Source organism: Channa argus, chromosome 11 (assembly GCF_033026475.1).
Source record: "Channa argus isolate prfri chromosome 11, Channa argus male v1.0, whole genome shotgun sequence".
NCBI classification, from domain to species: domain Eukaryota; kingdom Metazoa; phylum Chordata; class Actinopteri; order Anabantiformes; family Channidae; genus Channa; species Channa argus.
Genome location: NC_090207.1, coordinates 11,320,054 through 11,431,338, shown reverse-complemented (window position 1 = coordinate 11,431,338; position 111,285 = coordinate 11,320,054). Strand labels below are relative to the sequence as shown.

The following is a 111,285-nucleotide window of genomic DNA, read 5'->3' as shown; positions in this document are numbered from 1 at the left end:
TGATTCCGCTCCTTTTCATAGTGGCTGAAAACCAGGCCTCTGTGCTGCCCCCCCCCGTCCTCTCCCTCCCTGTCCTGTCCAGTTCCCAGGGGACCCCCACTCTCTCCCAGGCTGGCCTGGGTGGAGCGGCCTTAGAGTGGGGCAAGTAGGGAACAGACAAGGGTATCGCTTACAGCTTTCCTTCTGGCCTCACAGAAAACACAGTGCAGAGACAACGACAGTGCAATGCCCCCACACCCCCACCATGCCTGTCTCCTTCTCTCAGGTGCACATAGACACACAGCGATGCTGATTCACGCTCACACTTACGTGCATTTGCAAATCTTTTTCTCCATCTCACCAATTAGAGATACATGTCCTATCGTTTTCACCTTCCTCTTTACAATCTGTCCATTCAGCCTCCGATCCAGGAAGGAGGCAGACCACAATGGAGTTGTGGAAAGCCATTTCTTTGCATTGAAAAGCGAGCAATTGAGATCTGGTGACTAAGAGTGACATGAGTTTAGAAGGATAATGGCACAAGTGCATTTACGGGGAAAAAAACCTGATGCTGGCAATTGCACAGGTCGAAATACTCACATGTACAGGCACATACACATGCACACCGTCACTCAGAGAATGAGCTGGGCTGCCTTTTTGACAGCATGCCATGTAGGCTACTCGCACACCTTTCGCCTACTACAGTATATCAGATAACATTCCTGTTCATTTTTACAGCATTAAGTTTTAGACAACACAACTGTTGACGTGTTAAACTGCTTCACTTCAAATCCATAACTAAGTTTTCAAATTTAGCAATTTCATTTAGCAAGTTAACAATTTCACCAGGCTCAGCGTTCGCTTTATACTAGAAGACGAAGACACTTACAATTAAGGCTATACATAAGATAAATTACAATTTCTAAAGCAACGCACAGTATACAGTGTATCATTAAGTAAGGTGAAATATGAATACAGTCATAATTAGGTTTAAGTTTGTAAGTCTGCTTTTAGGGCTATTGGACGTTGTCATGCAATTAAACATGTAAGCAATGTTTTTTCATACTATCCATCATCTTTACCACTTCTCTCAAGAAATGTGGCCTCCCAGTGAAACTACCCTAATAATTTTAAGGTAAATATGCGCACAAACATGCAGCTTTACTGTGTTTTTGACTCCTGACAAGAGTTGTGGGGTTGCTGAAGCCTATCTCATCTGTCAGTGGGCGTAAGGCAAGGTACACCCTGGACAGGTCCCTGTCTATCACAGGGCCACACATAGAGGTGGAAAATCATTCGCATTCACCTATGAGCAAGTTAACCGAGTCACCAGTTAATCCAACTGCATGCGTTCGCACTGTGAGAGCCACAAGAAACGCGCACAAGAAAGAGAAGATGCAAACTCCACACAGACAGTGAATAGGTATTATAATCACATCCAGAGCCTAATGAGACAGAAGCCATTTTGGCTGATAAAGAGGCACTAGAGGTAAGTGCTGCTTGAGTATCACTGCTCTCAGTAGTCTAATCAGAGCAACTCTGTGTCCTGAGGAAAAGCCCAGACAAATGCACACAGCATCCACTTAGCAGAGGAGTTGGGATATTCTCAAGTGGTCTTTTTACAAACACCAGTAGCTGCAGGGCATATTCAGAAACAACAAGCCCCCTGCTGGATAAGGACAATAGCACGCTGCCTCCTATAGTGATGGATTAATGTTGAGCCTTTTAACAGTGGCTCTATAACCCTTAAAATAACTTAAATTCCTACACCTACATTGTACAACTACTTCTTAAAGCTGCTTTAATATTTAATTATCGCTGCTTAAAATCTAATCACATTATCTCCAATCATTATACATTATATAGCCCTTTTAAATTGTAATGAATACCTGGAGTGTGTTAGAGGTAGATGGGAAAAGGTTTTGAAGTGTATTTGTCGTCTGTCGGTTGGTAAGGAGGCCTGAAGGGCATGTTTAGGAGTAAAAGGACCCATACTGAGACACAAAACCCCAGCAGGATAATAACACTGCTAACATAGCTACATTTCCTACTGCTGTAAAGGATTAGCAAGCCTATCTGCAGGTTACACAAACACATCAACAATGGTCATTTGACTTACTCTGTCTCACATCCCACCTGATAAAAAGGATTATTTCATCAGGTCTTTTGCTTCCTTTAATTTAGGAACCAGTCGTGTTCCCCAGTTTATTAATATTTGTTTCTCAGTCATAAAAATGCATGATTTTTGTGGTGTGGTTTTTTTCTACCAAACAAAGCTTATGTATTATTATGTTTAGTTATTTTTGAAATACTGTTTTACTCCTCAAATGTGCTTTGGACCATAAAACTGCAAAATCATTTTTTTCTTACTAGAATAATAGTAATGAAATAAGAATTTCTGAGAAATATCTGAGCACATATAATACTGTTTGTGTGTGATGATTGTTCTTATCTTCCCACTCCTCCAAAATATAAATGTGTTGGTTTTCTCAGCATTTAGACCAATCTACATCCTCTTCATTGGATGGCAGGGGGGTGGGTGGTGGGGGGCTCCTGTGGAGATCAGTGATGCCTCACTGAGCACATCAATCAATCATTCTCCCTCTGACTACCTCTTTCCCTCTCCCTTTTGTCTCTCTCTGTATGTCTCTGTCTCCACATTTCTCTGTCTCGCCTACACAACTTTAATATCTGTCTCATCCCTCTTTCCCACACATGACATGAAAACTACTTATCATAAAAAACATATGTATAGGTTAGGTTGTTGTCAAGAACCATTCGTCCTTCGCTATGCCAGTATAAGCAGTTGACCAATTGGTTTTTATCAGATAATTGTAAATAGACAATTCATATTTCTATTCCACACATTTTAATTGCAGAATTACTGTTTATTATCTAATTTTCTGATATTTTTAGTTCTCAAGTGAATCTTTCCCCCACATAGAAAATGTCTTGCGATATGTCAAAGTAGAGCAGCCATTCATTGTGCCCAATGCTAAATCTGCAAGAGAAGTGAGGCAGCAGATCATTTGAGCAAAGGTGTTTTTGTTCCTTAATGCCCTTCGTGGAAGGCACCTAGTGCTGGCTACATGTGTGTCCTTTGAATGGTGATAATAATGTGAGTTTTTTCAGTGCAGCTAGAAAACATCACTATGGATGCTCATTCACTGCTAGGATTTTTGCTGGTTTAAGTGGTAATACATTACTGAGGTTGCAATCAGGATGAGTGATAATAGTCTTTCCAAATCTGTCCTAAATACAAAGTTTGGTAAAAGTCTGTATCTCAGCTTGAGGCTGAGCATCATTGACTAAGTAGAAGAGTGTATTAAGACAGGCTAAGTAATTGTTGGCTCAGGTCTTCTTATCTGAGTTGTTGACAATAAGTATAGTGTGATATATGTCTATCTCCATCTTTGTTCATTAAGTTTGTCTCTGTTCATGGTGGTTGTTAGTTTGTATGTGAAGGAAGTGAACAGTTCAGTTTGGACGATAATGATGTTGGCCGGATTTTAGATTTTCTCAGATGAATATTTCCCCACTAAGAAGGTTTTTTTATGTGAAATGTGTCAACAATTTGCAGCCAAACATCCTTTAAAAAACAAAATCAGAGAGTAAAAAGACACTTCTCAGATCTGAGCACAGATTGACCTTGTTCACTGCAGGGCTGTGTCCTTTCTCTCCTCTCCTATAAATTGTATTCACTAACAACAAGTTTAAGAATCGGCATATTTTGAAATTTGCTGATGACAAAGTCAAACAATGATCTCGTGGTCATTTTTAAATGCTGTGAATCCTTTATTGAGTCAAAGGTAGCTAAACTAACTATTTTAGGCTGTTAGCACTAAAATAAATAGCAGTAGAAACCATTGGGTCCTTTGTTTACTTGAGCGCCTTAATTGACAGCAAAGTGTTAATTATGCAAAATATATTTCGATGTGCCTATCTACATCTACGTTCGGCCAGTTGTCTTATGTTTCTGCATCCAAACAATCCTTTGATACGGTCTCTCACCTGTCTGTCTGTATACCGACCTGTCTGCTACTCAGTGTGCCTTCTTAGCTCTCAGTCTGTGTGTCTGCCAGCTACGAAAGGTCAGTGCTAAATGGGCTGAGTGTAAACAATGTCCTCGGTACCCAGGACAGGAGGAACAGCCAATGTCCCATAGCTGACACCCTTCCACCACCGCATTTAATCTTTAGTCCTGCTGCATCTGTTTCTGCTTTTGCCACCCTTTTCTACTCCTCTCCACCCTTCTTGTCCTGCTTTTACCCACTTCTCACTTTTGTTTCCCACCACTCTGCATTCTCTCTCTCCATCCTCCGTCTCAGTATCCGTCCTTCTGTGCCTTCCTCTCCTCCCCTCCTTTCCTCATTGGTCTCCATCAGGAGGAACCTAATAGGAAATCAAAGTTTCTAGTGGAAGAATGGAGTGGGGCTTAGCTCCCCTGGGTCCTCCCTGCTGAAAGAGGAGTGCAGAAAAGGCTCTATACTGGCACTGTGGTGGGGAAGGTTAATGCAGCAGATAGTCTTTCCCTTGTTCTCGTTCCATGTCTCTTTATCCATTCTTTTGCTCTCAGACACTCTCTATCTCTCCTTTTCTATCTTCTTAGTTAGTTTCCCATATTGCTGCCTTTCATTCTCACTCAACAACCCCCCCCCCCCACACACACACACACACACACACACACACACACACACACACACACACACACACACATTTTTTTTCCCTTTTCAAATAGTGAATAGCATAGAAAATGAACTCAGCTGCCCCTGCCCGGATGGTGTTTGGTCAGGTCAGATTTGCAGTCCACCGCTGCACCGTCAGTCCTTTGGGATGGTCTATGGTTGTGGAATGGATTGTGAATGCGTGCATGCGTGTGTGTGTAAGAGCCACCCCTAGCCTGGCATGGCGCACAACCCTGCCCTTCAAAGCACTGCCTATGTGTGGCAATTGACTCCGTGGCCCCTGTGAGTTCAGCTCAGGTACTGCTGGCTTGTCAAGCATCTTAAGAAGCATTTTCAAAGGGTAAATAAAATAATTTGACCTGGTAAAGCTCATAGGACCACTGTTATTCTTGGAGGATACATGTCAACACACACATGTATGCGAGACCACATTGTGTGCATGTAAGATGCATTGTGCATGTAGGATGTGACGTACATCAGTAGAATGGTTAAAAAGAGTTGTGCCAAAGTGAGGGATAAGGCTATGAGTCCTGTATTAGCTAGCTGAGCAGTGAAGATCTGGCTGTGTTAAGCCCCCTAAACACTCAGTGGTGGAAAAGATTACACAGCAAGAATGCCTACGGGCAAAAGGGAGTCCAAGCAGTGCTGGTGGAGAGGGCCAAGGAGAAAATGGTATGGAAAGCAGGAGCCAGAGGAGGATGGTGGTGGCAAAAGTCAAAATACACAACAAAAGGAATCAGGACAGAAGATGGCCACATGCAAATGAAGAGATGATGCTGTAGCGGAATCCAGAACCCTTTAAAACTTCTCTTCTCTGGTCCCTTCATACCGTCTCCACGACCACTTTTTCACTCCTCTCCCTTCATGCCTACACACCACCCACCTGCCCTCTGTACTCCCCCACAGAAGAGTTCAGATTCTTGGAAGGTGTTGGGTGTCTACGGTGTCACAACTAAACAAAACCATTTGAAAACAAAGTGGGCTGGTGAATGTGCCGATGCAATCTGACTCCTGTCCTTTTGTGGCCGTAGAGAAAAATGGCCTCTCAGAATCAAGGGGATAGAGGGCGGGCAGGGGGAGGCACACCACTTCCATCCACAGGTTACCCCCCATCCACCCACACAGATTCGCTTTTACCGCCTCCTCTCCTCCCCACATACACCAACAATTTTAAGTGCACCCTTCAAAGGTAAGTATACAGATCTTTCTGTGTTCCTTACATCCAAGAATAATAAATACTCCCTTTTTTTATTTGTTTCTCTTTAACGCACTTTTATTTGGTCTTTTCCAACTTCATATTTTTTCTTGCAACAATCTGAAATAAATAAGACTCATATAACATGTTGAATGAGAATTAGACTAAATTGCATTGATAACCTTTTTATAACCTGACAGTATTGATAACTTTTTCAGAAGTGGATAAAACATACATATCACCTTTACAAGCAAATATCACAAAACGGGATCAAATATTTGTATTATAGGGAGGTCGTGAGGTTGACTTATTCCATGGCTTTCCAGGTAAAAGGAGTACTTTGGATAGCACTCAAACGTACAAAGAAATATGCCTAAACAATACAGTATATTTATTGTTCAACTAGTACATATCATTCTGATATTTTAGGATATAATCAAAATAAGAAACAAGGTAATAAATTTATTAGATGTGCTGGCAAATGCAATGATGTCTATGTAGTCGTGTTTGTAGAATGTTAATTTTACCATGTATAGAATTTTCTGTATTTTGTTTGTCTTTTATACTTTTATACTATATTGTGTTTATGTGTGTGTGTGTGTGTGATTGTGATGAACTGTCTGTCAATCATAGACAGAGTTAATTACTTTGTCGCCCAGCATGGGTGTGAGGAACTCTGACCCAGAGACGCGGGGTTGGGCCACAAACACCCACGTACACATAAACAACACTCTCTCTCTTTCAAACTCACACACACTTTTCCCCTCGAAAAATGGAGATCCAACCATGTCCTTCCAAGGATCGTCCATCGGCCACCTGACTAATCACTTTGCTGAAAAGAATGAGAAAAGGTGTGTGTCTTTTGTAAGTGTGTCCATTACCTTGTGTGACCTTTGATATAATAAAACAGAGATACGTATGTTTTTGCTTCTCATAATAAACATTTGGCAAAATTTTCGGTTAAAAGCAGAGAAATCTGCTTCCATACCTTGGGAGCAGTATGTCTATTTGTTAAGAGAGTGTATTTGTGTGTGTGTGTGTGTGTGTGTGTGTGTGTGTGTGTGTGTGTGTGTGTGTGTGTGTGTGTGTGTGTGTGTGTGACAACGTGACAAGTAGAGATTGAGAGGGGCAGGACCCTTGGGAGATGAAGTAATCCTGGAGCCAGCACAATGAACTCCTCTGAACCCCCCTGACTGGGTTCGTTTCTGTCTGACAATTGGAGGCAGGGGGCAGAAAATAACATCGTAACACACTGTCATGTTTCAGTGGCTGGTTAAGTCAGTCTGTGCCTTCCTGACTTACAAGATTGATTGCCATAAGCAGTTTTGATGAATTTGACAAGCGCAATTGAAGTTGATGAAAGACAAGACAGTCCTGAATCTCTTTTCTGGATAACAGGGTTCTCGTATTTTCATTTCATTTCATAATTTTTTATCCAACAAATGATGTAAATGTGATCTCACTGTTAAATTGGAGAAGTTAGTTTTCTATGACTCACTATCAGTTACACTGTATTTAGATTAAAAGAAGCTCATCTTGAAATTATGGACATTTTCTTCTCCTTGTTGGCAGGCAGATAGATGATCGCATAGATAAAGTCCTAAACCAGCACGGACCAGAACATCTTGCTGTCCAGGAGAATATTCCTTGACTATATATTTAATATTTTTTATGCTTTAGCTTCCTTGCCTTAGTGATTTAAATTCCCTCATTGTATTTATTGCTCTGTGTCTTTACCCTAAGTACAAAAGCCAGTAATCTTTCCCATTATTAGCTCTGTCTTTGCCTTCTGAAAAACATTTATTTTACAGTGGCCGCAGTGACTGAGATCACCTATGAAATAATGAGCACCAAACCAGCAAATTACACTAGTATGATCCAATAAACACTGCCTCAGTGAATAAAAAATAACACAGGGCTCCTTTTTTAATCACATATAAACCGAAACCCTGCTCTTCATTTTCCCAAAGGAGAGAAATAAAAGCTCGTACAATAACCAGCACCTACACATGTCTCGCTCCATAAACTCCACCATACACTGTGAGCTAAACTGATGGAGAGTAACCCAAGAATGAAAATTAAAACACTGTCACCTTGTTTTTCAAGATGAAAGATGCCAAGTAAAAGAAAAGTGAGCGAGGACTTATTGGATTAGCAGCCGACACAATCGCATCTGTGCAGATTTGCCTCTGTGCAGTAAATGTGATTGTGGGCAATAACTTGTCGATTAAGGAGCCGCGGCTGGACTATTGTAGGCTTTGTGTGAGTCTGCAGAGGAGGCGATTAGATTAGTTAGGAGCAGAGTGGGATGCCTGAAAGAGACGGAGTGAATACTGATGAGAAGGTCTACTGGAAAAGTTGACACTTTTTGCCACATGCAATATTTGTTTTGTTTTTATCTTTGAAACATCAGAAGAAACAGGGTCCAATGTAGTAGTTTACGAGAATCAGTTTTTTATTGAAAAATACATCTGTTTAACTTATATTAAAGCCAAGTTAAAGTCTGATAGGAACATATAACAAAGAAGTGTAGTTTCACTTTGGGTTATATATATATATAGGTGCAAACTAAGTACAGAAAGTCTGCAATGACAGTGACAGTCTACAGTCAGTGTCTCACTATCTTACACTTTCTCTAACAACAGTTAACAACAACCTATCATACATTTTGTCATTTACATAGCAAGTTACTTGGACAAGCAAGACACACGTTCCATCAGTCTTGTCATTTAAATCTTTGTATTTAGAATTTTCAAACAGCAGACTTCACTTTTCAGGCATCAGGATCAAGGCAAACTCACCTGTAGCCATAAACCAACGGAAACAAATTGCTCAACTTTGATTTTGTTTTAGGTTGCTGGTTTCTCTTGAACCAGCTTCAGCATGTCAGTTCTAAATAGGAATTTTAAGCCATGCTAACATTAGGGGCTTATGTTAGAGCAGACACGGTTAAACCATTCCTTAAATCCACTTTTCTCATGCTTTCGGTTTGAATATATGAAAAAACTGCCAATCCTCCAAAGTCAACCTAAATATAGGTTGCTAAGACACAACTGGACCGTTGCTGTGTGAGGGAGGCCTTTGTGAAACAATCAATTAGACACTTATGACATTCATCCATTATCTATACCGTAGATGGTTACAGGGGGTTGGAGCTGATCCTGGCTGACCTCTTGTGAGCCACTGGGTACACGTTAGACAGGTACAAATCTGCATTTCAAAAAAAAATAAAAAATCTTGACTAAATCGCATACATGTATTTTCACAGGTTTTAACTATTAGACATCCATAATTCCTCTTGGTGATGATTAAGTACTATACATCTTCTCACTTTATGTTAGTTCCTCTGTCTCCCCCTTTCAATCTCCTTCCCCCATCTGTCTCCCCCAGACAACGAGAAAAGGCCTCTCTGATTTCCACCGGACAAATTGTCTTATCGGTCAGCAAGCCGATGGGGGCGAAGGAAAACACAACCTTCTCAGGCAGGGTCTCTAACAGAGAACTCCTGGTGCGCTGATCCAGGCTGATAAAGGCTCAAGGAAGAGGATACTGCACACTCGCACAGAGACTTATCTCCAGGTACACTGATCAACAATGATAAAGCCATAAAAGGATAAGGGAGAGCAGTGGAGTGGCAAACAAGCACCATTAGGGTTATTCTATTCATACTTAGAGAGAGAGTGGGAGAGAGCACGGTAGGCAGTTAAGTGGCTAACAAGACCCATTAGTACTACTCAGACGTACAGAGTGATGGTTGGCAGGCAGGCTGACTGACTGGCTTGCTGAATGACAGGAGCAGAGATGGAGGGAGGGAGGAAAGACGTGATGAGGGAAAGAATAATGTACACAAATAATTTGACTTGATTGACTTTAACTAAAGAGTTAATATAACTATAAGAGACAGCAAAGCTTTGAACAAAAACATAGATGCATGAACAGGCAGAATACAGTTTACAGCCGGTTAATTCTAGAAAGTTATTTTGGCGCGTTCTGAACAAAAATCAGCTGACTTGTTTTCTGTTGATTGTTGCTTGTAAAGGGTGTAGTTTAAATGACATAAGATCCATTCAGCAGTTTCATTATGTGTCTAAGCACTGCACAGGAAGCTCAACTAAGATATTAGAATAACGGTTATTTCATCTAGGAAGAGGGGTTAAATCACGTTGCAACTGTCATATTTACATGTTCATGTAAAGTAATCTGCCATGACTCTGGCCTTTAGTGCTGATATTTGATTAGCCAGTGTAATGCAGAGACATTTTCTTCATCCTGAAACATAAACCTAATAACAAAGAGAGTAAAACCAAAATCTATCTGAAATACACAAAAAGGAGAAATGAGAAATACTGTGCAAGACATTTGTAAGGACCAAAGATCAAACAGATGGTTTGGGAAGAAAGGCAGTTTGGAGAGCAGTGGTATGAAAGAGAAGGATCAGTGGAGGGAGGAGAGTGCATGGGGATAGAGTGCAAAAGGCTGGCTAACCTTTCAGATCTGACCCACTGTTCTCTGTTAAAAGCATCAGTGTCTTAGAGAGCACTGGGGCAAAGTTTCATGAAGAAGAGAGATAAGAGATAGAGAACGACAGAAAGTTGAGAAAAGTAAGAGGATGTGACCGGAGCATAAATTGAGTGGAAACCGTGATGGGGAGAAAGAGAGGAAAGAATAAGAGGTGAAGGTAAAACAAGTTGGGGTGTGTGCACAAGATAAACGGCCCCTCCTCTTTACCTCACGCTTGGCTGCCTCAGGACGGAGAGCGAAAGAGAAGGAGAGAGGAGGGGATGGAGGAAGAATAGAGGGTCACATTAGACAGTGGGGACTTTGTGGGCACTTACCAAAGACTGATGGCAAAGCACTGCTCCCAGAGAAGAGTGACAGTGAATAGAAAGAGATAGATGTATGTGTGTGTGTGTGTGTGTGTGTTTGGGGATGTAGAAGAGCTCGAGGAATGAAAGAACCCAGAGATTATGCAAATAGAGATGAGGCAAGAACCTGTAAAGAGTAAGAGGAAATGGAGAATGGTCCAAAAAGCATAACATCATGTAGATCACTTTACTGAGCTGAATGAACCTTCAGGAGAGACTGAGCTAAGGAGAAAGAGGGAGAAGGGGGGAACAAACACAGACGAATTGAGAAGGTCAAGGAGAAGTATATGATATAGAGGGAGAAAATTAGAAGCTGGAGGAAGGAAAGGACTGGGAAAGATTGAATTACACACCACGAAATTTCCAGTGTCACGTCCACCAAGGTGGTGGGAGACATCGGGATCTGTGGTAAAAATGCACAGCACTGAAAGAAAAGTTATCTTTTTGTTGTTGTTTTGTTGCTTACTTTCTAACTCCATCTCTCTCCTTCACAATCTCACTTGCACGCAAGCAGACACACAAACACACTCAGTCAGCGGCAGCTCCCAGCTCCCTGTGGCGCGCCTGCTGAGAGGGGTCGTGTCAGACATCAACTCCCGTCGCGTCAGCTCTTTTTCTCCCACAATTCAACACAGCTGAGCCTGTCACCACGCTAACCTCCCTTCCCTTCCCTATATAGGGCCCAGACACTGGCCCCTAACACTCACATAGACATGCACATATTTATGATGTACACACATAAGTCAAAACGCACACACACACACATTCACACGCCTTATCAAACACACACATTTGGATGCAGTGGCATCCCATAAGAGACAGACCCCCAACTGGTGTCCACCAGCAGGGGTGCTGATCCTGTGCTGACATTCCCATCTTCGTCGTTTCAACTTCCCTGCCTGTTTACAGAATCGAGAGGCCTGGACACACACAAAAACACACACAGTGACAGTTGTCTCAGTCAATTTGCCAGCAAAGAGAACAGCTCAACCACTTTTTCAGATTTTCATTCTGTTTTTGCCTTGCCACTTGTCTCTTCTTGTAAATGAGTGGACAACTTTACCTGCACTTAATTTTTTGTGCGTCTGCATAATGATGTTTGGTGGAAAGACTTGATTCTTGATGCATTTTAAAAGTAAAGTTTTAAACACAAGTTTCAAACTGCTGACAAACATCTCACAAACAAGTCAGTGCATAAAAGTGCTAAAAGTAAGACCAAAGTAAGACAAATAGCGATCACTTGAAAAAATATAATCTTGTTTAGTCAATCTGTATGTATGTATCATTTATGGTAAAGCAAATTTAAGCAAATTAAGGTGTAGAAATTGGTAATAATAAGTTGACTTGTAGAAAATATAGAATGTCCTTTCAGCTTATCCCGTGAATTCAGGGTCGCCACAGCGGATCATTCTCCGCATGTTGATTTGGCACAGTATTTATGACAGATGCCCTTCCTGACGCAACCCTCCTCAATTTCTACCGGGCTTGGACCGACACTGCACAGCTGGGGGAATGGGCTGTTGTCTTGCATATAACCAGGGCCAGGGATCGAATTACCCTGTGGTTCTTAGACGGTTGCCTTTACCAACTGAGCTACAGCGGCCCTACTTGTAGAAAACATAAAGAGTCAAATTCATCAAAATTGCCAATGGAAGTAATATAATTAGGTTGTTCCAATTATTTTATTTTTTCAGTTTAGTTATTTAATTTGTGTTTGTCAAATGGCACATATATCTAGTGTTTGTATAAAGGCCATAAAGTGAAAACAAATGTCTTTTTGTGGTAGGACACACTCTATGTCAAGATAGGACATCTACTTCTTGGCAAAGTTGACTAAATATTTTTCATATCACATGAACCCCTGATAAAGTCTAAAACTTAGTCTTATACCTCACAGTATTATGTCTAAAAGACAGAGACATAATTGGAATCATTTGATTCAAACAATTGTAGACAGGAGAACAATGGAAAGGCATTGAGTGCCAACACAGCTTTGTTAGAACAACGTCCTGTGAAGCAGCCTGGGGATCAGTCATTGTGTCCCTGTCTATCTGTACGTCTCCTTCTTTTTAATTAAAACAAGTGTGATAATATGACAGACGCACACAAAGTTGACTGCCGCCAAACAAGAAGAGGCAACTTTTTAGTCGTGCCTCACTCAATGCAAATGCAAACTTTTTTCTTTTGCCAATGGATGATTGTAAATAACAGTAATCATCATACCTACAATAAATAATCAGTTTACAGCATCAAAAGTGTGTTAAATAAATGTACGGTGTCCGGTTCGTGATATAGAGAAGGTAAACAGTTTATTGAAGAAGTCAGAACAGGAGTTTTTAATCAAATGAATGCAGAGGAATGTAGTGCTAACAAACCTCAGTTTGAGTGATGTTCTGTAAGGCAGCCAGGAGGATCAGTCATTGTCTCTCTGTGATTGGTGGGTTGTCTCGGCTGCTCCACGGCATCACCTCTAGCAAGATGGGAATTCTCCCCTGCTGCCGTTTCTTTTAGCCTGCAGAGAGAGACAGTAGTTACATGAGTGATGACTAAACAAAGGCAGTACAAAAGAAGTCAAGTGAGTGTTTGATAGCTTATCTGACAGCACATATCAAAGAGGATTTTGGAACTTTTTAATGATAGCAAAATCTGGAGCAAAACAAATTCAATTTGCTGCATGCCACAAAGTCTCTATCTCTAGTTTTTTACTTTAACTTATCCCAACAGATTCAACTTTGTGCTATAAAATAAAATCACATATTTTGGTTGATTACGTATGTAAATTTTTTTCTGCTTAGCTAGTCAATTACATGTAAATCAAGTATAACTATGAGTTAACAAACATAAACTATTAATCTATTAGGGGTTTTGTTCACAGATCAATGATCATCCAATGAAAATCCGTTTAAACCCTAATTATCATCATACCATAATGTTTGGCAGATTTTACGTGTTGAGGTAAGCGGAAGTAAATAGTTAAAGTGATAAACAAAACTCTATCTAACTCTAATATATCTATTACAAATTATTAATGAAATTCATACATGCAGCTCTTATCTTCCTAGCGGCTCTTTATGATACACGAGTAGGTATATGAATCGGCACCAGGTTTAGGATTGTTCTGGCATAGTATCAGTCTTTACTTCAGTCTGCTGAATCAAAACACTGGAACTGTGTTTGGCATTATACTCACTGCACTAATGGCCAGTGCTGCCATTCTCAGTGACTCTTCAAAAGATCGGATGATATTGTGGGAACTCCAGTTTGAAGGCGGTCCTAATGTTTTGGCAACTCTATTTAAAATGATTAAGGGGGGAGAAAGGAAGACTTCATGGCAGGGCTGCTGTTTTGGATTGCATTAGATTGTACAGGTCAACTAATGAAGTAGCCAGTGATGACAGCAGTTGAAAACTGTTGTTTTACGTGTTGTCATTGAACAAGGACTCAGTAGTCTTAGTTATATTGAATTCTGTTGTAGCTAATGCATAGAGCATAACAAGTTCCACTGAAACTTTGATAAAGTGCACAAATATATAACATGCCTCTAAGCAAGTTTGTCTGTCAGAAAGGTGTTGTCTCCACACTGGGTCTCTCTCATCTGAAAGGCATATCACTAAGACTTAGTGTCTACAATTATTTTATACATGAAACGTGATCTGCCCTCCGAAAGAGCCTTCAGATGGGGTGTTGTGTGTATGTCTTTCTGTGTATTTCTTGGGAAGGGGGTTACATCCCAGACGTGTTACCACGGTGACAAGGTGCTCCCTGCCGCCGTCGGGTCTCGGCCAAGTTAGGCGCCATGGTGACCGAGTGGTGACAGACTTTGCGACGGGTCCGCTAGGACACCATGTTTGGGTCAACCTTAAAAACACACATAAGTCTGAAAGCACTGACGCATTCGCTCGCCACAGGCATCACATAATCCACTGAACCTGCCTTTGTCATTGGTTATGTGTGTCTATGAATGCATTATGTTTAACTAATAATAAAGGTAAATTTGTTTTCTAAAGCGGTAGAACATGATAGCCCCTACTTCTCTATTGCAGTGTGAATTTTTCTCGAGCTTTAATATCAGTTTTCTATTCAAAACATCTATTAAAATGTCCACAATAGTCATCTATTTTCATTGATGATATCGATCTGTTAGTGTGTGTGTGTATAAATTACTTGCTGGAGTCCTGGGATGGCCTGGTGATTTATGTTTCTGTGTTGCTGCATATGCACCAGTTGGTTGTGTGTGTGCGGCTGTGTGCATTTTCAGTACAAATACCTGCTAGTTGACATGTATGCAAAAACCTTAATAAAAACACAACAACAGGGAAAAACAAACAATGTCTATCTTAATGCACATTTTGATGTAACACAGACACACACATATATAAACATACATACTTATACACAGAAACCTTGACCAAGAGGACAGGAGAAAGCCACTGAGCCACAGAACCACTGTTTAAGCTCCCTGCTGTGAAGGGTCATGACCCCTATCAGACTCTGTGTCAGTCTGCCTATTATACCCTGGGTAGAGCACAACGACGCACACATACACACTTAAACACACGCACATACAGACACACAATGCTATAACTTACACGGTCTCCATGACGATGGTGGGGGCGGCAAGATGGCGCTGTGCTGGCTGCTGAAAAGTACCAACCTAAACATCATAATGTATTCACTGTAAATGAGCAAAATCTGTGAGTACATAGTACACAATGTTGGTGCAATTTTAGAGGCTTATGTAAAATGATATACTATGTCAAGAAAAGTTACTGTATATACATTCCATCTGATCTGATCTTTATTTAACTCAAAAGTTTAAAAAAACACAATGTGCCTAAACTAATAAAACATGAACAATCATATGTTTCTATGTCTTTAGACATTCTTTTTCTCGTTGCAGATGGAAAAACTAGGTGGAGCCCTGCTTTTAATAGCTGGATTAGCCTCCTTTGACAGTATTACCCTCTCAGAAGCACTTCTGGTAGCTGCATCAGATGTATCTCCAGAGTAATGGCTTCACAATAGTCAACACTCTGTGCTGTCTCTCTCCATTTCCACAGATGCATCATATAAGAAATGACATATGTCAAATCTGAAGCTTGTATGTAGTAACAATCATTCATTGTACAAATATCTGTAAAAAAAAATGAAGAGGACTGAGCTCTTTTTGTCTTTTTAATTTTAATGCTGAGAATATTTTTAAATGGAGTTGTTAGTCTATAAATCACAATAACATTTTTGACCATTTCTGATCTTCCTGAAGAATATCAACTTAGTGTTTATCTTTATATTTAGGATCAGCTTATAGAACCTCAAGTCATAACAAAACAGAGTAAACAGACTGAAAGATTGGGCCAATTCCCGGATTATCTCAAATGTTCCCTTCCATTGGATTGTAACTGCCTTATACTGTAGCTTTGTTTCTACTGTACTGTTATCTTTCTCTAGATTATTTTCATGTTATTGTACTGTATCTTTGTTATTATCAAAGTATTCTGTTTTTATTGCTAATAATGTTTAAATTTGTCCCCTCAAAAGTGGGAACTCATCATCAGTTACAACTGACTCAACAGGCTTCATCTGAGTGTCGAGTCAGGTGGGGACTAAGTTAGTTTTGGATGACAGGCAAAACATTACATAGCTCTTGTCCTAGCCAGTGTCACAGGGATCCCACTAAAGGATTTCCTGTTCTTTTCTATCCTGACGAACTCTAATCTAGTTCACTCTAATAAACTTTTTATCAAAGACCTATCTCCCAAAGGGAGCTGGAGGCTTAGCACATAAGAGTTTATCTGTAAAGGACCTCAGACAGCAACAATAATCACAGCTGTTCAAATCAGTAAAAACTGTATTGCCCTCATATCATGGTCCTCTGTGAGAGGAAATATAGAAGTCACAAAGGGAGAATACCATTCCACACTGGCTGGTTAACATCACAAACTGGTATCTCATCTCAGATGATGTGTATCTGCTGCCCCCCTTTGATCAGTAAATAAATGACAAATGTGAGTGTAGTGCTGTATAGCATACAGAAACAGGTGAATTTGGCTAACTGTAATAGAAATAAAATTTATTTGGAAAACAAATCCCTTTAAACAGATTTGGTTATGGACCACTGCAAATTCTGTCCTCTTTACCAAGCATCAGTGAGCAGTGTAGGCATAGACTGAACGATCCACACATGGAAATAATGTGCTTACATTTAATCTTGCACGTCTAGCATATTGGATTTCCTTAGTTATTCTTACTCCACAGTATCTCCAGGATTCTATACTCCGCAAAGAGTATAGAAACCAGCGTAAGGTAAATGTAAGTGCTTTGTCTTCACTTTCATAACTGCTTTTTGACCTCAAGTCGAGATAGTTCACCTCTTATTCTTATTTACGCCACAGGAATGCGCTAATTTGCCACAAAGTAGCATCAAACGATCAACACAACGTTTAGGACAACGTAAAAAACGACGAGTAGGCTAAAGTAGTCGCAGGGATATGGGAGGAAAAAGGCAATGAGTGTATGGATTTTAAGAATTCAATCTATTAAACACATTATTTTAGTACAGGAACGGAAGTGGGTTTCAGTGTAATATCTTGACTCACCGATTAATTCCCGCCCACCTTTTCCTTTGACCAATCAGCGCATCCGGAACACCGACACAGCATCCTCCGGGGTCGGTGGAGTTCGCGGGAAACCGGTGTTGTAACAAGAATTATTGTACACGACTCAAAAGGCTTTTCTTCATACAAAATCAACGTGTTATTAGTCGAACTGTTTTAAATTCTTACTATTAAAAACGGGGCAGCGACATTTTTAAATCACTGCCTTTTAATGACGGATGTCACGGCTGCTGTATGCTAACATCCGACGCTAGTTAGCTAGGTTGTCACATTGGCTAACAGTAATTTTGTGTTTCATGCGACTGCAGAGAGAAAACACTGCGGACTAGAAAGAGACAAAGAGCTGCCGCTGTTAAGAGCGTAATAGATTGTTAAAAATGAGTATGTTTAATTTAGACCGCTTTCGATTTGACAAGAATGTAACGACGGCACCGAACAAAGACCAGGATAACGGCTCCCAAAGTCCAGAATCAGAGAAGGAGAACAAGCCAGGTAACTAGCAGATGTTAAAGCTAGCCTAGGCTGCTCATATCCAGATGTGTCAGTTATGCTATTGTTAGCAGCGGTTAAGTAACATGGCCTATGTTAACGTGCTGTCTTGTGCTGCTGGTCAAAATGACTTTTATTTCCCATTGTTATACAGGGGAAGGTACAGTAGAGAGCAGAGTTGGCAGTAAACAAGTTGACAACTCAAACAACACAGTACTCACATACCGCGTGTCATTACAAGTTGCGTTAATCGATTTACGAATTGGCCGAGGCAATGTCACTGCACCCAGACATTAAATATCAAATCTGAAGAAATTATAATTGCACGTTAAACGGTAATTTAGTACCTAACAGTAGTTAGGTATTAGTGGCATGATCTAGCAAATTATGCATAATCTTTTGTACATATCCATTATATTTATTTTACTGGAGGAAGCAGATAGGTTCCTATTGAAATAATGTAGTTTCTTACAGGGAGTTTGACTTGTGGACACATGACAGTTTTTCTCCTGTATCACTCAAATTCCTCTTATTACTGCACTTACCATGTGCATTAATAGAGCCAAGCCCAAAGCCTACAGTGTTTGTAACTTTAAACGGTGCCATACTTTTTCATGAGAGGCAAGGATCAACATTGTTTTCTTTCATCTACTACTGCTTTGAATTCATCTGCTAACTGGCATTAACTAATTTGCTGTACAGCTCAGAAGAAACCTGTGAAAGCCCAACCAAAATCTCATGCTCGAGGAGTGGTTTTTGAGGAAGTTCTTACTGTTGACCTAGAGGAGGATGAGGTCATTTCTATACCAAAAGCCAAGGTCTCATCACCCAAAAAATCCAAGTAAGTGACAACATTTCTTTTCACATTTTAGCTGATTCATATTGTTTACCATGTCTTTGTCTTTCTTTTATAGGTATCCTGTTGGCAAATCATCAAAAAATGTGGTATCAGATCATACAGATGAAGAGGACAATGAATTAGAAGAAAAAATGGCCAAACTGCTGGAGTTGTTTCCTCAGTTGACAAGAAAGGAGCTGCTAGAGGTGAAACAAGATAATACAGAGGCGTAACAAAGTTTTAGCACATAACACTTTACTAAAATATATATATATGCAAGATATATGATAATTTATCTTAATAGCTTTTACTAGTTCAGCTTGAGGCTAAACATGATAAACTGTTTAATTTATACCATTTTTAGTTTTTTAATCTTTTAATTTTTTTTATTTTGCACCTCATTGTTTACCATTTTCAGGTCATTGGGAGCACAAGTACGTTGGATGGTGCTGTAGCTGCCTGCCTTCTAAAATTTGATAATAAAGAAGGTAAAAAAAAAAACTGTGTTTTATAAGAAAATGACAATACTCAACCTGCATTTCCACATGAACAGTTAAGCACTTTCCTTTAAGGTATTAAACATGAAGAATGCTTGGTTTGTGGTTGGAGAAAAAAAAAATCATCAGTTGTCTACAAAAATCCCTAAAGCCCAGTTTTATGGAGGAGACTTGTAGATTTGCTTTGTAGTGGTAATGATAATTTCAGTCATGTTGGTTTATACCCAAGGCCACAAACCAAACCTGAAGCAATGAGGTGTTTCTAAATGAATAATAATATTCCCAGGTCTGGGAAAAATGTCACATAAAGCTGTGCTATGCGCTAAAAATTATATTTGACTAGTTGAGAACTTTTGAAAACACTGGCTGTCTTGTCCTTTTAGCCCTGGGCCAGGGCAGAAAGAGAAAGCAGGATGGATCTAGCGGTTCTCAGGACAGTGCTGAAATTCAACCCAGCAAGAAACGTAGATCATCAGTGGTAAGAATAATAATTCTACAACTATTATCATTTAAAATAATATTTGTATATTGTTTAAACATTCAACATTTTTTATATTTGTATTTGTAAATAAGCCAAGTATTTGCTCTATTGTACTATTTTACACTGTTAACTGTTAATGAGTATTAAAGCATAGTGGAGTTGAACAGTGGCAAGCATTGTGAAAGAACAATCAAATGAATTGTATGTGAGGATGATGATATGAACACAAATATTATATATTATATATTTTGAGCTATCAGTTCAAAATCTCTTTGGCAGTTTCCTGTCAGTTAACATTTTCACTTTCTTGTATATAAATGAAAAGGTCTCTGATGAAGAGGATAATGAAGCTAAAAAGCCAAGCTGGGACAAGCAAGAAGCCATGGTAAAAAAACTGCAGAAGAAGTTTCCTGACCAGGACAAAGAGGTAGAGAGTCTTTCTCTAAAACACATCAAGCCATTTTCTTTTGAGATACATTTTAGTCCGATTTGATTTTACTCTCTGAAACTTGAAATGTCTGTATATACTGTGACGGATTCACCGTCACATGAAAATTAAATCTGTTGGGCCTGTTCACCCGAATCTTATTCAGAAACAGCTGGTATATGTATAAGGAAAAATAGAAATTACCAAACTATCAAGCAAAATGCGTTGATGGCATTCATTTCTTCTTGTCAAACTATGGGAAGTAAAGAACACTAGTCTATCTGGGAAATAACTTTGACATACCAGGGCACATAAGTCAATTAAAAGTCTTTGATTAAAATGCACACACCCAACCAACTGGTGCATATGCAGCAACACAGAAACATAAATCACCAGGCCATCCCAGGACTCCAGCAAGTGATTAATACACATACTAACAGATTGATATCATCAATGAATATTTTGAAGGCTGACTGTGGAAATGGTGGATATGTCTGTCTTGTTGTAGGAGCTGAGGATGGTGCTCCAGGAACATTACTGGAATGTTGAGGATGCTCTGCAAGTTCTTCAGATGTTTTCAGACCCAGGTGTGAACGCAACAGCTTCCATCTAAATCTAGTCATCTTTTCATTAACTTTACCCACATGTGTACATTTGTTTTTCACTTTCTCACCTTCAGATGTTGCTATAGACTGTTGTTGTTGATGTTTTATTTCTTGTTTTTAGATAATACCAGCTTTAGCTCACCTGAATCGGATGAAAAGAAATCCAACAAATCAAAGAGCAAGTACAAGTCGAGCAGGAACCACAGAGATCGGCATCGCCTCACAAATCATGGAGACAGTAAAAAGAAAACAGATCGTAAACACTCCAGAGACCATAGAAATATCAGTGAAACAGAGGGAAGCAGTACAGTTGACACAGATGCTACGAAGGACAGTGAAGATGATTCAGACTCAGAGGGCAGCAAACCCCCTAAAGTTTCCACTCTGTCTTCATGGATTACAAAAAATTCTGCTTCATCCGTGTCTTCATCTTCATCTGTCAAGAAAACCTCTACCTCTAACATCCCAAAGCCCTCCTCGTCTTCCTCGGCCGCCCAGATGCTTTCGAGATTTGCCAGTGGCACCAGTATAGCTAAGAAGCAGGCAGCTGAGAGAAGGAGAAAGGCACGTGCTTCAGATGAACATGTGAGTTCTGAGGATGAGAACGATAATGAGGAGGACACTGTTAGTAGCGAGTTTGAGGACTCGGATGATGAGCTGGACTCTAAAGGTGGCATGACAGAACTGAAGAAGGAGATGCTCTCATTCTTCCAGGATGCGTCGATAGATGAACTTTCGCTGATCGCTGGCTGTTCTGTTAAAAAGGCCCAGAAGATAGTGGAACTCAGACCATTTCAGAGCTGGCAAAGCCTGGTAAGAGACTGTGTGTGTCTGTGTTTCTGAACAGCATAAGAAATGTAATTTAGACATAATGCACATGATTCCTTGAGTTATCAATGGAGAAAGGCGAACAGAAGAAATATATCTGAGAGCTACAGTCAGTCATAGTCCGAAATGATCCAACTGATCACCTGGAAAATGTCTTTGTGATTTTTTAAGAGTACTTCACCACCTGAAATATCTGGACCGAAGTTTTCAGAAACTTTTTATTTTTTTTCTAAATATCTATATATTATCAGAGAGAAGTCATTAATTGTAATAATGTTTAGCACATGTTCTGTTTTTTTGCCATTTCCATACGCAATGTAGTGACAGGTAGTGTTTTCTTCTGTGAAATATGTCTTTAATGTGATCTTAAAACTATTCTGTCACCTTTTGCATGTATAAAACCTAAATACTTGACAAGACACTTTACTCTCCAATGACTTATGTTTAGTGACCATGATTTAAGTCAGTGATTCTTTATTGGATTATATCAAGATTTTTCACTGTATTAACTTTAATGTGCCTTAATGCTTAACAGCCACTGTCTGAACCCTGGACATGTTGTAATAATACATTCTTTTATTTTCAGGTTGACGTCTTCCACAAGGACAACGGACTTTCGGAGGAGTTAATGTTGGGCTGCAGAGTAGTCCTCAAAGAGAGGAAGGTTGTTCTGGGGTTGATGTCCAAATGTGAGACCATCTCCTCAAAAATGGTCAAACAGGTCACTGGGGTGATGGACAAAGGCACAGGGGCAATGAAACAGCCCAGAATACTCAACAGCCAGTGAGTTAAATGTACTCATAATATAATTAACAGTGTCTGAAATAAGTCCCGGACACTTTTAAGCCAGTTTACACAGTTTCAGAAAGGCTTATATGTTGTTTTAACACGTAGACGTATGACTATATACTTTGTCTTATTCTTTTGTAATATAAATTTATAGTAACCTTTTTCTGATGTGTTTTGGGTGCTTAAAACATACCAATTAACTTATCAATTAACTTGTTAGGACTTATCTGGGGTGACTGTGGCTACGGAGGTATAGTAGTTGTCAACCAATCCCAAGGTTGTTTGTTCGATTCCCGGCTCCTCCAGTCAAATGTCGAAGTGTCCTAGAGCTAGACACTGAGTGTAGGCCAGCTGCGTAGCAGCTCCCCCATCAGTGTTTAAGTGTGTGTGAGATTGTCAATGGATGAATGAGAAGCAGTGTAAAGTGCTTTGGGTACCAACAGGGTAGAAAGGCTCTATATAGGTGCATATCATTTACCTATTGTCTGTGACCTGCATTGTTTTTGTAAAATTGAGAGATCAAATTCTTTTGTTCAGCCTGTTATTGGTTGTCCTTTAGGTTCCAGTTGAAACCCTATCAGCTGATTGGCCTAAAGTGGCTGCTGCTTCTGCATGAGCACAAACTGAGTGGAATCCTTGCTGATGAAATGGTAAGAAAAGCAGCCTGGGGTGAGGCCAAGTGTACTACTGACATTTCTGAGGTGCTGAAACATATGCAAATAACCTTAGATGTCATGACAGGCCAAGTAGGACACAGTTGAATCAATAAGTGCTATTTTGTTTCTGGAGTGTTTTGAGTGAAAATGTGGCCATTGTGCAGGTGAATAAACAAAAAGTACAGGGAAGAAAAGTATTTTTTTAGCTTCAACATGGTTTTAGAAGTGAAAACTTTAAGTAACAAAGTAGCTTAACTTTGTTAATTAAAACTGCAGTATTTTTGTTGTTTATATTGGTAGTATGTGGTCTGAAACACAGAAGTGCAAATGTCTTTTTTGTTTGTTCACCTGGCTGTTTATTCATGTTTTTGTGTTTACATGTATCGGTTTCCTCTCTTTTCCACTTCTTTTCTAAGGGTTTGGGTAAAACTATACAGGCTATAGCATTTCTGGCCCAGTTATACCAGAATGGAATTGAAGGTCCTCACCTCATCACTGTGCCGTCCTCTACACTGGGTAAAGTACCTCCAAAAACACTTTTTTTTTTAAAACTTGCATAGTATATAATTTATGTCATACATTTGGTTTGAGAGAAAGCTGTTTGTAAGAAAAAAATGGCCGTTGCTCTATTGTATTTAAATGCATTTATTTAATTTGCCATTGATAATAAAATACGATTGTGTCTATTCACGTTGTCTGTACTAAACTTCTTTAAATCCTGTTTTGTTAAAGTGCTACTTAAACATTCAGTTGTATGTTTGTGATTTTACTGTTCTCATTCCCTCTTTCATGTAGATAACTGGGTCAGAGAGCTGAAACTGTGGTGTCCAAGCTTCAAAGTTTTAGTCTATTATGGTAACCATGCTCTTTTCACTCTTTTTAATTTGAAATGTCTCATGTTTTTCTCCCTCTGTCCTTAAACATTCACTATAGTAAAGCAAGCTGAATGGACTCTTTCAATAGTAGCACTGTAATAAAACCCAACAATAAGTTACATTGGTAGGTGGAAAATGGAACCGGAAAGTCCAGTTTAGGCTAATGAAACCTAAAGGCAAAAACCTGCAGTGTGCGTTCCTCTGAGGCAAAGTTTCTGTGTGAAAAAATAAAAATAAATAAATAAGTAAACAAACAAACCCCCCTGTGTGTTCTTGCAGCTGTTTTATTTATCAATCCCTTTTTGTCTATCTGTTCTATACAGGATCTATGGAGGACCGTCGCTACCTCAGACACGATATCCTCAATGAAGACGTTGAGTTTGATGTCATTGTGACCACGTGAGCAGACACGCAGACATTCCATATTCAATTCTATAGATCATTAAAGTAAAGGAACTCCAAAAAGACTTTGTTCTCCTTGTGTCTGATATGCTCAACAGGTACAACTTGGCCATAGGAAATGATAATGACCGCAGCCTTTTCCGTAAGCTGCGCCTGAAATATGCTGTGTTTGATGAAGGTCACATGCTCAAGAACATGAACTCTCTGCGTTACCGCCACCTTATGGCTATTAATGTTAGTTTCTTGACAAATTTTCGTTCATTTTTATTAACCGTTCCCCCACTACGCCCACCCAATTTTGTGGTGACTTCATATTAGTGGTTGACTTATTTTTTATTTTTATTTTTTTTCCCCCATGTATGTAGGCAGAGCATCGCTTGCTGCTGACAGGAACCCCCCTACAGAACAACCTCTTGGAGCTCATTTCTCTTCTGAACTTCATTATGCCTTCTATGTTCTCCAGCTCCACTACACAGCTGTCCAAAATGTTTTCTATGGTGAGTGTTTTTCACCAGATGCTCTGTATGTTTTGGGGTAGCTGCACCAATTGAAGCTGGTTGCCACCAAACAACTGCATGCCCAACATCTGGAAATCTATGCCTGCTTTTACCTTGTTGAATACCTAAATATTATTGAGTTATATATATTAATGAAATGTTTAGATATAAAGACATGATTTTGAATCCTAATGATGTAGTCACTTATTTTTAAACATTGCATTGTGTCAGAAATCCCACGAGGAGCAGAGTCGCTTTGAGAGGGATCGTATTTCACAGGCCAAACTCATCATGAAACCTTTTATCCTCCGAAGAGTCAAGAGCGAGGTGAGTACAAATGGCAAAAAGTATGAATTTGTATTGTTTAATTATTATACTGTATAACTTATTCTCCCAGCTTGGTGAATTTCTGGATATTTTTAACCTGCTGAGCAAAATTCATCTCTGCATGCAACTTTGTTGAAAAACTTTAATAGGAAAGAAAAGTAATGAACTCCTCTATCCAGGCAGTTGTATGCTTATTTTGCTATTTTTCTGAAACAAATTTTCACTGTCACACAAACAGTTTTAATTTTTAAAAACCGTTGTAAAGGATTGTGAATAACAAATGGTATTTTTTTTCCTTTTACTCCAGGTCCTCAAGCAGCTGCCAGCTAAGGAAGAGAAAATAGAGTTCTGCTCAATGAGTGAAAAACAGCAGGTTCTCTACCAGACCCTCTTCAAAAAGCTGGGAAGTTCAACTAACGGCGAGAGTAGGTCCCATTTAATTGGCTGCAGTTACTCTATTCTATGTTAGAACAATATTTTAAACCAATAATACAAATTGCAGTTTGCATTTAAATTCACTTATGCCTTTTCTCTACAGAGCGTGAGTTGTGTAATGTGATGATGCAGTTAAGGAAAATGGCCAACCACCCTCTGCTGCATAGACAATATTATACCACAGAAAAGCTTAAAGCCATGAGCAAACTTATGCTCAAGGTCAGTCTTCCTCTCTGACAGGCCGTGTGTGTGTGTGTGTGTGTGTTATGTTTATATAAATGAAAATAGAGGGTAATTATGTTGATAGCATTAGTGCTAACTAAAATAACTTTATTACTAGATAAAAATAGCAAAAATTGCTTATGTTGATAGAACTGTTTTCAGTGTTTATTTTTATTGGCTTCTTTATCTATTCTAACAGAATACAACAGAAAATAACGCCTCTACTGTTATTGTACAAGTGCAATTTGTCTGCTCCCACGTGTTCAATGTGTCCTCCATACTTCTTGCTCACAGGAACCAACTCACTTTGATGCAGATGCTGCCCTGATTCAGGAGGACATGGAAGTGATGTCAGACTTTGAGCTGCATCGACTGTGTCAGCAGTACTCGTCCATCAGCTCCTACCAGCTTGAAAACAATCTCCTGCTTGACTCAGGGAAATTCCACCACCTCACCGAGCTGCTAGCCTCACTTAAAAACAAGGTAAATGCAGTTATACAGAAACCTTTTGTTACTCAGTCAGTACATTCAGCATTTTGTTTTGTTTTGCACAGATAAAACATGATATAACCTGTCCTCTCATTATACAGGGTGACCGAGTGGTATTATTCAGTCAGTTCACCATGATGCTGGACATTGTGGAAGTGCTGCTGAAACATCTCAACCATCGTTATGTCCGACTAGATGGATCCACACCCATAGCTGACAGGTCAGAGTCCCACATCAATTTAGCCAGGAAGGCTACACAGACACTGTACACAACAGTATCACGAAAAACCTCTTCCTATTAATTTAAAATCTGATAAAAGACTAATAATAACCTTGCTGCATATGGTTTGATTCTTGCTATTATGCAGCATCCTTCACAATGGACTTATTGCCTTTGCAAACATTTGGATTTTGATAAAGTAATATACTGACTTCCTTCAGAGTGAAAAGGCTTATCACATTGAAGAAAATGAAACTATGTTGTCATTTAACTCTGGCATCGTATGATGTGTCAGATGTAATGGCTAAAATTATGGCTTTGTTCTGCAGGATTGTTTTGATCGATGAGTTCAACACGGACCCTGACATATTTGTATTCCTGTTGTCAACACGTGCTGGTGGTCTGGGCATCAACCTAACCTCAGCTAATGTTGTCATCCTACATGACATTGACTGCAATCCCTACAATGACAAACAGGCAGAGGACAGGTGTCACCGTGTAGGCCAGACAAGGTGAGATGACATGAATTAATAATACTGTTTTTCTGGGATAACTTCTCCTTAACCAGGTCTTATAATTTGAATTTCCTCTCATCAGCAGTCACGTGAAAACAATTCTGATATATGCATACTGATTCTGATATGGTTACAAAGGGTTAAAAAAAAGACATCACAGGACCTCTTAATAAAAATGTTTCCCTTCAGAAAAGTGTTAACGTATAGATTTACTGTAATGACTAACATGCATCACCATTTGTCAGGACTGTACAGGTGATTAAGCTAATAAGTAAGGACAGTATAGAAGATTGCATGCTGCGGTTGAGCCACAAGAAACTGAAGCTAGAGCAAGACATGACTGCTGCTGAACAAGGTGAGCAGATATGTACACACATGCACGCACACTCTGATAACTGTAGTAAATTGATTAAGCTGAGACTTTTTGGTTTGCACAGGTAAGAAATTGAGAAGTTAATTTAATAGGAAACACTTGATGCCTTGTGCAAAGTAAGAAAGTCAGAACTAAAGACAACAAGTAGGTAATTTTAATATTCATCAGAGCCCAGGCCCTAGTAATGCACATAGTTCTCTGAAACAGAGTATTTACCTCGCCAGATGAACCAGAATGAGCACATTCTAGAGGTAGTACTACCTTCATGTGCAGCTTTAATAGTAGTGAGCTTTGCTCAGAATTAACAGAAGCGTTTAATAACTCGGGTCCGTAAAAACTGCCTAAAAAGAACCACAACTGTAATAAGAGAACCATGATGGCTTGTTTTCTCGCACATTATAACTGAACTGTTAAAACAAGAGAGGCTGATGTATGTCACATGAGAGAAAAGTAACGCCAGACTTTAGTTAGAAAATTGTGTTTTCCACGAAGAGACCTGAAGAGTCTTACTGAGCTGGAGGCAGCAAGAACTCTGACAGAGATGGCTCCTATGTAGTTCTCTATGGAGGAAAAACCCAGGGTCTTTCTTGGCTGCCATTTATTAGAAGAGATAAACTATGAATATATATATATATATATATATATATATATATATATATATATATATATATATATATATTCAGAAATCAGTCTAAAACTGTTAGAAGAGTAGTTTTTCTGATGAACACTTCATTGTACCCTGAATCTCATTAAACATCATGTTAGTTTGCAGGCCAACGTGTAAGCAGTAAGTGTAGAGCTTCACATATTGCTCTAATATGCATTTGCCCAAACCTTATATTGTTTGAAGTCAAACACTTCGTTTTTGAATGAATAACAAATGGAAAAATTAAGCATTATTTGTTCTTTAGGTAATGAAGGGACCATACCTGAAGACATGGCATCTTTGCTGAAAGCCTCACTGGGACTATGATTCACAAACACATGAAACATGAGAGTGTAACAGTACATTTTTGATGACATTGCTTTTATTCTGGGGAGGCTTGAGTGTTCTGACTGAATAAACACCATTTCGTGTCTATACTGGAAAACTACTGCCATGCTGGCATACAAAATGATAGGTATTTGATAGTATCCTGTGCAGCATTGTAGTTGTGCCTGAAAACTTTTTGTTTTTTTGTTACTTGAGTTTAATATCAGTGTGTATATGTATACATAGGCTAAACAAAACAAATTGCCTTTTTAAATAATTTGCACTTGATGTGTTAGTATGTGAGAGGGGTCAATGCTGTTGAAACTTGAAAAAAAAAACATGTTTAAAGGTGGTTTGGACTGATCTTCTAAACACTGCATGTTCTGGAGTGAACTTTGTGATACTCCTAATATTATGACTGAAACAAAGTTTTACAATTTAAATTCCCATAACCCCTGTAATGTAAGTGCTGCCTTGTGTTATTTATATATGCTGGCTTTAAATAGCCATTTACATTGATTTCCCCTGCTGCCATTCCTGATCAAACCTTTCAGCAGTTGTGGTCACATAAAAAGTCAAGTTAATACAGTTCAAGAAGTTCTAGTTATCCGTCACTGTATATTTTGTTTTTCCCAACACAGATGCGTTTAGTACACAAAACTCAGTTTTTTTTATCGTGTAAAACTATTCTTGGACAAGAAACTCTAACGCAGAAAGTTTTACACAAATATGGTGCTCCAGTTGGTTTTGACTCGGTTTTTTAATCTTGAGCAAAGCCACACAATGGATAATTGCAGCTACCGCATTGTGTACTGTATAGGTGACAATTGTGTTGTAAGTGTGAAAGTGTTACTGTAAAAGCTTTTACTAAGGCATTTGTATGTTTTTTAGGTTCCTGTTTAAACTGAATAATAAATATTTGAATAAATAGAAGTGTGATCAGTATTCAACAGTTTTTTAAAATATGTATAAATGATTCACCTGCTGCTAAACCACTAGCAAACAATGCAGCCAAACTTCTGCATACATGCTTTTTTCTGATTTAAATAAAATATAATGCTAACAAATACAAATGTCTCAAAACGCAGTTCTAGAAATCTTCACGTGGATTTCAACTGAATTAGTATATTTGTGTCTAAGTACATGTTTAACCTTGTTATCTGTTGTGAGAATACTGTATACCTTTGCATCAGGCATAGGACAACTCGGTTATTTATGCAAATGGTAGAGAGCAGAGTTCTTTATTTTTGTTCTTTTATTATATAAGTTTATTTATTTTGGTATGTACACCGGAAGCAAAAAGACACTGACTTTTGTTGTTCAATATTGAGGCAATACAAGACTAGTAAGTAGCAGACAACTATAAAAAAAGATTTTCCCTAAAGACTAGATTAAATAAACGTTGAGTATGTTTAAGCTGTAAAAAATCTATTCAGAGTTCTCACAAATGGTTGCAGTTAAAATAATAGCAAAATGATATATAACACTAAATCAAAAAACTGGGTACATTAAATCTGGTAAACTACTCTGCCCTGGGGGAATACCGACCACACCTGAAGCCCGTCAAATGGGCATCACATTTGATGGTGTAGGTGAAATAGAGGACTCCTTTGCTGAGCTGACAGCTGAGGGAGTGAGTTCCTCGCTCAGGAAAGACAACGCATCTCCCTGCTATGTCATTGTAAAGTACATCTCTATCCCAGACTTCAAACCTCAAATCCTGACCCAGTTCAACTGAGCCAAAGTCATATGTCGCATTCCACACTGGGTCATTGTTGTCCTTAATTGTCTCGGTCTCCTCGTATATGCCATTGTAGAAAATCTTCACATAGGCATCTGTTTTTGTGAAGGTATCTGCCCTAAGACCTGCAGCTCTGTGGATCTCCAGTCTGAGAGTTCCTCTACCAGCCCTTAAAGGACAGCAGTTGTGGTCCAAGTTGGGAGTCGGGGAGCAGTTTTTTAAACCAAACTGATCCTCATGCAGCTGGCTCTCTTTAATATAGTCTGTGACAGTGCTTCTCAAATTAGCACTTATCTGCCTGTCTTCCACCAGATGATGAAGAGGGAAGATGGCATAAGAAACCACATCAGGGTTATCATGCAGGCTGTTCATCCAGCTGTGGTAAGCCTCTGATGGATCTTGCTGGTAGAGAATGTCTGGGAAATATCTCTCCCCGCCAACAATTTCAATCTTATGCGTCATAAAGCCTTGGTAGAACCCCATGCTCATATTGCCCTTTAGGAGTTTGTCACACTTATTGGAAAATGATGCATTAGCAGGAAGGAAACCTAGAGCCATTCGCAGCTCAATGTTCAGACAGTTTTTGATTTCAGTCTCTGAGAAACCTTTCAGTGAGGCCAGGCAGGTCCTGAAGGCTGTGATTCGCCTCACCTTACCACCAAGCTGGACCTAGGAAACACAAATATGAAGGCTAAAAACTCAGTTGGCAGACCCTTTAATCCAAAGTGACCTACGAAGCAAAGTGAGGTACAGTACAAGGCAAGCAATCACTTTTTCTGACCTGGTGTATGTAGTGTGTTCCGTAAGTGTCGATCAGTCGTCTGTATAGAGCTTTGTTTTGGCTTGTGTTTAAACTCTGTGGGAGTCTCCTCAGATGCTTTGTGAACTCTGCACTCAGCTGGGGATGATCCGCCACCCTATAGCTAGAAGAACAATAGGCATGTGGAGTTCTGACATGACACAGTGAGAATATCGTTTTGATTTTTCTTTAAAAAAACAAGAAACGGCAAAGTTCAACGACGGGTTTTCCAAAAATGGGGTTTTGTTCTTTCATGCATCATTATTTCTCAAAATATTTTCTAAACCCACATGACACAGGGATCAAAGAATCATCTGTAAGCTGTCATTCAGGCCTTCTTTAAACTTTAACCTATATAAGCCTGTGACCCACTTGGGCCAATTGTATCTATATACCTATTAGCCATAATATTCCGACCAATATGTGTCTAATATTAAGTCCCACTTTTGCTGTGAAATCAGCTTTAATTCCAACATATAACTTTCAAGAGCTCTTCACTTTCTGCCCCTTTCTATCCCACCCACTTCCAGGTGCCATTGCAACGAGGTGATCATTGTTATTCACTTATACTGTCAGTGGTGATAATGTTATGGCTAATCCGTGTACAGGCTTCATTACATGCAGGGAACATCAAGAAACCTTTAGCAACATTTAGCTCATTCTTGTCATCATACTCAGACAATACTGCATTGATAACCACTTTCAAAGATTTTGTTCTTTAATAAATTAAAAGGTTATTACAGTAATCCTGTCAAATATATCATTTTACCCCCATTTTTTTCCAACCCCACTCCTGTCTACTGTCTACCTGTAGTAAGTGCAACTGATTTCATGGATAGCAAAAGTGGCTTTATCCACACTGTGCTGTGAACGGGCAAATTTTGCCAGGTCCGAGCGGCTTCCACCCAGCACTGCCTTCCCAACATCGTCAAGGCTCAGACCGAGGTCCCAGTTGTTGTTAACCAGGGAGTTGGAGCTGCGCAGCAGAGATTCCACAGAGTGATGGAGGGCACTGGAAAGCTGCTTACTGCAGCGGCTGAAGGGACGCCAGTCGAGCACTGCTGCTGGGAGCTTCTGAATCTAAGGAAGGGGAAAAAAATTACAGGATTTACACTCACTGGCCTCTTAATTCCATACACCTATAGAATCTAATGTAATCCAAGCAGCAGCTCTGCAATGAATGTGGCTTTTGCAAAGTTAGTTTTTAATTTGAAACTGTCAGAAAGGTGCTAATGGTATGTGTTTATTTTTAAGGTCACAGTGGGTGTTAGTCGTACTGGACTGCATTACATTAAAAGTGGGTTCTAACGTTTTGGCCCCTGGTTCATTTTAAATAAGGTGGCCACAACATTAGAACCACCTCTTACTCCACCACCCAAAATAACATAAAAGTTATTTATAAAAATGAATATATGGCAAATAAGCTTTATTGGATTGCGTTAGGTTGCAGGTGGAGTAAGGTAATGGTTAAAGGAAGTGTGAGGTAGTACAAAGGCAAAAACAGCAGGAGGTACAAAATTCGAAAAAATGTTGAGTTTTGGATGGAAATAAGTGAAGGATATTTAGACTGAGTGAAGGTGCTGTAAAAAAAGAGTGAGAAGGTCATCACCTGTCCTTTTTGGAAGCGGTTTGGACACAGTGTGCAGGTGTAGTTGTCATCCGCATGACCTTTGACATTGATGACATATGCCCCTGTTCGGCGCATCCGCACCACATCAAAACCCTCTCCTGCCAGGTTGTGACCTGGGACTAAAGCAGCTTTCTCACATTGTGATCCTGAGCCAGTCCAGCAGCCCCGGACCATGTAGACCTCTAATATAACTGGCAAAGCCCATATAAACAGAATGGAGTTTCTCAGTTGATATCCTTGTACTGGCATGGTTACCTAAATGTAACAGAGAACATCGAACATCAGAATGCGTGTAAGGATTTTTTTGGCTTCTAAATACCCCCATAACGCTTAAGGTCTATGTCATACAAATTATGTTTTGTTATCTTTAAATTCACATACATTTACACAGGTTACACAGTAAGCAGACCAAATATAGATGAATTTTGTCTGTAACACAGAAAATGCACGTGAGCTTCTAATCCTCTCTTCTGTATATACAGTAATCCTGGCACAGATGTTGTGCCAACACTAAAAACGTGCACATCAAACTCACAAACCATAGGAACATGTGCAGTCTTACCTTAAAATGTATCTGATTTATTGTCCCTCACGTAGTGCCTTTGTCTGCTTTTAGGAAATGTCAGGCTTTAGCTTTCTTCTCTTAATAAAACACCGTCTTTGTTTACCATTCCCATCAATGCACCGGTTCACTGTAAATGATGACCTGCAAGCTGACTAAAATCTTGATCCTGCTGGAAATTAAATCACGGTTAGGAGAGCTTTACGGGCAGGCTGTGCTGAAAGCCTGGTGAGTGCACTCTTTTGTCTGTCCTCTGCTCTATGAAACACACCGAGAAGGGAGTTTCCCTGTTACAGGGCTATGTATCTGTCCCTTTATTCCTGCTCTTTTCTCTCTCCCTAAAGGATTTAGCAATTTCCTCAGCATGAGTGGTTCTGTTTTTATTTTCAAGATCCTGCTCTATGAATCCCCCACAGCTGTGTATGTCTCTTTCTCTCTGTAATTGTGTCTGTAGGAGGAAGGGAGATTCTTGTACAGTCACGAGTGAAGATGCACAATAAGCAGAGCCCTCTTTACAGGAAGTAGATGTGCGTGTACATTTATTGCATGTATATATTTTGGAATGACTATTTTGGTCTACTATTTTGGTTTGAACCAGCTTGCCTATACAGTGATTTTCTCACCAAAACTATGAGGTCAGCTTTCCCATTGTATATTTAAGGATGTGGATGGAATGTCGGTGGTTTTCTCAGTCAGGTCAGGGAAGATAAACCTTACTCAGGGCAAGAGCTTTAAGACAGAGAAAGATTTTATTATTTAGCTTAGTTTTACTGTTATAAATAGAAAGGAAAAATGTGCTTTCGTGCCACCAGCTAACCAGCTTGTGGATCCTTTCTTCTTGAGAGTTTGCCTCAGATGGGATTTATGCATTTTTTACTAAACCTACACCCAAAATATGATTACAGTCTCTCTGTCTATATTTAACTTTGACCATAACACCAATAGCAGTAGGGTGATTACTATTGGTGTCTACTTGCCAAGGCATGTTTATCAAATTTTATTTGACATTCTAGTGTTTTATAAAGTAAAGAAAAAACAGGCATACCACACATAAATATATGTATGAAAATCAGTGGAAGATACTTTATTTAGCATGTAAGTACAGTGCAGAAAAATGTCATTTACTATTTGTTTATAAACAAATAAGCAAATATATAACATAATGTTGATTTTTTTTGCATTTAAAAACATCCTTAAACTACATGACATGGCAAATCTTTGCCTCACGAGGGCAATCGCCGCCCTTGTAATAACTTCTGCTTTCAGAGATAATTTGGTGGTTTCGTGGGCAGATTGCTTCAGATACACATTACAGTAATGATATGTAAAGGTTATTGTTTTTTTTTTTTTGTCTTTTGTCCTTTCAGCTTATCCTGTGAGCTCAGGGTCGCCACAGCGGATTAATGTCCGCATGTTGATTTGGCACAGTTTTTACGCCGGACGCCCTTCCTGACGCAGCCCCAAAACAGTCTTATGTTACTGTATTGTTAAATCTATGACAGTAACCATAGTTTTAACCTCATTCTGTCAAAACCACGCTTTTCAAGAATCGTTTTGCGGCGTCTCTCTGTCTCCTTCATCACATTCAACCTCTTCTCGTATTTCCTCATAGCCTCTAGCTGCCAGGAGCGGAGGCAGTCTTCTCCTTCTCTTCATCAGAACTACTGCCACTATTATCACCAGCACCACCATACCCATCACCCCAAAAGCTACCCCTGCCTTTTCCCCACTGGACATCTGACTCAGTTCTGGGTTGAGCTTCTGCACAATTTCCTTGATTTCCTCTGCATTGGCCAGTTTCCACATCTTGGTCTGCCCCACCCTGACCCAACTCTTCTCTCCCTCAGTCATCACCATTACCGTGTTGGTGGCTTGCATGCTGACAAGTGGAGGTTTAGTGAAAGGAGGCAGTCGGATTGGAAGCAACTGCCCTCCTGTGAACAACCCTGACTGGACGCAGTAAAGAATTTCACAGCCGTCACTCACTGTAGCAAGGTGCTGACTGAACTTTGGAGGGCAGCGGCGTAGATTCCCTGCCAAAGGGTTGTTTGACTGACAGCTGAAGAGGCCTCCAAATGGTACGGCGTATCTGGTGCCAGTTTCATAGTCGTTACTTACACAGATCGCCTGGCCATCTGAGAGAAAATTTACTGCAATGAAGTTTGGGGGGCAGCTTTTGGCCTTAGTGAGGGGGTTCAGGAAAGTGGGACTGTATATGCCTCCAAACAGATACCCTGAGTTGTCTGGAGCCTTTCCATTTACAGAGCACCAGTAAGTGTTGATGCGAGCAGAACGAACATGGTAATTGTCCTGACAGACTTGGCGATGGCAATGAGAAAGGCCTAAAAACCCACAACGGTATCTCTGGTCATAGCAGTCGTATGTAGTGTAACCCTGCTGTCTCACTTCTGACCTCAGTAAAGTGGGAGAGTAAGGCGAACGACAAGAGAAGTCACCTGTGTCAGGGTTTCTCTGGCCCAGTGCATCACAAATTGGGCCTGCATCTGAGCTGAGGGGAACACACTCTTGGTAGACACCACCAAAACTGAGGTTTGTAGCTGGTCCTTCACAGGAATTATCATCAATGTTGGCCTGGAAGTTAAAGTTCTTGGAATTGATGTCTACACAGCCAGGTCGGGTGTTGACCTTATAGTATCGCTCTATGGCCTGACTTACTGTATGAGCCACTTTGCCAATTGTAGGCTGTGGCAGATCTGGTAAGGTGTTGGTGTTTATAAAGTAGTGTATCGGAAATCCAGACCGATCAATAGCAACCAGATTATCTCTGATACTTTCCTGCCACTTCTGCAGAGTGATGCCAGGATAGAAAGGTATGCCACCCCCATAGCTTTGGATTAGAGAGTACTGAATGTTAGACTGATACGTTTGAAGAGATGAGCTCTGTTGGGTAATTTGACTGCTTATGTCAAATTTTAGTTTGTCAAAAAAGTTGAAGCCAGCCTGTGCTTTGATAGAGGAACCTCCTGATACATTGTCTGACACATATGAAGTGCGCAGGTAGTCTTCCTCGACCAAAGCAGCTCCAGCATCGACACTAGTGATAACATGAGTCCCATAGTCCAGCACCATTTTCTCTGAGAGATAGTCTGCGTTCCTCGTCTGGTTGTTTTCAATTGCATCAGCTATGTCTTTGACTTGTTGAATAAAGCGTGTGTCCAGTGCGAAGTCAGGATAAGCCTTAACTGTGTAGATGAAGTTGCGAACCTTTAAAGGAAAGTATTATAAAATCAATAAATATATTTAAGATATTACTTTTTTGTAGTTACCATACTTCAAAATTGCCAATTCTCTGTTCCCTTTCTTTGTTTGTTTTTAAAAACTGTCACTTGTCCAGGTACCAGATGAAAAATAAATTTAAAATAGATTTCGGTTAATAGTCGTCTTGTTACAGCCACTTTATTTTTAAACACTGGCACTATGGATTTAGTAGCAATAAACATATAGATACCAATATAACCTTTTGAGCAGCAAGATAAAATAATAATAATAATAATAAAATAACAGCCACAGGTATAAATATTTTTTGAAATACATTTAAACCATGGCAACATAAATTCTCACCTGTACTCTGGCTGTAGTTGCTGAGTCTTTGACCTGATGGGATTTCATTCTCTGGTTCTCTGTAGAGAATTTGCCATTCAGATAAGATAAGAAGGATATATCTGCATTTATGGTGTAGGATGTAGAGCTTTTCTGCTCCTGCCAGGAGCTGATTATCTCTGAGCTGGTCTCCACACCCGTCTCCTTGTGGGGGATCACAAACACTTCATCTGGGATGAGGTAGACACCATCCTCAGTAGTCTGGCACTGGAAGTAGCTGAGGTTCATGACTCGACCCATGTCCATGTTCCGGAGGTTGTCCCAGCCTCCACCTGGCAGCACCTCCAGTGCTGTGATGGAGGGGTTTGTGGAGGCCCGACATTGTCTAAGCCAGTTTGTTGGGTGTTTTACAGGGAGAGAAGAGCACTTATGAAGGAGACAGAGAGCTAGGAGATACACTGCTGTCTTCATGGTGTCAGCAATGAGGGTTAGGATGGTTGAATATAAGTTTAAGCTGAGTTCCTCCTCCTCTTTACCATATGAAACAGGAACTTCTAAGAATATCAGAGAAGGGTGGAGGCTAAGACAGAGGTTTTGTCTTAGTTTTTGTCTGCATTTTCTTTGTCAATAAGTATTTACTGTTGGCTACTTAATAACTACAACAGGGAAATGTATTTGTTGAGAGCAGCAAGTCTCCTATACATTTACAATTGTAAGTAAATGACACATACTGTAAGATTTAACCATGAAAAAAAACGTTTGTCCTATAAAATACACGTGAATTGGAAAACTTTGGTTATTTCAGTTGTCTTTTCTCATTTATTACCCAACAAAAGCCTGTTGAAAGTAAAAGGAATAAGAAAAAGACAGAGACCTAGTGTGCACAAACAAGGTGGTGGATGATAACACAATGTGATGCTAGAACATAGATTGTAACTAAAACCAGGTGAGAAAAAGGAACTTGGTACATGGCATATGGTTGATAAAGGCTTTGTTTCAAAGTTTAGATATGTAGTTTGAGGTACGAGTGCATTAATTTACTTCCTATTTTTAATAAAGATAATAGAAAAGAGATGTGAAAACAAGATCTATGTTAGGGAAGTGGTTGTCTTTGCACGCTTTTAAAGTCACATGAGTGTACGTCAATGGAAATGTCCTGAGAGTTTCTGTAGCATGTGGTTTGAACATTCAGCAAACTATGCAAGTTTACTAAAAGCAGTACAGTTAGCAGTAAACAGCAGAATTGGCAATACTTATCACATATATCCTAATTAATAATTTAATCATAAATCTGCTTTTTATATTTAGAAAAATATATGAAATAATATAAACATTTATTTGTAATTGTATACGTTTTAGAAAGAAACCTATATCAATCATTAAATAAATTATCAAATTAATAATCTTCACACTTATTCATTAAAGTCAATAATTTTCACACCTATCTCTGCCCATCTACTGTGCAGCACAACTCTGAAACCAGGAACACAATATATACATTATTGCACCTCAACAAACAGACTGTTTTCAAGACTTTCCAGGTTATGAAGAACTTGGGACTGAAAGACTGGTTCAAGAACTATTTCATTCTTTATTATATTTGAAGTCATTATCATAAATAACAATATGCTACTAATGCAGAAAGATATTTTGTTTTGTTTTTTTAAAAGTCAATTGCAATTAATTGGTATGTTATTCCAATAGTTGCTACTTTTGATAATAATTGATAATAAAGCATAATTTCATAAAATTGCTCCACGACAGGTTACAGTAAAATGAAAACCTCCCATACTACCAGTACTTGCCTACTTTACTTCTCTACAGTGTCCGTATCTATGAAGCAAGCACTGAATCTGGCCACTAGATAGAAAAATAAAACTGTACAACTCATGGACTCTTCTGTCATGTGAGAAAATTCTTTCACTTTACTCTTTCACTCTTGGTTTAAACCTCACTGCTACAACTTATCATATCAAAACACTGTAGGTTGGTTATGGATGTGAGTCATGAACGTTGTCATACTTTTTCTCAAATAGTACTCAATGATTTTGTTGTCATGGCCAAGTAAGATTCAATTTTTGTTCCCAATACCCTTTCTCATGCCAACAGTCACTCAAAGTAACCTCTATTTTCTTTCTATCTGAATCGTGTTCGATGAGGATGGTGTGTCAGCCGGGAATTGCCATTGTTTTACCCGCACTGAAAGCCTGTCATGCTTGTTTTTCTGTCGGAGATAAGGGGAAACCCAGCGAACAAGACTACTCAGCTGACAAGTGTGGCAGCATGCAAATTCATAACAAACACATTTGTAAGCAGTGATGGAAAAATTAGGTCAAACAGACAAGGTCAGATGCCTTGCTTCACGGTTCGTAAAGGCGACACTCCAAAGCGTCCTGCTCGCAGTGGAAGTTCTCCTGACACTGTAAACCAAGCAAGCGAACATCTGCCTAAATAGCATCTGCTGCATGCTTCATGGCATTTTAAAGACTCAAGAATGATTATGTTTAAAAAGCACTAAAATATACCTCATGACAATGCAAATGCAAACAAAGTTTTTTTTTTCGTGCACATTTCAAAAACAGTTAAAACTTTTTGTTTTTCTCAAATGATCTTTTTTTTCAAAGTAGGCTGTTACACTATCGCTCTTCTTTTTTTTCAAATTTGATCGCATTTTAAGCTCTGGCCCCTATAAATGAACCAAACTTCTGCTGTCTGCTATTGCTAAACTATTAGCTTCATCTTTATTTGCCTCATTTATTTTTTCTTTTTTTGCAAAATCTTACATTGAAGTTTTAAAAAAATCCTCACATTTGCAATTTGTACTGATCTTTAAATTACATTCTAAATGTAATTACTACCATAAAAATGTATTCTGTGTTTTGAATCCGAAGACAAGCACAACTTCATCTGCTGTCAGATTTAAAACCCATGCAAGTTATGCAGACTTGTAAGACTAATTACTGTCTGTTGTTGACCATGTGACCAGTGTATTTGTTAGATATAGTAATGTGATTTTACAGTTTGCTTTGACCAGCTACATACAAAGCATACTGTATAGTATAACAATGAAATCATATACAGTTATTGAATTGTTTTTAAGTGCTTTAATTGACAGTTAAATATAAAGTTGAAAGATGACATTAGAAAGTTCAAATATTAAAAGAAAACATTTATGTGTTTCATGCCAAACATTGCTTTTTTTATTGGTAAAGAAATATACATTTTGGAAAATCCAAGCAAAGAATTTCATGTAGTAACATTATGACAAAAATGGAACATTTGGGATTTGGAGTGCATGGTTGGTTCTCTGTAGATTTAATAAGCGGCTTCTTTGGTATGCTGCCATTGTACCTTTTGGTGACAAATAACTGATACTGGCTATCACAGTATTATTTAGTAAAGTGTGGAATTAGACTAGGAACCTCATTCCTTCATATTTTATTTTCAGACCCTCTCACCAGATTTATCCTCTGTCTTCATGTGCAAAACCTCAATGCCGTTTAATTTTTGATCCTCATTTTACAGTGTCTCGCTCTCTCTCTCTCTGCGAGCAGAACAAACATGGTAATTGTCCTGACAGACTTGGCGATGGCAATGAGAAAGGCCTAAAAACCCACAACTGTATTCCTGGTCATAGCAGTCATTTGCAGTGTAACCCTGCAGTCTCACTTCTGACCTCAGTAAAGTGGGAGAGTAAAGCGAATGACAAGAGAAGTCACCTGTGTCAGGGTTTCTCTGGCCCATTGCATCACAAAGTGGACCTGCATCTGAGCTGAGGGGAACACACTCTTGGTAGACACCACCAAAACTGAGGTTTGTAGCTGGTCCTTCACAGGAATTGTCATCAATGTTGGCCTGGAAGTTAAAGTTCTTGGAATTGATGTCTACACAGCCAGGTTGGGTGTTGACCTTATAGTATCGCTCTATGGCCTGACTCACTGTATGAGCCACTTTGCTAATTGTAGGCTGTGGCAGATCTGGTAAGGTGTTGGTGTTTATAAAGTAGTGTATCGGAAATCCAGACCGATCAATAGCAGCCAGATTATCTCTGATACTTTCCTGCCACTTCTGCACAGTGAGGCCAGGATAGAAAGGTGTGCCACCCCCATAGCTTTGGAGTACTGAATGTTAGACTGATACGTTTGAAGGGATGAGTTCTGTTGGGTAATTTGACTGCTTATGTCAAATTTTAGTTTGTTTAAATAGTTGAAGCCAGCCAGTGCTGTGATAGAGGAACCTCCTGATTCATTGTCTGACACATATGAAGTGGGCAGGTAGTCTTCCTCAACCAAAGCAGCTCCAGCATCGACACTAGTGATAACATGAGTCCCATAGTCCAGCACCATTTTCTCTGAGAGATAGTCTGCGTTCCTCGTCTGGTTGTTTTCAATTGCATCAGCTATGTCTTTGACTTGTTGAACAAAGCGTGTGTCCAGTGCGAAGTCAGGATGAGCCTTAACTGTGTAAATGAAGTTGCGAACCTTTAAAGAAAAGCATTATTACATCATTAAATACTACAGTTTATCTAACATTTTCCAAAATGTAACATTCCACTCAGTTTCTTCATTTACTTATATTGCAAAAGTCACATCGTTTCAGAGAGGAAATGGATTACCTAGCATTGTATTACAGTATTTGTTGTTAGCTTTTTACCATGTAAACATCATATGGTATGAAATATAAGCTATTGATCTACATTATTTTTCTTCTTTTTTCTGTAGTTGATTTAAAGTTAACATCTGTCCAGCTTCTACATACAAACATTTGTATGTGCTATATCTCTCTTAATTAATCTAGTAAATTATTAAATATTCAAGTGTGTTATAAGTTAATACTTGAGTCATACTTCAACGATATATTAATTTGAGGCAAAGCATAAACATTTTACCTGTACTCTGGCTGTAGTTGCAGATTCTTTGACCTGATAGGATTTTATTCTCTGGTTTTCTGTAGAAAATTTGCCATTCAGCAAATATAAGAAGGAGGTATCTGCATTTATGGTGTAGGATGTAGAGCTTTTCTGCTCCTGCCAGGAGCTGATTATCTCTGAGCTGGTCTTTACACCCGTCTCCTTGTGGGGGATCACAAACACTTCATCTGGGATGAGGTAGACACCATCCTCAGTAGTCTGGCACTGGAAGTAGCTGAGGTTCATGACTCGACCCATGTCCATGTTCCGGAGGTTGTCCCAGCCTCCACCTGGCAGCACCTCCAGTGCTGTGATGGAGGGGTTTGTGGAGGCCCGACATTGTCTAAGCCAGTTTGTTGGGTGTTTTACAGGGAGAGAAGAGCACTTATGAAGGAGACAGAGAGCTAGGAGATACACTGCTGTCTTCATGGTGTCTGTCAGAATGAGGAGTAGGATGGTTAAATATAAGTTTAAGCTGAGTTCCTCCTCCTCTTTACCAAGGTTCAAGAAGATCTTGTTTGGCAGCTGATAAGGTTTTACTTTCATTTCCAAATCTGTTTATGTTTTGCTTTCCCCAGAAGCATCCCGTCATTTTTGGTCTGTATTTTAGATATGTTCCTTGGCCTCCTCTGCCCCTGTTTTCACTCATCTATACACACACACACACACACACACACACACACACACACACACACACACACACACACACACACACACACACTGTTTTCTCTTGAAACAATTTCCCTGAGTCTGTTACCAATTCACTTTTTTTAACCTAATTCTGTATTCGGCTACAGGAGTGTGTAGCTACTTGTTTTATCACCTGTTTTCTTGTTGATTGCCTACTTGTTTTCTTGTTGAGCCTTTTCCCCTAGTTTTTATCAGCTCTTAAGCTGCAAGTTTAGTTAATAAAACTATTCTCTGTGTATCAGTCCTGGCCAGTCTATAAACCATGACAAAGCATTTGTAGCAAGATCTCAGATAACCATTAGAGGTTAATTAGATTATCTAGGGGTTTACACAGAATATTTGCCATAGTGCTAAAATTGTGGTTTGTCTTATTTTCTCTCGTTATATAATGTGTAATTTGTTATAATTTTTTATAGCAATATCTAAACACACACTTAACTGTGTAGCAGGACAGGTATCCTGCTCAAGACTATATAATTATTTTTGTTTCACTGTCACATAACTGTGCATTAGTGGGAAAATTTGATAACAATCCATGTACACTTCACAATAACCACACGGCTGAAATCAATGTTAAAAGAAACAAACAAAAAAAAAAGAAATATTGTGCTTTTGACACACAGTCCCTAAATTCATATGTTCAATTGAACACAAAAGAGCTCATTCGTGTATATTAGAGCTGGCCATTTAAAGATGGAGTTAAATAAAACAAGGACACAAAACAAACGTTTCCTAATAAATCTCAAAAACACAAAACAAAACAAACAATGTAGAACTAACAACTCTGAACCCTCTATTGAAATACAAAGGAAAAACGTGACACCTAGTATCACTGGTTCGGTTACGGTTTGTACAGGTGTGGCTGTTTAGATTCTCTCACATTCCCTCGTGCAGGAAGACAATAATTATAAAACAACAAATCAAGCATCCAAAGAACTTTGAGCGCTGAAGAAGTGGAATGTCCCTAAAGGGCTGAATCAGTCACCTGATCTCAAACTGACTGGAATGGATTTGAATTGAAACCAGACTTCTAGTTGTCATTAATCAGTAAAGCACAAACCTTTATGAAATGTACTTTACAGAAAAAGATGGATTCAGTCAGTCAGTCACTGACTGAAAGGCCGACTCTTTGACAAGTTCGCTGCATAGAAAACCTGGTAGAAAATCACAGGGAATAAAGATGTTTATGGGTTGATGAATTTATTTACTGCATGTATTTTTCCTTCGTGTGTGTCGAAGTTGAACTATTGACGTTTTTGGCGTAGTGTATCAAAAACACAACAATTCCCACATAGTTCTGTAAAGTGTATTGATGTAAAGACAGTACATGATACAGTACATGATACAGTAAATGCTTTCAAATACTGCCTTGTCTTTTCTAAAAGCTTAGATGAAAATATATTACTAATTAGCTTAGGCTGTAAATGCTGGGCTTTATGTAGCATCGAATTATGTTCTCATTAAACAATATTTTAAAAATACATCATGTAAAACGATTTCCACTCAAACAAATTTAAAGGCCTTGTGACAGTACACCACCACTGCTAAAGAATTATTAACTGCAACAAATAGCAATAGAGCATGTTTTCCAAAATGTGATTGCAGGTGAGAAGGGTACACTAAAACTTAAGTGTAGCCTAAACCACCCTCGCCACCTGGGTTGATCAATATTGTCTTTCATTGTTTGTTTTTCCACCTCTAAGGTAACAGCAAAATTCACTGACTCACTCACTTGTCAATAAAACAGGAAAGCAATGTGAAAACAAAATCGGATGAAATGGTATGCATTTTCACATGACCTGTCTGTGCTTGTGAATGTGTCACAAGTGCACAAGCTGTAAAGTGTATGGGCACAGACAATTTACCTTTATTCCTATAAAACTGCTAAAGTACACCTATTGAGTATCTATCCAGATAACTGAGAAGGAATCACACCAATACAAGGTTTAAAAAACTGATTTTAAGAGAGATTTACGTATTGTTGATGGGAAACTAAACTATAAAACTGGCTCTTTGATCACAAAGAGCAAGAGTAAGTAAAAGCTTGTGTTTTACCAAATAAGGGCAGGTAAGCAACTACAGCAAGTACAAGAATTACTACAAGTATTAGAAGTACACAAATTCAATACTCAAATAAAAGTGAGTTACCTGCAGTTAACCGAATTACCTGCTACTGGAGAAGAAATACTCTTACCAACGTTTGGATATTTGTAAGGTATACCGTGAGCCTCATGACATATGCCAAATGTCTCTATTACAGAATCCGACCAGTAGATGGCAACTCTAAACCATGAATTCAAACAAATCTATTCAAGTAAGTGATCAAGCCTACCCAACAGACATGAGCTGCGTCTGATAATAATAAGAAACGTTTATACAATATTAGTCAACAATGGTGCAATCTTCAACGTTTTCTCATTCGAAACGTTCAATGACTCTATTCATTACCAGAGCAGGTCTCCAAATTAAAATCTGGTATCATCAATCGTCATGTGAAATTGGTCAGTTGTTGTTCTGTTCGAAAGCCAGGTTAGCGCTCGTCTGACTTTGAGTTGTGAAAGAGATGTGAGGCCAACTGTATAGTGATTCGAATTTAGTGATTACACAGCGCCAAGCGCAATTGTTCCCGTGCGTAACAGCGCGTAAAAGCGCCAATCCAAAGGCGTCACTGTGAATCTGAAAACATCATAACAGATACAGAGAGCGACCAATTATTTGACCAATTATTTGTCTGTTAAAGAAATCTTCCTCTTTCCGAGGTAGTGAACTTGGTGCTGCTGAATATAACCACAGGAAGAACTGTATAGCTCGATATAACACAAAACTTTGAAAAGACTTTCGCTAGATGTTTTAACTGGAAGCTGTTTTTTATCCAGAGAGTTCTTGCATAGACAGTAAATCGATAGCATTAAACCTTTTTCGAAACTAAACTAGAATGAGACAAAACGCCTGCAAATTAAAGAGTTTATTATTTTGAACAATTGGAATTCAGTTCATTACAGACAGCCATATAAGGTGAAAGGCAGCAGGTTCCATGTTTTACATCATGGGAAAACAATAAAATAGCACAAGAAAGAGTTCTTGGGGGAAAAATAAAGACGTTTAGTCTACACGGAGTTTAAACGCCGCCCCAAAGGCGCATCTCTTGGTTTCAGTGGCAAATGATCAGGTCCTGGTAGACCTGGCGAGCCTGCGTTTGGCCTTCTTACGGCTCTTCGGCTTATTTGGTTTCTTGGCTGCTGCTGGACTCTTGGCTTTCTTAGGACTTTTTGACTTCCTCCTTTTCTTAGGTGACTTCTTGGCAGCTGGGGCGGCAGTTCTGGCAACCTTCTTGGCGCTGACCTTTTTGGCCCCTTTCGCCTTTGTCTTCTTCTTTTTCACCACCTTCTTCTTTCTGGGAGCGGGGGGCTTTTTGCTCAGCTTGAAGGAGCCCGAGGCCCCAGTGCCCTTTGTCTGGACCAGCGATTTGTTAGCCACCAAACGTCTGATGGCGATGAGGATTCTGACTCTGTTCTTTACCACGTCGTATCCTCCAGCCTTCAGAGCCTTCTTGAGGGCTGCCAGTGAAACGCCACTGCGCTCTGTGGACGCGGACACGGCCTTGAAAATCAAGTCTGACACCGTGGGATCCTTCTTCTTCCGCGGAGATTTGTTTCCCTTCTTGGGAGATTTGGCTGAAGCCAGTGGAGACAAAGCATTCACAGCAGAAGACATTGTAATTGCGTTAATTTCAGGAGCAAGTGAGTCAGGTTCACTGAGTGAAAGGGCAGCGCGGTATCTCGGCTTGCCCTCTTGACAGGTCCAGGTTTCATAAAGCCCCGATGAGAACCGTGTAGAGTCAGCCCCACAGTGCGCCTCTTCCCCCCCCAGACCTGTCAAAGTTTGTGTTTTCTTCAGTCGGATTATTTTCTAAAAATCCTGCTTAAAATATTGCATGTTCACACACAATGCACAGGATATTAATCAGCGGAATGTGAAATATATACATTTGTATTTTCATTTGGGGATTTGAAAAAATATATTAATGTTGGTTGTGTAATTACAAGCTGGCAGCTGTAAAGTCTAGTTTGACACGTGTATTTGGATCATTTTAACAAGGATACTCTCACTAAACAGCAGAATACAGAGTTTTATAACTAAATAGGCTTTATTGCGACATGGCCGACATACTAGCTCAAAAACTGAACTTTGTTGTAGCCAGGTTTTCACATTAAATTCATTTAAAGACCATCTAAGAAACACAGTTGTCTTCTAGAACCAACTTCAAGGTAGATATCAATTCCTGAAAAACAGAAACAAGGAGGGTGTTAGTGAAAGCATGAGGAGAAGGCTAGACAACATTTAAAAAGTAAATATAAGTATATATGAAAGAAATTTTTTGGTGTGTAGTATTGGCGTAGGTTACAGTACTGCTACTACTTTGTGGAGGGAGATGGAGCTCAGCCAGAATTGGAGTTATCAGCCTGTGAGCAGATGCAGACACAGAAACGAATATATGATTAATTTCCCAGTTCTTTTTTAAGTTTCCAACTCTTGAATTGACAAGTCAGGACTACTATCACATCAGAATGCATGTATTTATATTTGAAGCAGTATGTGTGAGTCTATTGTTTGGCAACAACGTCACTGTGACCCAGCAATGAAAACTAAAAGATCTTATCTAACGTTATTTTGATCACGTTATCTAGGATATGATGCCATAAAACAGCTGACTGATTGCATTATGCGATTAAAAGTGTTCTGTCTTTGGGGGTTAAAGAATTAATAAAGCAATGGCATCATAGTGTGCTAATACTTCCTCTGCTTTTCTGCAGTATTTATTGCTTTTGATAAATGAGCAGAACAAATTACAATATAGTAACAAACATAAAATAATATGCTGAATTATTTGACATGTTTCTCAACACATTTTATCACATTTATATGTGTTGTCGCATAAATTGTGAGTATCAATTTATTGATTTACTGATGAAAACACGTGGTCGCAGCCAGACTGCAAAACTGACATCCTGACGCCCTCTGTAGGTTCTCAGGTGAATCGAATCATGCAACCCTCTCTGCGTTCACATGGATTGTCACACCAGGGGGTACACCAAGTGTACTCAAATGTTAAAGTGGCTGGTTCGGTTCTGGGGAAGAATCGGCACCCCCTGCCTGTTGTGGCTGAGAGGAGAATGTTGTCTAAACCCCTCTCAATCCTGGATAACCCCTCGCACCCACTCCACCGCATGCTGGCTGCACAGAGTAGCACTTTCAGCCGGAGACTGATCACAGTCAAGTGCTCCACAGAACACAGGAGATCCTTTCTCCCAGTGGCCATTAAACTGTCCCACTCACCCCCCTGTTCAACTCATCCCCAAATGAACAAATAGTGTTTTTTTTTTATTTCATTTATTTTTACTGCTCTAGCTGTTTTTTTCTTACTTACTGATCAATAGTATGTGTTTATAGTCTTGGTTTGGTGGATCTTTTTTTCCTTTCTTTTCTACTTTCACGTGGAGAGCAGCTGTTACAAGCCAACACAATTTCCCTATGGGATCAGTGAAGTTGTCTCCTATAGTGATTGTCACATTAATATAATTATAAAATTAATGTGTTTCCTGATAACCATTGCTTATGAGAACAAACCATCGCAACAGCAGAAATTAATTGCTAATATTTAAATCTCACATATTTTACATTTAAGATTGTTTGAATTGATAAATTTTGATAAATTTAATAATAATAATTAATAAATACATGAATTTGAATATCAATTAAATAAAATGTTCCAACCATATAGAATGTATTTACATGCATGTCTCATCTTTGTGCTTTTCCTTCTTACAAACATGAGATACAGTGCATGATTGTGTGTGTGGGGGGGGGGGGAGAAGATATCCGGCCTGCTGTGGTGCACTGATAGCGCCTTCTCCTGATACAAACACATTTTTAGACGTAGTGAGTGTTAGAGAGTTAAATGTGTCAGTGGATGAAATTGCTGTGCCACTACTACACCACTGAAGCCTTCGCTTTAACAGAGAAAAGCTCCATTCTCATCTGTAGCAGGAAAAGGCCCCTGTGATCAGTTCCCTTCTGTGTCAGAATCATTTCTGCTGTTCAACCATTGCTTTTTTTTCTTTGTTTTAAAAGAATTTACGCATTCATGACAGCCTCCCAGTTTCTGTGAATCGTGTTGCCTTTTTAAAGAAAAAAAAAAGATCAAATGTGTTTTACTTTTCCGGGTCTTTGTGGTGTTTTGACCTTCAGCTCTGCGTTGTGATGTGGTTCCCAGCAGGACGCGGGGGCGAGGGGCTTGGTAGAACCTGTTCTCTCCTCCCCGGAGCATGTGACCGCATGTCATCAGTCTCGTCCCGTCAGACACCCAGAAAACTTGTGACAAAAGGAGCCTTTTTGTGCGCTTTACGAAATATAAGCTGCCCCTTAGCATCGCCACCGCCCTCCTTCAGTCTCCTCAGCTCCGTCGGACAACATGGACTGCGGAATAATCATGTCCAAGACCGTCCTCCTCTTCCTCAGCTTGATGTTCTGGGTAAGGAACAGTGTTATTTCCCCTCATGCGGACATTTTAGTTGACAGTGTCCACTTTCTAGAATGGAGGAGAAATTAAGCATGTTCGGTGTCTTTACATCATCGCAATTTCCTCAAGATCCGCGATAGTATTCTTATTATTTATGGTCTTTTAAGTCTTTCCTTTAAGTTTTACATTTTACGAATCAGATTCATGATACACACCCTTGTATCAGATTTCTGGGCAGCGCTAGACCGCAATTTCTCATTTTTTTGCATCTTAATTTAGTTTACATTTGTGTAGATGAGTTGTTTATTATAGCCAAGTGTTTATCGTAAGGTTGTGACTAAGCCGACAAAGTCCATCTGACGAACTATGACCAGAGTTAACATGGCTTCGTGTCAAACTACACGTTGAATATCTGTTTTGCTGGCTTACACTGGCTAATTCACCACGACTCTGCTCGTTTAGTCTCGCTGCTCCAGTTGTCAGCCTCTCTCTGTCTCCTCGAGGGTAAATGGGCCTTGAAGGAACCAATTGAACGTCTGTCCCTTGTGTCCGTGTAATGAGATTACTGTGACATACAACTGTCCTCTATCTCTGTGTATTTGCAAGACAAACACAGGCCCAGTTTATCTTTGTGTCTGAAACACTCCAGATCCACTTTTTACTTCCTTATTCTCATCACTGCAGTGTTTTTTCTTTCTCATTGCGTTTCACACTTTTCCCCATCGCACATATTATTTTAGTTTGTACAATGACTATTTGCTGAAATGTTTTCTTGAATTCCTCCGTGCTTTTCTGTATTCTAGGTTGTTTGCTTGTTAGAAAACCAGCTAACTCAAAGCCTCACCCACATCTGGATTTGTTGTGCGGTCTGCCACTTATGCCTAAAAAGAATGAGGCACCAACTTTGTTTAGCCCACTGCTTAATGCTAAACTAACCAATTAGTGACCACCAGATGTGTTTAATGTTTCAGAAGGCAAGCTGCTCTAAACAGCCGGGTGTGCTAGATCTTGAGAAGCCGCACACAAAGTTAGCTGTAACATGGAGCTGTAACAACAAAATCATGACTCAAGCAAAATACAAAACTTTCCTGTTAAATCCTTTGCCAGACCCAGTGGCATTTCTAATTTTATTAAATCATATTACGTGGCCAAGCAAAGTTTATCTAAAGTCTTTTGAAGTTCCCAAAGCTTTGAAATAATGGTAAATTTTTAAAAGTGAACTGATCCAAAGTAACAACTGATGCAATGAAGCTGCTAGAACACACAGTTTCTGCATATTACAAAACAAAAAGTTTATGTATCTAACCGTAGCTTGTTTCTAAAATAGTTGAGTCAATGTAAATGTGAAAGCTTTTGAGCAACAACATGGTTGCTTTCTTGTCCAGTTTTCAGAACGTACATGCTGTTTGCCCCTAGAGGCCTGAGAAACGATATTTTGAAAAAAACGCAGGAACCCAGTAAAATCCCCCCCTGATCACCTCACAGGTTTTTCACATTCCACAAAGGTTACGCTGTGCTGCTTTGTGCTGCTCCTCAAGGCACAAGATCAGAGTCTCTGGAAGGATTATGGGCAAGCATTTGTATTTTTTTTGGGGGGGGGGATACTCCACCGGGGATCCCGTGACTATGGAGTGATTAAGAGAAGTGAGTCATGAGGCTGAACTGCAGGATGGTTGATTAAGTCACACAAAATACATACATTTACACGTGGACAAACCAATGAAAGTGGTCATCACAGGGGAAGTAATACTGAAAATGGCCATTTTTTTCCGTTTGAAGGATACAGGAAACAATCAGAAAATGTGTCATTTTACAATACTAAAAGGTCTATCAGATTCTTAGCTCTGTACCTTAGGTTAGTGGAGCTTCATGTAGAACATCAGCAAATAAAAATGCATACTGTAATGATGCTTATAGAAACATTAGAAACATTATGTACAGTCTCTTCTACTGATTGTTTTTACATTGAATCTCAACTATTTACTGACTATATACAGTATCCAATAAAAAATGACTGTACTCCTTTTGCATATATTTTTTTCACATTCATATTGCTAACTGACCTTGATTACCTTGATTTGATTTAACACTCTGTTGTGTAACATGATGTTCTGTCCTCCCTGCAGGCTGCAGGAGCAGGACTGGCCTACATTGGAACCTATATGCTCCGGAGCTATGACAGTGTTGGTACTTTCATTCAGGACAAGTACACACTGACGCCAGCAATTATCATTATTGGCATCAGCGTGGTGATGTTCATTTTCGGCGTGTTTGGATGCTGCGCCACAATCTGGGAGTCCAAATTGGGGCTGGGCTTTGTAAGTGTGTGTGCGTGCGTGCATGCAGCTACGATTAGTTTGTTATCCTCTCAGTGTTTTGAACTGACTGACTACAGATTAGGGTTAAAATGCATGTTTCATTCTCCATTGCTTATTGTTTATCTTTGGAGTATATTGTATATTTCAGTCACGGTACTTTTGCAACTTTTCTCATACTCTTCTCTCCAGTTCTTTCTGATCATCGTGGTGTTATTTGCAGCTGAAGTTGTTGCTTTGGTATTTGGCATCATCTACCAAGGCAAAGTAAGTTACAGTTACGTATGGCTTGCTACTGGCAGTAATAGCCCATTAATGAAATACCCGACTCGATATATTGTTTTTTTCTTCTTTTTTTTGTCTGTTCAGACAAATGGAGAACTGGAGAAGCCTATGAATGATGTCATTGCAAAGTATGACGGACAGAACCCTGAGAGCATAACTGTGGACGCCTTCCAGTCGAAAGTTGGTGATATGTTTTTCCTGTGTATAAATAGCTTTGATTTCTCAGTAGCACTTTCATTCCCCTCACTGTCTTCTGCTTTTCTCAGTTGATTACTTCTATTTCCTCTTCTCTGTTTAGTTTTGAGGCTACTGAAGTGTATTTTTTGTTTCTGTTTGTAACTGACCAGATGCAGACAATATATGTTTGTTGTCTTTGCCTTAAAAATGGGTTTAAATTTAAATGAATCTAATCTGAGTACACATGGACAGTAACTCACTCAAAATGTTTCTAAGTAGCAACTTTATTGTACTAATGTATGAACAAGGTAGATTGCCTATGCTGATCTAGTTTTGAGGTATTTCTAGCACAGCTAAACATAATGCAGTCAAATTAAAAAAGAGCATCCATACCATCCAACAACATTCCCAAACATTATTCTCCACCGACATGCTACAAATGCACCACGTTCACACCCCACATTCTGCCCCATGTTATTGTGGGAAATGCAGTAAATTAAATGGTGGGGGGGAATCAAGGTGATTAAGAGCATGCAGGTCGAAAATCACATAGGACCTACTCATAAATAAAAGTAGATTGAGGATTGTATAAGAAGCTGGATATTTGAAATAATCTTCTACCCTCCCTCTCTCAGAGCGACTACATTTCCCTCTTTTTTTTGTCATAATTTATAGAAGCCTCCTTTCTAATCATCTTTGTGTTGTTTCTTTGACTCTATGCAGTTTCAGTGCTGTGGTGTTACAAACTACACCAGCTGGTCCAACACTACCTGGTTTACCAAGAACAACAACACAGTGCCCCTGTCCTGCTGTAAAAATGCCAGTACAGAATGCACCGGTAGACTGGATCAACCAAATCTGCTTTACGGACAGGTCAGTCACGCAAAAGCATACTTTGCACGTATTGACATTTAAAAAAACTAAGCTCATGTGCTTATCTCTTTGTTTTGCTTGGGGTTTGTGTGGTATTGCTTCATAAAGGCTACTGGGTGTTGACTTTAAAATTGGAATTATTTTACACTAAATGTTTTTGATTGTTTATGCTCAAAAAATATTTTTTTATTAACCATTATGACTTACATTTACCCTTTGCATGTATGTACTTCCGCATGTATTTTAGGGTTGTAAACCCCAAGTTCAGCACCTCATAAGGGCGTTGGAATATGCACTGCTGGTCATTCTGGGCTTTGCCATCTTCAAGGTAAGCATTGGTACAGTCAGCATAGCCCAACACACACTTAAGCAGTTGTGAAAGTGTACTGTACAGTACATCCCACAAAGTCTTGTAACAGAAATATGTTAAAATGTGTAAAAAATGTGCTGTTAATGTGGTGAGTCACTTTATGTTTGGAGTCATAGTAACAGGTGTAGTCTTTTGAAGTAGTCTACACATACTGCTCTATGCCGTGTTGCAACTCTAAAATGCATCGATGTCTCAATGTAGCATAAGTTCCATGATATGTTACAACTTGGCAGCGGTGGGAATCCAAGTTTAAGTAATGTTGAGTGCAATTCTTGCCTTAAAATCCATTTGTGTAGTTCTGTGGTTGCTTTTTTGAGGGCTACCTCTTGAAACACAAATTGTTTATTGTGGCATCAAGCCAATACAGCATTTATGCATTTTATGCTTGTAGAAAGCTGACCTCAGATGAATTTACATATCTGAATGGGATGTGCTCCCTGTTGTCCTGTAAACCTCTAATGCACACCGTACTTAACCGTCGCCAGGCCTAACAGCCCTCGCTCTTACATAAAATTAACTTTTAGAGCTTGTGCCTGATTAATTTTGCATTTGTTATTTCAGTTCTTTGGGATGCTGAGCATATGCGTGATCACCTGTAGATGTAACAGCAAGAGGAGTGGCTACCAACCTCTTTATGCTTGAGACTCTTCCTGGAAAAAAAAAGTCCAGCACACATGTTTATTCTGCAGTTAAGAGAAGCTGGGTCAACATTGTTTTCCTGAACATGGCTTCCTGTTTTTAAGTTATTTTTATGATGTAAGTTTCTATGTAGACATCCTCCTCTGGAGCAGCTTTTTGTCTCTCACAATGTCTGTAAACCTAGATCTGCTGCCATGACATCATGAGAGGAAAGATGGCAGACAAATCTCTTTTTGGACATTACCTGTTGGCTTAAAGCTGCTCTTCACTGTACTTCATTATGTAGATTTTCTTTTGAAGAACTTGATTCTTTGCAAAACTTTAATAATTATAATAATAATATTTTAATCTTTATAGGATTGTAGTCATATGTATATTAGTTTAATACCTTGTTTAGAGTTACAGCCAACCAAATTAATGCATACAGTCTGTGTGTATATGTATTTTTTGGGCTCATTTAATTCTATTAAATAAAGTTGCCGTTTTATGTAGTTTACTTTAGGTGTGTTTATTTTTCTAAATTAAAAGGTTGAAATTTTTACAATAATGTGGAGTTTGGTTTAGTTACATCACATCCTGTGTGTGTGTGTGTGTGTGTGTGTGTAGCATCATTACTTTCACCACGACCTGCCTTCTCTTTGTTTCTCTCACTGCACTCTCATGTCAACATTATAACCAAACTAACCATGGACTAAACCTTATTTAATTGAAGACATCAAAAGAATAATAAGAAATTGAAAACATTGAAAATTTTCAGTATGCTCCAGTTTAGCTCTCTCTATTGTCATGACTACGTAAAGCACACATGGGGTCACCTGACGTTTCAATGAAAAATGCCTCATCAGTGAATTAATATGCAACAAAATCAGTGCAATATGGTTGAAATGATTCAATTGTTTGTTTTTTACATATATTTGAAATAAAAGTGGGTAGATTTTACCTTGTTAAATTTCTGTTCCAGTTACATCCGTTTTCAGCTCATATGTTGTATTTGTACCTGCTCTATTATCTCTTGGATTTCAATAAATTGAATTCAGTTAAATACATTTATGTTATGTAAATGTATTTACACAAGCTCCTCCTTTTCTTTCTTGGGGTATTCCACCCCCACAAACCTGATGGATGACCGTGATAATCATCAGGCTATAAATATCAGGCTGAAATAAAGTGGAGACAAGGCTATTTCATATAGAGAAAGACCGGCTGTATTTTTCCCAAGGAACTAGTCTGGAGACCAGTGAGGGCGTAAATACATATGTTGCTATGAAGTGAGGGGAGGGTGTCCTCAGGTATATTTTACAGCAGACCAATGTGCAGACCATAGTGTTTTTCTGTCTTCCTGAGTCTGATAAAGAGGCCCGTATTATATACAGTGCAGCTTATAGGAGTGCTCTTCTTACATATGCCAAAAAGAAAATTAAATATAAACTCATGTCCGAGGTGTTGTAGTCATCACAGAGCGCAGATTAAATAAGTTAGGTGGTAAGGTGATGCAAATGCAACTAATAACATGAATTATCTATATATAAATAGCATTGAATTGGGGTTTTTTCGTTTAGTTTTTTATATAAATATTACATACAGCATAATTTTATAATGCCATATGCTGCCATTGTATTTTATAATGCCATATGCTGCCATTGTACGTTTAGTTGTAGTAACAAAGACAATCCTGCAGGTGGTGGTAGACAATCGGCTCCAAGTCTAAACCAGCAGCTGAGGTTGTGAATGGACCCAAACAACTAACAATTACTATTCACAAAGGTGGTAACTGATACCTGACTTCATATTTTGTCATTCTGTTATTAAATGTATATTTAAAAAAAATGTAGGACTGTAACAATGCTGGTGTATATGATTCCCAGATGTTTTCTAGACAATCTAAAATCCTCTATCAACAATCATTTGTCTATTAGCAAAGCATCCATGTCACTTGTCACTTATGCTTTAGTTCAGTTAACTCTTCTAAATGTGATGAACCTTCCTCTGTATGCATTAATGACATCTGCTGATGTAAATAACCCTGCTGCCCTGTGTTCCTGTCTCTTGAATGCACAACTTATTCGGTAAATATTCTTGCTGCTACAGGCTGTGTTGACATGTACACTGACTAGTCCTTTTAAAAGAGAACACAGCTAGATAACCTTGTCAGCCCCCCCCCCCCCCCCCCCCCCCTAGGTTTGAGGTATATTTGAATCCCTGTCTCCAACCTAGACCACCCATCTGTTTTCTGTCCTGTTCTCTGCTCTTGCTGTTCTCAACCTTCTGCAGTATCTGAAGTGTTATCACTTACTGCTGGTGGTGCAGCAAGGAAGATAGTGCTCTTTCTCAGAAATGCTGCATACTGTGAAATCAACATGAGCATGGTGCATGTTTTTTTAGTGAGTTAATTGTAAGTTATGCAAGGAGATTGTTGTTGACTTATGTGAGTAATTTTTATAAACACAGAAGTACTTGCAATTTTTTTATTGGTTTTGATGATGTGAGTTTGGAGGTTAGTATGTCTTTCTTTATGATGTGAGTTAATGGCTAAAAAATTAGTTCTGCATTTCTAAAAAGAAAATTACATTACGAAGCTGTAATGTCTACTAAATGCTAATATCTAAACTGAAGTTTATAATAAAATATTTCTGATAACAAATTAAGTCTAAAGTGCAACATGAGGTAAGCCTGCAGCCTATCCCTATAACAGCTTCAAAAATATATATATATAGATATACACACACAGAAACTTGGATAGTTGAGTTTGGATCAGGTTTGCTTCATGTTTTTTCAGTGACCTGAAAAATGTTGAATCCACCAAGAGTTGTTTGTGTGAGTGATTTGCCATTGTAACATTTTCTATTCCCCTCTGAATTATCTTCACACACCTACAGATGCGGCCCCTTTCTCTCTCCTCTTCAGGCCATCAGCTCTCTGGAAAAACATTCCTTCATCTAAGCCAGATGTCGTCACAGGGAAATTTCAGCCTGACCTCTAATTTATTTATTTCCTTTCCTACTTAGACAGGGATCTGTTAGATCAAGGTAACCTGAGGAGGACACACACACACACACACAAAATGTTGCTGCTGCTGCTCCTGCTCGCTACGTGATCAAAGTAGCTTTTAAAGCAGGTGTCTTTTTTTTTTTGTTTCTTTGGACGGCAGATCCTCTGCCGTCTAAAGAATTTGTTTATGACTTGCACAGCACTTCTTTAGCTGAATCTCATCCAGATTTGTTGCCTTTGGTCACTTATCCACATGCTTTAACATCAAACACGTCACAAATACTTCTTCCTCTGAATTTTATTACATGTTAAAAGATAGCAAATGTTTGATTTCATATTGGTTTGATGGAAAAAAGTTCCCTTTTTAATAAAAACAAATATTGCCAACAGTGTTATTTGAAATTCTACCTCTTTACCTTTCTTTCCAGGTCAGACTCTTAAATAATGACCACTCAGTCAAAACCAGCAGCAGGTGCTGCTGACAACACACATATCTGTGTGTGTATGTGTGTGTGTTTTTCTGTAAATAGCCACCCACCACTGACACTATGATGTCTCCATTTGTCAGATGCTATCAGTGTTAATTAGAGAGGACACACAGGAAATAGGACCAGAAACACAGTACAGACACAGACAACAAAGTCTCAAAAAGCCCTATTACGCATCAGTAGTTTTATAGTATTATGCATACTATTTAGAATTATCTAAGATTAATCTATGCATGCATATGCTGTTACAACAGACACACTTCTTTAGTCTCTTTCTTTTTTCCCATTGTTTGTTATTGTTTCCTGTAGGTTGTATTATGCATGGTAGTTGTTTTATGTAAGAACCACTGCATTTGAAATACCTGTGAAATTGTCTGAGAATCATTTCCCTCAAAAGTGTCAACTAGAGGTTATTTTTGAAACTATTGCCTGGCTGATGCCGGCGCACATTTTTAATTTCTGGCACCTCTTCTTTCTCCTGCAAATAACTGCACATTGTGATGTTGTAATGCTTCAGAAGTGGCATCCAAAAAGAAAATACACACACAAGTCACAATAAAAGCGCTTCTTATATGTACAGTTTTGATCAGCATATTATGGTTTGTAAAGTATTAAACCAATAGAAAATACACACACTTAATAATGTAAGAAATAAAAATAGCTTCTTCCATTCTAAAATCTTTCTGACAGCTTCCCTGCATCTGGAACCTGGCAGACCCTTTTGCTCTGATGCAACTCCAGCAAAAGTATTTTACAATTTCCTGTACACTACACTACATTCCCTTTCTGATCCCACTTTACTTTTTAATCAGAAAGGGATGCATCAATTACTTCAACTAGTTATTCATCAGATTGCTTTAATTGTTTAGCCTCAACAAGTTCTGTAACCAAACAAACAAAACCACTATAACATCATCAATTTGCATTGTACAATTGTCCTGTGGTCTTAACATTTGAAAAATGAGTCTTTACTTTCCAACTAAAACACCTTCTGCATCAAACAATCTTTGTGGCTGTTATGATTCCAGGTTAATCAGTGCAAAAGCTTTATCCGCATTTTTTTTTTCATTTATGTATGTCATCTAACGAGGCTGAAATGCCATCAGCGTTCAAAATTCAAAACTATCCCCTTAGTGCTCCTCTGCACCATAACATCATGTGTCACCACAGAGTTCATTACATTAAGTGACCTCTCTCCACAGCCTTTCCCTGCTTTGTTAATCCCTGCAGCTGTAGCACCTCTGCATAAGCATCATTACTTTCACCACGACCTGCCTTCTCTTTGTTTCTCTCACTGCACTCTCATGTCAACATTATAACCAAACTAACCATGGACTAAACCTTATTTAATTGAAGACATCAAAAGAATAATAAGAAATTGAAAACATTGAAAATTTTCAGTATGCTCCAGTTTAGCTCTCTCTATTGTCATGACTACGTAAAGCACACATGGGGTCACCTGACGTTTCAATGAAAAATGCCTCATCAGTGAATTAATATGCAACAAAATCAGTGCAATATGGTTGAAATGATTCAATTGTTTGTTTTTTACATATATTTGAAATAAAAGTGGGTAGATTTTACCTTGTTAAATTTCTGTTCCAGTTACATCCGTTTTCAGCTCATATGTTGTATTTGTACCTGCTCTATTATCTCTTGGATTTCAATAAATTGAATTCAGTTAAATACATTTATGTTATGTAAATGTATTTACACAAGCTCCTCCTTTTCTTTCTTGGGGTATTCCACCCCCACAAACCTGATGGATGACCGTGATAATCATCAGGCTATAAATATCAGGCTGAAATAAAGTGGAGACAAGGCTATTTCATATAGAGAAAGACCGGCTGTATTTTTCCCAAGGAACTAGTCTGGAGACCAGTGAGCCCAACAGTCCTGCAAAGGTCAAGGGGCTGCTGGGAGTCTCAGGAAGAGAAAGAGAGAGGGTGGGGGGAAGGAGAGACGATGGGAGAATAGAGGAGAAGGAAGTACGAGGGGTGAGAGAAGGATCGTTTCTTAATCATCCGTGGTGCAGTGTGAGTGTGTGAGTGTGTAGAGCTCCTCTGGTCACTCCTCTGAAGCGCTGACACAGGGCGGACAGTCGCCCGCAATAACCGGCTCTGCATGTGGCAGCCCCCGGCTTATCTCTCGGCGGATCGCCCCCGGTGCCGACCCGTGCTGGCTGTTTCTCCCTGTATCATCTGATTCACACATACAGATGCGGTCGTGTTTCACTTTCTTTGCCTGCAAGGACCCGTATCCTTCACATCTTTCAGATCTTTGTTTCTGGACGACAGGCTGCGTAATGCTCCGGTGAGTGCACGGATGGTTTATGTTGTTATCTTTGCGTGTTTTTCCGTCTTCTTCCCTCTGTTACTGCTCTCCGAACAGATCTGAGATACAAGAGATAATGGGAAGCGAGTTTGGGAGGGAAAAGGAGCCCGGGCCTGCCACTGGAACACGGTTTATGTTTTGGAAATGGAGCTTTTTGTTTTATTAGATGCACTTCAATCTCACTGTTTTTGTTCTGTGTGAGGGGCGTTACTGGAGTGAATGTAGGCACACAAAGGCAGCTGCATGAAGCCAGTGTGAGGAGAGGATGCAGCGGTTCCCATCTTAGTAAAACTGTCTTAACGCATGTTAGGAAGTAAACTGAGTAAAAAGAAAGAAAGAAAGACAGAAAGAAATGAGCCAGGGACACAGAGGCAGCTGCACAAAGCCAGAGCACAACAGGATGTTGCCTTGGAGTTTCCCATCTGTTATCACCTGCAAATTTGCTAACATCATAATGTCTCTGAACAAGTGTACAGTAGGCTATCGTTTGATTTTTTTTTTTCAATCTTACTGAACCCGATTTAAAGGGATATTTAGAGCCAGCCTGTCTGCCTTTTGGCTTTAATAGGCTATATGTTTCAACAAATAAAGGTATTTTACCGCACTGCATCAAGAAACTGAAAATCACTCTGGTTTATAACATTTATCCTTGTTGAATAACCTGAAGAAATGTGGAGAATACATGCTCAGAGAGAACACCAGGCAAGCGCCATCTCCAGTGGTTATGCATTATTTATAAAGTTACTGTAGCTCAGTGCGGCACCTCCCAGCACAACTGTCAGGGCTCCCTCTCTCATAGACTGTGCTCTCACCTTACACACTGTCAGCCCAATTGAGGCTAACATGAGTGTCTTCTGAAGTATTTGGAAAGCAGTAAAAGAACACTCGTAGTCAAGTTACTGAGTGCATAACCCTCATTCCTTCAAAAAGAGAGGGCAAGAGAGAAAGAGAGCTAACACTCAATCAAGAGATTTGTGTTATGGACTGGTGGATTGTTAGTGAGTTCCCACTGATCATGAATATATGCGTGTGAAAGGCACACTATGACCTTTTCAGGGGCGGGAATTCGAACTAAAATGTCAAGTGAATCTAAAATTCCAACCAGAAAGAAATTAAAGAATAAAAAGTAGACTTAGCCATAATGTAAATTTGTTCCATCCTGTCAAACGTTACTCTGAAATGTGAAGCAGCTTCATATCGTAGATATTAAAGCATCATTAAATTTATGTGATTATCCTCTCTAGGCACATGGCGTAGATTAGGTTATGCTGCCATTCAGTGTTATGTAATGGTAACTCTCCTGCAAGACAAACCCTATTAACACACAGGCTCTGTTGCCCTGTAACTTCCATCTTTGTCTTTCATGTCTCCCCCGCAGCAGCAGAAGAAAATGTGCTGAACGATGCAGCTAATATCAGTGTCTTCCTACACTGAGCACAACCTGATGTGAAATCTCTACATTCACGAGAAGCCAACAGGGAGCAGATGACTGAAGGATTAAACGCATGCACACATGTGCAGATGTACACTCAGAGGACTTTGCATGTCCCAGATTTGACAAATGTCCAACTGTAGATCACACTCTGAATGGACCGCCTGACACTACTCTCTGGTATCATGGAAGAAGAGGAGGAGCCAACAGGGTGTAATTGAATTAAAAACACATGGCCCCTCCTCCTTTCTTCTCCTATCAAGGGTTTTGACTGGTTGATGATGATTACAGACTTCTAACAAACAGCAGAACGGCAGCAAGAGAGAGAAGAGCAGAACCAACCGTTCGCCCGTTGCCGTCCCATGATACAGCTACACATGTGAGCACAGGATCAGCCACACAGAGGGCTGTTTCTATGGATACCCCTGCCCTGGGTAGTATTAATAAGACTCACTGATATTCTGACTATATATGTGTGAAGAAGATCCTGTGAGAGACAAGAAGTGCACCCCTGCAGCCTCAAATAACATCTGGCGAGGAGAAAAACACGTCTTCATAAAGTGTAAAGAAGAAAATGCAGAAGAATTTTTTTTTTATGTTTTAGGATTCGCTACATTCAAATATTTAGCTGCAATAATGCCGACTAAACCAAATGCTAGATTTCTTTCCACTTGGTGTCATGTAATTTGATCCTTTCTGAGTTTTCAATTTTGTCATTTTTTCAACCAAACCATTTCCTAAACGCTTCAAAGATCAGTTCAATCATGAGTCCTACTGGAGTTTTAGTTCAGGACATTATTAACTAATGGTTGAGTAAAAGGGTGATTTTAAAAGAATCTGCCCACACTTGATTAAAGGCAATCTGAAATGTTTAACCAAAAAAAAAACCTGCTTCTTAAAGCCATGAAGGAAATGATTTTAACCTGCTAACAATTCTGAATAGGAATTTGGCAAAAAAAAATTTGGACCTTTTGTACACAAAATTACCCAAGTAGAATCAGGTCCCTACTTAAGATTGTAGACACAGAACCAGCATGTGACATTGTGAGGACGAGATGACAACAAAACAATTTTAATTTTGTTAATATTCAGAAGGTTAGAACTGGCTAAAGTCTATCATCTATCTATATTAACTGGAGATATCATGGCCAGACAGGACTCTCCCATTTTCCTCCATGGCTTTGACCTCAGTGGTCACTTTGTTGACCTTCGACCTCTTGGCACGGGTGTCACCGGCCTGGTACTCTCCGCTGTGGATCAACGCACTGGGCAACGTGTGGCAATTAAAAAGCTAGTGATGCGTGATGCTGTGACAGTGAAACACGCCTTGCGGGAGGTTAAAATCACCCGCCGTCTGCATCATGAAAATGTGGTCCGGGTTCATGAGGTTTTGGCACCTTATGGACGACCGCTTCCCACAGATCCAGGCCAGCTCAGCGCCCTGTACATTGTCCAGGAGTGTATGGAGACAGATTTGGCTCGTCTGCTGGAACAAGGACCACTACCCACAGGTATAGGAAACCAAAGGGGCCTTGAAATTTCAATCCAAATGTTCACTTCATTTATAGCAGAATAAAAATGTCACACTTTGTGAGCTTTATTGTAGATCAAACATATTTAGTAAAAGATGTAACAAATTTTTAATGAGTAAGGAGTTAAAATTGTAACTATAATCACAAGCAAGCATTGTAGTGTATCCTGATATCAGCTTTTTGCCCTTGAACAGATCATGCTACTCTGCTGTTCTACCAGTTGCTGAGGGGTCTAAAGTTCATCCACTCAGCTAACGTCCTGCACAGAGACCTGAAGCCAGCCAACATTTTCATCAACACAGACCAGCTGCTACTCAAGATTGGAGACTTTGGGCTGGCCAGGATAGTCGACCCTCACTATTCTCACAAGGTAAGATTGAGAAGCACAAAGAAACCCAACATGCATCCATACACACACACACACACACAATTGTAGCCAATGTATCAGTGGCTCATATCGTTTTTTTTTGTCACAGCTCTGTCTCAGTTTTCATGTGAGAGGTAAACTTTCAATGCATTATTGACATTCTCCACATTGTGTAATTGGTTCTGTCCAACATGAAAGCATTTCTCATTTTTTCCCCCTACAAATAGCAACATTTTAACGCATTTCCCAAAACTAATTAAGTTCAGTTGTCTACAGTTTACTCTACAGTGAACTGCATATGTCCGTTTGATCAAAATACATTACTTTATTCTCATTCTTACAAATCATTTACTAATAACTTCATGTTCACATAATCACTTGCATATTGTCACAATAATAAAGCCAATTTATCAATAAATTTTTTGTTAGTTTTTTGCCATCCTCCATCAGATTTCATTGCTTTTCCATGTTATCCCTGCCACAGCAAAACACTTCTTCAGAAAACTCATAACCATGTGTGCCAAAACATCAGAAAATGGATGTGCATACATATATCCCATTAATTGAGCTATACAACATCAACATCTGTTAAATTCTCCTGAAATTGAGATGGGAGTGGTGAGCAGAGCTATGCAATTGTGTGAGACAATGTCTGTTGTCATCACTCTGAAGTCATCAGACAATGGTTTGGTGCCCACCCGAGGATGTTGAGAGTGTTCCTACCACAGTACTCCTTATTCTAGAGTCCAACTGAGGATTGTTTTTTTTTTTTTTTTTTGTTGGAATTATTTGATGGTCCACAATCAGTCTAAATCACGCTAAAGCAGTTTTTATATTAGCTTCATAGAGAAGCCCACATAAAAGATTAAACGCTGTCCACATAGCACTGGCTGCATTGGGTTTGTCTTGTTGGAAATGGTAGTTCTGCAATAACTAATCATGCTATAAATATTTAAGTCAGCAAAGTTGATGAAGTTAGAAGGATTTTTCACTCTCCTCAGTGCTCTGACACAGTGTGTGGGTTGTTCTGCTGCTGATAGATGATTCTAGGGAGAGTATAGTAATATTAAACATTATCTTCTCCCTCCCATTGAGGCTGAGATGCTATCAGTGAAGAGATAGCAACTCCTCAAGTCGTGCTTCTGTGAGGTTATCAGACAGCAGTGAGCAATCCCTTGTCCCTGTGTGGGACTGGACGGGCACAATGACAGGATACTGTTGCAAAAGAACCCTCTTATCGAAGAGTCAGTAAACTTGCACATGTTTTGTTCACCTCACAATTGAAGTGCGAATTAGCTGAGTAGTTAGCTTTTAAATATGTAATCTCAGGTGACACATAAGATGCAACTGCTCTTTTTCTGACAAAAATCAGCTTTTTTAAAAGTACAGTACAGTAGTTGGCCACATGCAGTCAGAATTTCAAAGCCTCAAACTCCCCAAATGTGTGTAACTATCGGTTGGTAACTGCTACACCTCTCAGAATGATTCTGCACTTCATAACTACAGTCCCACCAAGCTGTCTTTTCTTCTGTGATTGGTTTCTCTGATTACACATCTCCATGTCTGTGGCGCTGACCTGTCTTTCCTAATAGAGCTCCTCCCCAGCCCAAACCCTGCCCTGTGATTAAGTTGTTATTCCCAAGCCTGGTATCAAGTTTTGGGCTAATCAAACCCTATGATTAGGCAGTCCATTGTAATTTCTGAGAAATTAATATGACAATTTACAGCGCTTTGAGCTGCTTTATTATGCATGAAGATCCCACAGCAATACTGTAATGCTAGCGGGGCATGATGTGTGTGTGTTAGTATGTTTGTGTGTTTTGTGTCTGAGCATGTGGAGAGGAGCTCTTGTGAAAGGCAATCTTTGTCAGTTCAGAGCACGGGACTGGGGATCAGCTGGGTGCAGACACAGGGGGTGTGTTTTGAGGGGAGGAAGGGGTGGAGGGGAGGGGAAGGCAAAGAACAGATGAGGTACAAGTGAAAAATACTGAGAGGGAAGGAGCTGTAAAAAAAAAAACAATTGCAGAAACGGGCGAGGGTGAGCAAAATCTGAAAAACAAAGTATCAAATAGAGACAAGAAGTGCAAGAAATGAAGATAGTTTGGGTCGTGGAGGACAGCTGAAACAATGTTTCCTTGTATCTCACTCTGTTCCTCACTCTGTGTGACATACAGAGTGAATATACACTCTCACGCTGTATACCTACTGAAACAGCTGTCAAACAAAACAGTGCTCAGTGTGATAGATAGGTATATGTGTGTGTGTGTGTGTGTGTGTGTGTGTGTGTGTGTGTGTGTGTGTGTGTGTGTGTTCGTGTGTGAGTGTGTGTGTGCGTGTGTGTGTGTATAAGATGACGCTGGCACTGGGCTATTTGTGATGCAGTGTTGACACCAAAGCAGATGCCTGCAGTGAGTGTGTGAGCATCTTCACACTTATTTAATAATGCAGAGCCAATGCGCTTCTTTTTCAGATATTTTGTGGTAATGGACGTAGGCAGTATTGACTTCAGCTGGGATGGAAATTCACAACTAGTATTACTTTCATATTGGGCAATAAAACAAAACTGATGGCTCTAGTTTTTATGTCTCATTTGTATTGCTTTCAAATAGCAAATTGCATTCAGTTGATCCTATTACAGCAGTTTTGTCGGCACACTGTGACTCTGCAGTGAATTGAAATGAGGTCATTTGAATAGTTTTCTAGAAATACGCTTTTGACTGCACAGACAAACATTTACTCAGGCAAAGAGGGATGACAAAGAGGTTTGGAGGAGTGAGGAGGAGAACAGAGGCAGAGAAAACATTATTGGTGATGTCGTTTACATTCTACACTTGTAGACTTGTTAGTGTGCATGTGTGAATGTCACCTGCTGAGACATGGCTGGATCTGCCCCAAAACGATTTGTGATGTGAAGGATAAAGAGAAGGAAATAGAGGATAGGTGAATAAGGAGAGTGAGTGTTGAAAAGGTGAGTGAAAGGAAATGATGAAAGAGACACCGGGTGGAACTGTATGCAAACGGCAAAAGAAGGGAAAAACATGGAAATCATGGCACACTGATTTGTAGGGGACCTCAGGTTAAGGACAATTGATGTGAGCAAAGTGAAAGATTATGACAGGTGGAGAAAGGTCAAAAGGAATGAAGACAAGAGATGTTTTGACATGAAACTTGGCCATTCCGTCGAAGCAACTGCTTACCAAATACTCACCAGGAAGCAGAAAGGAGAGCTCGGATGGAGAGAAGGTGAGAGGGGGACAGATAGGGAGAAGATGAGGTGAGAGTATGTTTGTCAGACCATCGCTGAGCACTCAGCATCAGTTTCTGCTCTGTCATCTACTGGCACACAGAGGAGAACAGCCAACAATGAGCAAGGGCAGTGAGGACACAGAAAGCCTGGAGAGAGAGAGGGGGTAGAGAGCATAATAGGAGACTGTAAGAGACAAATAATGCAGGGGTAAAGAGGTTAGGTAAGGAGAGGACAGCACAAGAAAAGCAACGGTGCGAAGAGAAGACCAAAGAGAGATGTCGAAGTGAAGTTGTAGCTTCTCAGCTATTAAACAGTGCTGTGTTTTTCTGGCAATCATTAGAAAGATGCTCTGAAAAAAAACCCTCAAAGAGCTGTTCTGACATTAAAAATACAAGACAGTTACTTAGGCTGTGTTCTATGTAGCAGCACATTGCTGAAAGTGATGTATAAGTGGGAACATTGGCGTGGGTAGGCCACAGTGAATAAAGGCTCTGAGTCATGCCCTAAACCTGCTGATCGAGACATAATTAACCAAGCATTTTTTTCATCTCCTGTGATGAAGAGGGATCTGGCTTTCTTAGCTGTCATGTAAAATATAAAACCAGAGGCACCATGTTCTGCTTAGTGGGATGTTATTCTTGTGCTACAGGTGGCCCAGCATAATTTAAATGGTGTGAAAAAGAACATAGCATTTCCTGACATCCATTATTTGTAGGAAAATCTGGGTCAGTGTCTGGGTGTAAATGGAGTAATTCTGTGGGAAGTACCAAATAGAGAGAGAGAGAGAGAGAGATAAGTGAATGGTGAGACAGGAAATGGAAATAGTACACTTAAGGGGGGAGGTTATAAGTGGAGAACAGAAGGGGAGACAAGCAGTGAGAACAGAGGTGGGAGGTGTAGAGAGTTACCAACAAACTCCCTTTTTTCAACAATAACAGTTGGAAAAGGGAGTCAGTTACATTTTTCAGACAAAAGTTGCCAAAATAGTATCCAATATGGCAAAGTATGGACACTTGCCATTGACAGCTGCAATGAAATATGTAAATGTGTGAGAATTTTAACGCGTTGCTTAAGGATTCTCTTGAATACCATGACGAGTTTAAGAGCACAAGGCAGACAAATCTGGCTCAGTAGAACTACCTGGCCAGAAAAGAATAGAAATATTATGTGGTAATCGCATAGATTTTAAGATTTTGTCAGAGTGTGAAACAATCAGAGTGAGAGTTGGAGTAATGGTGAGAGCTTTAGTGATAGCAACAGCCAAAAACATCACATAGTAAGTTTGTCTGATTTGTAAGTATGTTTGCCCGTGGCTCATCTCCGTGCACAGAATCATCAGTGGTAGTCACAAGGTGAACATTTACAAAGCACAAGCCAGACAAGAGCCTTGTTGTAGCAGCCATAATTAGAGGACGAGATATACAGCAAAGCACCAAATATTCAGGTAGAGACTCAGGGGAATGTTTTCCACTTCAGAAGACTGTTCCACCTTCATGTAGGAGACATAACATGATGGATCCCTTGTCAGTATAAATGAAATGATTTCCCTTGTAAGCCCAAGTTTCCTTTTGTGGCTGACATTACCAACCTAACAATGTTTCAACTCTAACAAAAAGATCAACACAGCCCCTGCTGGACTGCAACCAATATTAATACACACAGGTGCATGCAGACTTACACATACAGCTACGGATGATTCAATCTGTTGCATGGTTGTTACTAAAACTACTAGAGAATATCTTTCTGTTACTCTTTTAGCTTAAATCTTTCTGCAATGTTTCTCTCACCCACCTCCTCACCTGCTTCTCCAGGGCTATCTGTCTGAAGGTCTGGCAACTAAGTGGTATTGTTCCCCCCGCCTGCTCCTGTCCCCCAACAACTACACCAAGGCCATTGACATGTGGGCTGCTGGCTGCATCCTGGCTGAGATGCTTACGGGACGCATGCTGTTTGCAGGTACTCCTGCAGAAACATGGTATTGTTTATCATTCGGACAAGGAAATACGATCATATCATCAATATTAATCTGGAGAATATTTTTTACCAGAGTATATTTATACGGGTTTTCTAGGAACAAGCAGTTTAAGGATGAACTTAGTTCTCTGGCACATCAGTAGCATCAGAATCTGCAATATATGGGTGCTCAGTTTGAGAAAGTTACACCAGGTTATGTTAAACATGAAATCAAGTATATTTAAGTGGCATGATCAGTATAAATCAGTGGTTTTTAACATGTAAAGTTCTTTCTATTATATTAAGCGTGGCCTAAAGATAGTTTTCTTTCTAGAGTCTCCTCTACCAAAGACACTTTATTCTCTTTGTGCAGGCTACTTTTTGCCTGACTAGAATAACAATGATAACAGAGAGTGCTGTCTGAAGTAGATGTAGTTCCTTATGACAGGCTTATTTGACCTCCACCAGCCATGAACCACAGGAGATATGCTGCCATAAACCCAATAGCATCATACGTTCCTTGGTGTGTTCCACTAGACTAAAATGTCAGACATATGAAGAATTGTTTACTTTATGTATCGCTGTTTCACTTACACCAGAGTTTACACAATAGTTTTTTGTTTACCATAAGAAAAGCAATGCACTCTCACAAAAACACAGTACCACTGTTTGCCTCTTTCTTGTAAGACTGGTGAATATGTTGGTGTAGCTCCACCTGCTGGTGTCTATTAGCTAAATGGAAACATTTAGAGGGCAAATGTGCTGAAAATACTGCTGCAGTGCTCACTATGAGCTCATCCAGCATGTTGCACCTGCAGCAACCAGTGCTTTTAAATTAGTTGTAGTCTTAAAATGCGGACTTTCCCCAAAGTTTAGCTTGTCAGGTATAGATTTCCCCCAGATGTGAAAGATCTCTAACAAATTCAACTACAACCCCAATTCCAAAAAAGTTGGAAAGATGGGAAAAGTTTGTCACAGGTTGGTGAACCCTTGCCCATTCTTACATCCGAGAGGCTTTGCCTGGCTAAAATGCTCCTTTTATATGTCTTACTGGCCTGTTGCCAATTAACCTAATCTTCAAATGCTCCTCCATTGGTTTTTGATTTGTGGCAATTACTTTTCCAGCCTTTTGTTGCCCCTCTTTTTTGAGATGTGTTGCTCCCATCAAATTCAAAAAAAAAATTTCTCAGTTTCTGATATGTTGTTTATGTTCTATTGTAAATGAAATTTGGGTTGATGAGATTTGCAAATGATTGCATTCTGTTTTTGTTGAGGTTTTCACAGTCGTTTTGTAGATGTTTTAGGTTGAAATGGTCATCATGACGATGGGGCAAAATTTAGAATGATGTGGGATTTTTACAAAGTAGATATTCTACCCGCTGTCCTGCCGGATATACACTTAAAGGCAAAAGAAAAACATGATGGTATGATTTTAAGTAATAGTAATAAAATTTAAAGAAATAGTTATAATATAGGGTCTATATTTTACAGTTTCAAACTTTTTTAACAGGTAACTGCAGTGACCGCAGTGTTTTTTAATGGATTTTCTAGCTTTCACTTGATACCTCCCACCTCCTCTTTGACTCTAATTGGTCACCTTTTTTTTTTTTTGCTTATGCAACTGATCCTCTGTGTTTTCTCTGCTTGTCTCCGATTGGTTGGCTCCTTCCCAGGAGCTCATGAGCTGGAGCAGATGCAGCTGATTCTCAACACAGTGCCGGTGTTGAGAGAAGAGGACAGACAAGATCTGCTACAGGTGACCTCTGGGTGGCTGCAAGTCATATGTCTGCAACTGATGGTTTTGATACGGAATAAAACTTCAGTGTCATGTTATGTTTGTCATTTTCACCATAGTAAACATTCATTTAGTGTCTTGGTTGGTTAAAAAAATAAATAAATAAGCAATAAACACTTTCATCCCTGCTGTCATATTTTCCCAGGTGATGCCTTCATATGTCAGCCATGGATGGAGAGTCAGGAAACCCTTTTCTAATTTACTGCCAGAAGTGGATGTTCAGGGTGAGTGGGGGGATTTGAGTAGGGTTAGGCAAAGGGGGACATAAAGTGGTGAAGACTGTGAAAGATGAGTAGGTTTGGTGATCTAACACATTATTTACCCCTGACAGAGTACGGTGAATAGAAAAATATATTATTCAAAACTCCACATGCCAATTCAAATTTATTTCACATCTTTTTCTACCCTCCTCTTTCTCTCCATGCAGCCGTGGACTTCCTTGAGCGAATTCTTACTTTTAACCCCATGGATCGGCTGACAGCTGAAGCAGCACTGTCCCATCCATTTCTCCAGCAGTACTCTTGTCCAGAAGATGAGCCTACCTCATCACATCCCTTCCACATTGAGGATGAACTGGAGGACAGCCTCATCACTGAGCAGAGCCTCAGCAGCAGTAATAGCCAGGCCTCCAACATCCACTGGGACAGGTTTGCTCGTTCATGTTTCCATACCCTGGTGTGGAATGTTTCCAATTATTCTTTGTATGTTTTGGTCAAACTTCTATATCATGTCAGTTTGCCATTGCAACAATAGATTCAGAACTCAGTCTCACATTTACATCATTAACTGACAAAGCAACTTGTAGCTGCAAAGACGTGTGTCAAAAAACTAACCTACACTTTGCTTTACCGGTCATGCACTGCATTAATTTGCTAGGACATCAAATATTTGCACATATCTCATTTGAGGATAATCCAGAATCATTTTGAAGTTGTTGTCACACAGTGTAATTCTCCTATACTGTAAAATGAAAAACTGCTAGAAACTGGCAGACTTAATACACTGAAAACTAACATTGTTATAGGGCTAATATGAAAATCTAATTTCTGACTTGCAGATACGAGAACAGTTTGTCAACAGATGTGTGCTGGCAGCAGTCAGGTGGGAGGTGTCAGTGCATGCCCCCTGGCCACATTACCTCTGACCTGGGAGACACCACAGAGGATGAGGAAGTGCAGAGGGACCCCCGGGCCAGTTCCACCTCACTTTTAGAGGAGGCTCAGGTTGGATATGTATTGCCAGCCTTTCACATATTACTGGATCTTACCTCAAAAATAATAACTACTTCATGTTATTGAAATGCAGAGTGAGTTATAAAGACTTTGCCAAGCTTAAAGATGCTATGTATGTAGGTTGTTTCATGGTTAATAAAACCTCGATTTCACAATAGTAGTATTTTTAAAAAGTATTGTAAGTCATGGGCTCATTCACCACTCCCTACATAATGTGCACTGAGTAGTTCACTCAATGCTGAGCAGTAAAATAATATTTTGGACCGTTGTTTAAACTACACAACAGTAATTTCCTTATCTTTAAAACGGGAGGAATTGCATCATAGCAGTGTTATGCACATTAGCTTTTAGTTTAATTGTTTAATGTTTGAGCGTGAGAATGTATTTTTTAATGGAAATAGTAATAAAATAACATGTTAAATTTTTATTGTTTAATTTTTTTTTGGAAACAATTATATGCAGGTGAATGTCATGCCTACAAGAATATATTAAAAAGGTTGGGGTAGGGGCACAATAGAGTGTTAAAAAAAAAAACATATTAGAGAACAATCAATCAAATCAATTCTAGCAGGTCAGTATCATGATTTGGTGTAAAAAGTAATTTCCCTCACTGTCTCCATGTACACTGTCTTGAATTTATTCTGCAAATTTGATCGCTGTTACAATATAACACTTTTAGGATATTTAATAACAAATTGGATAATGCAGCTAAATCCTAATCTCCTACTCTGTGTCTATCTTATACAGGTCGACCCCCGCAAATATTCCCACAGCAGCTCGGCTGAACGCTTCCTAGAAAATTCTCACTCTTCTCTGGAACGGGCTTGTGGTTTGGGGTATGGGGAACTGGACTGTGGTCGCTCCTGTGACTACAAAGTAGGTTCTCCCTCATATCTGGACAAAATTGCCTGGAGAGAGGGAAAACCTCAGCATTACTCAGAACCTAAGCTGATACTGGATCTGTCTCATTGGAAACGTAACACCAACATCCTCCCTGTGCCTGTTGAGCCTTTTGGTGGCAGTGTGGAGGACCTGGTAGTGATGAAGGAGGAGAAGCCAAAACAGGAGGAGATGGGGGACTTATTTCAAGAGATCTCTCGCTGGGTAGAGAGCACCCAGTCTCGTCTGCAGTCGCCTAGCCCCAGTCCCACCTTAGGGCCATGTTCACCTTCCTGCTACACTTCTTCTCCCCCTCTCCCTCTCTCTCCAACTGACCTCTCAACTCCAGTCTTCCATTACACGGATGTTGTGAGGCAACCATCACCTGAATATGATGACCACAGACTAAGCCCTATTCGGCCTGTCACCTCTTCCTCTAATTCCCTTCCCTCACTTCTCCCATCATCCCCCACCTCTCCACTGCACCCTCAGTCACCCCAAACAATGTCTCCCCTTACTACACCATTTTTCCCTCTCCCAGAATCTCAACCTCTTTCTTCTACATCCTCCATTTCTCAGCCAGAAAATGATGACTCCATGGAGTCGCTTCCTGTCAAGCAAAAGGAACGGCTGTTTGACCTGGATGTGTTCATATCTAGAGCCCTGAAACTCTGCAGGCAGAACAAGGAGAAAGCAGACAGAAGGAAAGTGAAAGAGGCAGGGTGGAGGGAAGAAAGCAAACAGCCGAGCAGAAAGGTGACCAGGCTTCCAGAGCACAGGACTCCACCACCACAGACCCCCAACTCTTGATGCTGAATTCCAACTTCACGTTCACCACAAAAATGCATCATAATGGGTAGCACTTCCAGATGTTTATAGCTCTTCCACATAGTGAGGGACTTTAGTGTTAGCAGCTATTGCCTCTTTGGTACTACTGTAATGACTCATTACATGCTGTGACAAAAACCCTCACTTATACAAGCAATTCTGCAACTTTGTCAAGAGGTGCTCTCAGGCAATAAGTCATCATTTGGGTAAAATATTAAAGGAAAAATAGCATTGTGAATATTAAGGACATGTTGTGGTAATTGTAGCTTGCGCTCAGTGACAGTGGCTTTTTCCGCAAATGACTGGCAATTGATAATAGTAACATACTGGAGAGGGACCACTTTCTTTGCTTTAGGTTTGCTTTAGACTCCTCATTTTATGTTACCCATTTCCCAGCTGTGTCATTCAGTCATTTTTTGAAATATTAAAGTTAAAATGTTAAAGTCTTCCAAAGGTGGTCTTCACCGAATGTAGGATAGTACCATAATAATTGCATTCCCCAAGTTGCTCTGAATGTATTAACTGAAAAATAATCAGTTGAATTGTACCACAGGGTGAACCATAAGGATTTTATTTGTTGTTTTATTTGATGTTAAAATACTTTCACAGTGACTTAATGATCATATATCACTACTACCTGCCTTGTAAATTTGTGGTTATATTTAATTATATAGTATATTTCTCAAGACTAGTGTTAATTATATTCTTGTGTCTAAACCTTTCATTTTGGACTATAGCCAGATTTATGTTAATTTGAAGTGAGCTGTATTTTGTTTAAATGTGGAATGCTTTATGGTAATAATTTATGATTATTCAGCTCTAGCTTGATCGTGAATAGTTTCATATCTTGTTTGCCTGATGTACCAAACAAGGTCATCATCTTCCATAGAGAAAGCAAGAGAAAGCAAGATATATGTCATTGTTTTGCCCACTTAAATGTTATCTACAAAAAGCTGCAATGCAAACATCCGTATTTTATATTTTGGAGAATTTTGTCATTGGTAAGAGGCAGAGTATGACGTGGGTGGGTAGATAGTTTATCACAGGGCCACACATACAGAATACATTCAGACATAATGTAAACACACTATTTACATGTGGCTTGTGGAAGAAAACCCATGCAGGCACAGGAATAACATGCAAGGTCCACACAAAAAAAGCCACAACCAGCCAGCAGGTTTGAATCTTTTAAGTTGGAATTTGTAGTCTAACCACTCCTCCACCATGCTGCCCATAGCAATAGTACTGTATGGAAGTTAAAATTATAATTTCTTTTTAAATACTTTTCTATCTAGTGTGTTAGACAGTCGAGATTTAATTTCTCATCACTAAGGTAACCAAATAAAGTGAAAGATGAAGCCAGAAACTAAAAAATGGAAACTGAACTGAAATAAAACTTACTCTGCTGAGATGATGCCAAATAGAAAAACTGTTAAATCCACGTGCCTCAAAATCTGCAGCCAGAAGAAACAGACTTCCCCATTGTTGGTGTCATGTTTTGTCATGTTTAGTGTTGATTTCCACATCTGATATCCATTCTGACTAGACTACCTTCCATTCTGTTAGCAACAAGTCTTTCACACCCCCTGAGATAATAATGTTGACTCTTCCATTGAACCAAATCAACATAGAACATTCAGTGTGAGAGGAACTAATAGCCTCAGTCAGAACGATATCTACCTTTGCAACATTACAGTAGCATCACCTTCTTTGCGGTACCCATAATCAAGTTTTCAAATATTTTTGAATCTGTGAACTGTTAATGCACATACAACATTGTCCCAGAAAGGTGGACTTTCATAATACCTGTACCCATTTTACAAAACGGCAGCCTGTATAGTGTACACAGGTTGTGAACAGATCACCACTTGCACAAAAGAGAAGGATTTTCTGATAATCGAGCCATACAAGAAAACCGCTGACACACCTATGATAGAGCTATGATATGGCAAATTCAGGTATATTGTTTTACATTCACAATAGACGTGAAGCACATTTAGAATCACTAGCACATTCAGAAATACAGGTTGTTTTCAGCATCAACTCCAGTATTGTCACTGCTCATTTTAATCAAATCATCCTTTTAAGACATTAAGCATTACTTGGCTAAATTGATAGACTAAGTGAAAAAGCTGTTTAAGTAAACGAAATACATTTTATGATCATTATCTAATTATAGAAATTAATAAAAGCTGTGCTTCAGTTAAACGTATTAAAATGAATCCAACCTGTACTGTGCAATGATCACAACCTGTATTATACAGTTTCCTCGGCAGGTATAACCAAAGCCAGCAATAACATTAGAGGCATATTACACAAACACTCTGTAACATAAGTGGTTACTGAATCGATGTTTTACTGTACAGTGAGTGTGTCAACATACAAAAATGTGCCTCAGTACACCTTAATGCTTCCAGCTTGCTGAATGTAACATTTCTCTCTGTCCTGCATGGCTTTCACAGCTATTCAATAGCTTCTTTTCTCCACACTTTCCACTGCATAACGGTCATGTCTCTGTGGGCTCTTATTTCTTTTTTACCCACACTTTAAGGGGGCCTCAGTTTTTCATTTGAGAAAAGCTGTCTTTTTAAATGCTCAGTGTTGATTGGTAATATCTCTTTTTGCAGTTTCTGTTTTTTGCTGGTAAATTAATAAAAGTATACTTCAAATACTACTTGACCTGATGTTTTCTGCTGCCATAATTTAGGATTTTTTTCATATTTTATTAAGTTTAATTAACTTAATGTACATTTATAAAGGGCAGATCTACATTTTTTCAGTAGATTAGGGTTATTTCTTGAAACATCACTGACATTCTCAAATATTTACACACATAAAAACTCTTACAGCACAACCAACATCAAGCCAGACCTCTGATGCTATTTAGCCAGTCTTACTGGGCTCTTTACTGTGGAAATCTTTAGGTATTTTCCATGTTTTAATCCATCATACTATCTGGGAGGTTAAGTGGGTGTGCAACTCCAAATGTCATACAAATCTATCTTTAGTGCTAAGAAGAACAAAGGCTTTGAAACAGATGGTATGACCTTTACAGACCGCTGATCTCAGCATCATAGAGTAAGTCTGACATTACATGGAGAAACAGGTGACACTGAGACAACTTGTCTGCCCGATGTGTTTTTAATCATTTTTGGACAACAACACATGTGGGGACATGTGGTGCAGAGGAATAATCAAGGTTGCAGAATGATGGACGTTACCAGGATCAGAGATAATTTGTTGTTGGTTTTAGTGTCAGGGGAGTGCTGTAAAGTGCCACAGTTTTACAGTAATTATGGCAAAAAAACCTTTCTGCGTATATTGCAGTTTTTACGGTAACAAAGAAGGAAATCCCGACATGTGATTGGATGAGCGGCCAAGTTCTTCTACAGCGTGAAGTCTCCTGTCTCCTCACAGCTACATCTGTGGCTGCTGTAAACAGTCGTTCGGCTAAATGCAACATTTATCCAGCCAAAGTCAAGAAACTAATGCTAAATAAACAGTAACCCCTGCGACTGAAGCAAACACGGCAGTGCAATTTTCAAGAGCAGGTAAGCCGAGGCTTTATTCTCTAAAATTGGAAAACCTATGACACTTAAGAAGTTCCCGTTTCTGAGCCAACATTAAGCGAGCCCTGGGGGGTATGAAAAACTAAAGAAACACTGCAACACATCGGGCACAAAGTGTTTCTTGTTCTGTCTGACATTTACAAACTCTGGGCTTGTGACCATTTTTGTCTGGCAAATTCGGCTTAAAAGTGGTAATAAACGAAAGCCTCATCACGGTCCGTTGTATCCTAGCCAAGTGCTAGCTTGTAGCAGTTGTTAGCTGCTTTAGCTGGCCACTGTCACTGTTAGCGAGCTGCAGCTGTTAACAGGTTATCGACATTTCTAGAAGATTTTTCAGTGCAAAGTATTTAAATATATATATATATATATATATATATATATATATATATATATTCATATATTCACTATTGTTGCCCGGAGTTCAATTTCCTTAAAGTAGATTTCCCCCCAAAAATATCTATATTATTTTTGTTTTACTTGGCTATAGTTAAACACAAAATTTATAGAACTAAAACAGATTTTGCCACTTTTCGTGTTGGTTATTAACGTTACCACCAGCATTAGTGCAGTGTTAGTATGCAACACTGAACCAAAAATAATACAAAAGAACCTTATTATATTTGTCTTAGTTTTTAGGATAACCTAATTGGAACATACTTTAATTTTAGTCAGTTGCTTTGAATTAGATATGCATATTGTGGTAGCTTTATACTAATATTTTATTACTGTTTTAATTGCCTTTGCCATATATAAGTGCACATGTACTCTGATCCCCCTAAAGTTCCATCCAACACCATAAAATGCTTTCATTAAAGTGTGTGTGTGTGTGTAAACATTTATTTGCATTATGTTCTAACACTTATTGCAACAAATAATGTAAAACTACAAAATAATGAAGATATCAAATATTCGTCCCTATGTGGGTTTTCTGCCTACTTTTATGAGATGCGTACAACATTTATGAGTTGTTTGCATACAAATTATGTTGGTCCAGACCTGGTCCTTTTAAGTCTCCAGTATTGCATTCACAGGAGGAGTTCCAGCACAAATAGAAAACTGGCTAATAATGTTTCTTTGCCAGTATTAGCTAGTCATTTGGCAGCCATTTAAAGTACAAAACAAACAATTACTGACAGACTCACCAGGTTCTATTCTTCGTATGTGATAAAGTTTGGAATTAATCTCAATGAAAAGACATTCAGTCATTTACTTTGTATCAAACACTGAACTCCTCTTACGTGTTGAGGCTTCATATGTTCTAAAATGAGTAGGAAACAAAGGATAGATGTAGTTAACACTCTACACTGTGTAAAACAAAGATTGGACACAGTGGCAAGGCTGTTTCTCCTTTGCATATCAAATAAACAAAGCATTAAATGCTGGTTTTTGCTAATACAGTCTTTATTGCATTTATAGCATTTAACTTTGACAGCACAGATGTAATTGGCCCATAGGCTGAGTTTAGGTTTGCTCTTTTGCCACCTAAGCTCAGCTGCATGTTCCAGGCCATAAAATTATTTAAATAATTTACCTGTGGTTTTTTGTTTGTCTAATCAGACAATGGGTTTAAATTCTGTAGAATAATAGACAATAGTCTTTTTGTAAGAACATGCAGCCGACTGTAGTTTTCAACTATATTTCAAATCAGTACTTGCTGCTAGCCTTGGTCACTAAACTACAAGGAACTGAAATAGAAACTGCAGGCATAAATGTCTATGTTGCTATTCTCCATGTAACTTGCCTGCACATTCAGTTGCATTTCCTCTAGGACGGTTCTTGACATTACCCAAGACAAGAAGAAGTTTGGGTGGGATTAAAAAACGAATAAGACCCAAGATAATATAGTAAATAAAGCAATGATTAGCATGTGTAACAGTTGGATTAAACATTATCTGCTTTGCTCTTTTTGTCAAATGGTGATATTTAAGCTGTATGCCTGTACATTAATATTAACTGTACAATATGATATTACAATGCCATACATGATAAAAAGGTTTTTCAGTCCGTGCCTCTGTAAGTTCAGCTGGAAGGCAAGTTTAATTTCTTATTTCATAGCTGGGTTTGACCTTTTGCAACAGCAACGTAAAAATTGTTTAGCTTACAAAGGTATATCAGAGGACCCCGAGCTGGCCTTTTCTGCATCCACTGGAACACAGCAGAATACAATATAGCAGTAAATGATGGGTCACATGCATGACATAGCTCTTACAATAACAATACAGGCCACCACCAGCAGCTAAGGTAGAGATGGGGCCCTCATGTAAAGCTTGCTTGTTGGACATGTGAAATCGTTATAGCAAAAGTCTACCATCACATACAGTTTTGTGCATTTCCGCTTGTTTCCTATCCCTGTCTCCAAAAATAGATGTATGTAATTTTAATCCTATCAGCCTTTGTCCATAGATGCAAACACCAAAATGGCATGCCACATACATTGTAATATCTGTAAGTGTTAATTGGTTAGAGCTTCCAATCTTTGGGGCATATTTTCTGTCTGTTGCCGTCTGTCAACCGATGCTGCCATGTTTGTTCGGTCTTATTGTGGAGCTGATTGTGAAAAGGATTATGGGAATCTTATAAAGCTTTCTAAAGCTCAGATTACAAACTAAATTTCCTCTGTCCCCACACCCAGATTAATGACTAGCCAGTACTATCAGCATATATAATGCTCTACTGTGTGACTGACCAGCACAGCAACTGTAATTTTTTTGCCAGTGTTTCAGTAAGCTGACAGTCTTAACTGCTGATCGCTCAATAGTGTACCCAGGTGTGATGAAGGTCTAGTGATGTGATGTGTAAAGGTCATAATGGTGGTGCACTTCAGGTCTTGACTGGCAGAAACAGTACCAGTGGTTTACCCCGATTTCAGAAACCAGTTTTAGCCTTCAGCCCCCTTGACCTTGACCAGGATAGGAGACTAAAGATAATGGATGAACAAATGGATCTTAATGAAATATTTCTTTTACTGTTAGAAACAAATAATCAAATGTGTCTTTGGATTTGTTTTACAATCTTTTAGAAACATTAAAAAAATGTGTTTCAAAAGCAACATCACATTCATTATCCTTATTTGGCATCTAATAGCAGCTGTATGTGGCAGTGCTATCACCACAAATTCCAAAATAATTGTACCATCAAGATGATGTAAATAGGAACTGACTGATTATATAATAAGGTTTCTTAACTTGTTTCCCTTTTGTTTTTCAGCTGATTTCTAGCAGTACACCTTCAAGACTAGTGACTGTCCACCATGCTGTCCACATTGAGGACAACCTGGTCGCTGAGACCCTGTATCTCTGTTTGCAGATGGGCACACACCAAAGAGAAGGGCAAGCCCCTCATGCTCAACCCTCGCACCAACAAAGTGAGTGGACTGTTAACTTTGCATTTCAGCACATAAAAGGCATAACAATTTAACAGATGGTAGTTTTATTATTCTTTGCACTGTGTACACCTCTTTATTATAGATTAATGCCAATGAGGTCACGTTATAAAGTAGCTTAATTGGCTGTTTGTGTGCCAGCATGGAAAATAATCATAATGTGTGTAATAACTAGAATTAACTATATCAATTTTCCTTTACCACCTGACACTTCGATATCTACTTGGAAATGTCAATATTTTTTTTATATATCACAGGATATGAAAAGACATCGTTCTGATACTTTTGTGTTTTTATGACAGATTTGTTTATTCTATATTAATAAAAACAAATATAATGTAGACTGTAGATTGGTAGACAAACGTTTCTGACCCATCCTTATTCACCGGTAATAAATCCCAGCCTACCAAATATACGGCAGCTTAGGTTCAAGAAAGATTTAAGCATCATGCAAGTACTCTGTGCTTACTATAGGAGAGTACAATTTTAATTTCTAGGTAACAAAAAAAGCTAGATAATGAGAAGTTTGCAGCCAGTTGAGAAATTCAGCACTAGAGCTGAGTAAATTGAAAGGCTTAATCAGCATGACTCAGAGGAACACTCACAATTCATTACTCTTAACAAACACTGAGCCTCAGACATGATGGCTTTCATGTGTTACAGCCTTATTCATTTAGGTCTGGGGTTGTAAACCCACATACAGGTTTTCATACGCTGCAGGACCATGAAAACAGTGCACCACTCTCACTCCCCCATACTAACTTTACAAATTAGGAGGTTTTTCCTTAAGTGTTCTTTATAGGTTTTTTTAAGACTACACCCCTCTTTTACCCACCTCGTTGCAAAATTGTTTTCATATATTCTTTCTCCTTTTACATATGTTTTCTTTTGTTGAAGGCTATAGCTCAACTCTGTCAATTAATGCAGAATGCCACCTGGTGACAAAACTACATATGTAATATTTTTTTGTATTACATACTATGTATGGAAGATTGGTCAGTGAATAATGAACTTAAATATTAAGAAACTTTGTTAACCATTTAACATTTGTAAAACCAGCTTTCAATAGAAAAACAGCTGTTTTATTGTCTAACACTTTTTTATTAGTTGGTTTTGATGCCTGTGGGCATTATACATGCCCTAACAACTTTATTCAATACGGGCAAATCTGTGTAAAAACATAAGCCTCTTTACATATTGGCACACACACATTACATCGTTTATGTAATGTGAGTGTGAAGTTTTTAACTTCAGACTTTAAATGGTTCTCAACAAAGTAGAGTAGTCTATATTCTCGTTGTCTTTCTACTTCATTGTGTCTTTGTTTATTTTTGTGTGTTTCTTCCCAGGGCATGGCCTTTTCTTTACAGGAGCGACAGATTTTGGGGATACATGGTCTTTTACCTCCCAAGGTAGAGACTCAGGACCTTCAGGCCATGCGCTTTCAAAATAATCTCAAGAAGATGAGTGATCCTCTACAGAAGTAAGTAAATATTTAAGTTGAAACCCTGTAAATGGGTATCCCTGCCACTGAATTATCTTATCTGTATTTGTTCAATCTCCATGTTTTTTTTTCTCTATTTCATACAGGTATATTTACTTGATGGGCATTCAGGAAAGGAATGAGAGGCTTTTCTATAGGGTGTTGATGGAAGACATAGAGGAATTGATGCCAATAGTTTATACTCCCACTGTAGGTCTGGCCTGCACACAGTATGGACACATCTTTAGAAGGCCCAAGTAAGCATATAGTATAATTATCACCTACAAAAACAAGTACATGCCTACTTGGCTTTATGTGACTTTGACTAAAGCTATAAACTACTTTTACTAAATTTGTTGATTCAGATTTTATAGTAGATATATGCTTATCGTAGTTGTTATACTATATTGTTTCTCTCTCCAGAGGCTTGTTTATCTCTATCCTGGACAAAGGACATATCCGGTCCATCCTAGACAACTGGCCAGAGACTAATGTTGCAGTAAGTACCTTAAAACCTCACCATAGTACCTGAACCTTTTTTTGTTATCATCTTCATTGCAGTGTAAAAGAGAATTGTAAATCCATTCATCCTTCTTAAACCCACAAACTGATGTAGGAAATTAAGTGAATATGGAGATGGAAAGCAAAATTCCAGTTATCACAGTAGTACTAGGAAAGTCTTGTTAAATGACCCATTATCATCCCAGTTTTCGATATTCTCTGAGTTAGGTCCAAATTATAGTTGCGTGCTTGTGAAATGTAAATTTTTATTAACTAATACACTTCTCTTCCATCCCTGTATTTTTGCAGGCAGTAGTAGTAACAGATGGAGAGCGTATTTTAGGATTAGGAGACCTTGGTGTTTATGGAATGGGTATCCCTGTTGGAAAACTTTGCCTGTACACTGCTTGTGCTGGTATTAGACCTGAGAAATGTCTGCCAGTGGTGATAGATGTTGGCACAGACAATGAGGTACGAACTGTATTTGCACATTTATGTCTTTCCTATGTGTGTATAAATCTTTATGGAACTAGAAAATCTTGCATATTTGTCTCCATGTTCTCTCTCTCGAATCAGACCCTCCTTAAGGATCCACTCTACATGGGTCTGTACCAGAAGCGAGACCGTTCACAAGCCTATGATGATTTGATTGATGAGTTCATGGAAGCTGTGGTGGAAAAATATGGGCAGGACACATTGATTCAATTTGAGGACTTTGGGAACCACAATGCCTTCCGCTTCCTTAGGAAGTACAGAGAGAAATACTGCACTTTCAATGACGATATTCAAGGTTCACATACAAAAATGCATATTCTGTACTCTCTTGAATGAGTCTGCCACTGTGGGAAGCTGCCTTCCAAGTAGCACTTGATATTATATTTACACAGCGTTTTCTAATCTTTATCCTGACCAATAAATACCTGCTTTAAAGGCCTGTTCACCTGTTCAGTTAAAATCAGCAATTGAATTCTGTTTAAGCACTATCAACTGAACTATACTGAGGGATCATGGGTTTTTTGTTTTTTGTTTGTTATATTTTTTAGTGTTGATTGTATTTCTATATTTTAGGCAGCAATGGGATTATTTTCATTTCCCTAAGAAAATGACAATGGTGACACTTGTTTTAAATAATCCAATGTGGCGAACATATTGTGACCTTTAAGTCACATTACTGCTGCAAAGTAATGCAGCAGCACATATGGGCTCTTTGTAAAAGTTACCCGTGGTAAGTTCAAAGAGGCAGCTGTTATTTTGGGATTGGATGTTGGAACACAAAGCAGTGACACAGCACATAATGCTGAAATAAATAGCCTTATCTAATACAAGTAGTGGCAAATAATAATCTATTCTTGTTAATATATTTATTCTTTACTCTCTGCTCTGCAAATTTCCAGGCACAGCATCTGTGGCCCTTGCTGGTCTGTTAGCAGCTCAGAGAGCCATTGGCAAACCCATCACTGATCATCGGGTCCTTTTCCTAGGAGCTGGGGAGGTAAGCTAATATTTATCCAATAATTAGAGAGCCCAACCTCTTTTTACTCCCTATGTTTTCTTTTAAACTGTTGTTGGGCTTTCAGTTTTAAACCCACTTTTGTGAAAGGTAGCCACATTACTGCTGTGGACTGATGTTACATTAGAAAACCCTCTCCAGCTTTATGCAAAGCAACGGTTCTTCATCCTAAGTCTTTTGAGATCCTTTTGTGTACGCCATGGGTCAATAGATACTTCTGGTGAACCGTAGTCTCTAAAATAAGTCTGAGTCACTGCAGTTCTAACTCACACCTTTAATTTCCTTTTTTACTGAGACTCTAGGTTTGCTAATGCCTTACTTTATTCATTTTTCCCCATGTGATTAGCCAAGTCTCATAATTTCTAGCTTGTGTTGTCATTAGACAGTGATTAATATGGACAAAACAGCACAATGTGTATTACTGCCTATTGTAGATGAGTCTTTGTGTAATTAGAAAATAATGGTTAAAGTTTTGCTATAGTTCCAAGCTCAAATCTGTACTTTAATCTAATGAAGTCATTTTCTTCATAGGCTGCCCTTGGTATTGCCAATCTGATTACCATGGCCATGATGGAGACAGGGATGACCCAAGCAGAGGCCAGAAGTAAGATCTGGATGTACGATAAACACGGCTTGTTAGTAAAGGTTGGTGTATTTGACAAAAGACATTTATGATCAGGATGTACATTAGTCTGTGTGACTACCTGTCTGGCTCACTATTTGTACTATCTATAATTGGTGAACACTAGGTGCAATATTGATTTATTGTTGCCACAACTTTACTGTATGTGACTCCAGGGCAGACAACAGGAAACCGACACTAATCAGGAGGCATTTGTCAATGACGGTCCAGAGAATGTGCAGAGCTTCCTAGATGCTGTCAACAACATTAAACCCACAGCTATCATAGGTAAGAAAACCGTTTTTTGCCATTGTTGGTTTTTGTTATTATTATTATTATTGCAGAAGAGCATCTTGAGTCAAACCTTCAAGAGGTGTTATATAATTTTGTGCCCTTTTTGTTATGTAAAAGCAGTACTTGCATATATGTGTTTTTCTTGTGCCTTAATAGATAACAGGTGCATAGCAACTACATTGTCGTTTCTCTCACCCACTATCAGGTGTGGCTGGAGCTGGACGTCTGTTCACCCATGATGTCATCAAGGCTATGGGAACCTTGAATGAACGACCAATTATCTTTGCCCTGAGTAACCCAACCAATAAAGCAGAGTGCACAGCCGAGGAAGCTTATACACTCACTAATGTAAAAAAAAAAAATTTTTTTTGGTTCTGTCTTATTGTCCATCTTGTACACTAAACATTAAGATATCCTGCGTTCTCAAATTAGTTTTTCTTTTTTTTGTCTTTTATCCCATTTCCCCTAATCTCAGTTTCTCTTTGTTTTCTTCGTCCAACAGGGTCGATGTCTTTTTGCCAGTGGCAGTCCCTTTAGTCCAGTGACTCTGAGTGATGGCCGTGTCTTTACTCCTGGACAAGGGAACAATGCTTACATCTTCCCAGGTTGAGGGGGAAAAAACAATAAACTTCATTATGATGCCAATTTCTGACAAAGCTGCTATTTTAACTTTTGATGCCATTTGCACTATTCAACAATATTGCTCGAAGATGAGGCTGAACAACAAAGGAAAATAATCAAATGGCAATTTATTTTTAGCAGTACTGTCATTGTGATTAAATTGAAATGATATCCTACCCAACTACCTTTACATATAAACTTCTCTTTTGTGTATATAGCTGCAACGATTGCTGTTGTTCCCCAGAACACTAAGCCAGCTTTTTAAATGAACTCTCCTTTGATAAATAATATTAACTATCACTTATTTAATTTCTCATGGTGTTTTAGACCAACTTCATATGCTATTATGAGTTTCACTTTTAAAATAAATTATAGGGAAATAATTGAACTTTTCACAGTATTCTTATTCTTTGAACTGCACCTGTATAATGCAATGCATTTGCTTTGCAGGTGTGGCTCTGGCTGTGATCCTGAGTGGAGTGAGACACATCAGTGACACAGTATTCTTAGAGGCTGCTAAGGTATGCATGGGTACTAAGTATTTCTCTGTTTCCTCTGTTTTATTTTTTGTTTCCAAACAAAATTAGTAGTTTTTATGTCTGTCTTTTAAAGCCCAGAAAGTAATCTTAAAGTCTTAAGTACAACCCCAATTCCAAAAAGTTGGGAAGATGTGTAAAACGTAAATAAAAATATTAAATATCTGTTTTGACATCTGATATGATGTTTATGTTTATTGTGAATATACTATGGGTCAATGACATTTGCAAATCATTGCATTCTGTTTTTGCATGTTTTACATCTTGCAAACGTTTTTGAAATTGGGGTTGTATTTTTTTCTTTCAGACCCTTGCAATGCAGCTGACAGATAAAGACCTTGAAGAAGGCAGACTCTATCCTCCTCTTTCCAACATTAGAGAGGTCTCTGTCCAGATGGCTATAAAAGTAAGTCTTCTGAAAATACCAATTCCTGCTGGAAACACTTAACCCTTAGGAGTCTGTGGTTGGTTTTGCAAACAATTTTTTTAACCATAATGTACCACGTTAAAAGATGTGTACCAATAAACAATCATTGGATTTGATCACACCCGCATGAATATAGACTTTATAATTGATTATAGACTTTTATTTCCATGTCCATGTTTCACCACAGCCTGACAAATGCAGTATAAGCTAAAACAAAGTAGTTAGTGTTTAACAACTTTTCAAGTTTATAAACTATCTCAGTATTATCCTAAGCTAAATTTGCTCTTTTTCACTATAGGTGATGGAGTATGTCTATGCTAACGGCATGGCATTCCGCTACCCTGAGCCCCTGAACAAGAATGGCTTTTTACGTGCTACTGTCTGGAACACCAATTACGACTCTTTCCTGCCAGACACCTATGACTGGCCTGGTGTTAGCTTCAGTCCTAAGACTAACTAGAAGGACAACAGCCTCTCATTATGCCTCTCTTTATTTGTTTTACACTTTATCTCAAAAGATATGTGGTTTAGAGTAATTGGTTTTCTTAATGCTTAACATAAAAAGGCAGTAAACTGCCTTATCTTATAAGATCTGTAAAAGGGTAAAGAACATCTGAATGGAAACACGCCCTCTTTCACACAGCTCTTTATCCCCTCTGTCACATTTAAACTTACTTGTCACCTGAAGGGCCACCTGGTGGTGGATAAAATCAGTGTGTAAATCTGGTCTCATTGTTACCCTATTATCTGTTATGTAAAAACAAAAGGGAAAAAACTTCATAATGTTGTTTCATTACAGTATATAATCTGTAAAAAAAAAAAAAATTATCATCTTACCATTCCCATGTACACTGGCAAGCAAAAACCACAACATGTCAGGCAATCAGAACATTAGTTTTATTATGCGCAATGCCAACAGCTGTGCCACTGAAAAGAAGCTCACGTTTAAGATCGTGAACAGCACTTTGTATTGTTTTTTGTTTGTTTTTTTAGTTTTTTTATTGCCTGGCACTAAGTTACTTCAAATGCCACAAACAATATTATTATTTGTTGCTCTGTGTATCATTGTTAAGTGTCAGCCGTAAAGCAGATTGCCAAACTGTATCAAATGTGTTTAATGAAGAACAGATTTCTACTTTTCCTTTATTCACATCGGAGTATAAGAAAAATTCTTGAAGCATTCATTTTAACCCTTTCTTTTTTTAGGTCACATTACTTTGTCTTCATTAGAGGAAATGGTTAAGTTGTTTGGCTTGTGAGACTGAAAGAGAGAGAGCAGTGTAGAAAATTAGTAAGGTTAGTAACAGAAATTGAGAAACCAACTTTCACTCCATTAGTTTGTTTAAATGTTCTCAGTAAATTATATTTAATTCTGAGCTTTGCCTATATTTTTTAGGGGGTGTATGTTATTCATAGTGTTTTGTTTTAGTTCACTCAACACTCCCTTAAGATTTTTAACACGTTACCTTGCAAAAAAATAAACAGACGGTTTTCGGGGGAGGTAATGTGTGTATACCCCAAACATTTAAGGAAATAATTTTCTATATTATTCTATATTTTGTTTACTGTACATGCGCTTTTGTAAAAAAGTGAGACTGTCCGCTGAAAAGTTATTTATAAAGTTGTGTTAAGTACATATATGTGTGTTGGATGTTTGTTTGTGGGTTGAACCTACCACTGTATACAAGAGGACAGTAAACTCTCAGGCTTAGCATCAGCATCAATAATTTTTAGAAATATGTTACAATTAAATCTCTTCACTTGTTTACACTGACTTATCCAAAGTCACATTACAATATAAAATCTTTAAAGTTGATTTTTGCAGCAATATTTTCATTAACCCCATTCACAAAAAAGATTGGGAGCATGTCCATGACCCCATGCTTTGTACAATTAGTACACCCATTACACAATTTATTTAGTGTACTTGATGTAAATAATCAGGATAATTACTTGATTACATTAAAACTACTTAATCAATTTAATTTGTATAAACTGTCATCTAGGCCATTGATAAGTTCTTCAAATACTTTTAGATGTATAAGCTAAGTCACTGTACATTTTAACCTCAGGATATTGTATTTGAACATTATAACCACCAATGTCTAAGTCCCTGCACAATATTCTGTATTGTATATTTTTCATGCTGTTCATCATGTGTTCACTTCATCCTCCACTGAACATGCTGAACTATATAGTATTTGGTCTGTCCAAAATGGAATTGTGCAGCTTGTTTTCCTAACACTGTAGATCTATTGGTTGTGGACAGTAAATTGTTCTACATTTCCACATTTGTATTCAAAAGAAACCTTGTGAAAAGAGGTAAACTTCTCTGTGTTATCTTGTGTGTATATATGCAGTTGTATGTAGTGACCCTAATGATCCAGTTTGAGGTGTTTTGTGTTAAGCATTTGGTGATTCGTCTGCTTGTGTAATTTTGATATTCCCCATAAGGAAAGTGTCCTGTAAATGTCGCTAAAAAGTGCCCTTATACAGTGCTTTGTGTCTGAATTCTGTTTTTGTTACAATATTGCCTTATCTATTGTGGACTCTACAGAAATTAATGTATTTACACTGATCAGGCACAACATTAACACTGGTGATCATTATAATGTCAGGTGCACAGGTGCATGTGCCAACCAGGGTTTCCTCTGTTTTTGATTATGTAGTGTCTTGTAAGGTTAATTGGATTAGGAGGTATACGTTTAGGCGAGCGTATGACGTCATCCGTGACATAATATGGCTTTGTAGTTTGCTTTGTTGTCCAGTTGTCAAGGAAACAATGGAATAGCAATAGTTTTGTTAGAACATAATTCAGCTCGGCTGTTAAAAGGACCAGACGTGGATACTGGAGCAAAGGAGCTGAGGTTCAGCGTGTAGCTCTGGAGACACACGGTTTCTTGTCCTGTTGAATCAATTTCAGGAACGTTTTCTGTGGAAATGCTCTGTTGTGAGCTCAATTGTGGAACGTGGAATTCAATAAATGTTCAGCGTCATACAACGATCTCTGGAGTGGATAATTGTTGGACCACCGGGCAACAAAGATTTCTTTTTATAGTTTTAGTACATTGAGCAGTCACAAAAGCAAGTTATGGAGAGGTGAGTTGAGTTTTAGGGGCATATTTATGCCCCAGAATTTACACCCAATTTAATATAAAAGCATTTCAAAGCAGATAGTGAAATAATGACAAATCGGACGGCTCTTGAACGCCACACCGTCGCTTGTCTGATGTCATCACTGTGTTTGTTTACAGACAGCGTGGTGTGGTAGGTAGTAACTGGGAGGATGACCATGGATCTGACTTTTCTCGGGACCGGCTCGGCCTATCCCTCTCCTTATCGAGGCGCTTCGGCTTTGGTGCTGCGGTCCGAGGGGGAGTGCTGGCTCTTTGACTGCGGAGAGGGGACCCAGACCCAGCTGATGAAGAGCCAGCTCAGGGCCGGTGAGTCGTTACGGCTCCTCAGACAGACCTCAAACGAGGCCTTGAAAACAACCGTGTCATACTTTTTGCCCACATTTACCTGTTAAATCTACCCTTACCGATACACTTTTGAAATGCAGAAACGTATTAGTTTTCACATTTTCACAAACTGATGTATTGATCAAAATCCTTTCAGTTTTTGTATAATTTGAATATATGTTATACATAAAAAGTTAACCCATAAATGTTAAAAGATTAATTAGAAGATATTTTAAACTCAAATAATTCAGATATTGTTCTTTTGCTGTATTTTAACCCATTTCACTTTGTTGTCAATACCTGATTTACACATTCTACTCTTAACACCTGTAGTGTGTAATATTATGTAATCTTTTCCATCCAGGGCGAATCACCAAGATTTTCATCTCTCACTTGCACGGAGATCACCTGTTTGGTTTGCCTGGTCTCCTTTGCACAGTGAGTCTAAACACCAACGCTGATGCTCAGGAGAATCCGAGTTGTGTGGACATCTATGGGCCCCGGGGCCTGCGGAGATTTCTCAGGGTGACACTTGGCCTTACAGGATCCCAGCTGCTTTTCCCTTATGCAGGTAGGTGCACAATATACAATATGAACCACCAGCAATTTAATGCTTCCTTATTTGCAATGTTTCTAGTATTAGGTATTATTTAATGTTAGTGTTTAATTTTTAATTTATTTGACTGAACGCTGCTGTGATATCATCTGGACTACTTTTATATTTGCTTCTGTAGTACATGAGCTGGAGCCCACACCTGAACAGAGTCCAGAAGAGGGGGGTCTTAGTCTGGAGGTATGTCTTTAGTTTTGTTGTGTTTTTTTTTACACTCATAACAGTTATTTAAATCACTACTAACAAAATCTATGTGACGAAAATGTAAATGTTGTAAACAATTAATGAAATTTCATAAGAACACGTAACATACAGAGTGAGCAGCAATGGTAGGATTGCTACTTTAGCATTAGCTAATCTTGTGGACAGAATATCAAACTTTAAAAAGAAAGGAATCTACAACAGTATTGGAGGCCACCTGTGAGAAATTCAGTTGATTGGATATGATTTGGGAAAACGGACACCTGTCTGTCTATATAAGGACCCACAGTTAAAAGTGCACGTCAGAGCACAAACCAAGACATGAAGTCCAAGGAATTGTCTGTAGACCTCCGAGACAGGATTGTATCGAGGTACAGATCTGGGGAAGGGTACAGAAACATTTTTGCAGCATTGAAGGTCCCAATGAGCACAAGGGCCTCCATCATTCGTAAATGGAAAAAGGTTTGGAACCAAAAGGACTCCTCCTAGTGGGCCGGCTCGCCAAACTGAGCGATCAAGAGAGAAGGACCTTAGTCAGGGAGGTGACCAAGCACCCAATGGTCACTGAAGGAACTCCAGCGAAAGAGCTCTCATCCTGTTCCAGAGTGCTCTGGGCCTGGGGCGACGATTCATCTTTCAACAGGACATAGACACTAAGAACACAGCCAAGATAACAAAGGATTGACTACGGGACAACTCTGTGAATGTCCTTGAGTGACCCAGCCAGAGCCCAGACTTTAACTCGATTGAACGTCTCTGGAGAGATCTGAAAATGGCTGTGCACCGAAGCTCCCCATCCAGCCTGATGGAGCTTGAGAGGTACTGCAAAGAAGAATGGGAGAAACTGCCCAAATCTAGGTGGCCAAGCTCGTAGCATCATAACTCAAAAAGACTAAAGGTGCTTCAAAAAAGTATTAAGCAAAGGCGGTGAATACTTATGCACATGTGATGTTTTGTTTTTTTATTTTTGATAAATTTGCAAATTTCAAACAAACGTCTTTCACGTTGTCATTATGGCTATTGTTTGTAGAACTTGGAGGAATGAATAATGAATTTATTCCATTTTGAAATTAGGATGTTACATAACAAAATGTGGAAAGACTTTCTGGATACAGTGTAGAAGGCAGAAAGCAATGTGCATAAGAACATGAATTTACAGCATTTGATGGTGAAAACTATTAATTACAGTCACAGGGTTGAATTTATGGGACGTTTGTGTTGGGACTAAAAAAAATGCAGCTCACTAAATAAGATAAATAATTATAAAGAAAAAAATTTCATGAGTATTGGTTATGTTTTGCTGCGATGCTTAACATGATGGTTGCACTATATAGCCTGACTTTAACTATTTTTCTTCCCTATTCATACAGTAGGCATGAAAAATGTTTGTACGCCCACAAGGTTAAGCTTAAATAGTTTTTTCATAAAAACCCAAACGGGGGGGGGGATGTAAATATTACTGTTTTGCTTTTACTAATGATATGTTCCTCTCCAGATGACAGGAGAATGTGGCCCTCTGCACCCACAGGAGCGCCTGGGCCAGACAGTCCCACTGGATGTGTCAAGTGGCACTTACCTCCTCTTTGAAGACAAGAAGTTTATGGTCAAAGCCTTCAGGTTGTTCCACCGTGTCCCTTCGTTTGGATTTTGTATTGAGGAGCACGATCGACCTGGAAGATTGAAAACTGAAGTACTGAGAGAACTAGGTAAAAATAAGTTTGTTACACATTGTAGGTGGTTTAATTAGGTGGTGTAAAGTATGCATAGTCTAGCAATGGATGACATTACAGGCTGAGTATTTTTACCATGATAACCTTGGAAAAAAAACACACCTCCATAGCAGTAAACTGGACATATGTTGGGCATTTTAAGACTATAGTTCTGTTGATAGTTCTAATTCAGTTTAATCTAATCCAAAGGTCCTATTACTTTATCTGGTGTGTCATTTTGTTTTCCTTAGGCCTGAAACCAGGACCCCTCTATGGGCGTCTCAAGGCTGGAGAGTCTGTAACTTTGGAGAGCGGATTTGTGGTGCTGCCCAGTGAGGTGCTGGACGAAGCCATTCCAGGGAGAAAAGTCTGCATCTTAGGGGACTGTAGCTCAGTTCTCGGTGTAGAACCACTGAGGCTGTGCAGTGGAGCAGATGTTCTGGTTCACGAGGCAACTCTGGGCAACGAACACAGAGAGAAAGCAGTGGAGCACGGACACAGTACACCTGAAATGGCAGCGGCAGTGGCTCGGGCTTGTTGTGCGCGAACATTGGTACTTAACCACTTCAGCCAGAGGTACAAACCTACCTCCCTGCAGAAGGAAGAAGACGAGCACAGTATTTCAGAGCTAAAGAGACAGGCTGAAGAAGCTCTACGGGACAGTGGCATAGAAGTGACTGTGGCTGAAGACTTTCTGACTTTGCCCATTCCTCTCCGAAGAGCAATTAAGTAAGTGGATCTATGAAAAAATAGAGCATTTTTGTTGGCTAAGAAATTATTCAAATTATTGTTTCCGTTGTATTGGTAATTTAATTATGTATCACTGACTCAATATTAAAACCACAATCTTTCTATATCTGGGAAATCATTTTACAAATCTGTAATAAAAGAACATGTAATTATCAACTTTTTCCAGAGTTTTATTTCTGGATCTGTACACAAGGTATTAAAGTACAACAGAAAATACAAAATAATGCTTAACCAAAAAAAAAAAAAAAAAAAAAGAATTTATGTACAATTCTTATAAACAATAAAGAGCTTCTTGAACATTTCTCATATTGAAGTTTTTGATTGTCTATATTTCTGGATATACATTTTTAAGTTTTGTAGGTTTTTATTCACAAAGTGTGTTTTTTTTTTGTCAAAGGACTTTTTTCAAAACTGTTCATAACTGTTATAATTTTCCATTTTAAACTTCAAAACACAATACAAAATATAAAATAAATTTGTTTAGAGCTGTCTTGCACACACAAGTCTCATACCAGAGATATCAATAAAAATCACATTTTCGAGAGTTCACAGGGTGGTGAAAAACCTACTTCTACTACTTAATGGCCTTTACATTCTGACAATTTTTCTGAATCTTTATACAAACCACAACTGAAATAAATATCACTGCACTGCTAAAGCTAGGAGCTTGGAGGACCTACTGCATTATGCACATTGCATTAAAAGAGAAACTAGCTCTCCACACAATTAGAGCTGCAGCCATCCCTTTACCATCAAGACAAATACTCTTTTTGAGGAGGGAAAGATGAGCATCTTGCACATGGTTGCAAGTTTTGAATGCAAAAATTGCAACATTATGTAATATCAATACATCTCTAGGTAAAGCCATTTTCAGTGGTTGTTGAGACAGACACAGCTGGCATGCGTGGTTTCAGCTGTGCCCTGGTGTTTGTGTATCAGGACTTCGCAAAGAAGAAAAATTTAAACACAAAGTCAACTGGTAAAATGCAAAACCTCAAAATATCTGTACATATCTACAAATTATTGCCTTTTTGACAAAGAATCAAATTAAAACCTTTGTATCAACACAGATTCACAAGTGTAAGAGGTCAGTTATTAGACTTTTTAAAGGCTATTTGCTAAATATTTACATGAAACGCAGAAATTAATATTTTCTGATGCTGGGCTTGGAAACTGAATAATGAGATCCAACTTATTTAGATGCATGTATCCACTCTGTACACACAATGGAAAATACTAGCTCTATCGACCTGACAAACATGGTGTACCCCTGAAACAAACTAATCATTCATAGCACAATGCATAGATAAATTAAGTAAACACTACTACTGCATCCAATTAACTGATGATAACCCGCTAAAAATTTTACAGTTAAAAATTATCAACTTCAGTCAAAACAGCCCCATTTCTGCTACTAAACTCCCAAAAACTGTCAACTAGATTACACAAGGTGTTTTCTAGTCAGTACAGGTTTGGCAGAGCTTCAATACAAAATAATTGAGGATTTAAATAAAGAGAATACTGCAAGCAGGTTTACCCAAGTTCACAAAGTAGTCTGGAAACGGCGCTACTTGATTTAGGAACATAACATTTTTACACAACTAAAGGACAGATAAAGTTAAACAAGTTTAACAATTACATGAGTGAAAGGATGAACTGAAAGTTTAAACAGTATCTCACTTAAGTATATGCAATAAATACATTACTGTGCCTGATGCCTATATTTTAATGGCTATTAACCCAACCACTATCTTTGCATTGCTATATTGCTGCTATGGTATGCTTGTCTGACTTTCGGAAAAAACGCAGGAATTAAAAAAAATATATATATTAAAAAATAAAAATATCCTGCACCAAAGCAAGGTGACACACAAACTGCACAGGCTTTCTTTATCACCTGTTAAAAAAAAAATAATGGATAAGAAAAGTAACTGTTTCAAACATTCACATGTTCCAGTTTGGCCACTTTGAACAGTTGAAAAGTAAACAAGCAAACCAACTACAGAAAAGCTTCCACAGGAGAAAAGAAAATGAAAAGAAAACCAAATTGGAAGGCCTTAGCAGTTGAAGCCACAACACTTCCTGGTCTTCAAGTTAATTTCCATGCTAGTGTTGCTCTTCATACATTATCTATCCAGGTTTATCTGGGGACAAAAAAAAAAATAAAAAATTTGCAGCAGCCTGGTTACTGAACAGTACCTGTAAACCAAACACATTTTTTAAAGTACCACTTCAAACAACAAAGACAGGCAACTAAATACTAACACTAGAGGCAGAAAACTAAGCCAATTTTGGCAGCTGAAAAGAATGGCAGGATAACACACTGTAGCTCTGAAGATGTTGCGTGTAGATGTGAGGGAGGAAGACACACAACTCTCCTACTGCAGCCTCTGGGCCCCACTGTACATGGACGTCACACATCGCAAGACCGCAAACAAAAATAAAATAAATGGCTATATAAACTCTTGAGAGAAATCAAGATTTTAGTTCTATATGATAGACATCACTGATGTCATATTACACAAAGATGAAAACAAAAAGTATATTCATATACATATATATAGATATATATATATATTTATAATAGAATTTAACCAAATTGTATTCTCCAGTGAGGTCAGTCTTATGTACAAGTCGGATTAAGGGTTTCAAAAGGGAAGAACACGGGCAGAAGAAGTTGAGGAAGATCACTCTGATTGAAGTGCTGCAGTGTGTGGTGTGTGGTGCCGTGCGTGAGCTCCTAGAAACCCATTGGGCTCGCCACTGCCTGCCAAACTCCCAAAGTCTGTGACAGACACTGCCATTTTGGCACCAGTGATTCGGTGGTGATGAGTTGTCCGTCGCGTTTCGAAGTCAACTCCAAGGTTACCCACAGATACGTCATTAATAAATGAGTCAGGCAACGCCATCTTGAGTCTTTTGGATGGCCGCTCGCAGTCCTTGTTAACACACACTCCTCCTAGCTGACCCAGGTCAGAATGGTAGAAATCAGCATCGAGGATGTTGAGGCAGTCTGGGTCTGCACCATTGGAAGAGTACCCAAGGGATTCTTCGTGGTTCAGGGAGCCACGATGAAGACTTTCCAACGGTGGAAAGCTGTAGGAGTCTAGGCAGCTAACCTCTGCAGGGCTGCACACTGTGGCTACGCTGTTACTCAAAGCTACAAAAAGACAAGATATTAAATAAAAGTTTGTAAATAAAAGCAATAAAAGACACAGCAAGAAGTGTGTTGATCGAGGAGAAAAATAAGAATACTAAGGAAGGGGGGGGGAAAAAACAAAAGAAACAAAAAAATAAAATAAAAAACCCCAACATGACAAAAGAATATCCTTCAAGTCTTATTACTTACCCGTGAGGTCACTGGCTGTGATGGAGTTGAGCAGACTAAGCTGTTGTTCTGTGGTTGTCTCCAGCCTTCCTCCTCCCCCTGCTCCTGAACACACAGAGGATGAACTGTCCACTGCTAGCCCCTCTGCTTCATCCACCAGCCTGTCCATCAAGTCACTGCATACAAATCAACATGTCTAAATATAAGTGCCTTTTTCCCCCCCTAAATATTGTGAACTTTATGTTTGAGCTCAACATATTAAACATAACCTACATGAAAAGATGCAAACAAATACCCAAATTTTTCTTCCACTTACGTCACACCAGGATAGCTGCTGTACTTTTTCTTCCCAAATCGATTCTGCTGTACAAAGAAGTCAAAGCGCTCTGACTTTTTCCACATGTAATAAAACGCCACACATTCGGCTACTGTTCGTGTTGTAACCTGACAAGAAATTGGGAGAAGATCATTTTATTTAAAAATTATGAGAAACTTTCCTGAATTTAATATACATTTCTTAATACTTATCAACATAACTCATGATAGAAACTTACTTTGTGTTTTTGTATGAGATGGAAATTCTTGTCATACATTTGTAGTGCATGTTCAAAATTCTTGCATTCCTCTTCCGACCACGGAGGTGATTTTTCTAAAATTACAAGAGAAATATGTTAAGGAATGAAATTGAGTTAATTATGTGTTAACAAAAAGCTAGACTTAACAACAATTTATTTATTTGAACGTGAAACTCAAGAACAGCCATGTAATCCTACATAAAAATCATCATAAGAAAATTAGATGAGATCGATAATATAAAGAAAAGGGGTAAAGTGTCTTATTATACTGGGGCAAATGTTTCTTCAGTGGTTTGCCATGTTCATAAACAGAATAAACATTAATAAAAAGGAAAAAAGTGTCCTCAGTCTCACTACACTGGTTACTGATTTTTTTAAATGATTATTATATTTAATATAAATTAAATGAGAATGATGAGAGCCATTTGTGCATTGTTCAGTTTAACGTATGTTAGTACAACTTGAAACACTAGCTCAGCCAAGACTGATGTTTCAGGGATCTGTGGCTCCAACTTTACCAATGCAGGAAATTCATCAACATTTACTACCACCGGTAAAAAAGCTGCTTGAGAATTATGTTGAAGACAGTAGTTTGTCATCAGCATGAGCCTTCGATAGCTACAGGTAGACAGAATGTAAGGAGATGCAAACCTACCCTACACCTTCTATTAGAATGCATATTCAGCTAGTGTTAATATTCTTTGATCACCAGAAGTAACTAAAATGGTATGCATAAGAAAAAAGTAAAATTATAAAAATTATATTGGTTCAAAAGTTTGCATCGACCTTGTTAAATGAATTTAAAATGTTACTTTAAGGATGCAAACTTGCCCTCAACTATAGCTAAAAATTAGCCGCTCGATAAGTGCCGTCAAATTACAAATTAAAAATAGACTCGTCAAAACAGTGGCTTTGTTTGCGTGGGTATTTAGAGCATTTAAAACTGGTCTGTTGCTTACCTTTTGAGGACTTCACATGGCTGCAAAATCTCTCTAGTGCTTCACGAGTGTTGTAGTTGCATTTGACAAGCTCATACAAAGCCTAAATGTAAAAAGGGGAGTGGTCAATACTGAACATTGTAAATAAAAGATAATGAATGGTAAATGCCCTTTATGTTGTTACAACAAAAATTGTTTGATAAATACAGACAGGACCAACCTGCTCATTGTCCCGAACGTGGATTCCTGGTTTGTCGCATCCTGTCTTTTCTTCTGTTGTCCGTGACAACACTTCAGACAGGAAACTTCTAACCTTGTTTTCCGGCAATATACTTGGGCTCCATAATAACTCATCTTCATCTTCATACACTGCAACAACAAGATCACTCCTTTAACCCATTTTGTATATTATGTTCTCTTAATTGTACAACAGAAACAAAGCGATAATATTAAACAGACAAATGCTGAAACTAGAAAAACAAGTCACCTTTCTCTCCATCCTTGTAGTGACAGAGGCAAAAAGGAACCTCTGCTTGGTACTCTGTTCCCACCATTATTTCCTTCAATAAAACACAAACAAGGACAGTGCATATAAGGTTAAAATTAAAGAGCAAACTAATACAGATTAAACCTAAAGTTGGAGGTAAAACCTTATTCTGCTCTTAATGATGTTCAAGATGTGTCATTTACCTTTCTGGAGTCCTCAGGGCTTGGGCCATCTTCATCACACTCTGACTCTTTATCCCCATCAGAAATAGCATTGGCTGAAAAAAATAATACGACACAGATAAATGCATATTCTGCATCTCTCTCATGCACAGAAACACACACACAAGTTTCCATAACCCTTATAACAATAAATGCGATGGATTTAGACACACACATTCCTAGTGTCATTCCTCAGGCTGAAAGCTAAGGCCTGATCCTTTAACTATCACACTTACATTGTAAAAGAGAATCTTGCCTTTGGATTTCCTGTTAAAATTATGTATGACAACACCACATTTCAATCTCAATTTTTCAAAGTGAATATACACTGGTACAAAACTGATTAAGAACTCACTGTATTGTACAGTATTATAAAATGGTATTATAGTATTATCAAATCTGACAAAAATTTGCCAGAATATTACATTTAATGTAGCACTCAAGACAGTTTATTTACCTATTAACAGCAATTTGTATTCTTCAAATTAAACACAAGTTTTTTAATATTTTAACATCCATGAGAACCACATAATGACCCACAATTTTTACACCACCTTGTGACTTTTTGTGATGTGGATAGGGTATGGCATGGGTACAGACTGGTCAACACACTTATTTAAAATGTATACATGTGACATAGTACATGAAATTTAAATTTTTGTAGTAATCGTTTAATTGAAGTAGATTTACTTTCTTTAATTGGGTACTACAATATAGTTCAGATGCCACATAGCTATGGTAATAAATATTTATTAGACTGTATAAACTTACACCGAAGTGTTCTTGGGAAGAAATCAGTGGCCTCATGGGAAGTGACTGAAGGGGTAAGATCATCAGCTGAGGACTGTGTCTCTTCTTCGTAGTCGCCAGACAGCAGGTCTTTAGCTATTTCCTCCTAAGGTAAAAATATATAACATCCATTGCATACAGGGAGACAGAGGGAGAATGATCAACAGAATAGCTAAATTACATTTTGAAAATAAGTATACTGATCTTTTTTTCACCGTAAAAACTCTACCTATTGACTACATATCCTCACCACATATCAGCCATTTACCTTGTCTAAAGTCATATCTGGCAATTCGTCAGTCAAGTCTCCAGAGGAGCTGTCTATGCTAGATCCCGCTGAGCCCTCATATCGATAGATGGCCAATAGTTCCTCCAAAGGCATGTTCCCTTCCTGGTTGGAAAAAATATAAAAAAAAAACCTTAATGCTTCATAAATGAACAAAAATACATATTTAACATTACCATCCAAATTTCCATAAAACATCTGTATCAAAAACTAATATTTATTCCACTTAATTGTAACCAAATTTAAATTCTTTTAATACACTAAATGACTGTCACTAAGGCAGCTTGAATGTCACCAACTGAAGGCAGATATATATATATATATATATATATATATATATATATATATATATATATATATATATATATATATATATATATATATATATATATATATATATATATATATATATAAAAAATGTAGTTTAGCTTTATTAATTTTAACATATAATTGAGACAAATTACCCCTATCATTAAAAAAAAGTCAAATAAGCAACCGTTAAAGTCTTAAGATTTTTGCCATCAGTGATAACACAGCCTGGTTTTCCCAACTTTTCATGTTATGTGTACGCGGATGCAGTGATAACATTTAAATCTACTGCATTAATTTACATTTACACAAATAAATCTTGTTTTAGGGTGTTTTGCACAGTTACCTTTTCCAGATCTGCAATCTCTGAGCTGAAATTTCTCCCTCCATCCAAAGACTCTTCCTCCTCCAAAGTCCTTTCATCATCATATTCATGAACTAACATTTCTGCTGTTGGATCAAAGTCATGGTCTTCTGATGATAAAGAGCCAACTGAGTGAGAGACAGGGGATAGAGAAAATACATTCACATAGTCACTATGTAAAACGGATTAGTCTGACATAGGTCACTGAATTTACATATATAGTCTAGTTTAAGATAAAATGTTTATTTGGCACTGCTATTAAACACAATTGTTCATAAATATATATAGCCAAGGTGAACGAGGCACATAATGAAATGTGGATACTAAAGCTAATTCTTGGAGGATAGTCCCTTACCTGGACTTGAACTCCCGAGGGAAGCCTGCAAACGAATAAGACCAGAACATAAATAAATGCACTAGTTTAATAACTTGCTATAGTTCTACTACTTTAGATTGCTTTAACTTTGAGTATAGATCGCAGAAACACAAATCCACAAATGCCTCTAATGGCGTGTATTTTAGTTTAGCAGAAAGCCCGTATTTGCCGCTAACGTTACCTGTAATAGGTGGCTAAAATAACATTAGACGCTAAAGACCGCTATACACTGTCCCCAGTAGTAGTTTATAAAGCTGGAATTTAAAGGCATGCTTTCGAAAGGTAAAAAGTGTCTAAACAGAGAAATATATTCCGACAGATGATACGATTTGTGTGGCTAGCGTCGGCTTTTGAAACGTTAATGTTAACAGATAGCTAGGTTAGCCACCAAGCTAAACGTTAACGTTAACGTTATGCATCGAAAAAATGTAAACACAAAATTCGTTAGCGCGGCATTGCACTCGATAGAGTTAAACCATTTTTACAAAAGAAGTGCCGAAAAATATCCTATATAAAAATCACTAACCCCCATTCATCACAAATACGATGTGATTTCTTTTAACCAACAAGCTAACGTTAATTTTACGTATCAATTTACTCAGCCGCTACAGCAAAGCAGCTGAGAGAGCGAAGGCGCAACGGCCTTGTAGTGAAGGATCACTCCGGACGTTCAAGCTTAATTTAGAGGAATAAAAATAACAATTATGGCATGAAACCCCATATACATGAAGCAAAACCAATGGTTTCTTCAATCGATAGCATACAAACGAAAAATACAGCTCATACATTTAAAAAATATCGATTTAAGATCGATTGCTTCTCCCCTGTTTTCCCTCTTACCTCCGCCATATTGGTACCTTTAGCTAATGAGCTCGTTCTAGCGCAGTACCCGGATCACCGCTTGCAACCAATCAGAAGTCCAGGTGACGGTTGTAGTCGTGACGCTGTTTGAACCAACCACTGGCCAGACTAACGGTAATCATTTATAAACAGTAAATCTACAGTATCAAATTTAAAGATACATAAATATTTAAATCAAATTAGCAGAACACATCAGAACATGGGTCACGTGGAGACTGTCGGCGCCTCACACAATTATTTTTTGCTAGAACATTCCTGGAATGTCAGAACATTCCAGATTGCTTTCCCGTTTACAGGTACGGTGGCTACGGCAGCTTTAAAGCAATGTAACCATCTATTACATTTTTCTGACATTATGTTATGTTATTAACCATTACAATCTGGGACACACTAACCAGGTTATTCTAAGTCATTTGTTTGCAATTCTAAAAAGGTATGAGAGGTATAAAGGAGTAAAAGCCTTAGAAGACTTTTTTTGAACCAAAAAACAAAACAAAACAAACAATCTTATAATCAGGTAATAAACCATGATAATCAGGTAATAAACCATGACACATTTTGATTCATCTGATCACAGAGCAGTTTTCCATTTTGCCTCTGACCATTTTAAATGAGCTTCACCCCAAAGAACATGGCGGGGCTTCTGGATCGTGTTCACATACGGTTTCTTCTTTGCACGATACAGCTTCAACTTACATTTGGGGACTGGACAGTGAACTGTGTTCATAGACAGTGATTTCTGGAAGTCTTCCTGAGCCCATTCAGTGATGTCCAGTAAAGAATCATGCCTGTTTTTTTGATTCAGGGCCGCCTGAGGGCCAAAAGATCCCACGCATCCAGTTTTGACCTTCAGCCTTGTCCCTTGCACACAGAGATTCTTCCTGACTCTGTGAGGACCCTTTTTCAAAATTGTTCCATAATTCATGCCGCAGTTGGTCTCAAGTTTTTGAACCTCTGCCCATCTTTACATTCAAGAGGCTCTGCCTCACTGAAATGCTCCTTTTATACATAGTCATTTTACTGACCTGTTTTCAGTTAATCTAATTAGTTATCAAATGCTCCCCCATTTGTTTTTGATTTGCGGCATTTCTCATCAACTACTCTTTCCAAATCATTGCGTTCTTTTTTTATTTACATTTCACACATCATCCCAACTTCTTTGGAATTGAGGTTGCAAAGTCAATAAAAACTGTTGTTGTTGTCAACTTTTATTGGTTTATTTACAATAGATTATAGTCTTGTTATGGTTTGATATATGATTTGTGAGTTCAATTTTGTTTATGTAAGAACAGAAATCTAAACAAAATCTTAAAAAAAGCAGTCTCTTTACACATTTCCATCTTTCAATAGTAGATTATAACTATGCCACAACAATTAAATTAAAAAGACTTTCAAGAATTTGGGCATTCCAAATATAAAATTTGACTGATTTAATAGTAAAACAATTGTGAATTTGGATGTAATTTGTTTAATATAAAGGCCACTAGAGGGCAAAATTACACTTCAAAACTATGATTAATCTATTTACACCACTGACATCCCTAGGGCTCCCTCCCTTCCTGTTTGGCTTAAATGTGTAACCCCTTGTCATATTTTATGACATATTATAGCCAGATGGGAAAACAGGTTGACACTTTGAGCAGAAGGTGGAACTAGGTAGTGTTACTTCAAATATTAAAAACCCTACTTCATCAACTTAATATATTGTTAGATTGAATATCAGGCTGTTAATTCATCTGTGTTACAATGTAATCTAAAGAGGATGAAGACAACTCAGATATAAGTTATTACTGATTCAAGGTGAATCCTGCACCGCACCAACCTTTACATCCTGGACTGGTGCAGGTGCCTGTGTAAAAGGTGCTGACAATGAATTGTTTCCTGATTCAAACAAATCCAGGATGCCAGGGAGGCATCCTTCCTGCAACATAATGAAAACTGGCTGTATGTGCTTTTGCTGTGTCAACAAACTTGTGTGTCTTGCTTCTATTGCAGGTTAAATTTTCTGTATGACAGGTGGGCTTTGCGAAAGCAGGGTGAGTTTGGATTTTCTTTGAAAAGGTCATAGATGTAAAAAAAATCCTTTGAACCCCTTTATTAAATTACAGCCTATCAAAGCACCACATACAATTGTTGTTTATATGTTGGTTCCATTTCATGTTTTGGGGATATATTTTTAAAACCTATTACATCAAGTAAACACTTCTGTGTTTGGAAAACAGAGTTCCCCGTAAGGTTTAGGAAGGGGAGTGTGGGTTTTGTTTGGAAGACTGTAAACAAATGACTCACAGTGTTCAGATAGTTCAGAGACAAATCCCTCTGCAGGCACATCTGTTCTTATCTCAACTAACTTGGAACACATGCATAGATAATAATATCTTAGTTTAACAACCGACCCACCAAATCAATAATCCCCTATAGCAGTTTTATTTGCTTGGTCTCATACATAGTAATAGCAGTACCCTTTAACTGTTTGTCATTCTCTGTGAACAGGTGGTTGTGTGTGCATATTCAAGTGGTATAAAATAAGAACAGCCATTACTATCTGTCTCGCTTTTCTCTTTTCTCTTTGGCTATTTTATGATTACGACAATAAATTGAAAGCCCATTTGAACCCTACATTTACAGAACAATGTAGTCAGGAAGATGTGGGCCCTCGCCTAATGAGTGAAACTGTCAGGTCAACAAGTTATCCTCTGACGTAGATTATGGAGAGGCGGGTGACATTGGGTCACAATCCATTGTTACAGTGTAAAACGGATGCTGCTGATTAACTGAGGCTCACACCTACACCGGTATTGCAATTGTCCAGCATCTGCCCACTCAGCTGATGTGCCATTGGAGGCACACAGGGCCAGAACACACATTGTACAACAAATAACACCCTCATAATTGTCAATTATATTTATGTCCAAATAGGTACATCTACTGCATATTTATTGCTTTTCATTTGTGTAATACGTTACTGGAGGATACTGCACAGAGTGAACTGCAAGCATATTGAGGAAAATCTGTGAATGATGATGCTAGAGTATGGATAAGGCATTATTTTACAAGGCACGATCACTCAGCGTTCTTACATAAATAAACAAGTTGAAATACCATAGCTCCTTTAAAAGGTGTACATTCCACTAGGTGGCAATATGCAACAGCCCAGGGTTCTTCGTGACTCAGCGTTAGCATTTTCCATTTCCTCTGAGCTCAAAACACCACCCTCAGTCAGGCTGCAACAATGACAGTATCAACACTCGCAGCTTGCTGTGTTGATATTCTTGAGTGAACCATGTAAAAACTCCAACATGTGGATTTACCCAGATTTGTATGTGTTTGTGTGTGTTTTAAGTGCAGTATTTATCCACTCATGTAGCTCACTAAATAGTCAGCAGCTGCAGAGCAAATTTGTGTCAACAAACCTTTTTGAAGGACTTAGCCATTATAAAGTTTATATTACAGTCAGTGAGTTGTTGTGCCATCATAGGGACAGTTAAATTTCAATGAAATCTTAGAAAACACATTGCACATTGTCTTTGTTTATGTTACTCTACAAGACACAAGTAAACCATTGACAGCAGTAAAGTAAATTCTGCTTCATCAACAACATTTCCTGTGACAATAAATCTAATTTTTGGTTTACTTTGTAGATGGGGTATACTCCAAGTACAGGATATTATGGTAATGTGAAATTCAGTAAGTGCTCTAAAGCAATGTTTCTCAACTTTTGGTCAAATGTACCCCTACGGCCACATTATATGTGCTCCAATAACCCTCGACTGGCACCAAACAATTACAGCATATTCCAAAGCTGTGTTTTTAGAACACACAAGACGCATCTATACTTTTAAAAAAAAAGAAGGACGAGTTGATGAGAAATATCTCAAATTAAATAAAAAAAATACATATTATAATAAATATTGCACTTTTTGCTCCACTACATTTTCTGACACTGTCAAGTATATTAAAATTGATAGTACAACACCCCCAGCAAGTGTCTACAGGTAACCTAAGGTATTCACCAAAATTACATATTTTGCATCTTTGAACTAAACGGTAAAATTCTGAATATAAGAAATAAAAGGTTGGATGAATTCTAAGAAATAAGGTTTCTGAAATCATTCTCTCCAGAACAATTATTTATGAGTCACATGTCAAACAAATCTGGACTAAATTTGTACACTCATTTTAACAGTCACATCAAGTATGTTCTCAAGTGTAGAGCAATGTTAAAACACTTTCATTTGTTTTCATTGGCATTTCAGTGAGTTTAATGCCCACAGAAACTTATTTCCAGTGGAGTAGCTGTAAATTTGAGGTGGCGAGGTTACATTTTTAGTGGAGTATTTTTTTATGCAAGCACTGGCAGTTTTAGTATTAGTTATACATCTGCGACCCCTAGATAATGTAGGGTTTAGCATGTATACACATCAACAGACATGTTCCAACAAACCAGTTTGTTAGAAGCGGTGATAAATCTTTGCATGTTTTAAGTTAGCTCTTCACATCTACCCCTCATCCAACAAACACTCTTTAGAGCCAACCACGAGAAAGAGAAACAGAAATCATGGTGAGTGAGGAGAGAAGCATAAATCATGGCATATTTCAAAACATCCTTGACTATATGTCAAGGATGTTTTGAAATATGCTTTGACTGTCCTTTAGCAAATGTACTTTGTTGCAGCAACTTTTAAAGCCACGGTAATTTAAATCTACTGTAGAAGAGTGTTGCTGTCAGGAAACAGGTGTTGAAAAGCTAGAGGCTCAAGCACAAACATCCTTTGCCCTCTTTTGTGACAGTGAGTACTTTTTTGTTTGGCCCTAAAAATGAGTCATTCCTGCTGTAATGCAAAATCATCTATCCAAGATTTGAAGATGTTTATATATACCAGGGTCAAAGCTATTCCAGCTTTTAGATGTTCAGGCTGCAAGCTTAACCATCTAGCATATTTTAGGGAGTTTCCGACTGCATGTCTTATTTTTAAAGTGACATTCCCAAAACACTGATGTGTCTGAATTTGAATACATTAAACTCAAATTCTCCATAGAATTGTTTAAGGGCAATTTCTAAGGGCGCATAATTAGCAATAGGTATAGAGGATATTACTGTAACAGTGCCAGTGTAAGTGTTATTTGCCATTAAGAGGATTCTATGGACATGAAAATAGATTCTGAAGTACTTTTAATAGCCAATCTGTACAAATGTGTCAGAGATGCCACAGTGTTGCTAATGTTTTTTTTTTTTAACACGTGTGATCAAATGCTCCAGGAATGCAATTTTTATTCTAATGAAAGCGATACCAGGAATATGGAAAATAATGATCAGTACTGCAGGTTAACCTCCTCACCCGCACCACTAGAGCTGGACTGTTAGTCTAGTGTTCTTTTCAATTGATTTCTAAAGCTACACTGTGCAATAAAATCTATATACACATAATCAATCCACTTTAGCACTCTTCACAATTATGATAAATGAGAATGGTCCAAAATGAACTAATCAAGCAGAAATAATTACATGCAGGAAGTTATAATTTGTCATTTGTTCCATTTTTGTACATGAAGGTGTGGTGTGAGTCTACTGTTGACTGTCTTTTAAAGACAGGTTATACAGGACATTTGTTTGCAGAGCTTTTATATTTTCAAGGTATCCAGTGTTGCTTATTAGGAATATAATTGGTCTAGTAGAAGCAGGCACTGGTCATCGCTAAATAAGTATCATGACATAGTTCCTATAATGGTGGGTACATGATGTAAAAATGCCCTGTGAGATATAACCTACAATAAAAACCTTATGAGTTCAGAAATACTGCAATTATGATTATGAAGTTTGCCAGTTAGCAACCATAATCCTTTTTATTATTTACATTAACAGATTCAGCCAGTTAGTTTATGGAAAATTTAATTTGTAGTAAAATACACTGACCCACATTGAAACATGACTGTGATACTGTTTAATAAATAAGTCTATAAAGAACTCATCACCATTACTGTAATTCAGCCATAATGAGTTGGTACCAGAACTTCTCTACTCTGTTGGAGATGTGTCATATGTCCTCAGGTGATGCTGCGGTTGGTGAGTTTGAGAACATTATACAACCAAGAGTGTCAGCATTATCAATGCTCTTTCTCTCCCCAGCTCCATACTGAGCTCTACATCCCAGCACAGCAGAATCCAGTCAATACTGTCTGACATGATGTTGGATAGACAGATGGATGATAAATCCTACTACACTGTTTACCAGCACACAGTTGGTGCAAGAGGTTGAACATTTTGTAGTAAAACTTGGCAGTTCATCCTGTGCTCTCTTCATTTTTCTACATGATTGGAACACAGAGCAGCGAGAGCACACTTCAAGGCAGAGTAACAGTGAGTGGGCACTGCAATTTCCTTTCCTTCTGCAGTCAGACGCAGTATTCACTTGTGTAGGTGTTTGTATATATCCATAACTTGCGTCATGCTGTGCAGTCACGTTTTATATGAGATAACTTTTTTGAATGACTTGTTTTTCACAGCAGCTGTGGCAAATGCCCATATTTGTGAAAATGACGTAAAGCTTAAATGATTACTTCATTTCAACTTTACAAAAATTAAAAAATAACAAAACTATGAATTTATGAGATGGACAGACAGTATGAATATGAGCTTAAAGACCTATTTAGCCTCTAAAAAGGTGATTTATCCAGTAGTGCCAATTCCTGTAGCAATAGATGTTTTTTCTTAATACTCCTTTTGAAAGCATTTGTTCAGATGAATCTCTCCCAAAGATAAACCTCGTGAGAGGCTGCCAGCAAAAGGTTGTAACCATGTAGCAGTATGTCTCAAAAATTACTTAACGCTGACAACAATTCTCAGAGTAACTTTTTGTGGCTGCAGTGATGAAAGTCTTCAGCAGTTCAGACAGGATGTGAGGCTCTAATGCTCACTTGATTCAAATATTGTGCAAAATATGCAAAGTGATGAGCAATGTACTGAATGTGAAAGATAGAGGAAACAGCTGTGTTGTCATGGATAAGAGGCTCCTCATGATGAGACATGTGGGTGATTCTGTCTCCATGGTTACATAAGATCCTACCACAAGAACAAATTGTGTAGAGAAAAGAACAAAAGATGTAGAGGCTAAAAACTTGGGAAATTCTCAAATTTTTAAGTACACATGAATTCACACACATCCACCTTACGCTCTAACAATCATTCTTAAAGTTGCCAAATTACAAAGAAGTTTCAGCCACCTACACATTGGCTCCTAACACAATTAAAGAAAAGAGACTAAAAATAGACGTGCCCATCAATCATTGAGCAGTCAATTTTGTCTAAGCCACTGCCATTTTTCTGAATGAGGTAACAAGAGAAATGTTTTGATTCAACTGTCAGCAGTACAGAACACTGGATGAACAAGACTTGCTGTCCTCTTTTATTTTTACTCTTGTGGTAACCACCTACAAATCCGATAATGGATTAATTAAAATTCAATGTGGTTTATTTTCCCACAGCCCTAAAAAGCTGATTTTGGCTCTCTTTGGCAACCTATAAATACACTGTTCACTAATAGCCAGGTACCAAACAGAGAAAAGTGAAGCATCTGGAACATGATTAGAACACACGTTTTACTCAGGAGTTGGTGGAAAGCAGACGAAAGAGAAAAAAGCAAAACAATTAAAATTAACAGTCTTAATTAACTTAAAATTTGGACACAGACACAAATCCAATGATTGTTAATGCTGCTTTTTATCTGGTGGATGGGTACAAAAGCCATTCTACAAGATGACTATGTGTCATTGTTTTTTATTAATTTACAGGATAAGATGGTCTAACCAGTCAAACTGACATAATCTATGTTCTTATTCTTAATGAAAGCAGCACATCTGTACATTTCTTCAATCAGCCAGTCAATCAATCAATAAATCAATCAATCAAACAATCCTTATTTGTTTCCAAGTGACTTTACAAATGATTCGCAAGTAATAATAAGTAATAATATTAATCAATAAGACAGACATCCTTATCCAGCTAAAGAGGTGGGTGTTTAATTTCTGTTTAATAATGCTGACATACTCAGTTGTTCTCAGATCCTCAGGTAGACTGTTCATCAACACGAGAGTATGAAAATCCAGTTCTGCATTTTTAATCTGAAAGTCCACATTACATTCGAAGCATGTCATACAAATGAAAAAAGACCACAAGGTGCTATAAAACAAACAAATAAAACATTTTGAATTTGAACTTGTGGCATGCACCTGCAGTACCTGCTGTTTCTCTTTTAAGAAGAAGAGGTTGTATACGCTGCTGGAACTCTGTACACAGTGTTTATCTGAATGAAGTATTTATGTGGCAGGGCTGAGGTAAAGGCAGAGAATATATGAGCTGTCCATCTTTGGGCCTGCACAGTCTTGTTCTCTAATTTCTCATTCACTGTTCAATTAATGTTCTTACCTGGAGCCACACCTGATCACACTTCAAAAGAGGGTGGTTTTGTACAGTAGTTTGCTTTACATGCTGCTTCCACACACAAATATTTGCATTCACTCAGTCATTAAAATTTTTCACCAGTTTGCTGCCAGTGTGTGTTCATGCACAGAGTGTTCTCATTACATAATATCCTTAAATAGTATCCTCATTTATGTTTGGGACATGCTGTCTCATGTTCATTAGGAGCTTCTACAACAAAAATGAACATGGAGTCTTAGAGAAAGAACATATTACAGCAATTAACGTTCTTCACTGGAATTAACATCAACAAAAAAGAAAAAGTCTGCCAACGAAGTGCATCTTTAGTTTGGTACTGTGCTGTATTTTATGTACAGCCTTAACATGAAATTTCAAAGCCAAAATATATTCATTTAAGACTGCTTTCATGTTTTAAAATTCTGGTTAAAACAGCATTAAACAAATTTGGAGGAAGTTGAACAATGAAAGATAACATTTGGACCTCATTTTAGCCCAATAATTAATTCTGTCTGACTGTAACTTTGGTGTTTGGCTGTGGTTATAGTTTTAATTACATTTAAGGGTTGAAAGCCAAGCAATAAGAAAATCTAAAAGTACTTAGATGACCATCATTACAGTTAATTAAAAATGAATAATGTCAATAATGGTTTATGTTTCTAGTTGTTGAAATGATATGAATGAATTATGTTGCTTGATAAACTCGATAACTTTGACTTTAAAGGACGTTAGAATATATTTTGCTATCTTCACAGTGACACATTCCCTTATATTCTAACCTGAAATCTCAGTTATCTATACTGGTCAGGCTGCCTTTCAACTGTTTCATTTGGGACAGAATAGGAGACCAGTTATGTAAAGAGAAAGCTCAGATGCATCCACAGGTGTGAAAGTAAAAGCCGTCTGTGACCAGCGATAAGGTAATGAAAAAGGGTCTACACCTATTTCCTCACCAGAAATTTTGAGCTGAGGGAGACAGTGCAGCAGTCTTTTGTGCTGTTTTATTACGTCACTCAAAAATGTCTAATGGGAGACGATTCTGCACCCCAGATACCTAAATGTGATTGTTATATCAGAAAATATTACTGCTTCTCTGTCACTTATTATATGTGCTTGAACTTGTATTTTAAATTTTGTAAAACTGTGAAGATGAAGAAAATGTATAGAAATGACATGGGAATGTTGGAACAATGACTTCCCGAGTCATAGCTCCAAATGTGTGAAAATATAACCAGCTGAGTAAGTCTAAACTTTTCAGACTCTAGTAAACCAAGAGACTTAAAGAACCTTTTGGGCTATTTTTACATGTGGCAAATCATTGATATTTCTCAAGAATGGAGTCTTTGATGTTGGACACAATGTTCAAAATGTGTGACCACCTCCAGAGTTTTCAAAGCCTGCCTTTATCACAGCTCTATTTTTGTAGGTGTTATCAGGAGACAGTAGGTGGTAAAATTGGAAAGGAAAAATGTGCATGGAAATCTCTGGTGGAGTAGCATTTAGTGTTCCATTACATAATTGCTCAGTTTTCTAAGCTCTGCAGCTGTGCAACTTGGCCTACATCATCACCTCCATCTCTTCTTCTACTCCAACTCTAATGCACCACTGGACAAAAAGAGGCATAATTTTGCTTCAAATTCAACAGCTTGTTTCCATTTACTATTAATGTCGATTACTTGATAACAAGGCTCCAGCTGGAAACAAGTGGAAGATACAGTACGAAAAAACAGGTCCTTACCCACAAAAAATACAAAACAGAAACAGAAACAGACAGAAAGCAGGTTATTATATCTCTAGATGACTAAATATAGTGCATGTGTAACATCCTGAAAACAAAGACGTTGCTGTAAACTTCCAGCCTCCTTGCTATTCTGATCAGTTTTGATACGTGAGACTGCTCATGGCAAAAGTATTTTTGGAAGAGAGCTTGGATTTACTGTGACCCAAAGTGGCTGAGAAAGGAAATCGTCAGCAATGTGATTGTTTTCTGTTTGTTTGGCTGTTTAGTTGGCTGCGACAACAAGCACCATGCTGATTTCGTGTACAGTAATCTTACGTGAAGACACTATGTTTCAGGCTGTCTACCATCGTGGTGGCAACTTCCTACTACACATGTTTTTCAGTATTTATCATTTATCGCTGCTGCATAAGCACTGGTGAATGCAGCATCTAATTAACATCAGAAAAGTTTTACATTTCATTTTTTGTTATTGATT

The 111,285-nt window shown here is 38.5% G+C and overlaps 10 protein-coding genes across 15 annotated transcripts; 5 read left to right on the top strand and 5 right to left on the bottom strand.

Moving 5' to 3' along the window:
• Positions 1-17,360: 17,360 nt before the first annotated feature.
• smarcad1a (SWI/SNF-related, matrix-associated actin-dependent regulator of chromatin, subfamily a, containing DEAD/H box 1 a) lies at positions 17,361-29,209 on the top strand. 2 transcript variants are annotated; one of them, XM_067521322.1, is made up of 23 exons: positions 17,361-17,830; positions 18,530-18,668; positions 18,742-18,871; positions 19,084-19,153; positions 19,546-19,640; positions 19,969-20,070; positions 20,579-20,657; positions 20,797-21,488; positions 22,090-22,286; positions 22,852-22,942; positions 23,365-23,464; positions 23,744-23,803; positions 24,147-24,222; positions 24,324-24,459; positions 24,591-24,722; positions 24,954-25,049; positions 25,357-25,474; positions 25,588-25,703; positions 26,001-26,189; positions 26,297-26,415; positions 26,745-26,927; positions 27,176-27,285; positions 28,215-29,209. In XM_067521322.1, exons 1-23 carry the CDS (start codon positions 17,716-17,718, stop codon positions 28,274-28,276), a joined length of 3,207 nt encoding a protein of 1,068 aa, XP_067377423.1. In that variant the 5' UTR covers positions 17,361-17,715; the 3' UTR covers positions 28,277-29,209. The 2 variants fall into 2 exon arrangements, with proteins under 2 accessions (XP_067377423.1, XP_067377424.1); XM_067521323.1 differs by lacking the exon at positions 27,176-27,285.
• Positions 29,210-29,497: 288 nt separating this feature from the next.
• On the bottom strand, positions 29,498-33,948 carry prf1.5 (perforin 1.5). The gene is made up of 5 exons (XM_067521325.1): positions 33,009-33,948; positions 32,426-32,701; positions 31,625-31,896; positions 30,799-30,940; positions 29,498-30,686 (listed from the first exon to the last, which is right to left on the bottom strand). The coding sequence occupies exons 2-5, from the start codon at positions 32,693-32,695 to the stop codon at positions 29,799-29,801; spliced, it is 1,572 nt and encodes a 523-aa protein (XP_067377426.1). The 5' UTR covers positions 32,696-32,701; positions 33,009-33,948; the 3' UTR covers positions 29,498-29,798.
• Positions 33,949-34,063: 115 nt separating this feature from the next.
• On the bottom strand, positions 34,064-37,070 carry mpeg1.1 (macrophage expressed 1, tandem duplicate 1). The gene is made up of 2 exons (XM_067521324.1): positions 36,591-37,070; positions 34,064-36,233 (listed from the first exon to the last, which is right to left on the bottom strand). Exons 1-2 carry the CDS (start codon positions 37,038-37,040, stop codon positions 34,551-34,553), a joined length of 2,133 nt encoding a protein of 710 aa, XP_067377425.1. The 5' UTR covers positions 37,041-37,070; the 3' UTR covers positions 34,064-34,550.
• Positions 37,071-39,653: 2,583 nt separating this feature from the next.
• On the bottom strand, positions 39,654-41,943 carry LOC137135896 (macrophage-expressed gene 1 protein-like). The gene is given in 3 exon segments (XM_067520648.1): positions 39,654-40,675; positions 40,678-41,050; positions 41,458-41,943. Coding segments are annotated over 3 exon segments (1,410 nt in total). The 5' UTR covers positions 41,908-41,943; the 3' UTR covers positions 39,654-40,088.
• Positions 41,944-45,118: 3,175 nt separating this feature from the next.
• LOC137135898 (protamine-like protein) lies at positions 45,119-48,524 on the bottom strand. Its single transcript, XM_067520651.1, has 3 exons — positions 48,385-48,524; positions 46,588-46,631; positions 45,119-46,450 (listed from the first exon to the last, which is right to left on the bottom strand). The coding sequence occupies exon 3, from the start codon at positions 45,880-45,882 to the stop codon at positions 45,334-45,336; it is 549 nt and encodes a 182-aa protein (XP_067376752.1). The 5' UTR covers positions 45,883-46,450; positions 46,588-46,631; positions 48,385-48,524; the 3' UTR covers positions 45,119-45,333.
• Positions 48,525-48,560: 36 nt separating this feature from the next.
• Positions 48,561-53,843, top strand: tspan36 (tetraspanin 36). 2 transcript variants are annotated; one of them, XM_067520649.1, is made up of 7 exons: positions 48,561-48,700; positions 50,815-51,006; positions 51,196-51,270; positions 51,373-51,468; positions 52,189-52,338; positions 52,586-52,666; positions 53,270-53,843. In XM_067520649.1, exons 1-7 carry the CDS (start codon positions 48,641-48,643, stop codon positions 53,348-53,350), a joined length of 735 nt encoding a protein of 244 aa, XP_067376750.1. In that variant the 5' UTR covers positions 48,561-48,640; the 3' UTR covers positions 53,351-53,843. The 2 variants fall into 2 exon arrangements, with proteins under 2 accessions (XP_067376750.1, XP_067376751.1); XM_067520650.1 differs by lacking the exon at positions 50,815-51,006 and having other exon boundaries at positions 48,567-48,700.
• Positions 53,844-55,620: 1,777 nt separating this feature from the next.
• On the top strand, positions 55,621-75,096 carry mapk4 (mitogen-activated protein kinase 4). Of its 3 annotated transcripts, XM_067520646.1 has the most exons (10): positions 55,621-55,841; positions 56,224-59,136; positions 60,536-62,100; positions 62,316-62,491; positions 67,547-67,691; positions 69,362-69,444; positions 69,629-69,707; positions 69,911-70,130; positions 70,541-70,706; positions 71,463-75,096. In XM_067520646.1, exons 3-10 carry the CDS (start codon positions 61,734-61,736, stop codon positions 72,402-72,404), a joined length of 2,178 nt encoding a protein of 725 aa, XP_067376747.1. In that variant the 5' UTR covers positions 55,621-55,841; positions 56,224-59,136; positions 60,536-61,733; the 3' UTR covers positions 72,405-75,096. The 3 variants fall into 3 exon arrangements, with proteins under 3 accessions (XP_067376747.1, XP_067376748.1, XP_067376746.1); XM_067520647.1 differs by having other exon boundaries at positions 55,621-59,136; positions 60,539-62,100; XM_067520645.1 differs by having other exon boundaries at positions 55,621-59,136.
• Positions 75,097-75,800: 704 nt separating this feature from the next.
• On the top strand, positions 75,801-87,003 carry me2 (malic enzyme 2, NAD(+)-dependent, mitochondrial). The gene is made up of 15 exons (XM_067521101.1): positions 75,801-75,973; positions 79,199-79,355; positions 80,723-80,856; positions 80,964-81,113; positions 81,280-81,355; positions 81,667-81,828; positions 81,934-82,147; positions 82,752-82,849; positions 83,399-83,512; positions 83,666-83,777; positions 83,989-84,131; positions 84,286-84,388; positions 84,855-84,925; positions 85,248-85,346; positions 85,666-87,003. Exons 2-15 carry the CDS (start codon positions 79,242-79,244, stop codon positions 85,825-85,827), a joined length of 1,752 nt encoding a protein of 583 aa, XP_067377202.1. The 5' UTR covers positions 75,801-75,973; positions 79,199-79,241; the 3' UTR covers positions 85,828-87,003.
• A 795-nt stretch (positions 87,004-87,798) lies between these two features.
• Positions 87,799-92,312, top strand: elac1 (elaC ribonuclease Z 1). Its single transcript, XM_067521104.1, has 6 exons — positions 87,799-88,466; positions 88,622-88,810; positions 89,193-89,399; positions 89,563-89,621; positions 91,138-91,348; positions 91,603-92,312. The coding sequence occupies exons 2-6, from the start codon at positions 88,654-88,656 to the stop codon at positions 92,082-92,084; spliced, it is 1,116 nt and encodes a 371-aa protein (XP_067377205.1). The 5' UTR covers positions 87,799-88,466; positions 88,622-88,653; the 3' UTR covers positions 92,085-92,312.
• A 58-nt stretch (positions 92,313-92,370) lies between these two features.
• mier3b (mesoderm induction early response 1, family member 3 b) lies at positions 92,371-100,661 on the bottom strand. Of its 2 annotated transcripts, none has more exons than XM_067521103.1 (13): positions 100,615-100,661; positions 99,754-99,778; positions 99,381-99,526; positions 98,708-98,830; positions 98,422-98,545; positions 97,633-97,706; positions 97,430-97,502; positions 97,163-97,311; positions 96,964-97,045; positions 95,984-96,078; positions 95,746-95,873; positions 95,451-95,605; positions 92,371-94,245 (listed from the first exon to the last, which is right to left on the bottom strand). In XM_067521103.1, the coding sequence occupies exons 1-13, from the start codon at positions 100,621-100,623 to the stop codon at positions 94,232-94,234; spliced, it is 1,197 nt and encodes a 398-aa protein (XP_067377204.1). In that variant the 5' UTR covers positions 100,624-100,661; the 3' UTR covers positions 92,371-94,231. The 2 variants fall into 2 exon arrangements, with proteins under 2 accessions (XP_067377204.1, XP_067377203.1); XM_067521102.1 differs by having other exon boundaries at positions 92,372-95,261.
• Between the last annotated feature and the right edge of the window lie 10,624 nt (positions 100,662-111,285).

Excerpts from the sequence above, each read along its gene's own strand:
- smarcad1a (XM_067521322.1), top strand. The coding sequence starts at position 17,716 with ATGAGTATGTTTAATTTAGACCGCTTTCGATTTGACAAGAATGTAACG. Across the intron at positions 18,872-19,083 it reads CAAGAAAGGAGCTGCTAGAG|GTCATTGGGAGCACAAGTAC; the intron begins GTGAAACAAGAT and ends TACCATTTTCAG. Across the intron at positions 23,804-24,146 it reads CAAAGTTTTAGTCTATTATG|GATCTATGGAGGACCGTCGC; the intron begins GTAACCATGCTC and ends TGTTCTATACAG.
- prf1.5 (XM_067521325.1), bottom strand. The coding sequence starts at position 32,695 with ATGCCAGTACAAGGATATCAACTGAGAAACTCCATTCTGTTTATATGG. Across the intron at positions 30,941-31,624 it reads ATCAGTTGCACTTACTACAG|CTATAGGGTGGCGGATCATC; the intron begins GTAGACAGTAGA and ends TTGTTCTTCTAG. Across the intron at positions 30,687-30,798 it reads GAACACACTACATACACCAG|GTCCAGCTTGGTGGTAAGGT; the intron begins GTCAGAAAAAGT and ends TGTGTTTCCTAG.
- mpeg1.1 (XM_067521324.1), bottom strand. The coding sequence starts at position 37,040 with ATGAAGACAGCAGTGTATCTCCTAGCTCTCTGTCTCCTTCATAAGTGC. Across the intron at positions 36,234-36,590 it reads CAACTACAGCCAGAGTACAG|GTTCGCAACTTCATCTACAC; the intron begins GTGAGAATTTAT and ends TTTCCTTTAAAG.
- LOC137135898 (XM_067520651.1), bottom strand. The coding sequence starts at position 45,882 with ATGTCTTCTGCTGTGAATGCTTTGTCTCCACTGGCTTCAGCCAAATCT.
- tspan36 (XM_067520649.1), top strand. The coding sequence starts at position 48,641 with ATGGACTGCGGAATAATCATGTCCAAGACCGTCCTCCTCTTCCTCAGC. Across the intron at positions 52,339-52,585 it reads CAAATCTGCTTTACGGACAG|GGTTGTAAACCCCAAGTTCA; the intron begins GTCAGTCACGCA and ends CATGTATTTTAG. Across the intron at positions 52,667-53,269 it reads TGGGCTTTGCCATCTTCAAG|TTCTTTGGGATGCTGAGCAT; the intron begins GTAAGCATTGGT and ends TTGTTATTTCAG.
- mapk4 (XM_067520646.1), top strand. The coding sequence starts at position 61,734 with ATGGCCAGACAGGACTCTCCCATTTTCCTCCATGGCTTTGACCTCAGT. Across the intron at positions 62,101-62,315 it reads ACAAGGACCACTACCCACAG|ATCATGCTACTCTGCTGTTC; the intron begins GTATAGGAAACC and ends GCCCTTGAACAG. Across the intron at positions 69,445-69,628 it reads ACAGACAAGATCTGCTACAG|GTGATGCCTTCATATGTCAG; the intron begins GTGACCTCTGGG and ends ATATTTTCCCAG.
- me2 (XM_067521101.1), top strand. The coding sequence starts at position 79,242 with ATGCTGTCCACATTGAGGACAACCTGGTCGCTGAGACCCTGTATCTCT. Across the intron at positions 79,356-80,722 it reads TCAACCCTCGCACCAACAAA|GGCATGGCCTTTTCTTTACA; the intron begins GTGAGTGGACTG and ends GTTTCTTCCCAG. Across the intron at positions 81,356-81,666 it reads GGCCAGAGACTAATGTTGCA|GCAGTAGTAGTAACAGATGG; the intron begins GTAAGTACCTTA and ends GTATTTTTGCAG.
- elac1 (XM_067521104.1), top strand. The coding sequence starts at position 88,654 with ATGACCATGGATCTGACTTTTCTCGGGACCGGCTCGGCCTATCCCTCT. Across the intron at positions 88,811-89,192 it reads GAAGAGCCAGCTCAGGGCCG|GGCGAATCACCAAGATTTTC; the intron begins GTGAGTCGTTAC and ends TTTTCCATCCAG. Across the intron at positions 91,349-91,602 it reads TGAAGTACTGAGAGAACTAG|GCCTGAAACCAGGACCCCTC; the intron begins GTAAAAATAAGT and ends TGTTTTCCTTAG.
- mier3b (XM_067521102.1), bottom strand. Across the intron at positions 99,527-99,753 it reads CCTCGGGAGTTCAAGTCCAG|TTGGCTCTTTATCATCAGAA; the intron begins GTAAGGGACTAT and ends TCTCTCACTCAG. Across the intron at positions 97,312-97,429 it reads CTACAAGGATGGAGAGAAAG|TGTATGAAGATGAAGATGAG; the intron begins GTGACTTGTTTT and ends TTGTTGTTGCAG.